The 129,953-nt window shown below is 45.3% G+C and overlaps 2 protein-coding genes and 1 pseudogene across 7 annotated transcripts; 2 read left to right on the top strand and 1 right to left on the bottom strand.

Moving 5' to 3' along the window:
• Nucleotides 1-422: 422 nt before the first annotated feature.
• Sctr (secretin receptor) lies at nt 423-81,656 on the top strand. 6 transcript variants are annotated; one of them, XM_048368661.1, is made up of 13 exons: nt 423-509; nt 23,241-23,358; nt 33,410-33,517; nt 38,321-38,424; nt 42,698-42,795; nt 43,881-44,016; nt 45,306-45,459; nt 63,842-63,902; nt 65,577-65,646; nt 68,756-68,847; nt 71,594-71,720; nt 77,855-77,896; nt 81,057-81,656. In XM_048368661.1, the coding sequence occupies exons 1-13, from the start codon at nt 438-440 to the stop codon at nt 81,207-81,209; spliced, it is 1,335 nt and encodes a 444-aa protein (XP_048224618.1). In that variant the 5' UTR covers nt 423-437; the 3' UTR covers nt 81,210-81,656. The 6 variants fall into 6 exon arrangements, with proteins under 6 accessions (XP_048224618.1, XP_048224620.1, XP_048224621.1 ...); XM_048368663.1 differs by having other exon boundaries at nt 63,842-63,881; XM_048368664.1 differs by having other exon boundaries at nt 45,339-45,459.
• LOC125367938 lies at nt 26,419-26,950 on the top strand (annotated as a pseudogene).
• A 1,399-nt stretch (nt 81,657-83,055) lies between the features above and the next one.
• Tmem37 (transmembrane protein 37) lies at nt 83,056-89,118 on the bottom strand. The gene is made up of 3 exons (XM_048368668.1): nt 89,043-89,118; nt 83,326-83,923; nt 83,056-83,295 (listed from the first exon to the last, which is right to left on the bottom strand). Exons 1-2 carry the CDS (start codon nt 89,061-89,063, stop codon nt 83,351-83,353), a joined length of 594 nt encoding a protein of 197 aa, XP_048224625.1. The 5' UTR covers nt 89,064-89,118; the 3' UTR covers nt 83,056-83,295; nt 83,326-83,350.
• Nucleotides 89,119-129,953: the final 40,835 nt, after the last annotated feature.

The following is a 129,953-nucleotide window of genomic DNA, read 5'->3' on the forward strand; positions in this document are numbered from 1 at the left end:
GAGAGCCTTTCTTGAAATAAATCAGTTGCTATGGGCCCCTTGCAAGCTGTGTGGCTCGTGTCCCTCGGATCCAGAACAGAGGACGTGTTCTTGTGAATTTCGGGGTGGGGGGGGGGGTGGGGGTGGCAGTCCTGAAGGCTGGGCCGAGCCTGCGGGTGCCTCTCCCGGCCCCTCGGCCCCCTCCCTTGCCAGCTCCGCCCCTGCCTCCGCCCCGGTAGGGGACTGGGTGGCAGCGCGCAGAGCGGTGTCCATATCACAACACCGGGCCACCTCGTCTCCAGTTTCAGGATCCGCAGCAGAGTCGGGGATCTAGCCATGGCGGCTCGGGGATTGGGGGCCGCCCAGAGCCCAGGGTGCTGCGCTGGACGCTGAACTTCAGTGCGGGTGGAGCGCCGGGGCGAGCGCCGTCGGGGCGCTGGCTTAGAAGCGAGAGCACCATGCGCCCCTACCTGCCGCCTCCGCGGGCGCTGCTGCTGCTGCTGCTGTTGCTGGCTGGCGCCGCGCACACGGTGAGTCCGCGCCTCCCCGGGGCTGGCCCCAGGGTCTCGCCCCGCTAGGGTCCTATGCTGGGCGGGGTGGATTTGGGGGAGCGCAGAAGTTCCGCCGAGGAGAGTCCTCCCCTCCCCGCAGCAGCGATCTCTGTCCTTCCTGGGGTAATAATCGTGAGCGGAACGGGCGCCTGAGAGGGCAGCTCTGGGGTAGATCCCTCGCCCTCTCCCTCTCCTCTTCCTCCAGCGGCACTCTGGGGTCCCTGCCGCACGGAAAGTGTGCAGCCGCCCCTGTCCGTGCCTGGCGTGCTGGCCACCGGCTCTCCGGAGTTTCATTGAAATCTCTCACTCATCCCCGGATCGCCCATGCTGTGTGCTGACGCGGAAGCCGAGGATCCACAGGGGGAGTGGGTGTGGGGGTGTGGATCTTGCTTCTTGTCAGAAAAAGTGCTTGGGAACTCACACTCGTCTGTCCCAGAGTCTCGACACTGTCACACGCACGTACGCACGCACGGGGAAGTCTCAGAAAGTTCTGGCGTCTGGTCTCTGGGAGAGCCGGACAGCGCGCAATTCCCCACCCCTGCTCCTGTGGGATTTGTCTCCCCGCTGTCTTGCATGTGTGTCTGTGGGCTTCTGGGAGATGTCCTCCACAAACCAGGTCCAGTGAGGAGACTGGAAGAGAAAAGAGGTCATGGGTGGGTGGTTTGTCTTTCTTTCTCATAGGAACTGGGGGGTGCTGGGCTTCTTCCTTTGAGCTTTGTGCTTGCTAGGCAAGGCTGCTCCCAGACTGGAAGGATGGAAGGAAAACCAAGGGAGTCAAGGCCTGTGGAAGGCGGCTTTCAGACCCATCTCATCCCATTTGCATTCTTTTGAGTAACACTGGAAAAAGTGCTTGGGGACCCAATTTTGAGTTTCAGAGTCTGTCATGGGCACATTCTTCCAGTTATCTGGCAGCTGTGTTTGCCTTTAGCCTGCCTCAGTTTGATCTTAAGGAAAATGTTGCTCCTGGGTTCATGAGCTTGCTGATGCCCAGGGTTGCCCCTCTTTCTGCGGCTCCAAAGCATTCCAGCAGCCTAGTTTGGAAAGGTGCACTTGGGGGCTCAAGCCCAGCTCCCACAGTACCCAGAAGCCTCTTCTATTCAGTGGCAGGGCTTTTGGAGGGTGTTAAGAGCTTTGACGCCCACTCTTTAGTCTGAACTTCCTGCACTATGCAAGCGGGGCTGGTTCAAAGCCAAATATAGCTTTGTATTTGTATACGGTGAGTTATTCTATGGCTGGGGTGGGACGGGCAATAGCTCCTTTCCTGGGCCCCTCCTAGCCCTTTTCTTAGATATTTACAGTAATCTTAAGACTCTCCTTACTGGTCCCTAGGCTTCAGAACTTAGGTTGAACGTATGTTTTTATGTCAAGGAGACTCCAGGTTATCTCAGGAGTAAGTACAGGGGAAATGAGTTTGCTTAGCTCAAGTTGTCATTGTGTCTCAGATGGATGCTTCACTGCAGTCTGGTTTGATTCTCTCATATTACAAATGAGCAGACTGAGACCCACAGAGAGGCCGTATCTGAAATCAGCAAGTTAGCAGCAGAGCTTTCATTAGCTCTGTAGGCTCCTTTTATTTGTATTTACATAGTATGCATGAGAAGAGTATTAGTAGCTCAACTATGTAAGTATATGAACTTATATTTTTCATATACTTATTTTATTGCATTTGGCCTGTGGGCATGTGTCTTCATACTTCATGGTAGCAAACTCTTTTTATAGATTTATAGCAGCATTGACAGTTTGGTTGAAGAATTTCCTAGCTGCTGAAGCTGTAGTTTCCTTCTAGATGTTTGATTCTTTGATTCTGGATGGTCAGATATTAAATTTGTGTGTGTGTACGTGTATGTGTGTGTGTGTGTGAGAGAGAGAGAGAGAGAGCATGCGTGCATGTGCATGCTAGTACTAGGAGTTGAATTCAGGGCCTCATACTCTCACCTGGCTTTTTCACTCAGATTGGTGCTCTACTGCTTGAGCCATGCCTCTAATTCTGGCTTTTTACTAGTTAATTGGAGATAAGAGTCTCATGGACTTTTCTGCTGGGACTGGCTTTGAACTCTGATCTTTAGAATTTGAATCTTGATGTTCAAGGATATCAAAGGTTTTAAAAAATGTGTTTGGGGCCCCGTTGAAGGAGATCAGAGGCACCTGCCTAGTTGCAGGGACATGCTGAGGTAGTTAGCTTATTTCTGTCCCTCACACTTTTGCCTTGCCATACATGGAGATGTCAGAGGGTTCTTTACCAAAGTACAGTAATGGCCCAAGGAAGGGAAGTTTTCTGATGACTTCTATAAGAAACTCTGAGCTCCAGAGACAAACAGTGCATGTTTTCTCTCATATGGGTAAGAGAGACCTAAAATACATGGGGACATGATAAATTATACAGGATGCCAGGCATTCACACACATGAGACCAAAGGAGGATACTCTTAGAAGAGGAACACAGTGGCAGCAATGCCTATGTGCATCTGATCATATAAAATAGTATTTATTGAAATGAACTCCCAGAAATGGAAAAGAGTTGATTTGGTTGCTGTTTCTCTTTTCTTTTCTTTTTGTCTTGTTTGTCTGTCTTTAGGCAGGTAAGGCAGGGCACAGAAATGGAGGGAGAAAGAATGAACAAATGTAGCAATGGTACTCACTAGACACTAATTGGGTGGGAATGAGAGGGAAAAACTGGAGGATAGCGAGGGAAGGGATGATATTGTCCAAAAAGAAATACACTCTTGCTGGCTGGGCACTGGTGGCTTATGCCCGTAATCCTAGCTACTCAGGAGGCTGAGGATCAAGGTTCGAAGCCAGCCTGGGCAAGAAACTCTATGAGATTCTTATCTCCAATTAACCACCAGAAAACTGGAAGTGGTGCTGTGGCTCAAAGTAATAGAGCACTAGCCTTGAGTGAAAGAGCTCAGAGACAGCACCAAGGCTCTGAGTTCAAGCCTCATTATTAACAACAACAAAAAGGAAGAAAGAAAGAAAGAAAAAAGAAAGGAAGGAAGGAAGGAAGGAAAAGAAATGTACTCTTTACCGGATTCATGTAAATGTAACCTCTGTGTACATCACCTTTATAATTAGAATAAAAAATTAAATAAGAAGAAACTCTGAGCTCATCTCCTTCTGCACATGCATGCGTGTGCATGTGTGAGTGTGCGCACGTGCACACACACTCACAGTACTATGACGTCCATCTCATTCATCTTTCATCCTTAGAGCATAGTATCCCAGTACAATTGGGAACTCATGAGTATGTGCTGAATGAATGAATGATGGATGTCTGAGTGAAATGGTGACTATATCCAGAGAAAGTGTGTTAAACTGTGGCCCATAGCAACAAGTAATGAAAGACTATACCTGAAAGAAATCACTGCTTGTCAAATTGTACACAAATGTGGCATACAATGGAAAAAAAAAGAGTCACTCAAGGCTTTCTAATCCATAGCCTCAGGCAAACTGCCTACTTGACAGCCTTAATGAGCTCAGTGAGGTGAGTGTGGCTGGGTTGTTGGTTTTTTTTTTCCTTCAAGCACATTTGTTCAAAAATATTGACAAGTGGGCTAGATAGTTCTCTAGAGGAGGAAGAGTGTGTCCTATGCATTGTACAAGGCCTCATAGCATCTGTGGCCTCTACCCCCTGGAAGTCAGAAGCCCTTCCCCAAAGTGGTGCTAATAGAAAAAATCTATAGCCATGGCCAAATGTTCTATGGGCATAAGAAGGCCCCTGATTGGTAGAGCCACTATCTTGAAGGCTGGCAGATTTCTGAGAGTTACACCAACAGGGCTGACAATAATAGGTGCTTGTCGCATGTTGGATTTGGAGCAATAGTGTTGGTGACAGGGAGCCTGCGTCCAAAGATGGAAACAGATAGCTATGATTGGGATCTTGAGTGTCCTGCAAAGGCCCATGTATTGAAGGTATGTTCCCAAGTCTGTGGCGCTTTGGCATGGAGAAATTGCTAAGAGGTGTAGGTCAAGAGGGAGGAAGTTAGGTCACTGGGGCAGACCTTGAAGGAAATATTGGAATCCCAGCCCCTTCTGCTTCCTTTCTTTTTGCTTCTTAGCTACCATGAGGTGTTGTTCAGCCTCCTCTGCCATAGGCTCCCACCAGGGTGTGCTGTGCTGCCACGGCCCAAAGCAACAAGGTCCAAAAAAACCATAGACTGAAATCTCTGAACTTATGAGCCAAAATAAATCTTTCCTCCTTGTAAGTTTATTTTCCTGGGTCTAACAAACTAATAAAACTAACACCTAACAAAACAGCTAATTAAAAAAAATCCATTTCCAGGCCAGATAAAAAGACTTTCACGCGGCTAGAAATGGGGCTTAGCAGTAGAATGCCTGCCTAGCATGCATGAAGCCCTGGGTTCGATTCCTTGGCATCACATAAACAGAAAAAGCCGGAAGTGGTGCTATGGCTCAAGAAGTAGAATGCTAGCCTTCAGCAAAAAGGAGGAGGAGGAGGAGGAGGGGGAGGGGGAAGGGGAGGGGGAGGGGGAGGGGGAGGAGGAGGAGGAGGAGGAGGAGGAGGAGGAGGAGGAGGAGGAGGAGGAAGAGGAGGCAGGACTGGCAAAAAAAAAAAAAAAAAGACTTCCAAGTCAGGTGCCAGTGGCTCACACCTATAATCCTAGCTACTCAGGAGGCTTAGATTTGAGGATTATGGTTCAAAGTCATCCCAGGCAGGAATGACTTCTCTCCATTTGACAACCAGAAAACCAGAAGTGGTGCTGTTGGCTCAAGTGGTAGAGTGCTAGCCTTGAGCTGAAGAGCTCTGGGATAGCACCTAGGTCCAGAGTTCAAGCCCGATGACTGTTGGGGGAAAAAACAAGACTTTCAAGGGGAATATATTCTTTTGTATTTTCCATTGACTTTCCTCTCTCTCTCTCTCTCTCTCTCTCTCTCTCTCTCTCTCTCTCTCTCTCTCTCTCTCTCTCTCTCTCTCTCGCCAGTCAAGGGTCTTGGACTCAGGGCCTGAGCACTGTCCCTGGCCTCTTTTGCTCAAGGCTAGCACTCTACCACTTGAACCACAGTGCCACTTCCAGCTTTTTTCTATATATGTGGTGCTGAGGAATCGAACCCAGGGCTTCATGCATGTGAGGCAAGCACTCTACCACTAGGCTGCATTCCCAGCCTCTCTTTCTTCTCTTTTATCCTTATCTCCTCTTTGTCTTCTTCCAGTGGTACTTTTGGTTTACACTTAGCACCTCTATGCTTTTTAGGCAGGCACTCTACCACTTGAACCACACTACCAGTCTTTGTATATAGGTTATTTTCAAAATAGAGCCTTACTGTAGTCCCTAAAATATCGTGGATGATCCTTTTGTTGCTAGAATGACAGATGTGTGGCACTGTGCCCAGCCACTGATTGAGATAGTCTTGCAAACTTTTATACCTGGGCTGCTCTTGAACAGTGATCTCTTGATGTTCACTTCTCAAATAGACATGATTATAGGCTTGAGCCCAGCTCAGAACTCCTTCTTGAAAGTTTAAGTTTATTCTCTGGGATTAGAGCTCCATGACTATGGTCGTCCCCTCCAGTGGCTTCCAATGGTTTCCAGCCTCTAGCCCTTTAGATGACTGGGAACTCTTACTGACCTTCACCCAAGCTTGAGGATGCCCTGCCACCCAAGGTAAACCCACAACACTCAGATCCTATCTACTTTGTTTTTATTATAAACACAAGGCTGCTCAGTATTGTGCAGACTTGAGAAAATGAGACTATCCTGGGCACATGGCTCTTTGAGGTGTGCCTGGGGCTAGCTGTCTTTTCAAATGCCTGACCTGCCACTTGCATGTTTATTTCCAGCAAATGGAATTTCCTCTCACTTCCTGAGCGTCAAAGACCATGGATGGACTCCCTCTAATCAAAAACCCTGCCCTGATGGATGTGTCTACTTTGTCCTCTCCATTCTCTTCTTCCCCATCCATTCTGGGCAGCTGGGCCATCATAACAAAATGCTATAGACTAGCTTAAACAATACAGGTTTACTTTCTCACAGTTCTGGAGATTAGAAGTCTCAAGGTTCAGCAGGATCTGGTTTGTGTTGGGGACTCAACTCATGACTTCCTGGCGTATAGGCAGCTGCTCCAATCTCCTCAACTTTCCAGTGAGCAGCTCTGCATAGAGTGGGAAGAGAATTGCTGGGGTCTCTTCTTGTAAGGACATTACTCCTTTAGGACTTGGCTTCTATGTTACTTAGTTTTCATTTCCTCTTGAGAGGCGCTCTCTCCAAATACAGCCCCATCTGAGGATTAGGATTTCAATTCCTGAGTCTAGCTGGGGGATGGGACACAAACATGCCGGCTACCCACCATTCAAGTGGAAGAGACCCAAGTTATAGCATTCATACCCATCCTCAGGGACTTCCTTCTGCAGATGACACATTGACAGCTATCTAATCCAATATTCATCGTTTTTCTCATCCAATGAGTCACCTTGCTCAATTCTGCAACACAAGTGTGGTAGAAGTCCGTCCCCCTCCCCACCCCTCACCCCCCACCCCCCAGCTCTTTGGACCCTTCCTGCCAGAGCCCCACATCTGCCCCCTGGTGGCCAGCTGTTGGAAGACAAATCCATGCCATGGTCTCCTTACATTCTCTCACAGAGGCCTCACTCCTGTCTACCACCCACAGAGTCAGTCTCTCATTAGTGGTGTACAGAGAAAGTTCTTGAAATCCACTCCCATAAAATTTCCAATACATGATAGAGTATTATTAACTATAGTCTCCATGCCATACAGTCCACCTCTAGACTTGATCACTCTCTATTGTTGCAATGTTGATACTTTTTTTTTTTTTTTGGTCCTAGGGCTTGAACTCAGAACCTGGGTGTTATCCTTGAGCTTTTTTTGATCAAGGCTAGTGCTCTACCACTTTAAGCCACAGCTTCACTTCCAGTTTTCTGGTGGTTATTGGGGGATAAGAATCTCACAAACTTTCCTGCCCTAGTTGGCTTCAAACCATAATCTCAGATCTCAGCCTCCTGAGTAGATAGGATTACAGGCCTGAGCTACCTTGGCAATGTTGGCACTTTTTGACCTGCATATTCTCTCCCTTTATTCTCCCTGGTACCCATCTGGTAACCATCTTTTTCTCTTTGTTTCTATATATTTGATTTTAATTTTTGCTGTTTTGGGGTTTGAACTCAGGCAAGTGCTTAACCTCCTAGTTACATCTCAAATTCCTGCTTCTGTATTTGACTTTTCTAGTTTCTGTATATAATTCTGATTGTATAGAATTTGTCTTTCTGTGATTGGTTCATTTCCTTTAGGTTCATTTATATTGCCACTAATGGCAGGATTTCCTTCTTTATAAAGCCAAATAATATTCCATTGTTTTATGCCATTCTTTAATCCATTCCTTTGTAGATGGGCACTTAGATTGATTCCACCTCTTGAGTATTTTAAACACCGCTGTAATGAATGTAAGAGTGCAGAACTCATTGTCAGGTACTGATTTCATTTCCCTCAAATAAATTCAGCAGTGAAATTTCTGCATCGTTTTGCAGTTCTATTTTGAAGTTTTTGAGGAAGCCACGCATCCTTTTCATAGAGGCTGCAACAATTTACATTTCCATCAACAGTGTAGAAATGTTCTCTTTTCTCTACATTCTCTCCAGTACTTGTTATTTCTTGTCTTTTTTTTTTCTAATAACCATACAAGATGATAATCTCATTGTGGTTTTGATTTTCACTTCCCTGAGGACTGGTGATGTGGAATACCTTTTCTCATGGCAGTCTGCCATTTATATGCAGTGGACACTTTTCAGTCCTGATCCTACCTAGGACAATGTGATGGACAATCTTCATTGTCAACTTGATTAAGAAACCCCTAAGGTATTAATAAATATGCCTCTGAGTGTGTCTGTGAGAGCATTTCCAGACATGATTAATTAGGTCAGGAGGCCCTTTACCTAATGGATGGATTAATTTCTCCATGGCTTCATAATATGATGGCAGTAGGTATGGGTCTAGTTGGAGGAAGTAGGACACTGCACTCCTTTGAGCTATATCTTTCCCTGGTCTCTTCCTGTGTTCTTCTCTTCTCTGCTTCCTGGCCACATGAGGTGAATTGCTCTGCCATGCCCTCCCCGTCATCATGGACCAAAACTTCTGAAGCTGTTGAGTGAAAAGAAATCTTTCCTTCTTTAAGTGATGTCTGGTATTTTGTCACAGCATTGAGAAAAGGAACAAATACAAGCACTCCCATGCCAGACTCTTCTGTGCAGCTGTAACAGAATACCTGAGACTGATAGTTTATACCAAATAGGAACTGATTTCTTACAGGTTTGTTATGGAAGCGGGGAAGTCCGGGACTGAGAGCCTTCATTCTGCATCCTCCCATAGGCAGAAGGACTCGAGACATGTAGAACCCTCCTAGTCTCTGAGTCACCCCACCTGTCCACATTAGTGCATAGGAATTGTGTTCCCTGCATGTGAGCTTTGGGACACACTCTAGCCATAGCACCACACAGTTTGATTGAGAGAAGGGACATTATGAATCATAACATGAGGCACACACCCTGCTGTCCTTGGCAGAGGCCATGGCACCCCAGCCTATCACAGGCATTTAGTGCCGGTGCACCCACCTGATGCTCTGCCTCTTTTGATTTGTGCTGCATGTGAACTCCTGGCTCCTGTTTGCCTCTCTGCTTCTCCTCATGCTGCATCTTTTCAGCTCCATCAGGCCCACTCTCCCAACTCTGCCTTTGGCTCCTCACCTGCCTTACTTTCCTAATAGTCCTATTATCACAAACATCCAAACTTCCTTTAGTCAGTTCAGTCTCCTTCTCTTGTCCTGTTTAATTATTTTCTTTTATCTGGCGGGGGATGGGGAAGGGCGGAGAGGGAGAGGGTGCATGCTCACTGGTACTGGTGCTTGAACTCAAGGTCTGGGCACTGTCCCCTAGCTTTATTGCTCTAGTCTTGTGCTCTTCCACTTGAGCCACAGTTTCACTTCTGGCTTTTTGCTGGATAATTAGAGATAAGAGTCTCATGGATTTTCCTGCCCTGGGTGACTTTGAACGTTGATCCTCAGATCTCAGCCTCCTGAGTAGCTAGTATTACAAGTGTGCTTTGAAAGTTAGCAAGGAACCCAAGTCTGACTCATGGGAGTGAGGGTCCCTTCTACCCTCCTGACACTCAGTCTACTGCCTGCTGCTGCAGGGTTTTGCCTCTTCCATGTGATATCTCAATTCTGTTCATAAGACATTGCTCTTGGGCACGACGGTCTTCACTTCTCAAGGGTGGAGTCACCTCCTGGGGGACCCCATGGTCAGATTCCCTACTGATTCCCATATCCACACCTTCCTACATGCTGGACCTGCAGACTCCTCCTCCTCACTTTATCTGGATGCCTTATGCTCCCCCCAGCACTTGTCCAAGAATCACCTTTCCTGCCACCCTCATACACTCTGAGACCTTCCCACCTAATTCCTTCCCTCTTAGGGCACTTACACCACACACTGGCCATTGGTCCCTCTGTGCCCTCTTGGTCACCGTGAGCTAAGCTTCAAGGACCGGAGCAATTTCCCATATGCCCCTGTGATCTAGCCATGGGTAGGCTGCTGAGGTATGCAAAGGTGTAATAAGTATTTGCTGACATTTTGTGTTTTGAACTTTGCTATGGTTTACCATAGCAAGTTCTCTCTTCTTACTTTTCACTGTGTAAAGAGAAACCATAGGTTGTTTCCTTTATCCACCCTGAAACAATTTCTTCCCAGTCTCCAGTTGGCAGGCAAAGAGCTACATTACGAAGTTTGAAGAGAAGAAAAAATGATACCGAGTCTCTTCACTTTCTTCAGAAATTGATTTTTGTTGGGCTGGGGTTATAGCCTAGCGGCAAGAGTGCCTGCCTCGGATACACGAGGCCCTAGGTTCGATTCCCCAGCACCACATATACAGAAAACGGCCAGAAGCGGCGCTGTGGCTCAAGTGGCAGAGTGCTAGCCTTGAGCGGGAAGAAGCCAGGGACAGTGCTCAGGCCCTGAGTCCAAGGCCCAGGACTGGCAAAAAAAAAAAAAAAAGAAATTGATTTTTGTTATGTCTCATCCTGCATGTTGACGTTTAGATTTAGGAGCCCCAAATTAAACATTGTGACAGCTAACAGAACTCTTCAACCTGCTCCCTCCCTTATTCTCTCTCTCTCTCTCTCTCTCTCCATGGAGTGGATTCAGCTGTTGTTTTCTGAAGTACATGCTATGGAAGTCCTGTAGCTCCCAGGTGTGCATGTTTTGCAAATGGGAGACATTGACTTTGCTCCCCATTGCGGTACCAAGTGTCTTTTTTTTCTTTTTTTAAATAATTACTTATTTATTGTCAAGTGATGTACAGAGGGGTTACAGTTTCTTTCTTTTTTTTTTTGGCCAGTCCTGGGCCTTGGACTCAGGGCCTGAGCACTGTCCCTGGCTTCCTTTTGCTCAAGGCTAGCACTCTGCCTCTTGAGCCACAGTGCCACTTCCGGCTGTTTTCTGTATATGTGGTGCTGGGGAATCGAACCCAGGGCCTCATGTATACGAGGCAGGCTCTCTTGCCACTAGGCCATATCCCCAGCCCCGGGTTACAGTTTCATACGTAAGGCAGTGGGTACATTTCTTGTACAATTTGTTACCTCCTCCATCATTTCCTCCCCTCTCCCCTTTCCTCTCCCCCCAGGTACCAAATATCTTGAAATAGTATCCCAAATGGAATCAGGCATTCTCCTCCAGCCCAATGTGTAAAATGAAGCCACACAGCCCAAACCAATCAGCATAGAGCTGGTGGCTTCTTCATAGAAAGGATCTGTTAGTTCATAGACTGAACAGACATCTGAAAATATGTCTACCAACTATAAAAATTCCTCAAAACTTGGATGATGAGCGTTGGTCATAAACTTATCTGGCAAAAGGCAGGAATGTTAACAGGAAATCTGAGAATGATAATGGCTTCTTGGAAATGGAATGCACAAAAATTGACCATTATCTGGGTACCAGTGGCCCACTCCTGTAATCCTACCTACTCAGATCTGAGAATCACAGTTCCAAGCCAGTTGAACAGAAAAGTCCACAAGACTCATAGTTCCAGTTAAGCACCAAAAATGTCAGACGTGGAGCAGTGGCTCAAGTGGTAGAGCACTAGCATGAGTAAATAAAGCTCACAGACAGCAATTAGCCCTGAGGTCAAGCCCGAATAGGAACTGATTTCAGGACTGCTACCAAAAAAAAAATTAACATTGTTTTCAAAGGTAACATTTATTTCCACAGGTAATGTCCAAAAGAGTTCCTAGACATTAGATCACAAAGAAAAAAATTACCATTATTTTGATAGCAGATAAAGATAAAAAAAATACCACTAGTTTAGTAGCAGGGAAAGATGATAGAGTTGCAAGATCAGTCCAAATTGTTAATTATTCAACCAACATGCATCTGGGTCGATAGATAGAAGATGAAGGGAGAAAATAATAAAATAATAGAACAAATAACATCTTTTTTTTTTTTTTTTTTTTTTGCCAGTCCTGGGGCTTGGACTCAGGGCCTGAGCACTGTCCCTGGCTTCTTTTTGCTCAAGGCTAACACTCTGCCACTTGAGCCACAGCGCCACTTCTGGCCATTTTCTGTATATGTGGTGCTGGGGAATCGAACCCAGGGCCTCATGTATATGAGTCAGGCACTCTTGCCACTAGGCCATATCCCCAGACCTACATAACATCTTTTAACTTCCCAGAAATGCAGACCATAGTGCTCACAGTGAACAAATAGAAAGCTATTTCCAAGAGTGCTTTCCTCATGTACACAAAGCCCTGGGTTCAATTCCTCAGCACCACATGTATAGAAAAGTGGCGCTGTGGCTAAAGTGGCAGAGTAGTAGCCTTGAGCAAAAAGAAGCCAGGGACAGCCTGGGTCCAAGGCCCAAGACTGGCAGAAAATAAAAAGAAAGGTATTTCCTCGACATTTTGAAAAAACTAAATACCAAGAAAGGTCTGAAATAATTTAAAGGGAAAATTAAAAAAAAAATCCAAAAGATTTGAAATCAAGCCAGGTGCTGGTGGTTCATACCTATAAGCCTGGCTACTCAGAGGAGGCTAAGATCTAAGGATCATGGGGTGCAGCCAGTCTGGGCAGGAAAGTCTGTGAGACTTTTATCTCCACTAAAACTACCAAAAAAAAAAAAAAAAAGCCAGAAGCAGAAGTATGGCTCAAGCAGTAGAGTGCTATCATTGTGCAAAAGAAGCCAATGGGGCTGGGAATGTGGCTTAGTAGTAGAGTGCTTGCCTAGTATGCATGAAGCCCTGAGTTTGATTCCTCAGCACCACATACCCAGTAAAAGCAGAAGTGGTGCTATGGCTCAAGAGGTGGAATGCTAGCCTGGAGCAAAAAGAAGCCAGTGATGTAGAGCACTTTTTCATGTGACTCCTGGCCATTCTTTTCTTTTCTTTTATTTATTTATTTATTTTTGGCCAGTCCTAGGCCGTGAACTCAGGGCCTGAGCACTGTCCCTGGCTTCATTTTTGCTCAAGGCTAGCACTCTGCCACTTGAGCCACAGCGCCACTTCTGGCCATTTTCTGTAAATGTGGTGCTGAGGAATCGAACCCAGGGCCTCATGTATACGAGGCAAGCACTCTTGCTACTAGGCCATATTCCCAGCCCCTCCTGGCCATTCTTATTTCCTCTTCAGAGAAGTTTCTTTTTAGGTCTTTAGCCCATTTGTCTAGAGGGCTGTTAGTTCTTTGTTTGTTTATGAAAAAGTGCCCTACATCACTGGCCATAAAAGAGATACAAATCAAAACAACATTGAGATTCCACCTCACTCCAGTAAGAATGTCCATTATCAGGAAATCCAATAATAACAAATGCTGAAGAGGATGTGGCCTAAAGGGAACCCTACTACACTGTTGGTGGGAATGCAAACTTGTTCAACCCCTCTGGAAAGCAGTGTGGAGGTTCCTAAGAAGGCTAAACATAGAGTTCCCCTATGACCCAGCAGCCCCACTTTTGGGCATCTACACAAAAGACTATAAGCAAGACCACACTAAAACCACCAGCACAACTATGTTCATTGCAGCACAATTTGTTATTGCTAAAACATGGAACAAACCTAGATGCCCCTCAGTAGATGAGTGGATCAGGAAAATGTGGTACACATACACAATGGAATTCTATGCCTCCATCAGAAGGAATGGCACTGCCTCATTTGTAAGGAAATGGGAGGACTTAGAAAAAATCATATTAAGTGAAGTGACCCAGACCCAAAGAAGCATAAACCCCTATGGTGCCCCTCATGGGGAATAGCTAGTACAGGATTAGGCCAATCATGGTAGAATATCAAAATACCCCAATAGCTGCACACATACGATCACATAAGATGATGCCAAGTGAAATGAATTCCATGTTATGGAGACAAGAGTTATACCACTGTTGTAACTATTATCATCCCATGTGAAACCATACCTTTTGCATTTTATTATTATTTTTTTCTTGTCTGTTTGTTCATTTTGTTTAGTTTTGTTTCTCTTGTATTCCCTTCCTGTGGTTGTACCCCTGCTACCACTATATCTCATCTGAATACCCTGGATACTGTTTATACAGGTATTAGAACTGGGAAAGGGAAAGGGAATACCAAAATCGAGAGACAAAGGACAAAAAGACAAACCATTCCAAAAGCAATACTTACAAAATCATTTGGTGTAAATCAACTGCACAACTTGGGTGGGGGGAGGGGGGCGAAGGAAAGGGGGAGGGGAAAGGTGGGGGGAAAAATGAGGAAGGAGGTAACAAGTTGAACAAGAAATGTACTCACTGCCTTACATATGAAACTGTAACCCCTCTGTACCACACTTTGACAATAAAGAAAAAAGTTTAATTAAAAAAAAAAAAAGAAGCCAGGGGCAGTGCTCAGGTCTTGAGTCCAGGACTGGCAAAACAAACAAAACAAAACATAAAAGAAGCCTACGGACAGCACCCAGACTCTGAGTTTAAGCTCCAGGATGGGTACATAAATAAATAAACAAATTAATAAGATTTAGAGTCAGAATTGGCTTTGTTACAAACTCCATAGGAAGAAAAGGGAGAAATGCCTTCAAACTTGGGAATAAAATGATTTCAACCTAGAATTCTCTACCCAAATACTTACTTTCACATTAATCGAATTAGTCTTCAGCAAACATTCAAAACTTTGCTCCTATGCATACTTCCTTAGAGAGTTGCTAGAGAATTCTGGGCTTCTGTAAAACCAGACAGCAAGCCAAGGAAAGTGACATGGAATCTAAAGAACGGGACTCCAGGTGGGAGACAAGGGTAGAGGCACCTAGAACCACAGCCAGCTGGGAGACCCCAGATTAGCAGGGTGGAGGGGGACCCTGCAGGACACGTCCCCAGAAGAAAAGGAAACAGGACTTTGTGTGCTGTGTCAGAGCTGGGCACACTTGAAAAATTAGCCACAGGTACACAAAGACTAATCAAGTAAAATAGCATGCAGGAAAAACAAGATGTACAAGACGTAATGGTTTTATGTGACTTGATTCAGCAGCTAACAATATTTCAAAGTCAAAAGAAGCCATTCTAGGGGCTGGGGATATGGCCTAGTGGCAAGAGCGCTTGCCTCACATACATGAAGCCCTGGGTTCGATTCCCCAGCACCACATATACAGAAAATGGCCAGAAGTGGCACTGTGACTCCCAGTGGCAGAGTGCTAGCCTTGAGCAAAAAGAAGCCAGGGACAGTGCTCAGGCCCTGAGTCCAAGGCCCAGGACTGGGGGAAAAAAAAAAGCCATTCTAAATACTGAACATTTGTTTCACTGAAAGTTGAATGGAGAAAAGTGTACATAATCTATGTGTTGAGACTTTAAAACATCTATATCTTTATCTTCCACAATAGGAAGGTTTGGGCATCTCAATATGCCAAGAAAGATCACTCTAAAACCTAATTTTAAAATGGGAAGATAAAAATTAAAAAAAAAACAACTAAAAGGAGCTGGAAATGATTGCCTTAGGAGAACTGGTACCAATTAAGGCAGAGAGCTTCTGTTCTTTGTTTTAAACTCTTTGGCACTAGTACAAATGAATGGAAACAAACATGTACTTACACAAATTCTGTGTGTGTGTGTGTGTGTGTGTGTGTGTGTGTGTGTGTGAGTGACCTTGGCACTGGTGGCTAACACCTGTAGCCCTAGCTACTCAGAAGGCTGAGATCTGAGGATCAGGCTTGAAGCAAGCCTGGGCAAAAAAAGTCTGAGACTCTTATCTCCAATTAACCAGGAAAAAAGTCAAAAGTGGTAGGATGTCAGCATTGAGTGAAAAGCCCAGAGAAACCTGAAGGCTTTGAGTTTAAGCCCCAGTACAATGAACAAACAATAAATAAAATAAAGGAATCTTCTTAATGAACGGTTCTTATTTTGGAGAAATATTTTATATAAAGTTATTGATTCATCTATATTCTTTTTTTTTTTTTTGGCCAGTCCTGGGGCTTGGACTCAGGGCCTGGGCACTGTCCCTGGATTCTTTTTGCTCAAGGCTAACACTCTGCCACTTGAGCCACAGCGCCACTTCTGGCCATTTTCTGTATATGTGGTGCTGGGGAATTGAACCCAGGGCCTCATGAATACAAGGCAGGCACTCTAGCCACTAGGCCATATCCCCAGCCCTATATTCTTTTTGTCCACTGAATTTTGTGTCAAATTATCCTGAATACTTTTAGTAAGTATATAAAATGTCTACATGAATGAATATGCACATATCTACACAAATTGCTCTTTCCTCCCCTTCTCTAGGTTGACTTAGATAATAGGGGCGCATTTTACACTTTCCCATCAAGGTATGTTTCAGGTAAATTGTTCCTCTGTGCAGCATGTTCTCTCTAGCCACTCCCAACCACCCCAAGGGGCATCCTTCTCTGCTGATCATCTCTTGGGAGCCTCAGGCCCCGTCTTCCTGCAGAATACCATTGTATTGTGGTGGACGGTAAACCATGCAAAGTAAGTAACGATCCTCTGTCAGTACATTTCAGTGGAAGGATCACAGCTAAGAGAACTATAGAATGATCCACTGCACACGTCAGGCTGGCCAACGTCAAATGACAAACACAACAGAAAAATAACAAGTGTAGTTAAGAACAGGAAGAAATTGGAACCCTTAATATAAAATGATGTAGCTGATGTTGAAAGTGCTTTGGTGGTTCCAAAAAATTAAGTAGGGTATTACCCTATAATCCAGAAATTCTACTTCTGGCATTATACAGATACTCCTCCAGTTAGGGTAGTGAGATTTCTGATGTCTGGCTTTACAATGGTGTGAAAGTGGTTGCATGCTGTGGGACTCAAATCTGGATCTTTTCCCAGGCTCACTGTAGGTAGTACCATCCTTTCTGGTGACACTGGGCAGTGGCAATGAGTTGTAGTGCCCACTTGGCATAAGAACAAACAACTGATATTCTAGTGTGTATTGTGTAGCTGAGCTGTGATGCTCAATAGGTTGAATGAGTTACTTGAATTCTGGTCATTTCATTTGAGAATGTAAGTTGAGAAGCATCTGAATGTCCCTGCATTTACATAGGTGTTTGAGTTCTTTCAAAAGCATTATGTAAGTTTCAATATATGATACATTTGCTAGCTTTTTACCTAAAAGATGATTTTAAGTATAGTCTAGTTTGGATCTGGAATATTTCCCAGGATCCCATGTGTTACAAGCCTTAGTCTCCAGGCGAATAGGTTGTCCCATGATGAGTTCCTGCTATGATGTGTTGCCACCATTCCAAAGTAATACATGCCATACCATTCATAATCCCAAACAGAACCATACACCAAAATCAACCTTTTCTTTTTATATTTGCTGCAGTATCAGAAAGTTGGTTGAAACAAAGCACTTTTGTAGTGATAATTGGCTATCCATTGCACTCATTTCTCGTATTAGAAATATAGCTCATTTGCATATACTTAGTTTATATTTTAAGATCTTAGCTGGACATTTTTGTATGTTCTAACTATTCTTTTGCAGATTCCTATGGCTGCTACATAGGTAATCATGTAGAAATTAGTTTTCCATCTTTATAATCTCCATGCCTTTATTTATCTTTCTTGTTTTATTGTGCTGGCTAGAACTTGTGATACTATGATGAAAACTGTGAAAGCGCACATCCTTACCTTAATGCCAACCTAAAGGAGAACAGTCAGTTGGTCAACATTTAAAGGGAGGTTTAGCAATTTTTTGAAAATGTTATCGATTTGACAAAAGTTCCCCTCTGTTCTTATTTGTCTGAGCGTTTGTTTTTTTTTTTGTTTTGTTTTTTTTAACATGAGAGGGTGTTGAACTTTGCTGAGTGGGTAAACAATTTTTCTGCATCATGTGACTTTTTGCCTGTTAGTATGGTGGCTTACATTGATTGATTCTCATATTGAGTTTGTGGTTTGTTTAGACACTTGTTGCTTAATTTCCAAATGTGTGGAAATTGTACTCTTCCTTGTTATTGATTCTTAGTTTGATTACATTGTGCTCAGTAAACACATTCTATATCATTTTAGTTCTTTTAAATTGGTCATGATTCATTTTGTGGCATAAAATATAAGCACATGATAAAAATGTGTATTCTGTTCTTGGATGAATTGTTCTGTAAATGTTGAGTATATTATATTGGTTGATGGTATTTTTCTATACTCTTGCCAATTTTCTTTTGTTTTGTTTGTCTTGCTTTTTGCCAGTCCTGGGGCTTGAACTCAGGGCCTGAGCACTGTCCCTGGCTTCTTCTTTTTGCTCAAGGTTAGCACAATACTCTACCACTTGAGCCTCAGCACCACTTTTGGCTTTCTCTGTATATGTGGTGCTGAGGAATTGAACCCAGGGCTTCATGTATACGAGGCGAGCACTTTACCCCTAGGCCATATTCCCAGCCCCTACTCTTGCCAATTTTCTACATCATAGTTCTATCATTTGTTAAGAAAGCGATGAAGAAACAAAAAAATATATTTTTGTCTTTTTCTCTATCAGTTCTTGATTTTCATATTGTAAAGCTTTGTTTTTAGTGTACATACACTTAGATGGCTATGTGTTTTTTTATTATCTTTTTAGCTTATACTTTTCTGTGTCTAGTTATTGTTTTGGCTCTACACTCTTTTTTTTTTTTGGTCAGTCATGGGGCTTGAACCCTGGGCTTGGGCGCTGTCCCTGAGCTCTTTAGCTCAAGGCTAGTGCCACTTGAGTCACAGCGCTGCTTCTGATATCCTGGTGGTTATTTGGAGATAAGAGTCTCACGGCCTTTCCTGCCCAGGCTGGCTTTGAACCTTGATCCTCAAATCTCAGCCTCTTGAGTAGCTAGGATTACAGGTATGAGCCATTGGTGCCTGGCTTCTACACTCATTTTATATTAATATAGTCAAACTTCATTTCTTTGGCCAGTGTTTGAATTACAATTATTTTAGGCTTTTAGTTTGCCTATCTATGATGTTATTTAAATGTTTTTCCACTTAAGTTTTATGTAAACACCACAGTTTGTATTTTAAACTGTTTTTTAACTGTTATAATCTCTTTTATTTGGTATATTTCAACCATTTACATTAGTGTTATTGTGCATGTGCAAAGGTAAGCTTGACATTTTTTTTTGTTTCATCCTCTGAGCCTTTAATTTTTTAGATTTGACCTTTTGGAGGATTTTTCATTTTATTGATCCTGTAAATATATGTGTCTTTCTAGATTTGGGATTATCTGGCCACCATTTTTTAGATACAGTTTTAGCTGTACTTTCTTTTCTGAAATTCCCAAGGAATAAATTCCCAAGGGATTATCTGGCCACCATTTTTTAGATACAGTTTTAGCTGTACTTTCTTTTCTGAAATTCCCAAGGAATAAACTTTAGATTTTTATATACTCTCCACACAAGTTCCTAAAGATCTTTTACTTTTTATATTAGGTTTGTTCCTTCTGTTGTTCAGATTGAGTAATTTCTACTGTTCTGTTTTCTGGCCCACTAATTTTTACTCTGTCTCCTATCTATCCCCATTATGTTGTTAAACCTATATACTGAGCTTTGAATTTTGATTATTGTCCTTTTCTATTCTAAAATTTAATTTTGATTGTTGTCCTTTTCAATTCATCTCTAATTTTACTCACTGATTTTGCTGAAATATTTTCATTCATTCATTCCTTTTTCCTTCCCCTCCCTCCCTCCCTCCCTCCCACCCTCCCTCTCTCTTTCCCTCCCTCCCTCCCTTCCTTCCCTCCTTCCTTCCTTTGTCCATCCTTCCCTCCTTCCCACTCCCCTACTTCTCTTTTTTTTTTTTATTCTTTTTTTAGATACTAGGGTTTGAACTCAGGGCCTAATGCTTGCTTGGCTTGCTTACATGACTAGCCATCTACTACTTGAGTCATGCCTCCAGCTTAGCTTTTTGCTGGATGTTTCATAGAAGGACTTTCATGGACTTTTCTTCTTCAGGTTGGCTTCAAGCCACAATTCTTGTGATTTCAGCCTTTTGAGTATCTATAATTACAGGTGTGAGCCACCAGCATTGTGCTCTTTCTTGTATTTTTATATCTGTTTCAAGTATATTCAGAATTGCTCATGGGAGCATTTTTGTGGTGGCTGCTTCAAAATAATTATCAGATCATTCTAATAGTCTGTGTCATCTCAGTGTTGGTATCTAATGACTGTCTTTGCTAATTCAGTTTGAGGTCTTGCTAATTCTTAGTATGATGAATGTTACATTTTGAGATTGATTTTTATTGTAAGCTCTTCTTTTATTTGTGGGGTTTTTTTTTTTTGACTGGTGGAAGGGTTGGGTGGGTGCTGCATACTTACTGTGAAATGGAAATAGAAGTTTAGTTTCCCTACTGTGAGTCATCTGATACCTGCAAGAGTGCTGGTAGTTATGGACAGTTGGGGAGGGTGGGGTGCCAGCTTGCACATGATCTCCACCAACACTGCAGGGTTCATTGCCCCAAGAAAGTCCTACATCTTTGTGAGGCCTCCTCTCATCTCATGCTAGGGGCTCACCCCATGGTAGGGGCTGAGGAATACATCATTGCTTCTACTGGGGCAGAAAATCCTCTCCACTGACACCACAAGCTGGGGCCTTCATTACCACACGACAGGGGTAAAATTCCAGCTCTCCCCTTGATCTCTCTAACTCTGCCCTGGCTAATGTGTGTAGGTCCCATGAAACACACGCTTGCCCTCAACTTTGCCAAGGCTCAGGTTCCATGTCATAGCTGGCAAAAATGGAAGTCCAAGGGCTGGAAGTGTGACTCAGGTGGTAGAGTGCCAGACAATGAATGAAGCATCAGATACCAAGTTCCAGTCTTGCTCCTGGAGGAAAAAAATGAAGTTCTGGCTTTCCTCTTGGCCTTCCTGGGGATGAAGGAAGTTTTGCTGAAGTAAGAAGGTTCTATTGAGAAGTCTTCTGTCTTGGTAAGAGCTGTTTGTCTTGTCTTTGGCTAGAGAGCAGGCTATGGTTGGGGCTTTTTTGGTTTGCACCTGGTAGTTGGTCCTTAAGTTGGCCAGGCACTGGTGGCTCCCACCTGTAATCCTAGTTACTCAGGAGGCTGAGATCTGAGGATCACAGTCTGAAGTCAGCCAGGGTAGAAAAGTCCATGAGACTCTTATCTCCAATAAAGTACTCAGAAAAAGATGGAAGTGATGCTGTGGCTCAAGTGGTAGAGTGTTAACCTTGAGGAAGAGAAGCTCAAGAATAGTGCTCAGGCCCTGAGTTCAAATCCCAGGACTGGCAATAAAAACAAACAAACAAACAAACAAATAACTAAAATGTTGCTCTTAAAAGCCTTCCCCACATATAGGATGGATTTCAGGAGTAGAGCTCGTTGGTCAAAGAATATGAACGTTTCTGATGCAAAGCATAGGGTGCCTACGTGTGTTGAAAATATTGTACCTAATTGGTCACCTATAATCCTAATACTCAAGATGCTGAGATCTGAGGATCGTGGTTCAAAACTAGCCAGGGCAGACATCTTCAAGATTCTGGACATGCTACCCTGGTCACATTCCCTAGTCAACATAAAACTCACTTTTCTTCTCTGTGTCTATAAGAGCATTGTATGAACTAAGGCAATCAAACACAGTGAGAACAAAGAAGCTTACTTTCAGAGGAAGAACACAAAGGCATGATGCCTACATGCCTCTGATCATATAATAATTATTGAAATGAACTCTGGAAAATGGAAACAAGAGGTTTTTATCTTTGCTGTTGTTTTTCTTTTCTTTTTTGTCCTGTTTGTTTGTTCATCTGTCTTTGGGAGGGTAAGGGGGGAACAGAAATGGAGGGACAAAGGGTGAACAAATGCAGTAGTGGTACCCACTGGACAATGTGGGAAATGAACTCTACAACTTGTAGGTGGAGACACGAGGGAAAAACTGGAAGAGAGTAAGCAAAGAGGTCACGTTGTCCAAAAAGAAATGTACACTTTACCTGTCTTAGGTAATTCTGTAACTTATATAACTTTATAATAACAGTAAGAAATTAAAAACAAAAAGTATTGTATGAACTAATGTATGCATGACTCTATAATATTAAAATTACATACTCATATTTGTAGAGAGAGTGGGAAGCCATTTCTTCATCTATTGAGTAGCTCATTCTTTTATTCATTCATTGTATTTATTGATTCTCTGGCACCAATGAAGTATTAGAACTGGGAAGAGCTAGGGAACTAGGATGGGTGCCAGCCTCTCTTCTCACCCTGTCCCCTTCATCTCTGTGGCCCCATTGTCTAGGCTTTCTTCGGTGGCACACGGATGGCTAAGTGTGGGGTCCAATGAACTTGCCTGACTCAAAAACAAGCTTTTAAAATCTAAGATGAGGGCTGGGAATGTGGCTTAGTGTAGAGTGCTTGCCTTGTATACATGAAGCCCTGGGTTCAATTCCTCAGCACCACATATATATACAAATCCAGAAATGGCGCTGTGGCTCAAGTGGTAGAGTGCTAGCCTTGAACAAAAAGAAGCCAGGGACAGTGCTCAGGCCTTGAGTTCAAGCCCCAAGACCGGCCAAAAAAACAAAAGAAAGTAAAAAAGAAAAAAGAATTAAGCTTTGGGTTGGGAGTATGGCTTAGCAGTAGAGTGCTTGCCTTGCATGTATAAAGCCCTGGGTTCCATTCCTCAGTACCCCATAAACAGAAAACGCTGCAAGTGGTGTTGTGGCTCAAGAGGTAGAGTGCTAGCCTTGAGCAAAAAGAAGCTGGGGACAGTGCTCAGGCCCTAAGTCTGAGCCCCAGGACCTGCACAAAAACAAACAAACAAAAAACCCCAAGACAACAACAACAAAAAACCCAGAAGTGGGGGCTGGGAATATGGCCTAGTGGTAAAGTGCTCGCTTCCTATACATGAAGCCCTGGGTTCAATTCCTCAGCACCACATATATAGAAAAAACCCAGAAGTGGCAGCTATGGCTCAAGTGGTAAGAGTGCTAGCCTTGGGCAAAACAAGCTTAGGGACAGTACTCAGGCCCTGAGCGCAAGCCCCAGGACTGGACAAAACTAACAAACTAATGAACACTGAGATGACCACACAGATGGAATGAAACAACATATGTCCTACAGGCTTATAATAAGATGCCCAAGAAACAAACTACTTCTTGAACTTTGGATTCTTGATGAATCTAGCAGCAAGATTTGCAGTAGACAAACCACAGGTCATGTGAGCATTATGGCTTTCCCCAAGCTCCTGTGACCTCTGCCGTCCTCATTTTTGAATCTTTTGCTCTATTCCTATTGGTAAATGACAATGGTGCCCCCTTGGCTTTGCCTACAGGTTGGAACCCTGCCCCACCTGTGCGATGTGCTACACATGATGCAGGAGGAGCAGACGCAGTGCCTGCAGGAGCTCTCCAGAGAGAGGAAGGAGGTGAGCGTGGAGCTGCCAGTGCCAGGTATGAGGCCAGCTCCACCCAGGTGCATTCTGCAAGTGGATTGTGTCCAGTGCCACTGGGCTGAGGGAGCAGGCCAGGATGGGTTGGGGACTGGGGGAATGTCCAGCATTGCCTACTCAATCACTTGAGGCAGAAATGGTCTGCACAGATGCTGGGTGAAGCATCTCCACTCCTCTTGGACATGTGTAGGGAGCCAGACCATTCCTCTCCCTTCCCTCCTCTCCTCCTCCCCTCCTCACCACTTCCCCCCTCCCCTTTCAAAAACAAATTCAAAACAAAAGTGTTGGGGACTTAGCTCAAGCAGTAGGTCACTTTCTTAGCACATGGAAAGTCTTGGGTTCAATCCCTAATATCCCTCTAAAAAGAGCAAGAAAAAAATCCCCTTTCTTCACTTCTCCTCCTTCACTATGAGCTAAGAGAATTAAAAAAAGAAACTCCTGCAAGAATTCCAACTTTGGTTCCCAAACACTCACAACAGCATTATTTATGGCAGGCAAGAACAATCTAGATGTCCATGAATGACGAATAGACACACAGAATGGGATCATTCCACACAATGCCTTGTTATTCAGTCTTAAAAAGAGATGAAATACCAATGCACATGACAACACTGGGAAACCTTGGTGCCCAGTGAAACAAGCCAGGCACGAAAGGCCAACTACACGTTGATTCCACTTCAATGCAATGCCCAGATGAGGTGAATCCACTGGCGCAGGAATTGGGTTAGTGGTTGACTGGATTGTTGTGGGACAGGGGGGAAAGGTTTGCAAGATGAATCTAGGGTTTCCTTTGGGGATGTGAAAATATCTGAGAACATGATAGAGGTGATTGCTATATAGCTTTAGATTATGCATGACCTAAATGCCACTGAATTGTACACGTTACATGGTTACATAGTTAATTTTATAATATATGACTTTACTTCATCTTAAAAAGAAAGCAGGCAACAAATAAAGAAACCCAATCTTTTAAATTAGATGGCTTTGTGATCTTAAACAAGTTGCTAATGTCTCTATGGAGAAAGTCTATTTTAAGAGATTGGTATGGAATTAAAAGCACTCACTCAGATAACACTGATTTTACATTTGGTGGTATCAGGTGAGGATGCTAGAAGACAGAACATGAGGTGAGTGAGCCAACCACAGACCCTACTTATCGCTTAGGAATGCTTGGGAGCAGGTCCTTCACCAAATAGGGGCTTCTTGCTTGGGTGTTGCAAAAAAAGTCTAGAGCCAGTGAAAAGCTGCAAGCTGTCAGCTATTTCAGATTTCCTCGCCCTTTGACTTCGTGTGTGGCCTTTGGTCTCTTGGTGATAGAGTGGCTGCTGTACCTGCAGGGAGGAGAGTTGAGTCTCTGGGTATGGAGGATGATAAGGCATCCTCAGGAACCAAGCTTGCCTGCAGGACCCCGAGGCTTCTGGCTCTGCCTTACCTCCTGGCTGTGCTGGCTACAGTGGAGGCTGGAGGGTGACAGAAATCCTTTGTTGGGGAGGGAGGCGGGGTGATTCCTGGGGTTTGAACTCAGGGCCTAGGTAGGCACTGTCCCTGAGCTGTTTTGCTTAAGGCTGATGCTCAACCACTTGAGCCACACCTCCACTTGCAGCTTTTCTTTTTCAGTGGTGAATTGGAGATAAGAGTCTCATGGACTTTCTTGCCAGAGCTGACTTTGGACCATAATCCTGAGATCTCAGCCTTCTGAGTAACTGGGATTAAAGGCATGAGCTACTGGCTCCCAGCTGACGGTGGGATTTTTAGTGATGCATGTGGTTGCTTGATCACAGCCAGCTCTGTGTGGCAGAAGGAAGAGAAGGCTGGACCATGAGCAGTGTGCCATTGTTCTAACTCTAGGAAGATGTGCCTCAGTTACAAGTCCATGCAAAATGACAGTGAGATAAATAAGAACTGTGTGTTCTGCCTGAAACTGGGGGAGAATGTGGTGTTTGAGCCCAGATCTGAGCAGGCCTGGTAGCTACCAGGAATAGACGTGAGGCAGCCACAAGGCCACAGAACACAGGAGCTCCTGGGTCACATGGAGGATCTTTACCTTGAAAGAGAGACAGAGAACTCTGGAAAGCCTGAGTCCAGTATTGTGATTGTCTGCATCAAGCAAAGTGAGGACCACTGATTGGACAGAAAGAGATTTGGAGACCCACTGGGGGCAAGCCATTGAGGCAAGGATGCTATTACTGGTACTAGCTGGGGTGTCTTTGTGTGGGTTCTCAGAAATACATGATCATCAGGAATATAAGAACGGAGACTGAGAGCCAAGTGCTGGTGGCTCATGCCTGTAACCCTAGGACTGAGGTGAGGTCTGAGGATCACAGTCCAAAGCTTACAGGTAAGTCCTTGAGACTGGAAGTGGAGCTGTGGCTCAAGGAACAATGCACAGTCTTGAATGAAAAAGCCAAGAGAGAGCTGAAGGCCCCGATGTCAAGCCCTAGTACTTGAATAAACAAAACCAAACAGCAATAACAACAATAAACAAGAACTGAGTTTGAGCGAGAAGGAAGTCAGCAAACTTATGGCTGTGGCTTGGGGTGCTAGCCTTGAGCAAGCCTTGAGCAAAAAGAAGCCAGGGGCAGTGCTCAGGCCCTAAGCCATGGCAAAACAAAACAAAACAAAAAAACAACATTAAATAATTTGTTACCATTGTGTAAAAGAACACACAAACTTTTTTTTTATTGTCAAACTGATATACAGAGCAGTTACAGTTTCATACTTTAGGCATTGGATACATTTCTTGTACTGTTTGTTACCTCCTCCCTCATTCCCCCCTCCCCCTCCCTCCTCCCCCTTTCCCCCCATGAATTGTTCAGTAGATTTACACTAAACAGTTTTGCAAGTATTGCTTTTGTAATCGTTTGTCTTTTTTACCCCATGTCTCTTGATTTTGGTATTCCCTTACAGTTTCCTAGTTCTAATACCTGTATACATGATTTCCAATGTACTCAGATAAGATACAGAGATAGTGAAGGTACGACCACAGGAAGGGCATACAAGAGGATCATCAATAATAAAAGCTACAGTTTCACATCACATGTTGAAAGTAATTACACCTTTTCACCAAGATGGCGCCAAAAGCTAAGAAGGGAGCTCCGGCCCCTCCTAAAGCGGAAGCCAAGGAAAAGGCTTTGAAGGCCAAGAAGGCAGTGCTGAAAGGTGTCCACAGCCACAAAAAGAAGATACGCACTTCACCCACTTTCCGGCGGCCCAAAACGCTGCGGCTCTGGAGACAGCCCAAATACCCTCGGAAGAGTGCCCCGAGGAGAAACAAGCTTGATCACTATGCTATCATCAAGTTCCCCCGACCACTGAGTCAGCCATGAAGAAGATAGAAGACAACAACACACTTGTGTTCCTTGTGGATGATAAGGCCAACAAGCATCAGATCAAACAGGCTGTGAAGAAGCTCTATGACATTGATGTAGCTAAGGTCAATACCCTGATCAGACCTGATGGAGAGAAGAAAGCATATGTTCGACTGGCTCCTGATTATGATGCCTTAGATGTTGCCAACAAAATTGGAATCATCTAAATTGAGTCCAGCTGGCTAATTATAAATATACATTTTTTCCACCAAAAAAAAAAAGAAAGTAATTACAACAGTGATATAACAGTCGTTTCCATAACTTGGAGTTCATTTCACTTAGCATCATGTTTTGTGAACACACAAACTTAATACCCAATTTTATGTGTAACTTATACACAATTTTAATTCACTTGTAAGTCTCAAGAGACCAAGGTTTACCACACACACAAAACTTTTGTTTTAAGCATGTCAGAATATAGCAATGTGTGGATGAAAGTACTTCTGTGTGGGATAAAGATAGTGAGACCTTTTATTTTACACAGAGTTTTATACATTGTTTTCTAAAGAAGGAATTATCTGTAACCCAACTATCTCCATTAGAAAGATGATTCAATAGTAAATGATTTCATTAGTGCTTTCTGAAAACAGAAGCCTGTTAATTTTTAATAAACATACAGGATGACTAGAAACAAAGTTTTAGAAAGTGACATCTTAGACCAAAACACTTAGAAAAAACTTTTTGCTTGTTTTCTAGTTGACACTGACATATGAAATGAGTGAATGAGTATAGATATATTAGTATGTCCCCCAAATTTGTCTTTATGAACAAATCGTCAAGATCAACAAAAAAGATACATTTATTTGAATCAATTGAAATAAATGAAGTGAGCACTGATAAAGTCTTCCTATCCCACCAGCTGGTAGTGTAAAAGAATGTGTGGTAAACTAGGCACAGTGGTCACACCTATAATTCCAGCTGCTAAGGGAGCTGAGATCTGGAAGGTCATGGATCCAGGCCAGTTCTGGCATAAAGTTTGAGAGACTCTGTCTCAACCAATAGGTGGATGGAATGGCATATGCCTGTCATCCCAGTATGGAGAGAAGTATACATAGGAGGACTATGGTAGAGGTTAGCTTGGGGAAAAAGGGGATCCTATCTTAAAAATACTAGACTCTAGAAGACAAGTATTGTCTTGCATCCAAATTAATTATATATTAGGAACTAATATTTCTGCCACTGAAGTAAAAGAGGTAGCTTCCCAAATCTCCTCTTTGGGAAGCTGGAAACACCTTTTCATATCTCCAACACAGCAAGATGGATGTTCCTACTACGCTACAAAATGGGTCGATTCTGTGGAAGCCACTGAGGCTGTACTAGATTCGTGCAACCATGCAGATTTCCCAGCCACAGCCTTAGGCCTGGGGAGGTAAAAACATCTCCATTCTAATGAAATATTAGTGATAAAACGATGATTTTTCAAAGCTCCCCATAAAAGGTCAATTTTGTAAACCCTGAAGAAACCCTGAGACCCAGGAAATATCAGCCTGCTGCGGGAAGTTGCTCTCATTGTCTCAGAGGGGAGACAGACACTTGCAATGCACAATCCCTCTGTGCCATTCATTCTGTGAATCCAGGTTTTGGGGAAATAAACACTTTCTGTTTTCTTCTTCTTTACTGTTCCCCTTTCCAGGCAGTGGCGATGTGAGGTTTGCGTCTCACATTGGTCCTTCGTACAGGTTGCCTCACAGAGGCTGCCAAATGCCAGTTCTCGAGCCTGAAGCATCTCCCAGTGTCTCCTCAACATCTGGGCAGCAGTGGCTTTCTCCCTGTGGCTGCCTTCCTCCAGCCTCCAGCTGCCCGGCATAGGTCCTCTGCTAGGGTACCCATCCTTCTTCTCAGTCCTCAGGGTCAGCACTGTGAAGGGAGAAGACGGCATTGTTTTTTCTTCCCAGGAGACTTACAGGTTGAAACCTTGACTCAAACCAGGAGTTTAGTGTCAGGCACATGGAATCAAACTCTCTGCAGGGGCTGGTGGCTGGGAGTGGAGGCTGGAGAGGCTGAGGCTGCATAGAGAGGGGTGGGGAGGGGGGAGGCCCCACCACCACCACACTCCTCGTTAAGAGCAGCCAATGGTGGGAAGAAAATGAGGTACGAGGTACATGGGTGGTGGAAGCCGCCGAGTCATCCAGCCTCCTTAGGAGGCCAGGGGCAGAGGCTCTCCTTTCCTTTATGCCTTCTAGTCCCTCTACAGATTCAAAGGCCCTATGTCCTCTCACGGCTTGGGGGCACTGCTGAGAGTGTCCTGCTTCAACAGAGGCCTCCTGCTTCCTGGGAGCCATGTCTGCTGTGTCAGGAAGTAAGGCACCCACAAAGCTAGTCCAGAGTGCAAGTCTCAGCTGCCTTCCTCCTCCGCCCAGAACTCTGAGACAAGATGCTCTGAGAGAGAAGGCCTAGATGGCGGAGCCTCCAGAGAGATGGTGGGGAGCCTCAGGCCACACCAAGAAGGGAGGGATGGTTATTTTAAGATCTGGTTGTTTGCCAAGCACCAGTGGCTCACATCCGTCAATCCCAAGTACATCCCAGGTCTCAGGAGGCTGAGACCTGGTGGATCACAGTTAGTAGTAGACAAGTCTGTGAGACACTGGCTCCAACCAACTAGCAAAAATGCCAGACTTGAGATGCAGCTCAAGTGGTGGAAGGCCAACCTTGAGAGAAAAAGCCAAGAGAGAATTCAAGGCTCTGAGTTCAAGTCTCAGTACCAGTACAAACAATCTGAGGGTTGGGGGCATGGCTCAGGTGGTACAGTGCCTGCTGAGTGGAAAATGACTTCCATTTCAAGTTCTGTCTCAAGCAAAATGGAAAAAAGTTAATAGCTTAAAATGTCTCACTGCTGTTCCATTTGATTCCTAATGGTACCAAACACCACCACTGGGGCGATGGCTTGCAGTCTCTCAATTCTGTCCTTTCCTTCAATGCTTTTGACCTTGCATGTGTGAATCCTCCCTCTCCCCACCACCTGCCAATGCACCATTCCCTCTCTTCGCCAGTTTGCCACATCTAGCCATTTTAGATGCCTCCAGAAACCATGTCCTGAATGCCCATCACTCCTCTGGGAGTCTAGCTGACCTTGGATTCCTGCAGGACCCTCTGTTTCTCTCTCCTGGCAGCTCTGCTCACCGTGGAGATGAGTTTGCCTGACTGTCCCTACCCAACCGCAGATAGGATGGGATTGCTTCACTCTTTTCCAGTGCTTGGTGCTTTGCATAGACCATGTACTGGGTGTTTGTTGCTTGACTTACTGAATGAATAAAGTGCATATATTCAACTGAGAGCAGGAAGAAAGGAGAAAGCAAGAGATCTGGCCTCCAGGCAAGAGTGAGAGCTAAGCAGAGCCTTGGAGGCAGCTGAGGCCCCACGAGTGAATGCCCCAGCTGCTCTCAGGGCCAAACAGGGCACTGAGCTGGCTCTTCTGATCCAGACTCAGCTTCAGCCTGGACCCTGCTGGCTGGGGTCTCCTCTGTACTGCAGGTGCCCTCCAGACTTCCACAGTGCCAGGAGTAGATTCAATTCCTGCAGCTCTTACAAAGGGTTTTGGGGGAGGTGCAGGAGAAAGAGGGCAAAGCATTTGGGGATATCTTCATCAGAACCAGATGGGACCATGTCCTGAATCTCACGCATGACCCTGGAGGAGTGGAAACAGAGATTCTGGAATCAGGTTCAGCCCTGAGCTCCTCACCCAGGTCTGTCATGTCAGTAGGCCCTCTGGGAGCTAAGCCCTAGGGTCTTCCATTGGCCCCGATCTACAGAGGGGTGGGGACTCACCCCTGGGGAGCCAGGGTTAATGGCTAAACTTCTGGTCCTCCCTGGGAAGGAGGTTAACGTTTGAAAGCCAGACAAGTCACAGGAAGTGCCACTCACAAATAAAAAATTAACTTCAGCTATTCTGGGCTCAGTGGCCAAGGCCATTCCAGCATTTTGTGGGAACATTTCAGGGTCACCCTAATAGCTGCATGGCTTGCTCAAGGGGATATTTATTATTCTGTTTATAGAAGCCACTACCCCCCCACAGAGCCAGCTAACAGAAGGGTTCTTGCTCTCCCTAGGGGAAGAATGTTCTAGGAGGAGGGTGGTAGCAGTCTTGCAGACAGAGCCCTGGACTTGTGTCCTCTATCACTTAGGTACTGTGTGATTTCCAGCAAGACTTTGGTCCTACCTGAGGTTCAGTGCCCTCACCTTCAAGTGAGAGCATGCCAGCCCCATTTCTTCTTGTCTCTGCCCATCCGCTTACCCAGAGCCCAAGTAGCAGGAAACAGGCTTTAGTGTTTGTGAGCTTCATTTATTGAGGTGAAAGTCACACAACCTGAAAGCAGCCACTTAAAAATGTCCTATCCAGGTGCCTGCAGCTCACACTGTAAGCCTAACTCCTCAGGAGGCTGAGATCTGAAGACTGAGGTTCAAAGCCAGCCCAGGCAGACATCAAGAGACTCTTATCTCCAATTAACCTGTAAAGTGCCCGAAGTGGAGGTGTGGCTCAAGTGGTAGAATGCCAGCCTTGAGCTAAAAAGTTAAGCCAGAATGTAAAGCCTTGAGTTCAAGAGTCAGTACCAGCACACACACACACACACACACACACACACACACACTCAATCTCAGGGTGGTTGTGCTCCCATGACGCTAAGCAAACACTGTCTACTTCGAGAACATTCTCATCATCCCTAAATAAAGCTCCAAGCCCATCAAGGAACTGTTCCCTTCCTTTCCTCACCCAGCTTCTAGCAAATTGCTAATCTGCATTGTCCCTCTATGGAGTTCCAATTTTGGACATTTCATCAAAATACAAGATATAACCTTTCATGTCTGCCAGTCTTCCTTTTTGAGAACAAAGTTCTTGAGAGTCATCCAGGGTGTGTGGGAATCAGTACTTTACACACACTGGCTTTTAAATCAGCCTCCTGCTGGATCCCACAGGGGATCCTCAACTGCCCACAGTTCAACCTCTGCCCAACCCCTCCTGAGTGGCCCCAGGCTCTTGCTGTGCTTGGGGCGTGGTTTTTTAAAGCCTTTGCCCTTTAGGATTTCAGCCGCCAGCTCAGCTCTGGCCCCACCACAGCTGCCATGTGCAGTGCGGCAATCACAAGGGAGAGCAGCACATCCTCTGGATTGAAGTCCACACATCAGGTCAATGGGGAAGCCAAGGACGGCTTCCCAGCATCCTCATGGCTGGCCTGGGGCTGGCAGGTGAGGAGGAAGGGAGAGAAAAGGAGGCACAATGAAGCAGCAAGCTGGCTCCTGTGCAGGGTCTGTCTTGAACCACTATGGGGTCTTGAAGAAGAGAAGGGACAGATGGAAGGTGGCAGAGAGCCTGGGAGACAGCTGTGAGAGTCCCCAGGTGGAGGGAAGAGCCACTGTACACGAGGACGTCACATCATAGTGGGGCAAGGCCAGGAGGAGCTGCAGGCTCCCGGGTGGTCTCCAGACAGCGTCTGGGCATGGGGGAGGTTTGGCAGGACATGGCGCCTGTCATCTTGTGGCCCAGTCCCCATCATGGCAATCTGTCCCACTGCTCCAGAAACAGTTTCAAGGTTGCTGTCAGGGCATCAGGGAAGCTATTGGATTCAGTGGGTGAACATGGGGTGAACTCACAGCTGGCAGATGACTGTGCCAGGCACAGGGCTGGGCTGGGGCAACGTGGAAACACCCAACATGCCACCCTGACCTCTCAGGTCACCCGACCCCCCTTCCTAAACCTGCCTGTAGGGCTACCTCTGTCCCCAAAGCAGGACACAGGAAGTTGAGAGTTCTGTTTGCCTTGGGACAGATACTCTGTTGGGGACTTTAAAAATAGAAAGGAAACAAACATAAAGGAGTTTATTAGCTGCTGGACATTTTTCATTTTCTTTGACTTTAATTCTGAGTTCGTTTTTCTGGGCCACTGTACGCATCCTAGCAGCTGTATGTAAAGGGAATCAGTTTCTAGATTCTGTGTCTGCGAGTTCACACTTGGTGCAGCTGCTCACTGTGTTGAGACTGGGCACTCTTTCAGGGAGGGCACAGCGAGCTGCCAGTCACCATGGTGACTGGGCCAGCAGTGTGGTCCAGCACCAGTGGCAGCTGAACTGCATATGAACTGGTCCCACCTCTGATCTCTTGAGCCCCCAAAGAGAATCTGAAGCTCAAGATTAATGCGACAAGACTTCTCATCATGTTAGAACTACTTGCAAAGCTTAACATGATATTGGCCTGGGCCACCCCCAGGCCAAGCCTGTGGGACTCCCTGCATGTGGTCCTGGTTATGTACACCTTGGGGGCTCCCTGAGTCGCTGATCCAGGGTGCAGCATGGTGGGTACAGCCAGGAGGGAAGGCCATTGCGGTCCAGTTACATAACAGAAGTTGAGGCATCTTCTCCTCCCCCCAAAATCCACACCTTTGTGAGCCTCCTGTGAGAGATAATGTGTCTCTGTCTCTAATCTTGAGCACTGATTTACCATTAAATGTCAGCCCCAGGCCCTCAAGAGAAAAACAGTAAGTGCATTCTTTAGACACCATTGGCTCCTGAGGTCAAGCTCTGCAAACAAAGTTGAAGTTTGAGAAGTCAGTCCTCAGTGGGACTTGGGAATTATCTGATGAGAATTTGGGGCAGATAAGGGGGAGGGAGTGGGGGAGGAGGGAAGAGGCTTGGGGAGGGAGGCTGCCCATGGCCTGTTCCCCATCTCCATCCCATGCTGTGGTTCTTCCTGCAGGCTGTGAGGGGCTGTGGGACAACATGAGCTGCTGGCCCTCGTCTGCACCAGGACAGACTGTGGAAGTGGAGTGCCCCAGGTTCTTCCAGATGCTCACAGACAGAAATGGTAACCAGTGTAACCAGCGGCCTGGGGCCTGCAGAGAGACCAGGGAGGTCCCTGGGCCTGGCTCAGCCCAGAGGCGGGAGGCCAGGAGTCTAATGTGGGGACACATTGGGGGTGAAATAATTGGGGAGAGACTTGCTTGGGCATGTGGGGAGGCTCAATTCTCAGGGTCATAAGGAAGGGGGTGGGAAGTAATATCCTGGGGAAGGTGTTAAAGTAGCCTTGCCAGGAGCTGGCAACTCCAGAGGCTGAGATCTGAGGATCACTGTTCGCAGCCAGCCTGAGTAGGAAAGTCCCTAAGACTCATCTCCAATTAACCACCAAAAAACTAGAAGTAGAAGTGTGGCTCAAGTGGTAGAGCTTCTGCCTTGAGTGAAGATGCTAAGGGACAGAACCCAGGTCCTGAGTTCAAGTCCCAGTACTGGTGCAAGTGTACACACACACACACACACACACACACACACACACACACACACACACACACACCAGGGCTATACTTGTTTCTCTCTGCCCTCTCCCATGTGTCTGCTCTCTCAGCCTTGTTCTAAACACTTCTCCATTTCTGGAAGCTATGAAGCAGGTCATCTTGCAGAATGCTTACTTCCTCCAGGCCCTCCTGATATAAACTGTGATCTTCCCAGGAGTCCTGACCTCATGGGACTCCTGATCCGAGGACAGCTTCAGTTGGTGAGGATTTTCTTAATTTGGTTAAAGGCCAACCATATTCCATGTATCTTCACATGCGCTCCTTCAAGTCATCACCATATCCCTGCATGGCACATACCTTGTCTCTTCACCTACTAAACTCTCCAACTCCATAAAGAGTAATAATAATAGCCGGGTGTGGTAGTGCACACCTGTAACCCCAGCACTCATGAGGCTGAGGCAGGAGCATGATGAGACCTGAACTACATGGTGGGACCCAGTGTCAAACACAAAGTAGCAATAATAGAGACTAAGAGAGGTTTGGAAGTTTACCTCACAGAAATAGATGGAAAAACTAAGAGTCAGGTCTGCTTTTTTTCAAATATGGTGCTCTATCTTTGAGGTCATGATCAAAGCAGATCTCTAGCCCCATAGTCCAGATGATCCTGACAGAAGGCAAGGAAGGTTCAATGGCCCCTGCCCTTGGTGGGGTCCTTGGGCAAGCTTGCTCTGTCACCCACGCAGGGCAGGAAAAGTCATCCAATGAGGCCCTGAAACGAGAATAAATCAAAGAACATGTGATTAGACACCAAGACCCACCAGCTTTCCAAAGCCAGGCAGGGAAGGGTGACCATGGAGTCTATGTTAATCAACTTTCCATTGCTGTAACAAAAATATCAACCCAAATGAGGAAAGGTTTATTTTGAGTCACAGTTTTGAAGGTTTCAGTCCATGGTTGGTTGGCTCTGTTGCCTCCTCCACCCCTCCTGTCCTCAGCAGACTGTCCAGGAGGAGCTAGCGCCTGTGTGCCAGCCTGTCATATCTCTCTTCATTTGACTGCTTGAACTTCTGTTAGCATCACTAACTAGAAGCCCATTGTTTCCTGTTAAGACCCTCACCCTTGAATTGATTAAAACCCTCTGGTCAATTCCTTGCATGTGTACTTTGAGGATGGAAGCTGGGCTCCTTAGTTAGGTCTTGCTCTGCAGCAGTTCCATCTCTTACCACATGGTGTCACTATAGGATTGCAGATTTGCACCAAGAGCATGTTTCTGAGTTCTGGATCCAGGACCTAGGACGATGGAGATTTGCATTTTGCATACCAGGCCAAGAGTTTGGGTTAGGACTTGTCTGGTCCCAACTATTCACCAAGATGCTTCCCACCTCTGTAGCTCTACCCCAGCACTTATCTTCCTCCAGAATGGAAGATTCTCCATCCTCAGTGTTGTTCCCAATTCCATTTCCAATACTGAAGAGAAACACCCAGGGAAGGGTCTCTTGCGCTTTCCTTCTAGGGCTGGCTTTGAACCATAATCCTCAGATCTCAGCATCCTGAGTAGCTAGGATTATGGGTATGAATCACTGGTACCTGGCTTGGAACTTTCCTTTTGAACAAAGAGAAATCAATTCTAGAAGTGATTCATAAATAAATAATTTGCCAGGCACCCCACCCCCACCCCAACTCCTACCCCCACAGGGGTGTCTGTGTGACTGGAGAAACTTATTAGCTGTATTCTGCCCTAGAAAGTTCTCATGTCAGGCCTAGAAAGTTCCCCTAGGACACATTCCTTTGATTCTTAAAAGGACACTTGGTTTTCTAGAGTTCCTTATTTTAAAATAACACATTTCTGGACAAGGATGGTTGATCTGGACCTTTTTTCTCTTCTGACTTAGTGGCCATGGTTCGCTGGCTTAGTGTCCCAGGAGACCTGAGAACCAGATGAAAGCCTTAGACAGTTCCTTCTTAATTTGTGTGTATCTATGTACACAAACACACTTGTGTTTCAGAGCTCCCTGGGAACAGGTGCTGACTGCGGGGGCCACGGGGTGGGGGTGGGAGGGAGATCTCGGGATAGGAATGAAATCCAGGGGAACTGGGTGGGGTTGAAAAGACCCTTGAGACTCTCTAATTCAGGCAGTCCTGCCTGTGGCTCCCTTAGCTGGGGCTCTGTCCTGTCAGCTGCTCTGGGTACAAGCCAGGGTCACATCAGATCTCTTGGGAATACTGCTGGGTCTATGAAGAGAGGCCTCAGACAAACAAGCTGTGTCTGACTGTGCCCAAGTAGAGCCAGCCTCTGGGCATGCACTGTCTGATAATCTTTGCTCTGAGCTTGGGGAGGTGTTTTTTTTTTTTTTTTCCCACATACAACCATCCCAAGTTTAACTGCTGTTCTTTCTCATCCAACAACCTACCTCCCTTATTTAATTCCTCAAACTTCTTGTCCCGCTATTGAATTTCAAGACTCCATGCCTTGCCCATTTCCACCCTTTTTGGAAAGGCTAAGGGAGTATGTGCCCTGGCCTGATACTGGGGCCCTCTGTAATGGCACAATGGACGTGTGCTGTGCATGTGTCCTGTTCCCTCTCCCCAGGAGTGTTCTTTCTATTACAGCATGGAGACGCTTGCATGTGAAGTCACACAGCCACCAAGATATAGCTTTGGACTTTTGGACTTCAGGCTCTGATCTGGCTGCTTCTAGGCCTGTGCTCCAGCCCCCCCACCCCAAGGCAGGGCACATCCAGAGCCCGAAGACAGCACCCAGGGCTGGAAGCCACCTCTAGGACCACAGGAAAGGACTAGGTAGAAGGACAGCAATGGGTACACTCTAGCTTGGCACTGTGCTCCAAAACTAGGCCTCAGTTTTCTAGTCTATACAGCAGGCAGCCCTTCCTTCACTGAGGCACTGAGGGGGCTGGATCAGAACCTGAGCATAAGGTGCTGAGCTCATTGGCTGGTTCTAGAACTGCCACCTAGGCGGGCCTCTCCAGCTCAGTGGAACTCACTTATCCTTGAACTCTGAATGGCAGACAGCCTAGTTACCAGGGGCCATGGGAGAGGAGCAAACCAGGTCCAGCTGAGGGTGCTAGGGACCCGTGGGCAGGGTCTCCATCCACAGGGACTCAGTGATTGTGCCCTCACACTGTGATGGTTGGCACACTGGCCAGTGCTGGGGAGCCAGATCCTGGCTTTCCTTGGCAGCTCAGAGGATAGAATACAGCAAGCCATTCAGGACTGCAAGCCTTCCTTCCTGCCTGGCAGCTTCCTTTCCATGTTTTTGGCTCTGTCTTAAAAAGCTTCATTAAGGGCTGGAGGCTGAGCTTAGCAGTAGAGGCCCTGAGTGAGATTCCCAGTAATGTGCACATGCACACATCCACAGAGCTGCAGTGGGAATGCCTCCCCTTTTCTCTATCAGAAGCTCAGCACAGGGTCCATTCATTGGCTTTCTGTCCAGCTATTCCAGGGATGTGGGAGGGCCCTTGGCTAGGCCTGCGGGCAGGGTACCCACCTCTCATGTGGTAAGACGGGTCAGCCTGCAGCTTGGCAGCCCAAGCTTAGACTAGAGGACAGAACTGCAGCTGTCTCCACAGACGGCTGTTGTTATGGCTAAAGGACTAATTCCGTCTGTGAAAGGTAGCTGTCTAGGGGGGTCCATCTTGGTGCCCTGCTCTTTGATGGCTTCTAAAAGGCCAGGAGAGCAGAGTATGAGGCTGGGGATAAAATTAAACTTCCTAGGAGCCAGGCTGTAACCACAGAGGCTGACCAGAGCTCACTGTAGGAGTGGCCACATCCCGGCCACGATGTTCTGGGCGTTAGAAATGCACCATTCTCCAGTGTCAGAAATGAATAGACACATAAGAGATATAGGAGATTTTGTCAAGGCAATTTACTTTTGCACAAAAAAAGATGCAATACTATTACTCTACCCAGAGCTAGGCAGGCACATCGGGCAGGGCTGTTTCCTAGGCTTTTATCCCAATTGTCCCTTCTCCTTGTCAAGGACTTAGGCTTACAGTCTAAGTACAATTGATTGCCAAGGTTAGAATGGGGGTCATTCTTTAATTCCTGTCCAAGGTTTACTTTTCTTTCTTTTCTTCACTTAGCAGTCATAGTTTAGCACAGATAATAGTTACAATTGAAGTAAATAAAGCAAACAATTCCAGGAATGATCAATACATAATACTAAATACACTTAAGTTTGACAGAAAGAAATATTTTTTCTCATACAGGTCCCTTCTGTTTCCTCCATCCCCAATTTCTACTGAAGGATCTTATGCCTCATTTTCCCCATCCACCAAATGGTAGATGTGGTAATTGCATGTTACCATGGATTTTCAACCATAACTATGTCAGTGCTCAGTGCAGGACTTTGCCGTCCGCAGGGTCCCTGTTCCGAAACTGCACCCAGGAAGGCTGGTCAGAAACCTTCCCCAGGCCTGACCTGGCCTGTGGGGTCAATGTGAATGACTCTTCCAATGACAAGTGGGTAAGCTTGTCCCTCTTCACTGCTGATTCTGGTCTGGGGGTGGCGGGGGGGGGGGGGCGGTGGGCAGGCTAGGGAGGTCTTCAGGAGAATGGGAAGCCAGGATCAGAGTTGAAGATCCGGGGACTGCCCTTAGCCTTGCACCTGTCCTGGTCACCTGGAGTTCAATGGCCTGTTTCCATGCCTAGGTCTGTCAACGTGCAGGTAAAGGAGGACCCCAGGCATCGTGAGCAGGGTCAAATAACACAGTGGGATTGCAGTGACTTATTCATGACACTGGAAGAAGAGTCATTGGATGCTAAGTGCTCAGAGCCAGGTTGCTGGATCAGAATCCAGACTTGATCTCAGTAGGACTAGGAGGACCTAACTGGTTGTTTTAGTGTGTGTGTGTGTGTGTATGTGTATGTGTGTGTAAGTCCTGTGGCTTGAACTGAGGGCTTGGGAGCTGCCTCTGAGATTTTTTTGCCCAAGGCTAGCACTCTACTACTTGAACCACAGCTCCACTTTTGGCTTTGGGCTGGTAAATTGGAGATAAGAGTCTCATAAACTTTCCTTCCCTGGTCTGGCTTGGAACAGTGATCCTTAGATCTCACCTTCCTGTGCAGCTAGAATCACAGGCATGAACCATTAGTGCTCAAATGTACCTCTGTTTCTTGATATTGGAAATGTGGTTTGTAGTGCTGACCACACAGGCTGATCAAGAGAACTGAGTTGATATGTGGATATGCGGAAATGTGTTCCTGGCCATAGAAAGCTCTCAATAAATGTGTGTCCACAAAGCAGCCCCCTTCTCTAATAAGCAATGGTGGAGCTGGGTGTAGGACAGGTCTAGTCCAAGAAAGGGAGCTCATCTGGTCCCAAGGTGAACGGATCTTTTTCAAGACCTCCAGGTGCTACCTCTGAGGGGTCCCTGGCAAGGTCCAGCCCAAGTATGGCTCGCTGTCCCTTCCCCAGACAGCCCTGTCTTTCAAAGCTCACACACACTCTGCCATCCTTCCTCCCACATGGGCCTCCTATTCCAACAGCACTTTTCCTCCTCTATTTTCCTGATGAATTTGTATAGAGCTTTCAGTATCTCGCTGTGGTCCACCTTCTCCAGCCTTCACTTCTCCTCCCCCAAGAAAGGGTCTCCCATGTTCTCTGGTCTGGCCCCTGACTATCACCTGCCATGTCATGTTCAACTGTCCAGTGCATGTCGTGTGGCTCTATGCCTCTTCCTAAATGTGAGCTCCTCAAAGTCATTGTCCATCTATTATGGGCCATGTCTGAAACTAGGCTCAGAAGTTGTGGAGTGACGAGTCAGAAGGAATGTTAATTCTTACCAGGCTGTTGGTGCCCAGCATAATGCCCAGGCAGCCACAAAGTGCCTGGTAAATGGTTGCTGTTGTGCCCAGGGCCCTAGGTTCAATCCTCAGCCCCTCCACCCTTCCCAAAGGTGTTTGTTGTTCTGAATGTCTGCAGTGGGTCATCTGCTTGATGGACAATGACATCATATTTTCAAAATAAGCCTGAAAGTTCTTAAATATTATTGAACAAAAGTTCATTTGTTCATGGGGAAGTTCCATTTTGAAGATGAGGAAACTGAGGATGGAAGGGGTGAAGGAATATACATATGAAGTAGCAGACATGGGGCCTAAAACAAAGAGGGTATTTCCTAGGAGGTGCACTTTTTTTTTCTTGACATCCTTAGTCATGCTTACTACATATAGCCTTTGGGCCAAATCCATCCTGCTTTTTGTAAATAAAGTTTTATTGGAACACAGCCAAGCTCATTTGTAGCCTGCAGCTACTTTTGGACAAGGGCAGAGTAGTTGTGAAACAGACTGCTTGGCACTCAAAGCGTAAAATATTTATTCTCTGTCCCTTACAGGAAACTCATGCTGCCAACTGATTTGAGACGGGGTGGCACAGCCAGGGTTTATAATAGAGACAACCGGGGGGATGGGGGGGCGGGGCGTGCTTTTGGGTATCACGTCCTCTGGGAGCAATGGACAGCTGAAGATGTCAAAAGCTGAGGGACCAGGGGTCAAATGAGGACTCCTGGGAGCAGGGCTCTTTCTGGGTCAGACCCTACAGACTGGAGGTGGGCGGGAGAGCTGCCCTGAAGGTCATCTTGTGGCAGTGACCAGAGCCACACCTGTCTGCATGCCCCTTAGGTGTCAGCCGGGGTCCCCTCAGACGCCTGCAGGCTGCTCTAAGCACCTCAGGATGATGCTGGTGTCAGCTGTGGAGCTCATTCTGGATGTGGCAAGATTACAAGGTGACATGCTGTCCCCCAGCTTTTGGACACTTCACAGGTCTTTGGTGTCTGAAGTTCTGGGAACTGTTTATCTAAGGAATCTAGAAATCTAATTTAACTAATCTGGGAGTCTAATTAACCGAAGGCAAATCACTTCCCTTAGTGTCCATTTACTTCCTCCTTGAGAGGTGGCTGCTGCTTTCTGGGGAAGCAATCAGCCAGGGGGATGGTGGCGGGGGGAGGGCTGAGGGTGCCAAGGCAGCCATCATGTTGAAGGTCACCTCTTGCTGTCAAAACAATTTTGGTTCCTGTGTGTCAACATCTACTTCTTTTTGGATAACTTCTCCCCACCAAGAGGCTCCAGCATGATATCTTGTCTTTTCATCTCCATGTCAATCATACCAACATTTTTCTTCCCTAAGTTGTGTTTCCCCTCTAGGTACAATGTACCCAAACTTGTCATGCCTTGCTCCAATGACATAATTGCTGTCCTCCAGAAGTGTCTGGCTTATTAATGTGTCTCTTAAAATAACACATCCAGACTGGACACAACACTCCACATTCCAGCATGGCCAGCTGCTCACAGCACTCCATCATTGTAACTGAGAACAGGCCACAATTTTTAGCAGCTACCTCAGATCCCAAACTTCATTCCAGCTCCTATAGCTGACTCATAGTGAAGTGGGGGATGGAGGAGTCCATCACTGCCGGGCTTCGCTCTACCCCCCATCCACATGGGGGTCCTGGGCTTCTCTGCCTCTTCCGTGTGTGGTCCTCTGCCGCTCTCTCACATCCCCCTGGCCAGTAGGGAAATAACTATGGGAGCGGAGTCCACGGGTAGCCTCAGTTGGCGCGTAGTCGCGAGATCCCCATACCCGCCAAGGAAGACACGGGCGCGTGGGTGTCCCGGAGAACTCTCAAAGGATGTTCTGGTTTATTCAAGGGAGGGGCTAACAGTTATACCCCCAGAGGCGCGTGTAGGAGAGGGGCTACTGGATATTAACAATTGGCTAATGGACTGTCCATTAGGTGATGTCACGGAACTTCCTCTATGGGCGGAGACCACAGCCCCCCAAGGACCGGGTCTCTGTCATTACACACATGGCCAAGCCGTGAGGCGGGGGCTGCTTTGCTTCTCTTCTGGTTGAAGCCAGAAGGTGGGAGTGGCTCCCTTCCACACTGCCCCAGGGCTGGGGGAAGGGCGGCGTCTCTGGAGCTCTCATAGCCCTTCCCCCTTCAAGGACAAGCTGAATCCCCAACACATCACCTGCTTAGAAGACTTCTGAATGTCAGGCTCTGCCTAGGTGGCTTGATACCTTACTCATTCTTCCAGCAAGCTCTAAAGGGTAGATTCATCATCCTTATGTTGTAGAGGGAAGGTGAATGCTCTGCGTCTTTGTCCTGGTCAACAAACATGCCTAGAGCTTTTCAGCTATGTGGCTCTGGGAATCTCATTGAACATGAACATTGACAGATTAGAAACGATTAAACTTAATGATGAAGGATTGTGAAAAGAAGCTAAAGACATAGAAAATGAATCCAAAGCTGATTTGGAAAACCATAAATGTGTATAATCTTTGTAAAAAATGTGTATAATCTTTGTAAAAAATATAGCTCATTGTAAGTGGCTTGAGAAGACATAAAATGATCACCAGATACAATATCAAAGGGAGCCAATTTTAAGTTCACAGGAGGAAAATCCAGTTCATTGTGCTGTTGTACACCAGGTGACCATTCTCAATAGACAGAGAGCACCTTCTCTCTGGAGATACTGAGAAGCAAAGACTTGAATTCAGAGACTGAGTTAGGGACTTGCACGTAGGATGGAGAAACTGAAATCGACATTGGATGATCCCTAAGAGCGTTTCCAAAGCCAAGAGGTTGTGATGTGTTTGTTGAGTGTGTGAATTCACACCCTTGGTGTGGGAACAGAATAGCTGTTGGGGTTGGTGGAGCTCACGCTGGCTGAGTGGGTTCACCAAGGCATAGAAGAGCCAGCCACAGCCAGGTGGGGCTGACATATGTTTCTCTCTGCAGCATGAGTATCTGCTAAAGTTGAAGGTCATGTACACGGTGGGCTACAGTTCCTCCCTGGTGATGCTCCTGGCCGCCCTCAGCATCCTGTGTGCTTTCCGGTGAGAACATGCTGTTAGCTCTCATCTCCATCACCCTCCCCCAGGCACTGACTTTAGGTCTCATCTTACTTGCTCAGGAGGGAAAGAGGAAGGTCTGGGTGAGTTGCTTTGTCATCTCTCCATGTAAAGCTTACTTGTGGTGCAATACAGAAGTTCCTGTGGCAGCATTCATTCCCATATTTGTTCCTTTGTTCATTCACTATTTCCTAAACATTTCTGAGAGCCCAATGCACTCAGTGCTTTACATGTATTATTTATAGTTTTCTAATAGTACTATTGTCAGAAAGCACATAATAGGTATCATTATGTAATCGTGAAAATATATAATAAGTATCATTAGCTCCAGTTTACAGGTGGACTAGTCAGATTCTCAATTGCAAGAGACAGCATTCCACTATAAAATAGCTTCAGAAAACAAAGATGCTCTGACTTGCATATTTGACACAGTCAGGGATGCCTGCTTTAGGCATGGCTAGGTCTAGGTGTTCATTGGGTCTGTCACTCTCTTTTACTCTGCTCTGCATGGGTACCATTCTCTGCTTGCATTTCTGCCTACAGGGGCACATTCTAACAGCTCAGCAAAAACAGGCAGAAACCCTCTTCCTCTCTGATTCTAGGTCCACCTTAGACCAAGTGCCCAACTCAAATTCCTTGTCACCAGGGATGGAGCACTCTGATGGCCAAGTCTGTCAAGAGCAGGGAGGGTAGAATCAATCCTTATCCAGAACTGGAAGGATTCTTCATAAAAGTCATGTTCCTAGTACCGAAGAAGGGGAAGAGGTAACAGACACCTGGTCTTACACACATAGGAAGCTTTCTGGGGCTGCTGATGGTAGTAGGTTAGGACAGAATGAATGCGGTCCTTACAACCCTAGCCTGTCAGCCTGTCACTTCCAAACTATGGTGTTCCACAGAATGTCCTGGGCCCCTAGGATGTTGGTGGGCACCGGGGGCCCTGGTGAGCACTCTGCTAACAGAGAGGAGTGGCCTGCAGGGCTGAAAGATCCAGGGCCTCCATTCCTGCGTGATCCTGGCTGCACCTCAGCCTCTCCCACTGTGGCACTGCAGCCCTGCATTCTCTCCAGCAGGAGGCTGCACTGCACCCGCAACTACATCCACATGCACCTGTTCGTGTCCTTCATCCTGCGGGCCCTGTCCATCTTCATCAAGGATGCTGTGCTCTTCTCCTCGGATGACATCACCTACTGCGATGCCCACCGGGTAACATGCTGGGTGTCCTGGGTATTGCTGGGCCTGCCTTGCCTTCCCCAGCCAGCCTCTGAAGAGGGTGTAATGCCCTTGCCCTCCCCCCAGATCCCTGCTGAGGATGTGTAAAGGGGCCAAGGCTGGGACGAGATCTGGAAGTTCTGGGAGATTCCGCTCAGAACACAAAGCCTGAGAAGCTGTTTGTTGGGAATTGGCAAGGCTGTCTTTAACCCCAGCATCCAGGAATAAATTAGCCATGCTGGAAGTAGAGCCAAATGAGACTCCTCATTTCCAGACTCCTGTCTGCTCCTAGCTGTGGACAGATGAGCAAGCTGGAGAAGGTTGAGGTTGATTTTTATTTTAAGTGAGATGACCAGGTTTGAATAGGATTGAGTTTGGCTTAAAAAAAAATGAGCTCATACCAGTATGACTGTATACACAGATTTGTAGAAAAATGTGTAGCTTGCTAAGTTCAAATGCCCAGGGGACTCTTAGCTCACCACATTAACTCTGTGTATCACTTGAGGATCTTTTTTTTTTTTTTTTTTTTTTTTTTTACTGCAAATAACAGTGATTCATCAGTGTTTTCCACAAATAGGGACTGTTGCTCTTATAAGAAGCCCCCAAATGGGAATACAGAAGTGTACAGTGTCACTATGGTAGCATGGATGACATAGTCCTTCCCCTCTTTCTACTCTGACATATATAATATAGATCTTTGATTGCAGGCTTTACATCACATGACTGCAAATATGGCTGTTCCAACTCTAGGTCACTTTCATGTACTGGGCAAGAAGGAAGGTCAAAAGAAAAGTATTGGCTAGAACTGTGTCATAACCACATAACCACAAAGGAAGCTGGGAAATTGGGGAGTTTGTTTTGTGTTTTTTTTTATATTGGTATAGCCAATGTACTTGTCACTTCCCACTACGTTCATATCTGTTCGTCTGCTCCTGGTTCTGGGGGTGGGGAGGAGGCAAATGCACCCACATGCCTGTATGGAGTTTCTGAGTGAGACTGAGAAGTACTTCTATTATTGTTTATTATTATTATTATTATTATTATTACCCTGGGGCTTGGACTCAGGGCTCACTGGCAGTTTTGACTGTACCCACTGTGTCTGTGCACTTTGTACTTTCTGGAGAATTATGTGGACTTATTCTGACAAATGTAGGCCTTAGGAAATACCCTAGAACCAGAGGCTCACCCTGTGGTCTGGCTCCTGCCTCCTATTGCATCTGGTTACATCCTTCGAGGTTGGTCACCATCACACAACCCGGACTTACCTGCCTCTCTCTGTCCAGGTGGGCTGTAAACTGGTCATGATCTTCTTCCAGTACTGCATCATGGCCAACTACGCCTGGTTGCTGGTGGAAGGCCTCTACCTTCACACTCTCCTCGCCATCTCCTTCTTCTCAGAAAAGAAGTGCCTGCAAGGATTTGTCGCCCTCGGATGGGGTATGTTTCTTCATGGTGTGATGCCCCTAGGTGTGTAGGAAAGAGCATTGAATTGAGGGCCAGAAGGATTTGGTTTCTAGTTCTACCTCCACAAGTTGCTTGATGTTTAACCTTCTGGCTTCAGTTTTCTTATCTGCCAAATGGTTAGGAATAGCTAAAATAGCTGTAATTTCTGACATCTAGAGCTTTGTGTAATTTGGTTCTACCCAATGTTGTGCCAAGTCGCGAGACCACCACCAAGAAGACCACCGAGACTCAGACATTCTGAAATGCAATAGCAAGGCAAGACTTTATTCAAGCGGGGCCGCGGCTCGGGCCTTGTCCTACCCACCGACACAGTGGAGGTTAGGAGGCAGCCCCCAGCTGCGATTACACAGAGCTTATAAAGGCAAAAGACAAAGTTTCAGCAATCAGGTGTTTAAGCAAGCAAGATTATGAGTACAAATCTGATTGGCTCAGGGCTCAAGGCATTCTAGGGGTGGTTAGAGTTAAGCATTCCCAGTTGTTAGAGTTCTCAACCAGCTGGGGCCTAATAAGCTTGTCCTGGGTTTGCTCACAGGGCCTGCTTATCTCAGGTTTATGTGGTAAAGTGGGGTTCACGTGGTAAAGTGGGGCCTGACTTCAAATTCTGGCTCTTCATTTCTCCCCTTCATTCCCCCCTTCTGATAGGTAACTTGAGAACCAATCGTGGTTCTCCTTGCTTAGTTTGATTCTGACTGAGAATCGGTAGGGATAGATTGGTATGTGCCCGTAATACCATAAAAACTCATAACAAATGCGACAGATAAACAGTTTTAACTGTCTACATTTTCTGGTTTATCTCAACTACATCAAGGCAATTTACTGTGACTCCATGCACAGGCTGCTCCTAAGAAGCCAGACCAGAGTCAACTATCATAAGCCAACTATTCTATATCTATATTTTATATTCTATATCTATATTCTATATCTATATTCCATATCTATATTCTATATCTATATTCTGTATCATGAGCCATCTATTCTAGAGTGGAAATCTCCAGTTTCCAGTTCCTCCAAGTGCCTAAGGTTGGCCAGTGGCATCTGTAAGATTCACCCCCAGGAGGGCTCCATGAAGATGCCCCCAGCCAGTTTAAATCTGTCCAGTTACCTTGGTACCTGGCACTCCTGATGGCAGTTACCTCCCTCTCTTCTGAGGTCACACCCTAATCCATCTGGACACATTTAATACTCTTGGACACACCTCCCACCCCAGGTATTGCCTGGAAGTGACTCTCCAGCCTGTCATACATGCTTTGAATTTAGCAGCAGGCCAGTCTGCTTGAAAATTTCTTACAATATCCAATTTTCTTAATAGAGCTAGTTAGAAGATCCAAAGCACTTTCCAGCAGAAACCAGCTGCATATGATAAGAGTCTGATCTGAAGATGTAGATTCTTCCAGATGACTGTTAGACTCTCTCCTTGATCCTCACTCAAATGCAATGGGCAGGGGCCATAGTGGTGTCAGGCAGCAGTGGCTCCCAGTGGTTCCAGTAGAATGTCACACCTTCTGGGTTACCTGCAACTTTCTCCATAGACTGGTTAAAGAAGCTTAACCTAAGTTAACCTAAAGCCTAACTTTAGTCAAATTTCCTAGTATTTTCCTGATTCCTTCTTAAGCACACTAGCTTTTGCAGGCTGGCACATGACTGAAAATCAAGACAACTTTAGGCAATCAATGTCCCTTGGGTCACTTTGCCAGGGCAATAAGTTCAAATCAGATATTTCCAATAAGGCTAGGATTTTTTTTTCTTTAACCAACATAGGTGGCTTGACCTGTAACCATTTCTCACAGGTGCAGTCTATACTGTTACCTCTGTTTTCCATGCCTCTAGTTTATCCTGCCTCATCTTCCCAAAAACAACTCTGGTCCCTTGGTCCTAAAAGGGGAGGCTGATGGGCGAAGATCATCCATCTTCTATAACTTCTTCAGGCTGACTCAGGGGCGTTGACCTTACCTAGCCAGGAACCTATAACCTTAGTCTACTTTACCAAGGGGCTGCAGGATCAGATGTCCCTTAGGAGCTTTACTCCAAACTGGAAATTACATTCAACATTTTAACTTTCAACTATACAGACTTCTTTTTGGGCTACCTCAGTGTAGCCTTTTAACATTCTAGTTTGTAAAAGCTTTTTCCTGACTGGCTGGGGAACTGATCTCTGATGACTTAACAGATCTCAGTAAGAACACAATCTCAGGTCTCTTTCCTGAACAGATGTATCAGCTTAAAATTCTCACTGCCAGTCAGGGCTTTGAGTAGACGTGGGGGGTTGGGATTTTAAACTATCCTCTCATTTGACAAACTTACCCTTACTACCCACTATCACAGATGACTGGCAAGTTCCTGCCCAGTAGACAGACATGGGCATTAGAAAGGCATGCTTATGAACTATTCTTCTAGGACTTCCCGGCTTTGATTAACTTTTGAAAGGCCAAACAGGAGTGACTCTAGGATCTGACACCATCTCTGCCATCCAAGCAGTGGCTTACTGCCTCTGGATGCTCCATCACTTTTGTCCCAGGAGGAGTGACTTTTCACTGGACTTGGACTCAGGACCTGAATGCTGTCCCTCAGCTCTCCAGCTCAAGACTAGCACTCTACCACTTTTGAGCTCTACACAACTCCGTTCCCAGCACTCTGCTGGCTGATTAAAGACAAGTCTCTCACAGGGACCTTTCTCTGCCCGGGCTGGCTTCGAACAGCAGATTTCAGATCAGTGAGTCTTACAAGAGGCCATTTTACTCCAATTAAAGCAACAAGGTGGTCCACACAGAAGTAGTTTTTAAACATGCTCTCACCTGGAACTTATTAAGGGCCAGTATTAGATCTTGACAAACTTGTAGGAATCACCTGTGCTTCTCTGTGGGCCTGCTGGAAACTGTTACAAAAAACCTATAAAGAAGCTGGAATGGCAATTAAACATTTTGGTAGCCATAATTCTCCTTTTCTCACTTTGCAATAATTATTTAGGACAATTTTACTTCCAAATTTCTTATCTAGAAATGTATTCTTGATTTCCAAAGCCTTTTTAACACTAACACAACACTTTAGCTTTTATCTGCATTGGAAAAACTGAAGCTCACAGGTGTTGAACCTGGGTAACTGCAGTCGAAATCAGGACACGGGGGATGCAAGGCGAGTGAACCAATGCATACTTTATTCCAAGAGGGCCAGGGTTTATATAGGGTTAGAAACCAATTTTACAATTACAGGGTAAAAGATCAATACAGCATGACATTTGTCTCAAATACAAAAGTGGAGGAAATTTCCTACTGTGAGGGCAGGAACTTGGTACAAATGCCTTTCTAATTACAGGAGGTAGTGACTACAAAGATTATAGATATCAAGACAAGGAACTGTATACAACTGAGGTAGAACTAATTATCTCCTAGCTATTATCTCCTTAAGGCTAGATAACATTAATCTTGACTTCTCCAAATACTTGTGAAATAACAGTGAGGAGACTTTCCTGTTTACAGTGAGAATCTAGTGAGGAGACTTTCCTGTTTACAGAGATAATCTAACACTAAAGGCAGCTGGTCTAGCAAGTCTCCTAAGAGAGACTTGCTAAGTAGGGGGAAAAAGGAGATTCTCGCAACAACTGGTGGCTTCCTTTGGCCCACAAACACCAGAAACTCCTTACTGGGAATGAGTTCCCAAGGGCCTATTAGTGTGCTAATGAGGCATCGGAGTAACCGTGCCGGGGCTAAATTTTTCCACTGGTTGGAGACTTTAATTCTCCAACAATTCCCCCTTTTTTATTAATTTTATTAATTTTATTAATTTTCCACAGCCGCTTCTCTAGAAAGTTTAAGGGCAGTTAGTAAAACATCAGAGGAATTATTCCTAGTGTAACGCTTTATTATAGCTATGATAGAACAATATCCTAAGAAAAAGACACATATCATAAGTATTAAGGCAATAGAAGCACTTCCAACACTATGGGTAATACTTTGCCACCACCCCCTAGGGTCTAGTCCTTCTAAGGTCTGAGCTAGTCCTTGGGCTATATCATCAATAGAAGAGGCATCTGGCAATTCCTTTTGAAAAGCTTCAAAAACCTCCCTGTACAAGCTTTGTTCACTTAACGTACCATTTAGTAGGGCTCCATCTATAAGCATTTGTATATCATTCCATTCACATTCAGAGGCATTATATTTATAAGGTGTTACACAGACATGACTAGAATTCCAATCACGAGTCAAAAACAATCGTTGCTGTAAAGCCAAATATTTCTGTCCAAGCCAAAACACTCCTCCTTTAACAGCTTCTAACTCATCTTGAAGGTGGGCATTTACTTCCAGCTGGTGTTGCCACAGATTGTGGGAGTCCTGGTGCCACTGCACCATAAAGTCATGAGTTTGTACAGATTGTCGCAATGCAGCTCCGGATACTGCTGCAGTTGTAGCAATGGCAATTAGTCCAACAAGTCCTGCAATAATCAGTCCAATGGCACGACGACTCCTCCTCAGAAGCCGCTTGAAAAACTGCATTACCAATCCTTGCACAGGTCCTCCAGCCCAGGGACGGTGCATGCGAACAGGAACCCAAAGGGAGTTGCGCTGGGTTAAAATCATGATCCTATCTTGACTAAAATTAAAGGTGACATTGTTATTCAAACAAGTATACAATTTACAATTTATGCAGGTAATGGCATTCTTAGTTATGTTTATGGGGCCGACCATCAGTACATGTGGAAAATGAACACAAGCAGAGATATTATAGGTCTTTACAACTGTGAAGTTGTAGGAGGCCGAGGATCTTTTAGATCCTGAGTAAGTTCCATTGGCCAGCAATACAGGAGCCAGAGTGGCTGCTAATTTCCAGAGATGACGTTGTGGAGGAAATAGCTTGCTTACGTGGACGAGAGCAGGCCGGGGGTCACTAAAGCCTGCTCCAAACCACCCTAAAAGCTGTTTAGCAGACATGGCATTGGACATGTTCATAAAGTAGGGTCACAAGATGAGTTATATTCAGTGCAGTTTTTCAACCACACACCAGAAGGTCCCCAATCATACCAAGTATGCTGGGATGTATTCCAAATAGTTGGAAAAATTCCTCGACAACTTTCCCAATGTCTTTCAGTAAAGTTCAGGTTCAGATAAGTAAAATTGTCACATTTAGGCAGGCCAGCAGGGCTAGGATAATTCTCTAATTTATAGGTATGAGATCCCACAGACCAGGAAGACAGTCTAATCAGCCGAGTTCTACTGCAGTTATCTGAACCTCCATGCTGAATCCAATATTGATATCTAAAAGGGTAACATGGGGAACGGCCTTGACAGATAGCTTTAGAGAACTGAGAATAAGAGAAGTTAAATGATCTTTCCTCTTCCATAGGAAAGACTGGAATGCCAGACCCATAGGGGGAGAGAGTAAATTAGGAATAGATGTAAAAACAGAGACAGGGGCTTTTGTCCATAAATATGGACATAATAAAGGAGGGTTAGAAAATATAGGCCCAATACATTACCTCTGATGTAGCCCCTACAGGTTACCAGTGCACACCTGTCCATTTGAATGGCCTTATCACTTGAATGAGAATGTCTCACCCCCTTGATGGACAGAGGGGTGTTTGTTGCTGGATCCACTGGAGCAGGTGCTAGAAAGATGGGCTGTCTTCTGTAGAAACATAAGCATACCCTCGCCCCTGGGTTAACAACTCCCAGGGGACCCAATCTAGCCCAACCCCCAATCTAATCCAAACCGGCTGCGGTTTGTTTTGCATAGGCGGAGCTAGGAAGTGTAGCTCAGCTCTTGCTAAAACATCTCCTTGAGGCAAATTTAAAAAGTTAAGGACAAATAGTGCTTCTGCAATAACGGCTCGGGCTGTTTTATAAATACTTTTCATAGAAGTTGCATATCCCTCAGTACTATCCATACTCCCCCTCTTTAGTTTTTTAATTTGTGTTTTTAATGTATAATGAGCTCTTTCTACTATACCTTGACCTTGAGGATTGTATTTAATTTCTGTAACATGAAAAATGTTATGAAATTCTAAAAATTTTTATACTTGTTTACTGGAATAAGCTGGTGCATTGTCAGTTTTTAAATGACCTGTATTAGAGTGCCGGGCAGCATGATCTTTTTCTGCTGAGGCAAAAGAGACTAAAGCATCTACTTTAGCATTACCGTATGCCATAGGACCTGGCAAATTAGAATGAGCTCGAATATGGACTGTATACAAAGAGTGTTGCCTCTGGCGCAACAGGTTCTGTAATTGATTAAATAGTGAACTTAGTGGGGGTTTTATTTGAGAAATAACAGCAGAGTATATATTGCATAAAACATGTGCTGCATAAGCAGAGTCAGTAATTAAATTAAAAGGTATCAAGAAATTTCCCAGAGCATATATAATAGCCTGTAACTCATTTTGTTGTGCTGATTGCCAAGGGGTAAAGAAAACTTGATATTTATCTTCTGTCCAGAAAGCACATTTGTTATTTTTAGTACCATCTACAAAAACATTGGGAGCATTTAGAATGGGCTCAGAGAGTAAAATATTATCAATAACATAAGTTTGTCTTTGAAAAAATTGCCAAAGAGGACTAGAAGGTAAATGGTATAAAATTTCCCCTGTAAAGCCATTTAAAGCCAGAGGGAGAAGATCAGAGGTTTGTAACATAAACTCAAACTGCTGTTTAGGTATAGGGGTGATAATGAAGTAGGCGTCTTGCCCACTGATTTGCAGGCATCTCTTACGGCCTTGCATGATAATGAAACTGATCATCTCTGGATAGGTGGATAACGTTTTGGAGAAAGTGTGTTTGGTATATATCCATTCCAAAGGCTTATTGTACTGAGCTAGCACCCCTGTAGGGTAGTCTTTGGTAAGTAAAATTAGCAACCCAATAGGGGCAGATAGGTCTACCCAAGCTAAGGAATTTTGAGCCAGGGCCTTTTCCACTAGAAGTAGCTCCTGACGTGCCTCATCAGTTAATTTTTGGGGGCTTTTTAAGTCCGAATCTCCTTGAAGGATGGAAAATAGGTTAGGAATTCTGGGAATTACCAGAATTCCTAAGGAAGGGCAAAGCCAATTGATGTCCCTAGTAACTTTTGAAAATTATTAAGAGTTTTAAACTCTTCAGTACGAATTTTTATTAATTGGGGGGTAATTACTTGTCTTTTAACTAAATATCCCAGATACTTAAATGGTTCTTCTGTTTAAATGAATTTTATCAGGGGCAATTATTAAATCATACTGTTGAAAGTCTAAAGGCAAAATTTGTAACAATTTTGATACAATATTTTTATCAGGTGCAGCAAATAATAAATCATTTTATTGAAAACCTGTAAAACAAACTGGAGTAGTAATTAAACAATCATCTTGATAGCCATCGTTTTCCTATATCCAACTTAAAACAAACATTTTAAATTTCATATCTCAGAATACATTTTTGATCTCAAGTCTTTTACCAAGCCTGGTTGTATTAAAAGAAATCTGGAGCCTAGGTATCACCCATTGCTTCATGCTGCTTGTTTTTCACTTCCAAATTTCTTATCTAGAAAGGCATTCTAAAACCTTTTAAAGTAGAGGCTTTCACACCTTTACCTCAGCCTGTATTTGCATAGAAAAACTGAGGCCCAGGGGGCACATTGCCTCCTGGTTGTCTGCTTTAAAAGAGCCATTTTCCTATATACAGAGAGTTAATGAAAGTTGTGTACTTCTATCCCCCATTAGTTTATATACTTTAAAATATTTACCTGATTATATGTGACTTAAGATAGTTAATCTTACTGTTACAGTACAGTTTACACTTAAAAAATTTAGTACCTGATTCATTAAAGTGATACCCAAAACAATTGTAACAAGAGTACACTTAGCAGTGTGCCCCAGAATTATAACCATGAGATTTCAGAGTTAGCATATTTGCCTTTTTAATACATCCAAATTGCAAACCTGTACAGGAATCGAGTTATATCAGGTAAATAAACTTTTAACTCTCCTTTAAGATATTCCAATTTTAATCCATCCTAAGGGGCAATTTTTAGAAGTATCAGTCAAATCATACATTTTACCATGAGGTTTCCAATGTTTACCTGAAAACAAAAGAAATAAAAGAAAGGCCTCCATTGGCCTGTCCTATAGAATGGGCCTATCTCCATCCTACTCCTTAGAGCTTGATGAACTGCCTTGGGGCCAGCTTGCCCTCTCCCACTATGAATGGACGCCACCCTACGGCTGTCCCATCACGTGGATGGCTAAACTGTACTTTTGTCAGTTTACCCCTCACTACTGAGGATAGGTTCAAGGGCCCTTGCTAAGTTCTTATTTATTTATTTATTTATTTATTTATTTTTAACCATGAATTAAAGAATTTTTTAACTATAGTCCCTTTTAAAATAAAGTAATAATCCTTTAAAGCTTTTGGTAAAGCCCAAACTCGATGATCTTTTGAAGTTTAAAGTTAAACTAACCTATTTTTACATCATACATTTTTAATCTTGAACACATTCACACCCACATTTGTGCGCGCGCACACACACATACATACATTCACATATGTAGGTATATTAATGTAAAAAGAACTTAAAAGCAGTCCAAATAACTATCAGCTGTACTTTTTTAGTGGCAAAAGGTATATTTTCCAATCTTACTCTTGTAATGACCAAAACTTAAAACAAAACCTTTAATGAATGATTTTAGCATTGTTTAGTCTTATTCGCTAGGGCCTATTAGTTTTAGCAAAGTATCTTAGCATACTAAACACTGAAGATAACTGGGTTGGGGTCCCCTGGAGTATTACTGAGTCCACCTAGCACTTGACTCTTAGTGTTTACTCTCAGGCTAAGATTAGCCTACCCGGCTGTTTGAACTCAGCTCTTAGCAGCCTGCACTTTTTCTGTCTTCTTGCAGAAGGAGACACAGTACCTAGTAAATGTTTTGCCCATAGACATGTAAATGGACAACAGAAATAAGGGAAACAAAAGTTTATGTTTAAAACTGGTACCAATCTCAAAGACAAAACTAGTCAAGACAAAACAGAACATAGAAACAGAGGCTTTTACGCCTTGGATGGCATGTCCAGCGTCCACAAGCTGCCAGCCAGAGTGATGGAAAGTCCATAGGGCCCTGAAAATTCTCAGGGGGATCCTCCCCAGTGGAGATTTCCATCCCATGGCAATCAACCTGCCGAGGCCGCCCACCAGAGGACTTTTTTCCCATCTTAGCACTCCACACGAAACACAACTAATCAAACAAGGACAAAGACACATGAAACATGTAGCGCAGGCGCAAATTAAAAGTGCAATTGCAGTAAAAATTCTCTTGAGAAGTAAAAGAAAAATCACTAGTCCTTCCCCAATTCCAGGCTGATGGACTAAAACAGGGAGTGTCAGCTCCCCTGCTAGCGCCTGGTTGTAAAGAAAAGATGATGGGGAAGCCTCCTTCACTGAAAGGGAGCCATGAGACGCCCCGTATTACAGCTGTCCTAAGTTAAGTGACCCTGGTCAATATCTTGTTAATGAGGGGTCTGTGCTACACCTCCGGTTGGAGGGGGTTGAATGACAGGAAAAGTTTGATAGCAAGAGAGAGAAGCAGAACCATAGGACTTAGATTAATTAAAGTAAAAGTGGGCTCCGCGGCCACAATTATTTGTTCTTTACTTTCACCTTCCTGACTGCCCCTGGCAGATCGAAAGAGCATCTGTAGCACTTTGACTGCACTGCTGAGCTGCCTAAATTATCATCTTTCTCTGAAGGAGCATAGGTAGAGGCTGAAAGCTTATTTGATGTTAATTTTTCTTTAACAAAACTGACAGGAGATAGTTCAGGTGTTGCCATGTCTTTTAGCTCCTGCCCAATTTGAGTTTTTACCTCCCCGGACAAATTATAAGCCTTCATAGCTTTTTCCACGTCAGCCTCTGGCTCAGCAGCTGATGTTATGATAGCATCAGGAGACATCATGCTCACGGCTGTATGTATTAATGCCCAAACAGACCAAAATGTAACTGGAACCTTGTCTCCACACCGATATTCATTTTCCATATTATTCTCTACTCGTTCCCAGACTTCTAAATCTAAAGTATCTCCCTCTGGGAACCATACATTATACTCCACTACCTGTACACACTCATCTCTTTGTGAACACGAGACCATAGCTCCGTCCCGTTTCAATACATGGTGGATAAAATTAGAAAATGGAGTTGGTTTAGCTTGTCCCATAACCCCGTAATATTAAAAATAGGAGCTCACCACACAGATCCCTTGTCTCCTGTGAATTACACACAGATCCCTTGTCTCCTGTGAATTAAAAATATCTCTCACCTCACTCGAGAGCTCGGCAGTTCCGCAATCTCCTGTGGATCAATTGTCAGGTCCCTGGGTCCGGACGCCAGATGTTGAACCTGGGTAACTGCAGTCGAAATCAGGACACGGGGGATGCAAGGCGAGTGAACCAATGCATACTTTATTCCAAGAGGGCCAGGGTTTATATAGGGTTAGAAACCAATTTTACAATTACAGGGTAAAAGATCAATACAGCATGACATTTGTCTCAAATACAAAAGTGGAGGAAATTTCCTACTGTGAGGGCAGGAACTTGGTACAAATGCCTTTCTAATTACAGGAGGTAGTGACTACAAAGATTATAGATATCAAGACAAGGAACTGTATACAACTGAGGTAGAACTAATTATCTCCTAGCTATTATCTCCTTAAGGCTAGATAACATTAATCTTGACTTCTCCAAATACTTGTGAAATAACAGTGAGGAGACTTTCCTGTTTACAGTGAGAATCTAGTGAGGAGACTTTCCTGTTTACAGAGATAATCTAACACTAAAGGCAGCTGGTCTAGCAAGTCTCCTAAGAGAGACTTGCTAAGTAGGGGGAAAAAGGAGATTCTCGCAACAACTGGTGGCTTCCTTTGGCCCACAAACACCAGAAACTCCTTACTGGGAATGAGTTCCCAAGGGCCTATTAGTGTGCTAATGAGGCATCGGAGTAACCGTGCCGGGGCTAAATTTTTCCACTGGTTGGAGACTTTAATTCTCCAACACACAGGCATTCTGAAACCAGGTGCCGTCCTTTGCCTATGGGCTGCTTGTTTCAAAAGAGCCTCTTTTTTTTTTTTTTTTCTTCAGTCCCAGTTACTGCATGGCCTGAAGACCTTTGAACTCAAATGACAACTTTTCCTTAATGCAAGAATTACAATTAGCAATACTTATCCATTCAGCTTTCCAATGTATTAGTGAGAAACATTGGCCCATTTTGCCATTTCTTCTTATATACATAGAGTTAATGAGAGTTTACGTCTATCCCCATTAGTTTAATATATATATATATATATATATATATATATCCTTTTAAATCCAAATTTCTAACACTTAGCTCTGATTAAGCATTTTTTTAAACTATAGTTCCTCTTTAAAACAATGCAATCATCCTTTAAAGCATTTGGTAATGCCCAAACTTGATGACTATTTGAATTTAAACTTAAACTTAGTTTTGCATCATACTGCAGTCTTGAACATGTTCACACTCTGGTTTTGAGCTATCTCCTTAACCTCCATCTAGTGAGCTAGGATCAAGTCTAGAGGGCTAGATGGAGGTTCCCATGATGGAACGTTACCCATAGCTCTGATCAGATGTTCAGTCCAAAAGGCTACAGAAAACAAAACAACTATAACAATACAAAAGGAGGAAAACACAGGCAAGAACAAGAACAAGAAAAAGAAAAACTGGAGATTTCCCAAATTGGCCCACACAACCTCCTGCAAGGGTGCAGAAGGAGTGGACTCAAGTTGAAAGCGGGGCTTCAGAGGTCCCCCTTCAAGGGTGGGGAGTCTGGGGCATCCCTCAGTCTCCCCAGAATTGCCGAGTAAGTGCGTCTGCTTCGACAACCCCTTCAAGAAATAAGCAAAAGCAAAAGAGACAAACAGACGCATTACAAGACAAATGAACAGCGCTGTTTTCTTACCTTTGGAGTCTGGGGTCTCGTGGGGGGGGGTTCTCTGGGGCTATCCCGGACGAGCCCCCATATGTTGTGCCAAGTCGTGAGACCACCACCAAGAAGCCCACCGAGACTCAGACATTCTGAAATGTAATAGCAAGGCAAGACTTTATTCAGGCGGGGCCATGGCCCGGGCCTTGTCCTACCCACCAACACAGCGGAGGTTAGGAGGCAGCCCCCAGCTGGGATTACACAGAGCTTATAAAGGCAAAAGACAAAGTTTCAGCAATCAGGTGTTTAAGCAAGCAAGATTACGAGTACAAATCTGATTGGCTCAGGGCTCAAGGCATTCTAGGGGTGGTTAGAGTTAAGCATTCCTAGTCGTTAGAATTCTCGACCGGCTGGGCCCTAATAAACTTGTCCTGGGTTTGCTCACAGAGCCTGCTTATCTCAGGTTTACGTGGTAAAGCGGGGTTCGCGTGGTAAAGTGGGGCCTGACTTCGAAGTCTGGCTCTTTGTTTCCCCCCTTCACCCAACACTTTACCTCTTATCTTCCAATCCATTTATATGTTCTCTTCCTGGATTCCTTTCTGCAGCAAGATCTTTTCAACTGTGAGGGCAGAAATTCTGGCTCAGATATGCTTTAAAGATAAGGGAAAATGGCTAGGATCTGGCAGCTCATGCCTGTAATCCTAGCTACTTCAGAAGCTGAGATCTGAGGATTATGACTCCAGGCCAACCCAGGCAGACAAGGGACTTAATCTCCAATTAAACAGCAAAAGTTCATAAGTAGAGCTTTGTCTCAAGTGATAGAGTACCAGTCTTGCACAAAAAAGTTAAAGGAGAGCTAAAGACCCTGAGTTCAAGCTGTAGTACTGATACCAAAGAATAAAAAATAAGATAAAGGAAATTAATTGGCCAGATAACAGACAAATCTAGAGATCACTGACTTTCTCCAAGAGGAATATATCAGCTTAATAATCTGTCTCTACTCTGCTTTTTGCAACATCAACTTTGTCTTGGGGCTGGGGTTCCCATTGTCTCCCAGCCAACAGCTACTGGGATACAGCTTCCTTGATACTGAAATCCAATAAGATAAACAAGTTGCCTGAGATTTGATCTCCAGCACTGGGGGAAGTGAGAGACAAACAAGGTAGTATTCCTTGTAAACCTGAGGCTCCCTCTGATTGGACCATTTAAATCTCATACACATCCTTGAGCCAATCAGAAATCTGAGAGAATGCTGATTTGTGAAAGCTACTCAAACCACATGGCTTCCCAAAGGCCATCAGGATTCAGTTTCTATGAAGGAGAGGAAACCATTGTAAGACAGTCTCCTTTCTGGTCAAGGAAAATACCAACAACTCCCATTTTTTGACCCTACTCTGTGCCAGGTACTGGTGTTGTGCCAAGTCATGAGACGATCACCAAGAAGGCCACCGAGACTCAGACATTCCGAAATACAAAAGCAAGGCAAGGCTTTATTTAAGTGAGCTGCAACTCGGTCCTCCTCCTACCCACCGACACAGCGGAGGTTAGAAGGGAGCCCCGAGCTATGATTACACAGGGCTTATAAAGGCAAAAAACAAAGTTACAACAATCAGGTGTTCAAGCAAGCAAGATTAGGACACAGGTACAAATCTGATTGGCTCAGGGTTTGAGGCATTCTAGGGGTGCTCAGAGTTAAGCATTCCCAGCGGTTAGAGTTCTAGACCGACTGGGCCCTAATGGGCTTGTCCTGGGTCTGCTCACAGGGCCTGCTTATCTCAGGTTCACGTGGTAAAGTGGGGCCTGACTTCAAAGTCTGGCACTTCACTGTTTTTAGCACAGCAACTTCCACATGCCCCTCAGAGAGCTCAGAGAAGATACTTAATATGGGTAACTCATACTATAGACTGGATTCAAATCAAGGCCTATTGATATGCAAAGCCCTTTAACTCCTACCCTACTATTAACAAATATCCATTTATCTGTCAACCTTCCTGAGAGATCATTAGCTGATAGGTAATTAGGGGTAGAAAATAGCAACTGGGACAACAGCCAATATGACAGGAAACAATGACACAGTTCAAAAACACCTTGTTCCCAACATGCCATGCAGGTTCCAAGACTCTGACACATGCACTTGACGAAAGGTGGAAGGAAATGAGTTTATGTTTGTGCTCCACGGAATGGGGGATCCAATCAGAAGGGAACTTCCAAGCTTAGGAACCCTGGGGCGCATCCAATCAGAAGAGACTCCTGCAGTGCATGGACACTGGTTAACCAATCAAACCAAGAAATGCACTCCCTCAAGAAGGAGGGGAAGGAGGTTCATATATCTGGCAAGCCCAGGCAAAAAGATTCTACATACCTAACTATGGGTTTCCCTTGTCTTTGGAAAGTCTGTTTCTTTACTTTCCTTTAACTTCTTTCTCTACATGAGAACGTGTGTTTGTGCGTGTGCATGAATATGCGTACACACACACACTCACACATGCACATGTGTGTACACATGGATGCATGGGTTCTAGGGCTTGAACTCAGGGTCTGGGTGCTGTCCCTGAGCAGTCTCATCCAAGGCTAGCACTCTACCACTTGAGACACAGCTCTACTTCTGGCTTTTGGGTGGTTAATTGTAGATAGGAGTCTTATGGACATTCCTGCTGGGGCTAGATTAGAATCATGATTCAGATCTCAGCCTCCTGAGTAGCTAGGATTATAGGTGTGAGCCACCTGGTCCCAGCTTTCCTTTCACTTTTAAATGAGCTCTCTTAGTTCACTTTAAACACTTTCTTGCCTTTTCAATTCCTTAATTGGAAGAGAAAACAAACCCCACTACAATAGTATTGTGCACCCATGCATGCATCTATTTAACATCTGTCCATCCGTCCTCCATCCATCCATCCTCTTTGTGTACCCACCAACCTGATCAACCACTATCTATATGTCCATTCCATTCCATTTATCCATTTATTCATCCATCCATCCATCCATCCATCCATCCATCCATCCATGCATCTCCACTGTTCATTTGATAACCACACATTAAGGCTTTAGGCAGAAAGTTCCTATGAGGGACTCACAGGCTTACAGAGAGATAGGCAGTCATGGGCCCCAGTCATTAGTTTCATTTGGGTTTTCCTGGTGTCTTTAATTGACAAGCATCCATGCTAGCAATGACCCCATGGACTCTTCTGCTTTCTTAAATCCTTGTAGGCTAGGGTTTGTTTTCCATCAGACAATCCGAGAGCCACCCTAGCTGGCAGAGCAGACTGCACTATCCTGCTTCTGGACCTTTTCAGTTTGACTAGCATATAACTTTAGCCCCAGCCCCAGAGCTCTGGAGACCCAGGATTTGCATTATACAATGGACACTATCAGGACAGTATCCAATTTGGAGCATCACTTACTAAGCTCAATCAGAATTCCCCTAATCTCCCTCTACAACTCCTAAGTTCTTTACTACTTGACTCCTCTTGGCTTACTCTTTTATTGGAGCACATTCTCCAGAACATCTCTGACAAAGAGGACCTGGAAGGAACATTTTTCACATTGCATATCTGAAAATATCTTTATTCCACTCTCATCTCTAATTTGCCAATTACTGGTGCATAGAACATCAGGTTGAAAAAACATTTTCCTCCAGGATTTTGAAGGTCTGTGTTTTGGCATCTGAAGTTATGCATGCAATTCTTGAGCCTTTTACTAACTTTTTACCTATCAGATGCCAGGGCTGAGGGTGTAGCTTAGTGACCGAGCACTTATCTACCAAGTGCAAAGCTGATTCCAGCCCCAGCACCAAAATCAAACAAACAAATTAATTAAAAACATCGAGTCTTCTCTTTGTTTTGAAATGTCTCAGGGTGGGCCAACGGAGATTTTTCTTTCATGATGGCCCATTCATCTGCAAATTGGAATCCTCCTTTCTTAGAAGCATTCCTGTGTTATCTGCAGGATCATTTATTTCCCTTCAGTTATTACTCTTTCCTATCCAAACTTATTTCTGTCAGAAGGTACACATCCTGGAATAAACCTCTAGTGTTCTAATTTCCTACTTGATATTCCACTATTTTCTGTTTGTTTATTTTACTTTCTGGGAGATACATAGTCTTTATTTTTCAATCCACTGACTGAATTTTTGATTTGGTCATCTAAATTCCATGCCTTCTTTCTTGCTCTCTGAATGCTCCTGGTTTGCACCTTCCTGTCTGGATCATATAAATGCAATCATTTCTGTCTCTTTGATGATATTCCCTAGAGTTGTTTTGTTCAAGTTCCTTCTGTTCCCTGCTTGGTTTCCTCTCAGTTCCTCTTCTCTGATTGTTTTGTTCCTAGTCTTTTATGTAATCAGATGTCAGTGACCTTGGCTGTCTGTTCATATTTGAGAATGAGTCTTTTCAGGGCCAATCAAAGCTTTGGGCTGAGGGCCTTTTCTTGAGGGAGCTGGCCTGGATGTGGCCACTGGGTTAGGGGAGGAGGGTGTGTCAGTATTGCTAACTCTAGGCCCTTAGTCTGTCTGGCTGTTCAGTACCTCCAAAAAGATTCCTTCAATCTGCCTGGAGTTAGGGAGTAAGAGTCTGGAGTAGAAGTAGACTCAGCTACTAGAGGTCTGAAAACTCAGAGGCCTGGGGCCAGAGCCCTTACTGTCTGGCATGCAGCCAAATGTCCCTTAGATATAGAATGTGAGCCTCATATCAAATTTTAAAAGGCCAGACATGGTGGTGTGCACCTGTAGCTCTAGCTCCTTGGGGCAGAAGCAGGAGACTCACTTGAACCCAGGATTTGAGGCCAACCTGGCAATATAGGGAGTCCTTGTGGCTTCATAAAAATAATAGAATTAGAAGTGTGGTATAGAGTACTTTCTTAGCTTATGTGAGGCTCTAGGTTCTATGTCCAGTACTCCATTAAAAATTAAATTAAAAAATAAGTAAATTCTAATAGTCACAGTAAACATAATAAAGAAACAGGTAAAAGTAATAGATTTTCTATTATTCTATTCTATTTTGTTTTAATTGTATAATCAAAATAGTACCATTTCAATGTGTATTCAGCATAAAAATTGCAAATCACTTATTTAGATTTTTTTTTGCCAGTCCTGGGGCTTGAACTCAGGGTCTGGGCACTGTCCCTGAGCTTCTTTTGCTCAAGGCTAGGACTCTACCACTTGAGCCACAGGACCACTTCTGGCCTTTTCTGTGTATATTGTACTGAAGAATGGGACCCAGGGCTTCATGCACGCCAGGCAAGCACTGTACCACTAAGCCACATACCCAACCTTTTAGATTCTTTTATTAATAGTAAAACTTCCAAATCTAAGATCTATCTGGCACTTCTGCACACCTGAGCTGGGACCAGCCACATGGCAGGTGCCCAGTAGTGCTGTGTGGCAAGTGCCCGCAATACTGGCTGGAACTTCATCCAGCAGTGATCCTGGTGCCCACTTCTGCCCGCTACCTGGCTGGAAGCCCAGACCAGCCCTCCTGGGCTCAGTTTCCCTAGGAAATGAACTCGTTGGGATACACAGATAAGTCTTTGGTCTCCTGAGAGTAATGTTGGCCACTAAGAGTGGTCATCTGACTCTTATTTACACTTTCAACCAACCTTCAAGTTTGGCGTAAAGCCACAGCTCCACTTTCAGTTTTTTGCTGGTTAGTTGGAGATAAGATCCTCTCTGATTTGGCTGTCCAGGCTGACTTCAAGCTGTGATCTTCAGATCTCAGCCTCCTGAGTGGCTAGGATAATAGCCCGCCAGCTGTCAGTGTTTCTGAAGTGCTGCCATCTACTCCATTCTTGCCTTCCTTCCCAGTCTCTGTGCTTATGGCCTTATACCATCCCTTTGTTGTTTACTGGTGCTAGAGCTGGAACTCAGGATGCCACCCATGCTAGGCAGGTGCTCTGCCCCTTAAGCCACACTTCCAATCCCCATTTCTGTTTCTTTACTGTCATGTTGGATGGAGGGGAAATAGAAATAAATGTGTAAGTTCAATTTGCCTCATTTAAATACAAGTTAGGAAATGGTCTTCTATCTTTTCAACCCAGAGACATTTTTTCTTCTCTAGTCCAAACTGTGTTTCTGGATATATATATAGCAGTGATGGCTGAGCTTTTACAAACCAATAGCTTAATAAAATCAATACTTCTCTCACCAACTGGTTTTCCCACCCCAACCCCCATGCATACTTTACAGTTCAAGAAGGCTGAACCACTGCTGCTTCCTTGGCTCCAAGGACCTGCCTGGGGAGGGGGACCCTCTCTGCAGAGGTTTCCTGGATTCTGGCCCAGACCTAAGCTCCAATAGCTTTCAGGATGTATCTCATTGAATCTTAGCTCCCAGAACCTTGAAACATGCAGCTACATGCTGATCCAGGGTGGCCAAAGGGTTTCCATGGAAACTAAGCCTGGCACCTGCTCAGTACCCAGGCTGGGTAACCATGATCCTGATATTCATACATGTGTTGAAGATCTCCTATCATTTCTGACCCCTCAGGTTCTCCAGCCATTTTTGTTGCATTATGGGCTACCACCAGGTACTTTCTGGAAGACGTTGGGTAAGCTGTTGAAAGGTAACAAGAGCATGCAGTTGGCTCTCTGTAGCACTGGCTCTGCGCACGCAAATTTAACCAACTTCAAACTGAAGATAAATACTATTTAAAATGTCTGCATTTGGGAGATTGAGGCAGGAAGATGGCAAATTTTGAGGCCAGGGTAGTAAGACCCTTTCTCCTAACACAGAGATAGATAATCTGGATTGAATATGTACAGGCTTTCCAACTGTTACTTTTTTCCTATTACATAACTCTTGTAAGTCATCTAGAGATAAATTCTAGTTTATGGTGTACACGGGTGATATGCATGTGGCATTAAAGCTCTTGAGCATCCGTGGATTTCAGTATCCACAGAGGGGTCTGGCACCACCTCCTGTGGGTTCTGAGGGCTGACCTATATTTGACATCCATTTCTTCCAACAGCACAGATACTTCTGTGGGAGCTTTTTGGGAAAGGTCTGTTCCTCAAATTAGGGGTGATAGGCAAGGTCTCTGGAGCCCTCTGTGGGTGAGTCTCCAGGTGGGTGAATCTGCAGATGGGCTGCACTTTTATCTCTTTGGTCCCTGACTGCTTTGCCCACTGGGTTATCTGTGCTTACATCCAATACCAGATGGCAACCAGAGCCCTAGGCAGGTGCTGCCAGTGGAGGAAGAACAGGGAAGGACCAGCCCAGGGGTCCCCTACCCTCCCAATATGGAAGAGCCCCGCTGAGCCAGACAGGTTAGAGCACTGGCAGCATTCTCAACTGTTGTGCCTCAGTGACAGAGACAGACCAGAGCTCTAGCCGTCTCTAAAAGAGCCAGGTGCTGAGCACTTTGAAAGAAACCAGGGAAGAGGAGAGTCAGTGTGATAGAGAGAGTCCATTTCTCAAGGGGAGAATGTCACAGACTGCAAGTAAACTAATGCTGAGGAGGCTTGCATGGGTCTTTTGGGCCAAACTTAGCCCACAATAATTTTTTTTTGCCAGTCCTGGGGCTTGAACTCAGGGCCTGGGCACTGTCCCTGGTTTCTTTTTTGCTCAAGGCTAGCACTCTGCCACTTGAGCCACAGCGCCACTTCTGGCCATTTTCTATATATGTGGTGCTGAGGAATCGAACCCAGGGCCTCATGTATATGAGGCAAGCACTCTACCACTAGGCAATATCCCCAGCTCCCAGGACTCTGTCTCTTAAAGAAATTAAAATAATTACTTTCTAAGTCTAAATTTTCAGTATTTCTAGAAAAACAAATCTATTAGTATTTTTCTTTGTGCCAAAACCCATCTGGAACAGAGCTGCGGCTGCCTTGGACCAGGCATGTGCTCTTCATGACCAGGTAACCACCACACCTGATTGATGTCCCAGGTATCTAGGTCATGCACGTGTCACCCAGAAACCTGACTGACTCAGGTCTACCTGGGTTTGCAGCTGCATTTGCTACCATGTGATCAAATAAATCTTGACAGCAGCAGGCTTTGGGACCTGAGCTCTGAGGTTCCCGCAGATGCACCAACGGCACCCTCAGCCCCACAGTACTCTGAGCAGCAGGGAGGGGTAGGTTGTAATGGTGCACAGATTTGGGGAATCAGAGCCACAGACATGAGGCCCTCATCCAAGGGTTGTTTCAGGGAACCTCAGGGTTTGCTGGTCAGCCTAGTTGTCCCCTCCTAACAATGCCTGGCTGCCCCTTCCCCATAGGTGCTGGGACATCAATGCCAACGCTACCATCTGGTGGGTCATTCGAGGCCCTGTGATCCTCTCCATCCTGGTGAGTGGCCATTCTCTGCTGAGCTGGGGGCCAGTGGGACAGATGGAAACACTGGCTCAGCCCTAAGGGCGGAGCCTGGTTCAGCATGTGCCAGGAGGGATAAGCCACACGCTTGCAAGTGGTCCTGGATCTCTGCTCTTTTTTTTTTTTTTTTCCTGGTCCTGGGCTTGAACTCTAAGCCTGTCCCTGAACTTTTTTGGTCAAGGCTAATGCTTTACCACTTGAGTCACGGCTCTACTTCTGGCTTTTTTTTTGCCAGTCCTGGGCCTTGGACTCAGGGCCTGAGCACCATCCCTGGCTTCTTCCCGCTCAAGGCTAGCACTCTGCCACCTGAGCCACAGCGCCCCTTTTGGCCGTTTTCCATATATGTGGTGCTGGGGAATCGAACCGAGAGCTTCATGTGTAGGAGGCAAGCACTCTTGCCACTAGGCCATATTCCCAGCCCCTACTTCTGGCTTTTTTGATGATTAATTGGAGATAAGAGTTTCACGGACTTTCCTGCCCTGGTTGGCTTTGAACCACAGTCCTTAGATCTCAGCCTCCCGAGCAGCTAGGATGACAGGTGTGAGCCACCAGTACCTGGAGAATTTCTGCTCTTGATCTCTGCTGGGACAGTGGGGTGGTGAGGAATGGTTGACAGCCAAGTGGGACTGTGGCTTTAGGACACTGCAGGAGACAGGCTCAGGAAATAGATGCAAGAGTGACCCCAGCATAGGGAGGGTTTCAACCCTGGCTGCCTATTCCAATCACTGGAAGCTTTTAAAACATTGATAGGAAGTTAGGTGCCCGTGGCTCTCACCTGTAATCCTAACTACTCAGGAGGTTGAGATCTGAGGATTGTGGTTCAAAGCCAGGGTGGGCAGGAAAGTCTGTTAGATTCTTATCTCCAATTAACTACCATAAACCTGGGAATGGAGCTGGATCTCAAGTGGTAAAGCACTAGCTTTGAGCATTAAAGCTCTTGGATAGCACCCAGATTCTGAGTTCAGCCACAAGTACTGGAAAAATGAAACAAAAAAATATGGATAGGTAGAGGTGAGAGCTCTACATTCTGAGGAAGGGTCTGGGCCTGAACTTTGTTAAGGTGGAGGGCTCTGCAGCCCAGCTGTGTGGAAAACAGCAGAGGGGTGAAGAGAGGGGATGCACAGAGACACTCTGAGGTCTAGTTTCTCAGCTGAAACTAACAGCTGTGGGTCTCAGAGCGATGCCCAAGGCCAAGGAACCAGTTGACAGGAAGTGCCCATCACAGACTGACTGGCCTAGGGGTGGGAGAAGAGCAGAGGTCAGAAGGCAGCTTGTGACCCTCCCCATGCTGGGGTCACTCCCACTTCTCTTCTCTGGGCCTGTCCCCTGCAAAGCCCTAAAACTATAGTCCTACTTGGCCTGAGATGCTGTCTCAAAAAAACAAATCCATGCAAAAAGCTACAAAGTAGAAGATTTTTTTATTTGATTAATATATGTTCATTGCACATATTAGCAGGGATCAGTGTGCTATTTCACCATGCATACGATTCATGTATACTGATACATACATCTTCTTAGCTCTTTTAAAAAAAGTATGTTTGGAGCTTTCAAGATTCTCTTTCCTAGTTTCCCACAAAATATATAATATAGAATGTATTTAGGGGGGCTGGGAATGTGGCCTAGTGGTAGAGTGCTTGCCTAACATACATGAAGCCCTGGGTTTGATTCCTTAGCACTGCAGAAAAAGCCAGAAGTGGTGCTGTGGCTCAAGGGGTAGAGTGCTAGCCTTGAGCAAAAGAAGCTCAGGGACAGTGCCCAGGCCTCAAGTTCAAGCCCCAGGAATGGCAAAAGGAAGAGAAAGAGAGAGCCACAGAAATAAAGAGAGGGAAGGAAGGAAAGAGGGAGGGAGGGAGAGGGAGAGAGAGAGAGAGAGAGAGAGAGAGAGAGAGAGAGAGAGAGAGAGAGAGAGAGAGAGAGAGAGAGAGAGACATGAGCCAGGGGCACCAGGCACAAAACGTATTTTAAAAAGGATTACCTGGGCACCGGTGGCTCATGCCTGTAATCTTAGCTTCTCAGGAGGCTTGGATCTGAGAATCATGGTTCAAAGCCAGCCCAGGTAGGAAAGTCCATGAAACTCTTATTTCCATTAACCACCGGAAAAAGAAAACCGGAAGTGGCGCTGTGGCTCAAGTGGTAGAGGGCTAGTCTTGAGCTAAGAGCTCAGGGACAACACCCCAGCCCAGAGTTCAAGCACAACGACCAAGGGGGAAAAAAAAAAGGATAGTCAGTGCCTGACTTCTGTAACTGTAATCCCTCTGTATATCACTTTCATAACAACAATTAAAAAAAATTTTAAAGCTCAAGGAAAAAAATGATAAGGATAGCCAGATGTGGTGATGCATGCCTGTAATCCCAGCACTTGGAAGACTAAGGCAGGAGGGAAGCCTGGACTATATAGTGAATCCCTGTGTCAAGAGGGAGAAAAAATAAAGTAAAACAGATAGGAAGAGGATAGGAAGAAGAGAAAGAAAAAAACAAACAGAATCTTAAGCTTTGGCTTGCATTTTTCCAAAGCAATTACTAGGGTTTGAACTCAGGGCTTTATATTTATTAGGCAGGTGCTCTACCACTTGAACTATGTCTCCAGCCTTTACTCCTCAGGTTATTTTTGAGATAGGGTCTTACTTAAGCCAGCCTGTACCTCAGTGTTCCTATTTACACTTCCAGCTATAGCTAGGGTGACAGACATACAGCACCATGCCCACCATTTTCCCTTGAGATGAAATCTTGAGAACTTTTTGCATGAGCTGGCTTCAAATGGTGTGTCTCCTAATCTCAGCCTACAAAGTAGCCACATCCTTACATTTTTCAAGATTCACAGGGGGATTCCTAAGCCCTGCAAGTCTGGGTAATCAGTCATCTTCCTGACAAGTGAGCAAGCTCTTGAGCTTCCGTGGCCTGGGGAAAGAGGGCTACGGTTTCTGTCCATGGCTCTGGACAGTTGGTTTCACCAGGGCTCTGAATGCAGGAGCCAGCACCTGGAATGTGCCATCATGGATATGGTTTCTTATCCCCACCCCAAAGTCCAAGGGACATTGCAGAAAGCAAGAGAGCATCAACCCCACTTCCGCCTTGTATTTTACAGATCAATTTCATCTTCTTTATAAGTATTCTAAGAATCTTAATGAGAAAACTTAGAACCCAAGAAACAAGAGGAAATGAAATGAACCAGTACAAGTAAGTAGATGGCAAAGACCTAGAAATGCTAAAACAGCCAGTCATTATCAGTTAGCATACATTTACTGAGCATCTACTGTATGCTCAATGAGTGCCAGTTGAAGACGGAAAAGTGTGGACCTAATTCTACATTGTAATTGGGATGGTGGGGGAGTGTGTCTGATTATGATGGGATGGACCCTTGAAGAAGGTAAGGAGTCTGCATGGGCTACAGGACTTGATCCAAATCTAGCCAAATTTGTGCAGTATTTAGGAGAAAATTACCTGGACTTTTGTCAGGAGAATGTGTGACTCAAAAATACTTAAAATCACCTGGTGGGGCTGGGAGCATGGCTTAGTGGTAGAGTGCTTGCTCAGCATGCATGAAGCCCTGGGTTCGATTCCTCAGCATAACATTAACAGAAAAAGCCAGAAGTGGTGCTATGGCTCGAGTGGTAGAGTGCTAGCCTTGAGCAAAAAGAAGCCAGGGACAGTGCTCAGGCCCTGAGTCCCAAGCCCCAGGACTGGCCAAAAAAATAAAATCCTGGGAAAGTGCTCAGGCCCTGAGTTCAAGCCTCAGAACTGGCAAAAAGAAATAAAAAAGAAAAATTGCCTGGTGCCTGAGATTTACACCTAGCTACTCCAGAATCCTAGCTACTCCAGAAGCAGAGATTAAGATCTTAGATAAAAATTAAGATCAATGTTTGAGAATCCAGTGAGAGATTCTTGTTTCCAATTAACCAGCAAAAAGCTGGAAGTGGCTGTGTGGCTCAATTGGTAGTGTGCCAGCCTTTCATGGTAAAGCTAACCAAGAGTTTGAGGCCCTGAATTCAAGCTCTAGTAACAGGATCAAACAAACAAAACATTTGAAACCTTTAAGATGTTCAAGAGAGATGTGCCTCCCTGCTTAGGCCTCAGACTGGGGTCATAGACAGTAGAATATTTTTTTCTCTCCTGGTTCTAGAGGCTAGAAGTCTAATGGCATGCCTCTGAGATCTCTGAGACCCCATGTGTTTTTTTCCCTGAGCATTGGTACCCCCATATCTCTGTGTCTACATTTCCTTCCCTTATAAAGACCCTGGTAGCTGGGCACCTTTAGTTCATGCCTCTAATCCTAGCTACTCAGAAGGCTGAGATCTGAGGGTCGTGATTCAAAGCCAGTCCTGGCAGGAAATTCTGTGAGATTCTTATCTCAAATCAATCACCAAAAAGCCAGAGGTGGAGCTGTGGTTCAAATGATAGTGTTAGCTAGGAAAAAAGCGCTAGGACAGGCCCTGCTCTGGTAGATTGGTTGGTGTCTTCCACAGGCCTTGAAACTTAATCTCCTCTTTAATGACCGCATATACATTCACAGTTTGAAATACTGGGGACTTGGCTGCAACATATGAATTTGAAGGGGATACACTTCAGCCTGTAACAGAGACTAAAGACAAGTAAATGCTCGACACAGGCTCTCTTAATGGTGCTTTAGTCTCTGAGAAGTCAGTTGTCTTTGGTAAGGTTTGTCTGTGTTGTTCCTCACTGCACCTATGGAACATCTCTGCTCCACATGAGCCACCCCTTCTGGCTTTTTGCTGGCTAATTGGAGATAGAGTGCCATAGATCTTTGTTCCTGAGCTACCTTCACACTGAGATTGTTAGATGGCAGTCTCCATAGTACGTAGGAATACAGGTGTGAGCCACTGTAGCACCCTGAATTCTATTTAGTGTGTGTCTGTTTGATTGGTTGGGGTTTTTTTTTGTAATTATTATAATTGTTATTATAAATGTGATGTACAGAGGGGTTACCATTTCATAAGTCAGATAAAGAGTAAATTTCTTTTTGGATAGTATCATCCCTTCACTCCCTCCCAGTTTTTCCCTCTATCCCCATCTACAATTTGTATAGTTAATTTTCCTTATAGTGTCTAGTGAGTACCATTTGTTCACTCTTTGTCCCTCCATTTCCATGTCTCCTTTACCTATCCTCCCCCCTCCCCCGATTCTTATTTACTAAAATTGGCTACCTTAATCTGAGAAGAAAATACAAGCACTTCTCCTTATAGTTGTGTGTGTGCATGCATGCAGCACACACACGCTGGTTCTTAGGCTTGAACTCAGGGCCTGGGCGCTGGTCCTGTGATAAGGGCTAGCACTCTACCATGTGATCCACAACTCCACGTTCAGCTTTTTAATTGGTTAATTGGAGATAAGACTCTCATAGACTTTTCTATTCAGGCTGGCTTTGAATGGAGATCCTCAGACCTCAGCCTCCTGAGTAGCTAGGATTATGGGCTCAAGTCAGTGGGACCCAGTTCTTACAGTTATGTTATCTAAATAAGAAAGCTGATGTTGACCATTGTTAGACATAGAGTCACAGTAATAGGGGTATCTAATTTCTAAACAAAACCCCTTGGGTGGGTATGTTTTATACTGCATTACTTAGAGGGAGGTGATGAGGAACTTTGGGGACTGGTCATGACTTGGTAAGTGTTGTGTCTGGATGGTAGATGTGTGAGAGTCAGGAACCTATGAAATAAAATGCAAACAGGCTAGGATGTAGCTCATTGACAGAGTGTTTCCCTAGCCTGGGTTCAATCCTTCTACTAAAAACTAAAAATAATAAAGAAAAAAACAAGAGAGAAAGCTGATACCACCACCACACCCCCCCTGCCAGTGTCTGGACACATTGCTGCTAAGCAAGGGGCACTGGTGGATTTTCCCTTAGTGAGGGAAGGTGGTTAGAGGGAGGCAGAGGAGAACTTGCATGGTGGCTCTATGTCCCCAGGCGGCTGGCCAAGTCCACACTGCTGCTCATCCCCCTGTTTGGCATCCACTACATCGTCTTCGCCTTCTCCCCCGAGGATGCTATGGAGGTCCAGCTGTTCTTTGAACTGGCCCTGGGCTCCTTCCAGGTAAGCTTCAGGAGCTGTCACTCAAAAAGAGGAGTTCTCTGTCCCACGGAGAGAAATGAGGGGATTGGGAAGAGGATTTAGCAGAGACCCAAGGGACACAGGGTCAGGGCCTGCTTGTGCCACGTGGCTCCGAGTGGGACCCACAGTCCCCCCCAGTTAAATGGAGGCAGAAGATGAAATCTAGAGACTGTGACACTGACTCCTGGGACAGGGATAAGGGACAGCCACACCATGTTGCATGTCAAATTGTCACAATACCACAAACACGTCCTGGAAGGGCATAGGGAGGCAAAGCTTGGGGAGAGGAGAGAAGGGCATTTGAAAGACAGCAAATCCTTGTCTTCTTATTGGGATGCCCAGAAAAAATAACCAAAGATGCATTGTCACTACCATCACCATCACCCTCACCATCACCACCACTACGACAAGCAGTAGCAACAACAGCTTCTAGAATCTGTTAAGAAAAGTACACAGTGTCCCAGAGGAAGAGGAAACTGGGGCCTGCTGTCAGGAGGCTGATAGGGTTTCTAACCAGAATGGTTTTATGTTTAAAACTATGAGCAGGTACAACTTAGTACAAGTACAAATGAAAGGGGTGGGGGGAGAGGGAGAGAGAGGAGTACAATGTGCCAGTGGCTCATGCCTCTAGTCCTAGCTACTCAGGAAGCCAAAATCTAAAGAACCAGGGTTTGAAGTCAGCCAGGGCATAAATTCCAGAATAATCAGCTGAAAGGCCAGGCTTGATGCAAGACTCAAATGCTAGTGGCAGAACACAGATGTGAGTTCAAACGTCAGTACCTTGATATAAAAAATAGGGATTTATTTTCCTATTAATTCACCAAGATGTTGTGAAGTCAAAACAACAAAAGCTATGAGAATCCTGTTTTGATAGGAGGAAGTATTAGAAACCCTCAAACCTTAGAGTGTTATGTTGTTTATTTACACATAGTTATTTCCTCCCCCCAAATCATGTGATTTTTTCAGGAGGAACATGGACATCCTCCTCTCACAAAAACAAACAAACAAACAAAAGGACAGTAGATGAAGATTTAGTGAATAAAAAAAGAATAGAAGCCAGTTGGATTTCCTGTGCAGAAATGAATCTGATAAAGTCCTACAGTGGAGGGACAGGTAGGTCACAAGTTTGGATTGAAACTCCCTAGTAGCCAAAGCAAAGACAGAAACACTCCACTTCAAGACTTATCCTTCCCCCACCCCCATTCTTGAAGCCTTACCTCCTAGGGCCTACTCTGTCTAGAGACTCCCTGCTAGCTCCGCAGACATTCAGAGAACCCGGCCTCTTGCCTGTGCTACTCATAGTTCTCTTTTCTTTCTTATGGTAGTACTGGGTTTTGAACTTAGTACTTCTTGCTTGCTAGGCACGTACCACTTGAGTCATGCTCCTAGCAAGTTTTTGCTTTAGGTATTTTTTTAGGTAGATTCTCACATTGTTTCATCTGGGTCTCACCTGGATTGTAGTCCTCTTTCCTACAGATTCCCACATAGCAGAGAGGTCAGGCGCACCACTATACCAGGCATTTTTCTTTTTTGTTGTTGTTTGTCATGGGGTTTGAACTCAGGGCCAGGGTGTGGTCTGTGAGATCTTTTTGCTCAAGGCTAGCACTCTACCACTTTAAGCCACTGGCTCTACTTTTGGTTTTCTGGTGTCTAGTTAGAGATAAGAGTCTCTTGGATTTTTCTGCATAGGCAGGCTTTGATCCATGATCCTCAGATCTCAGCCTCCTGAGTAGCTAGAATTACAGGCATGAGCCCAGCCCTAGGCTTTTTTCTTGAGATGAGATCTTCTTTAATTTTTGTCCTGGCTAGCCTCAAATTTAGATCCTCCTAACCTCTGTTTTCTGCATACCTGGGATTATAGGCATGAGCTACCATACCCAGATCTTTATGATTCTTTTCCTTTGGCTCATGTAGCATTGGAGGAGGCTGGGCACACCATGGCCTAGCAGCTAGAGGATTTGAGGTCCAGGCTGGTGAAAGGACTTGACCTGGAAAAACAGGTAGTGACCATGGGGAGAGTTTGAAAATCCATATCCACCTTGCCACCTGGATGAGGGCTTCCTGACCCTCAAAGTTGGGGCTTGTGGTTGGGCTACAGACGATCCATGGAAAGGCCATGTGGCTTCTCTCTGGGAAAATGCCAGGAGGAAAGCAAACATATTTTGCTAGTGTTCCCACAACCATGCTTATGAAGAAATCATTACAATATTATATATGCGTGTACAGTACATGTATGTTCTTGAATATATATGGATATGCATGGATAAAATAGACAAGAGGTACATTATACATGTGTGTGCCGGGCTTCGCTCTACCCCCCCATCTACGTGGGAGGGGGTCCTGGGCTTGTCTGCCTCTTCCATGTGGGATCCTTTCTCGCTCTCTCACATCCCCCAGGCCAGTAGGGATTAGTCGCGGAAGCGAGGACCCAAGGTAGCCTCAGTTCGCGTGTGGTTGCGAGACCCCATGCCCGCCAGCCCAAGGAAGACACGGGCGGGTGGGAGTCCTGGAGAAAGCCTCTGGGGCGTTCTGGTTTATTCAAATGAGGAGCCAACGGATATACCCCCAAAGGCGGGCACAGGAGAGGGACTATTGGTTGGCTACAAGGACTGTTCCTCAGGTGATGTCACGGGACTTCCTTTATGGGCGGAGACCACAGCCCCGAAGGACTGAGTTCTGGGTCCCCACCATTAGACACGTGCTCGCCCCCAGGGGTGGGGGCTTCTCTTCCCGTTGAAAGTGGAAGGAGAGGGGACAGGCTAAAGCCAGCTGTGCCCTCTTAAAGTCACAGCTGTCCCCAACATATGTAAAAATCTCTTCTATCCACAGAAGCCAGTAGTAGAATCAGCCATACTGGTCAGCATGGTTAAGACTCTTTTTCAATTATTACAAAGTCAATGGCTCATGCCTGTAATCTTAGCTACTCAGGCAGGAGGCTGAGATCTGAGGATCACAGTTCGAAACCAGCTCAGGCAGGAAAGTCCATGAGACTCTTATCTCTAATTAATTACAGAAAAAGTTGGGGTGAAGCTGTGGCTCAAGTGGTAGAGTGCTATCCTTGAGCAAAAGAATCTCCAGGCCCAGAAGTCAGGCACCAGAACAGGCAAAAAAGACAAACAAACAAAAAACAAACAACAACAAAAAAAAAGTCAAGGGCCTAAAGAGCACACAATCACAGGATTGTCTGTAACAATCTGTACTTTTAATCTTCCTTTTTTCTTCTTGGTCAGTATTGAGGTTTGAAATCAGGATCTTGTGCTTACTCAGGTTGCTTGTTTGCTTGACTAGCACTCTGCCACTTGAAACATACCTCCAGTTTTGATTTTTGCTGACTATTTGGAGATGGAGTCCAGTGGACTTTTTCTGCTTGGTTTGGCCTTGAACTGATCTCAGCCTCCTGAGTAGTAAGGATTACAAACATGAGCCAAATTGAAATGCATTAATTTGGTTAGGGATTTATCTCAGTGGAAGAGCATTTGCCTGGCAAGTGTAAGGTCCTGAGTTGTGTAAGGCCCTGAATTCAGTCCTCATCTCTGAAAAAAAGAAAAAGAAAGAAAGAATGTGATGAAATGCATTAACTCTTGCAATACTTGCTTATTGTAAATAGTTGAGAAAGTTACATTTTAAGAAGAAAGAAAAATAAATACAACCAAAAGGAAGAAAGTAGTAGAAAAGGAAGGAAGGAAGGAAGGAAGGAAGGAAGGAAGGAAGGAAGGAAGGAAGGAAGGAAAATAGAAAGAGAAAAAGGGGCAAAGTTCAGTGTTGGAGTATTTGCCTAGTACGAACATGGCCTGGGTTTGATCCTAGAGAACACACACACACACACACACACACACACACACACACACACACACACGTTGTACCATCTACTTGGGACCACAATGTGATCATTTTGTATCCTGCTTGTTTTAATTCTCTACATGCCCCCCCCCCACTAAATTTCTTTTCATGGCATTAAAATCCTGCCACTTCATTTTTCATGGCCCCAACTGTGAGATTTAGTAAGCTTGCTAGCTTGTGGGAGGCCTGCCCTAGAATATGTGCTTAGACCACAGCTTCCTCTGAGAAGGCTTTTGCCTTCCCCCTGAACAATGAAGATGTGTCCCTGTGCCACAGGACAGTTAGAGCAGATGACCCTGAGTGGAGACACAGGTATCCGCCTCACACTAACAGCTCCAATAGGGCACAGCTCCAGTCTTGCTGGAAACCCTCTGTGACTCTGGTTCCTTCCTACCTCTCATCCAGGGCTTGATAAAGTCTATTTTTTTAAACAGTGTCTTGCTATGTTGCCTAGGTTGGTCTTAAACTTTGATCCCCTTGGCTGAGCCTCTTAAATGCTAAGATTACAGTTGTGTACCACAATGCCTAGCCCTTTGAGGATTGAATAAAATAGAAACTCAGAATCCCATAATTACTCAGGTCAAGTTGTGCTGCACGTCCAAGTTTGACTCATTTCACAGCCTGCCTGTAAGCACCTTTCATTCCCTCATGGCTAATAGATTCCTGCTGTGAAGCCACTCCTACCCTCTGGGAGCTTTCAAAGCTACTGATGCAGAGCCTGGTGCTGGGGGCTCACACCTGTCATTCCAGCTACTTAGAAAGCAGAAATCTTAAGACTGTGGTTTGAAGCTAGGCTAGGCAGAAACGTAGCAAAAAATAGGAAGTAGAGGTATGGCCCAAGTGGTAAAGCACCAGCTTTGAGTGAAAAAGCCAAGAGAAAACTCAAGGTCACGAGTTCAGGCCCTAGTACCAGCACCAATAACAATAATAATTAATAATAATGATAAAGAAAAGCAAACAAAAGGAAAGAAGGAAGAGAAAGGAAAGAAGGAAAAGAAAGAAAGGAAGAAAGAACAAAAGCCCTTGAGATTTAAGTGTAAAGTACAAAGCAAAGAGGATTCAAAAATTCCCAACTTGCTGCAAAATCTGGGAGCCACAACCCTGTGTGGACCCTGCCGTTCATGCGGTCCTTGTCCTGCATGCCACTCACTGATGCCTGAAGTCTCTTCTAGTTTTGTCACTAACCCATTCAAATGCCAGTGTCCAGAAATGAGGTTAGAGCTCAGTGGAAGGGCTCATGCTTAGCATGTATGAGGTCCTGGGTTCTAGCCCCAGCTCCAAAAAGGAGGAATTACCAAAGTTGTATATGTTGTCTGCTTTCACGGGCCCAGATGGTCCATTGCCCTTGGGGTCCTTTCTAATGTGATAAGGAGCTAGGTGCACTGTGGAGTGGGACTAGAGGAAAGAGGGTGGAGCTGTACATACCAGCCTCCATGTGGGAAGAATGACCACCTCTGGACAGCCCTGTAAGAAAGGCAGGAAGACCCAGGAGGGTACTAGGAGGTGGGGAGCGGGGTGTACCCCTTCACTCCTCATGCCTCTCTAGGCCTCTCTGGCTCCACTCAGAAAGCTGGGCCTAGAGCGGCTCCTCTGGCAGATCTCCATGCCAGGGTCCTAGGACCATTATCCTCAATTACCAGAGCAGATGCATCTGCGTAAGCACAGACCTCACCCAGCCGGGTGCAGAACTTGAGGCTGTGAGAACAGGATGACACTAGCCTGTGCTTGAGGCAGCAAGGCCAGGCCCTAACCTGGGCTGGGCTGGACCTGGTTCGTTCTGACCACACATTTGTTCTTCAGTGCAATTAGTCATCTAGGCTTCCACCTCTCCAGACTTGCAGCTGATCTTGAAAATGACACCATGCTGGGTCCAGAGGCTCCCACTGGACTGGCCTTGCCCCTCACAGGGGAGCTGGGGCCACACTGCAGGGGCACCACTATCCAGTGTGCTCCCATGCTCGTCTTCCTGGGTTACCTACCTGGTCCCTGCCCAGTGGGTACTAGTTGGCAGTAACTACCCCATGACTATGATGTGTTGGTGGCCCTCTGTTAGATATCAGGGACAAGAAAAGAGATGCTTAGTCTCTGGTGGACAGCACAGGTACAGAGCACTGAGGGAACCAAAGAGGTAGCACCCCACGAGGTTCAGAAGGGGAATGGGAACCTGGCATATCCATTAGAGAACATGCTTCAGGAACAGATGAGGGGAAGGAGCCTAGGGCCAGCTGCCAAAGAGGGATCTGAGCACCTGCACTAACCCATGCTCTTTCTGGCAGGGGCTGGTCGTGGCCATCCTCTACTGCTTCCTCAACAGTGAGGTGAGTGTCCTGGGGTTTCACTGGGTCTGGATTTAAGAGCTTCTTGGAGAGGACAGTGCGGGGTATGGGGGTCAGTGGGGGAAAGGCTGGGCAGCACTGTCAGGAGTCTAAGCTCAGCAAGATCAGCAGGGTTAGCTGGTAGAGTACAGCCACTGTTCCGCCCCCCCAACCCCAATCACTGTCCTGACTCAGCAAAACTGGGATTTCTGGGTCTGGGTGGGGCTTCTGTAAGTGGTTTTTGTTCTTGTTGATTGTCTGTAACTAAGGTTTGAACACAGGGCCTCTCACTTACTGAGCAGGTGCTCTACCATTCTATTCATGCCCCATCCCCATCCTTTCTGCTTTAGTTTGTTTTTCAGAAGGCCTAGAACTTTTGTCCTGGGGGCCAGCCTAGAATCAAAATCTTCCTACATCCTACTGAAAAGGGGGAAAGGGGATGGGATCTATGGGATGTGGGTAGACAAATGAAGAGAGGAAGGGGGGAGGGGAATGCAGTCATAAAACTCAACGCACATTTTACAAAATGAAGAAACTGAGGAAAGGAGTGGAGTTGGGAGGGATGGAGAATGATGAAAGGGCTGACACTAACCAAGATTCCTTGTATTCATAAACTTCAACTCCTTTATACAACTACTTAAATATAAATTTTTAAAGCTGTGTCTCAGGCTAATAATCCTAGCTACTCAGGAGACTGAGATCTGAGAACCATGATTGGCAGCCAGCCTTGGAAAGAAAGCCCATGAAAGTCTTATCTCTGATTAAGCACCAAAAAGGGCAAAGTTGCAGCTATGGCTCAAGCTATCGAGTGCTAGCCTTGAGCACAAAAGGTCAGGGACAATGCACAGGCCCTGAGTTTAAGCCTCAGGACTGGTACAGACACACACACACACACACACACACACACACACACACACACATACACACACAAAAGAAAAAAATTAAAAACCCAATGAAACAAAAACCACGAAGATCTTCTTACCTCTACCTCCCTAGTAGCTTGGGGTTTCAGACATGTACCACCATGCCCAGTTTTTTTAATTTGGTTTGGTTCTTTTGTGCCTGAGCTTGAACTCAGGACCTACCTGCTATCCCTTAGCTTTTCCCCTTAAGCTGGTGCTTTATCCCTTGAGCCACTCCTCTACTTTCAGCTTCTTGGTATCAATTGGAGATTATCTTACAGGTTGGCTTCAAACTGGGCTGGCTTCACACCATAATCCTTAGATTTTAGCCTTGGACTAGAATTATAGGCCTGAGCCACTGGTTAAGAAAGTGTTCTTATCCACATTTAGGGTACCTGTTATCCACGGTCAAGTTCAGGAAATGTGGAAAAAGAGCTTAGGCCTCAGCTGCAGCCCATATTTCTGACAGTGATGCTACACACTCCACGGGTGACTGGGTCTCTGCCCCACTCTGGACTTGTATTCCCATCGATGACAGGCTTGATTCAGAAATAGTGACAGTAGCTCAGTCTCCCCCAGGCCTCCAAATAGGTTGGCAACTCCCTGGGGATTGTGCTTTCACTTGGAGGACTTTTTTTTTTTTTTTGCTGTTGGCTTGAACTTAGAGCCTGCATGCTGTTCCTAAACCAATTTGTGCTCAAGGCTAGCGTGCTACCATTTGAGCCATAGCCCCATCAGCTTTTTCTGAGTAGTCTTTATTTGTTGTTGTTGTTTTGTCAGTCTGGGGCTTGAACTTGGGCCTGGGTGCTGTCCATGAGCTCTTCAGCTCAAGGCTGGTGCTCTACCACACTGAGCCACAGAACCACTTCTGGTTTTCTGATTAATTAGAAACAAGAGTCTCATGGACTTTCCTGTCTGGGCTGGCTTTGAACTGAGATCCTCAGATCTCAACCTCCTGAGTAGCTTGGATTACAGGTGTGAACCACAGGCTCCCAGCCTGCGTAGTTTATTGGAGATAAGAGTCTCACAGAGGCTGGGGATATGGCCTAGTGGCAAGAGTGCTTGCCTCATATACATGAGGCCCTGGGTTCAATTCCCCAGCACCACATATACAGAAAACAGCCAGAAGTGGCGCTGTGACTCAAGTGGCAGAGTGCTAGCCTTGAGCAAAAAGAAGCCAGGGACAGTGCTCAGGCCCTGAGTCCAAGCCCAGGACTGGCCAAAAAAAAAAGAGTCTCACAGAAATTCATGCCCAGGCTGACTTCAAATGGTGATCCTCAGGTCTCAGCCTCCTGAGTAGCTGGGATTACAAGCATGAACCACTGGCACCTGGCAGGGCTCTGAGTTTGCACAGAGCTTTTGGGTGAGAACACACATGGGCACACAGAAACCACTGTACACATAAGTAAAGCCTCTGTAGCAGGTGGCCATCCCTCTGGTTTATTGCACTTACATGGAAATCATCTCTGATGGATTCCAAAAGGAAGGCGTCAAGCCTAACCTTATAAATTTGGCTGTTCCAGTTAGAGATTGTGAGGAAAATGTCAATAAAACAACTCTCCAGGGACTGGGAATGTGGCTGAGTGGTAGAGTGTTTGCCTAGCATGGAGGAAGACTAGGGTTCAATTCCTCAGTATCACATAAACGGAAGTGGAGCTGTGGTTCAAATGGTAGAGTGCTAGCCTTGAGTGAGCAAAAGAAGCACAGGAACTGTGCCTGGGCCCTGAGTTCAAGCCCCAGGACTGGTGAAAAAAAAAAGACAAAAAACAAAACAGGGGCTGGGAATGTAGCTTAGCAGTAGACTGCTTGCCTAGCATGCATGAAGCCCTGGGTTTGATTTCTCAGCACCACATAAACAGAAAAAGCCAGAAGTAGTGATATAGCTCAAGTGGTAGAGTGCTAGCCTTGAGCAAAAGAAGCATAGGGACAGTGCCTAGGCCCTGAGTTCAAGCTCCGTGACTGGTAAAAAACAACAACCCAAAACCCCAAAAATAACCAACCCACAACTCTTCAGCACCCCACATAAATTCTGAGTTGGCCTGAGTGGCTTCATTAGAATGACTACCCAGTTGTCTTGGCTACCAAGATGTTAGAACCAAGTGCCCAAGGTACAGAGGGCCCTTGGTACTGACAGCACATGGGGATGGAATCTGTCACCTGGAGTGCCCTGTGGATGAGGGGAAGCAGGGACGAGTTGGGCCTGCTCAGTATCAGGCCTGCCCTTGCCTTTTGGCCAATGACTGATAGCTCATCTTGGGCAGGTGCAGCTGGAAGTTCAGAAGAAGTGGCAACAGTGGCACCTGCAAGAGTTCCCGCTGCGCCCTGTGGCCCTCAGCTCCTCCTTCAGCAATGGCACCAGCGGCCCCATCCAAGGCACCAAGGGTCAAAGCACCTGCCAGGCCAGTGTCATCTGAGGCTGCAGCAGGAGTGCCCAGGGTCAGAGGTCAAGCCAGGAGCTGAGAGGGCCAGGCATGATGCAGGACAGGCATCTTCCCAGCAGCCACCCTGTGCTCTCCAGTGCCGATGCACCCGTTCCCCCCCCCCGCCCCCCATGCATGGGACTCCTCAGAAGCAAGCAGAAGGAACTCGGGGAGGATAAGGGCCTAGGACTTGGGTCTATAGTGCTCTTCCAGGAAGGAGCTCCATGGTGGGCCGAAGAATAAATGGTGCCTGGGAAGGGATTTGGTCTGTCTTTGCCAAGTCTTTTTGCTCTGGAACACAAGAGGCATAAAAATACTTTGGATCACTTCCTATAGGAGAAGGGGGCCACCCAGGGCCCCCAACTCACATTTCAGACACCATGAAAATCCAAGGCCCTAGGCAGATCCCATCTGTCAGCCCTATAATTCGCTTGTGTAGTAGCTCTCCCCAGAGCCTTCAGGACCCCTGGGTAAACTGATCTGATGCAGTCACAGGGACCTCAACCCCTTCTAGTATTCCTGACATGTGTGAGGCATACACGGGGGTGGGGAAGGGAGGGGTGGGTGTAGTAGGAAGTATTGCACTACTGCACAGTCCACTTGATAGAGAAGAAACAGCTTCATCAAGGCCCCAGGACTTGCCAAGCTACTCAGTGAAGAGGTGGCAGTTTGTCCAGAGTCCTTAATATAAATACACATGCTTCTAGGATAGAAAGGACAAGGGTCTGTTTTCCCACCCTTCTAAGCTCCTGGTAACTATGAATCTTACTCTTCACTCAGCTGCGCATTCGCTGGAGTATCTGTGCTCCCTGGCTCCAATGCAGGATGCACCCCTTGCTTGGCATCAGTGGCTCATGCCTGTAATTCTAGCTACTCAGGAGTCTGAGATCTTAGGACTATGGTTTGAAGCCAGGCCAGACAGGAAAGTCCACAAGACTTTTATCTTAAATTAACCCACCAAAAAGCTGGAAATGGAATTGAAGCTCAAGTGGTAGAGTGACAGCGCATCTACCAGCTCAGCGATGTGAGGAGGATGGGAAGGAAGACCAACCTACCCAACACAGAAAACTCCATCTCAAGATAAACAAATCACTGTGGAGGCAGGTTGGTATCGATGGCCAAGAACTTGCAGTGAAAAAACACAGAGACAGAAAAAAAAAGCAACAAAAAATCATCTACTTCTGGGCAGAAAAAGTACTGGAAATGTGGCTATATGCTGAATGAATATAGATCTGTAGCCAGGATGGAAATCTCCACCTGTGCCTGCCTCCCTGCTCCAGCCCTCATCCCCAGGATGGCTGTTAATCATTATCCTAGGTCTGCCAGCTCCCATCACCCCCAGGGGAGCTCAGGTGGTCCAGAGTCATGCTCTTGGCATTGAGTTCTAGGATCAAAATTGGCACCCTGGGGCCATCTGACCCTTACAAAAGGGAGATATGCAAGTGCTCACCTGTACACACCCGGGCCTCGTATTAGAAATGGGGCTCAAGGAAGGACCTGGACCCTGGTTATACTGGTAGAAGCTGGGGTTAGCTGGGGCTTATGAGGTCCCCATAAAGAGCAAGTGAGAACTCAAGCCAAATGGTCTGAAAACCTATGTGCAAGATATTCAAAAGGATCCCACTAAGTCAGGACAATGGGTCAGCAGGCCTTCGAGTGTGAGAATCACTGCCTGGTCTGGAGGGGGGCTGGTGATCCATTCTTGGCACCCTCAGGAGCCCACAGCCCACTGCAGAGTCAGTGAAATTGGTATGAAGTATACTGGCATGTGGCTAGCCTGGTTACCCATTCACAGGGCTGCTTTCAACTCTATTCCACTCCAAGGAAGAAAACTCAAGGAAAGTGTTTTAAAATGTGTTCTTTTAGAAACAACCCCCTAATAATTTGACTAAACCTCTGTAGATGCTGCCACAGGCGCACTCCTAGCTCTACAGAAGCCCTTGGACTGTTTCTAGTCAATCACCCAGAGCTTAGTGGCTAAGATGGCAGCTTCAAAGTCACAGTTCCATTCCATCCCCGATGGAGGTCACAAGTTGGGCGGTACCATCTTGATGATACTTTCTTGTAGAAGCCAAGGTCCCTGGGGAGGGGGGGGCTATTATTTCCTTGGCTGGTCCCTGGGGTTGGGGTGGGGGCTAGAATTTCCGTGGCTGGTCCCAGGGCTGGCTGAGGCTGTTGAGATGAAGACCACTGATGGCATTGAGGAAGAAGAGGAAGGAAGCCGTGAACTCACACCAGAACATCAGGGTGAAGCCGACAAGTGTGATCTGATTCCGGAGGAGAATCACGAAGCTTAAGAGCCCCCCAGAGGAGAGGATGAAGGCAACCAGGAGGAGGAAGGAACCGATGGTCCACTTGCGGCGGGAGTAGATGTCCTCACACACCTGCGATACCATGAGGAGCTCCAAGCCAAAGATGGCGGCTACCACAGCCATGGCGGCCACACTGCGCGCGAGGCCTAGGCCTATCTCCAGCCCTGGCACATGGGTCTGGCTCAAATCTCTGAGGCACTGTGGTCCACTTTGGTTGGTGATGGTGCAGAAGTGCCATAGCCCAAAGAGGCGGGTGTCATCCAGGAGCCAGTAGCCATCACAGATGGAGATGGAAGACAGGACAACAGCCAGGGCGGTACATGCAATGATGAGGGTTCGGATAAAGGATTCAAAGAAGGACCGGTGGGGCCTCTTGAGGCCTAACACCCTGTGAGCCTGAAAGACATGACCGGAAGCAGAATCAGTGAGAGCCTGTGTCACACCCTCTCCAGGGGAGACCCCCAAATATGCTTTCTAACTCCCCCCTAGCTCTACTTTCTGCTCCCATCTCACAGGAAGCCTGGAATAGGTCATATCCACCCCAACCTTCACCCCCACACAGACCCACCTTCACTGATGTCCTTCCCTTTTTACCTGTCCTGTGCCCTCCATTCAAGACCTGTTAGCATGGGCTGTCTGGTGCTTACCAGGAACTGGTTATTCCCTTACCATTCTTTATGTTCTCCACAGTGGGTGGAAAGCTCAAATTATTAGCCAGCAAGACACTGAATTCAGAAAGCCTGTCTTGTCTGGCTCTTGTGACCTGGAGCATGCAGTCTACCTTAGCTTCATTGTATACAAAACAACACTGGTGGCAGGCAGGGCTCTGGGGCTGAACAGAGCTTTGTGACAGAAGCATGTCCGTGTAGAAGGCAGTTTCCCTGGGACACATCCAGTTTCATCTCCACCCCAGCCCACTTGTTTATATACCTTCTATAATAGTTGCTCTAGGACCACGTGGCATTATCTTGTTTTCCTGAGTACTGAAAGCTGTGTTTGTACCTTGCCCTTTAGCCTTGCTCTGCCTCTACCCCACCCAGACCTGCCAAGGCAAAGTGTCTGCTCCAGCAGTTTCTAGGCTGGGAAAGTCACCTTGGTGTTCAGCCTGCTAGTTTTCCAGTGAGGTTCTGTGTCAGTCCTGAGATGTCATCCAAGTTCTGCTCTCAATCTGACCCACAAATCAAAGGAATATGGAGGCAGACATGGCGACAGCCACACGCACTGCAGGATCTGCCTGCCACCCTCTCGAGCCTCACCTCCCAGTGTATGCTTCCTACCACCCTCTTCACCATAACAGCTACTGTCCTGCAAATTCCGTGCCTAGAACTTTCTTCTCTTAGAGCTCCTGGCCACTTGCCTAACCCAGTTTGGAGTTTTTGTCTTTTCATTTTTGGTGGTACTGGGGAATTGAACTCAGGGCATTGTGCTTGCTAAGCAGGGGCTCTATCACTTGAACCATACTTCTAGTGCTTTTGCATTTTAGTCTAGTTTATTTATTTTTTTGCCAGTCCTGGGCCTTGGACTCAGGGCCTGAGGACTGTCCCTGGCTTCCTTTTGCTCAAGGCTAGCACTCTGCCACTTGAGCCACAGTGCCACTTCTGGCCATTTTCTGTATATGTGGTGCTGGGGAATTAAACCCAGGGCCTCATGTATACGAGGCAAGCTCTCTTGCCACTAGGCCATATCCCCAGCCAGTCTAGTTTATTTTTATTTTTTAATCTAGGCTGTTGTGTTTTTGGACCTCAATCTAAGATCCTCCTACCTCTACCTCCCAAGTAGCTAGGATTATAAATGTGTGCCACCAAGACAAGCCTTCCTCTTCTCCATTATTTAGGTCTGTTTAAAGTTACCATTTCACTTATTTCTGGCCTACTCAACATAAAGTGGGTCCTCTGCTTTTGTCTTCCACCAGGGACCCTATTTTGCTCTGTGTGCCTGTGTGTGTGTGTGTGTGTGTGTGTGTGTGTGTGTGAGAGAGAGAGAGAGAGAGAGAGAGAGAGAGAGAGAGAGAGGAGTCTCATAATCTCTCCTGCTTGAGCTGGCTTCAAACCATGATCCTCAGATCTCAGCCTCCTGACTAGCTAGGTTTATAGGCATAAGCCACCAGAGCCTGGCTCATTTTCTTCTTAAACCAATAGGGTTGGTAGGAGAAAACTCTATGCATGGGATGGGTATAAGGAGAAAATCAAGTTATATGGAAGACGAGTGACTTGTCCAAGATCGCTTACTCAAATTGAGTCAAGTTTGTGATAGCTGCTCTGACAGTAGTATCAAGGTGGAATCCACTCAGCTAGGAAATGCTGACAGAGGCCTTCTCCATCAGCCTTTGTGCCAGAGCTCAGTGTTACTGGGCAGGAAAAGATATCAGCCCAGATCACTGCCCCCAAAGCCAGGCATAACCAGGATCCACACCTCCACTCAGGTCCTGGCACCATACCAGGCAGCAACACTCAGGCAGGAAATGTGGGCTGTGTGTCAAACAGTGCCCTAGATTCCTAGGAAGTGCCCAGCACTCAGGAAGGCAGTGGAAAAAGCTGAGCAGGACACCTCAGTCCCCCTCCTCACTCCTGACTCAACAGACCCATTACCAGCAGGAGGCATGGAGGTCTAGAAGCTTTCATTGCATTGTATGAGGGGGAAAAAAAAAAAAAGAGGATCTACAGGTAAGAAATGAAGCAAAGCAGAAAACAGTGCATGTATATCTCCACTACACACTAAAGAGGGGTTTGTCCTCAGGTGAGTTCTGAACCTATCTGCCCAGTTTTTCTCATCTATAAATGAAGTTAGCCAGTAGCCAGTGGCTTATCCTTGTAATCCTAGCTACTCAGGAGGATAAGACCTGAGGATCAGGTTCCAAATTAGCTGGTGCAGACAAATCCAAGAGACTCATATCTCCTGTTTACCAGCAAAAAGCCAGACTTGGAAGTGTCATTCAAATGGTAAAGCACCAGCCTTGAGAAGGAAAAAAAAGCTAAGGGAGAGAGGAAGGCTCTATTTTATGCTCCAGTACTAGCACAAAATAAATAAAAATGAATAAATAAAATAAATACAAATGAAGTTAGTAACACCAGTCTAAAAGCAGTGGCCACAAGCACATGGCAAGGAATCCCTAGAGATATGGTCAGAGGATGGGGCGGTCCTGGCAACAAGAGGACAAGTCATAGAATCACAGGACCCAGAAACCTTTTGCCACCAGTCATCACACTGTCTGGCAAACAGGAACATCCTGTCCTTTCCTCAGTCCTGCCCATCCCAGGCCCAGACTGGACTTTAATCTGCAGGACCAAAGACATCACACTGAGATCAGAAAGAAAAGACAGCTGATCTCATTTCATCTTCCCCTCCCCCTCCTGAACCAAAGCAGGGCTTCAAGTCTCTGAGAACCAACATAACTCCGGGGGTTCAATGAGATCTTGTACATAAAAGATGCATGGAAGACTGGCCATTCTCAGTTCTCCAGAGTGATTAGTAGTATTACACTCATACATATTGTTGAATTTGTGCCAAACCACTGGGCACCTTGCCCCTGTTCTGCCAGGGCTTTGGTCACCTTTTGGTGACCAGGGCCTGAAATTATCTCCAAGGGGACAGAGGGGGGAAGGAGCAGCTCAGTGGAAGATGATTTTGTATCAGGCAATCATTTAAATCTCAGGACTTTGACTTCCTCCACTAAAAACACTACTTTATATAGTTTTCCTTCTAGTCTGTGACCTTGAGTGACCTCTAGTGATGCTGAAACAAAGATTCTTTGATACTCTAAGGTTACTGAGTCCAGTGGCCTGGTCCTTTCTGTCCTCTCCATAACCCAGCATCCCACCTGCTCCCCTTTGCCAACAGCTTCCCCAAGAAGACACTTTGGGTGCCTACTCATTCTCCATCCCTACCCCAATATGGCCCCTCAACACTCCCTTGCCAGGCCTGAGTCAGGATACCACCTTCACTACCAAGACTGTGTGCTAGAGATCAGGCACCTGCCCCTTTCAACCTGTCTGGTCCACCTTGCTGGCATGAGCCAGCCTTTCTTTCAGCTCTTATTATTAACACCCTCCTGCCACCTAGAAGTGTTGATAACTACACCTATCTCATCATGTAGTGGTGGGGATGAACTTATTGCCTAAGTGCCAGGGTAAGGCACCTGTACCCTTCCCCCCCCCCCCCCCAGTTGCTTCCTGTGGTGACAGTTCAGCTCTCCTGGCCCTTGTTCACTTCTGCTTCTGAGCCCTGCACAAATTCCTACTCCTCCCCTGATGAAAAAAATCTTTCCCATCCCTTAATTTGGCACTCAATTCCCACATCTATTCCTAGTTTACAGGTCTCTCTCCTAGGATGGTATGTTTTTAGGTATCTCTCCAGGAGGGCAGAGAACACACCGGGTCCTAACTTCCAAGTCCCCTTCCTCCCTGGCGTGACACTGGAGCCCACTCTGGGATAAAGAGGAGTGAGTGTTCCTGCCCCACTGGAGCCTCTGGCTCTTGGCTGAAAGGGGTTGTCTAGGGAAGGACACAAAGGAGTAGGTGGCTTTGGAGATACAAATCTTGGGTCTGAATCTTGATTCTGTCACTTGGCTAGCCTCCAGGGGGCAAGTTCCTTCTGAGCCTCGGTTACCTCATCTATAAAATGGGTAGAGCTGGGCAGAATGGCTACTGATGCAGTGTCAGATACACACTATGTAGTCCCAGCTACTCAGAAAGAGGCTGAAGCAGGCAGGATCCCTTGGGCCCAGGAGTTAGAGATCAATCTGAGCAATGTAGCAAGACCCTATCCAAATAGTAGCAGTAATAATAATAATGATAATAATAATAATGGAAGAGTACCTAACATGATCAGTATTATGGGGCCTGAACACCTGACATGATTCGTATTATGGGACCTGAACACCTGAAGGGAAGCCGGGCAGAGTGGAAGAGGCCAGCCGTTTGGGACGCCAGGGTAGCGAGCTGCCCGCGCCGCGCGGCTCTTCCACGGGGCAGGAATGTGGCGGTTCCCGCCAACATAAAACCGTCCCCACGCCGAGGAGAAGCTGAATCTAAGGCGGGGAGCAGCTTGGCCCTCGCTGGAGCCTACCTCTGGGTGTCTGGGCCCCCAGCGGACGCTCAGCACCTCAAAAGCAATTTGGGGGGCTGTTTTTCTAGCCCCCACTTCAGAAGGCTTGAGCTCCCCGGCGACGCATCGGTTACATAAGAGCCGCCGCGCCTCGCCACCCAGTCCGTCCGTCCGTCCTAACGCCCCAGCCAACAGGTCGCTGGGCCCGCAGAGAAGCGTCAGTCCTCCCTGGACGGTCCGGGGGTGCCTCGCCTCTGGTGGGAGGTCCGCCCCGGGAGCAGGACCGAGGGCCAGGCGCCCCGGGGTTGCTTCCCGCGCAACCTCCCGGGAACCCGGGGGTCCGTGGCAGGGGCTGGGCACGGGAGCTCTGGCGGCCCAGGTGCAGGCTGGGCCTCCGGGGGTGCGCGGTCCCATCCCCCGCCCTCCACGCCGGCGGCACCCCGGCCGTCCGCCCCGTGGGCCCCCGAGCTACCTGAGCGGTGAGGGCCGTCATGCTGCTCCGGTCTCCGCCACCGCCGAGCCGCGCGGCTCCCGCCGTCCGCCCGGGGCTCCGGGGGCGGGGCGGAGCTGGGCGGGGTCCCGGCCCTCACCCACGGGCGGCCCGACGTTGCTGAGTCAGCCCCTCATCCCAAGGGGTGACACCTCCTCACCCCCTTCCGTTCCCTCTCTCCTTCCTACCCCCCCACCCCCCCCCCCTGGCCGGGGGACGATGGAGCTGACTTCTGCAGCGCAGATTCCTCCATGGCTGGTCGGTCCGGAGGGTGTGGGTCCGGAGGGTGTAGGCTGGGTGGCTCCCACCTACACAGCGCGCCGTGTGACCTTGGGCTGCAGGTTTAAAGTCTCTGAACTGAGCCTGACAAAAAGTGAGATACAGTAAGTGACGGGCCGGCCTCGCCTGGCCCTTGTAAATGCCCGTGGACCTCGTCCTGGGCCCTCCTGACCTTTTCCGTGGCTGCCCAAGCTGCTTGTGAGGCTTAGGGGCCCAGCGAAAGGCCAAGCAAGGACCTAGCTCCCACCCCCAGCTTGAGGCAGGCTGCTGAAGGGGAGGCAGGCTGCTGAAGGGGAGGCAGAGTTGCCAGTGCCTTCCAGCTGTGAAAGGCTGGAGGTCAGGTTAGGGTAGGGTCCCAGGGCATAAAATCCCAAATTGGCAGCTCCATCCTGTGTGTGTGTGTGTGTGTGTGTGTGTGTGTGTGTGTGTGTGTGTGTGTGTGTGTCTGCTGCTTAAGTAGAGCAAGATCTCAGGTAAATGTCTGACATTCAGTCACTTGGCTGCTACACAGGCAGGCAGCAATTCGGTGGCTGCACCACCCATCCCCAGTCCTGGAGGGATAGACAGGAAGTTAGAGTGTGCCCTCAACTTCGCTTCCAGGTTCATCAGAATCCATCACTGAAAGCCTGTTGTGAACTGGACAGATGGAAGATGGAGGCCCAACACTGGAGGGTTTTTCTGAGCCTTCCCTAGTAGGGGATGGAGTTCATGAGTTCTGATCAAAAACTTGTAAACCCCAGTGGCTCAGGCCTGTAATCATAGCTATTCAGGAGGCTGAGATCTGAGGATCCCAGTTCAAAGCCAGCCCAGGCAGGAAAGTCTGTGAGACTCTTAATCTCCAACGAAACACCAGAAAACCAGAAATGGTGCCATGGCTGAAGTGGTAGAGTGCTAGCCTTCGGCCGAAGAGCCCAAGAACAGCTCCCAGGCCCAGCACCACAACTGACACAAACAACCCAACTCATTGTAGCCAGACTCTGGTGACCCATGCCCATAATCCTAGCTGCTTAGGAGGCCAAGATAGATCTGGGGATTGGATTGAAGTTCAAAGCCAGTCTGGATAGGAAAGTCTGTGAGACTCTTATCTCCAGTGAATCATCAAAAAAGCTGAAAATGGAGCTGGGCACAAGTGGTAGAGCTCCAACCTTGAGGGGAGAGAAGCTAGGGGGGATTACAGGGCTCTGACTTCAAGCCTAGTATCAGCATGCCTGTGCGGGTGCGCACACACACACACACATATTGTGCATTAGTACCATGTGGGGGTTGTTCAATTTCTGACATAGTGGGTGAGAGTGAGAACTACCAACATCAGGTGCAGGGCAACTGACCAGATCCAGCTAGCTCAGCCTGCTTCCCCTATCCCTTTCCTCAGTAGCCACATCCACCTGCTCCCTAAGTGCTGGAGGCTGGAAGCAGGAGGCCCTCCCTTTTCTCTGAGCCTCTCAGGAAGGTGTCCTGGCTTTGTTGGGAATCCCTTCTTTCCAGGAGCCTGCTCTGTGGGAGAGCCTAGCTTGCAGTATCTCACCTGATAGAAGGAAGGCCAATGCCTATAATGAACATCAGAAGGAACTGTCAGATTAGATAATCAGCCTGCATCTTGTGCTTTCTTTTTTAAAAAAATTATTTGTTGCCATTCAACGAAGCAATATATGAATACAATGAATCTTGATCATTGTCACCCCTTTCATCATTCTTCTCCCTCCCAGCTTCACCCCTTTCCTCAATGTCTTGGTGCCTTCTAAGATTTCATGTGTGGTAGGACATGTTAGGGATAGATTGTGTGCTAACATTATGCTTTGTTAGTAAGAATAGGAAACATTTGAATCAGTAGAAATTTAAAGTAAATATGCACTGTAAGCAAGAAGGCTGGAGAAGTAGAGAGGCCTTCAGGAAAATGAGGAAGTGACTGGCTATGCTTGTCAGAAGTACTGTAGCAGACAGGCTGGACTCAGGGTGGAGTTTGTGCTAAGATCCTCAGACTGTTGGCTTGGGGACCCACAATACCACCCCCCCTCAAGTGAGACAGCAGAGGCCAGTGGTTCACAGATGAATATCCAGGGAAGCAAGAATTTTAGGGGTGGGGGGTCTGTGGCTGGGATGGAAGCAGGGTGAGATGACAGAGTGGGATCCCACCTGAGAAAACACAAACAGCACGAGTGACAGGGCTGAGTCCATGGCTGAACTGGGCTACTCCTGATTTCCTCTGCTTGAACAGATTGAACATCTGTCCCTCCTCCACTCCTACTTAAATTTATGGCCAGACACAGGGGAAAGAGAATTGGCAGAGAGGAAGTTGTCCCCATCCCTCCCCTCTGACCATTCTTGTCTGATGAGAAAGATAAATTTATCCTTAGAGTTCCAAGGTGGCCAGGACACAGAGCCTTGGGTCGAGTAGTCAGCTAACAGTCACCTCTGAGTCTTTGAACTTGAGTATAGCTTGGTAGTGCATGCTTGCCTAGAGGATGTGCAGCCCTGGGGTTCAATCCTCAACACAGACATCTGCACCTAAGATTGACCATTATGTCCATTAGTCCTTAGAATTCTGGACTCACATGTCACTGGATCAGAGAAGCATACCAAGACCACTGTATCTAAAATGGCCCCCTGAATTCTCTACCCTCCCCCCTTACCATCCAGCCCCCTTCCCTTCTTCCACACTGAAAATTCTATCCAAGAAGTGCTACAGTTTAATGGTCTTAATTCTTTAATGATCTTAATTCTTTATTTTCCTTTCTAGAATTGTACAGCACTTCATTCCATAAAGCAAAACTTGAATTCCATATAACAGAACTTGAATTCCAAGTGAGCTGAGCAGAAAAGTGTTGTGTTACAGACAGAAAAAAGGCTTGAAGAAAGCAGAAACAAATAAAAAGAAGGCCAATCATTTCTGTTTCTTTTCTCTGTGAGGTGCTAGGGAGAAGAATGATAGAAAAATAACTGATTGGTTAATGTCAGGTTACTTCAAATTAACTTCTATCTGAAAGAATTAAGGCTAGGGAACTTCATTGCCATACCAAGTGAAATTACCTGTTTGGGAAATTTGGTTATTTCTTTTAATCCTTATTTGGAAGAGGATCAGAAAAGCAGCTTCATTTCAGCCGGCTGACATGTAACTTTAGCAGAGGTGACTTCATATTGATTTTAGCCTAGTTGGTTCTCTGGTGTCTAGTTCAGGAGCTTAGCCAGAACAAGGGCCCCCATGTGATTCCCCTCCCCTCTTCCTCTCCCTCGCTTTCCCTCCCCACTCCTCTTCTCTCTCTTGCCCTCCCATCTCCTCCCTTCCCTTCCCCTTCCTCTTTATTTCCTTCATTCTTTCACTAGTGTTTTAAACTTGAGGCCCAAATGCCAAAGAGTTCTACATGTGAGGACCATCCAGTCACACCTGTATGCCAAATGAAGAGACATGGTGAAGGGTAGAGAGAGGGGATTTATTACAGGGCATGGATATATCATGGGAAGACAGCACTTCAGTACATCTTCAGCCATCTTCAGGGGTACAGACATGGACTTAAGGGGTGTGTGTGTGTGTGTGTGTGTGTGTGTGTGTGTGTGTGTGTGTGTGTGTGTGTGTGTGTATTGGTCCTGGGGTTTGAGTTTAGGGCGTGAGCGTTGTCCCAGAGCTTCTTTTGTTCAAGGCTAGTGATTTACTGCTTGAGCCTACAGATCAAGCTGGGAGTAGTCTATTTGGAGATAAGAGTCTTAAGGACTTTTCTGCCTGGGCTGGCTATGAACCCCGGTCTTCAGATCTGGTCTTCAGGTATGAGCCTCTAGTGCCTGGCTGAGCTGGAGGAGAGAAATATGCATAATTATTAAATAGTCCTGTATAAAGCGATCTGGTTGGTCATTATTTCAGTTGTTTTGAGAAGGATCCTGTTCCTTTAGGGGTATATTCAGTGCCTTAGCATAAAGAAGTTATAGATCAGCTTTATCTTTCCCAGACCATAGGTGATTGAAAATTGACTACAAAGAAAATGGCTTGTCACTGAAACACACAGACAATGGAGACAGAGATGCCAAGTTTTTGTTTTTTTCTTGCTATTAGTTAATTCTTGGACACAAGTAAGGAATTGCAGGTATATGCCACCATGCTAGTTATTGATTTTTTCAGCTACATTTTAAACTTGTAAACTCAAATGATGTTCCTGTCTCAGTCTTTGTGTTAACAGGGACTGTAGGCATCTATCACAGCCCAGATCTATAGTTTTTAACAATGTTAAAAGACAAACTTTGCTGTGTTCACTGCTTACATCAGAGCCAGGCACACAGCAGGTACTCAATAAATATTCATTAAATAAATGGATTGGTCATTTAATTGCTATGTACTCACTATCGTCTAGGCCAGAGAAGGACAAAGAAGAAAAACAGAGTCCTTGTGAGGTAACATACTTGAGTTCAAGGAAGAAAATTATTAATTTCTGTTTCACTCATGGTCTCCCCGGTTCAAGCCCTCTGCCCTCTGTCTTTCTCCCTTATATCTCCTTTCTCTGCCCTCTCCAGTTGCCTTGCCTCTGTGGGCCTCTCACCTCTGGCCCAGTGCTTGCAAGACCATCTCTGCTCTCTCTCCTCTGGTGCTTTAACGCCCCCTCCTCACCCCCTTTCCCAAAGCACTGCCTGGCCCTCCCATCTCCTACTCCTTCCATTGGGCTCCAGCTTCACCTGCCTTCCCCGGGCTGGGTGGGGAGCTACCTCTGCTGTGACTGAGTACTCTGTGTGACAGGCCTTCCATGGTGTCTGCAGTGCCTTTTTAGGGTCTCATTGATGTCTCTAACCCTCTCTAATCTTACACACATGCCACTCTCTTCTACTTCTGTATAGCTCTTGTATTTTTGCTGTTTGAGGGTATCAAGCCCAGACTTTGAGCAAACTAGGCAAATACTCTACCATTGAGCAACATCCCTCTTCTCACTGAATATTTCAAAACTATTTGTTTCTTGGGTTTTTTGGTCCTCCCTCCCTCCCTCCCTCCCTCCCTCTCTTCCTCCCTCTCTTCCTCCCTCCCTCCTTCTCTTCCTTCCATCTCCTCTTACCTCCCTCCTTCCCTTTTTTTTTGGCCAGTCCTGGGGCTTGGACTCAGGGCCTGAGCACTGTCCCTGGCTTCTTTTTGCTCAAGGCTAGCACTCTGCCACTTGAGCCACAGCGCCACTTCTGGCCATTTTCTGTATATGTGGTGCTGGGGAATCGAACCCAGGGCCTCATGTATATGAGGCAGGCACTCTTGCCACTAGGCCATATCCCCATCCCCCTCCTCCTTCCCTTTTGCTTCTCTTTCTTCCTCCCTTTCTCCTTCCTTCCCTCCCTAAGGGAGTCTCACTATAAAACCCAGTCTGGCTTCCAATTTTCCACCCTCCTGCCTCAGCTTCCTCGGTGCTGGGCTTACAGGTATGTGCCATCATACCTGGCTTTCTCTTTTCCCTGGATAAATACACCAAGCTTTGTAAGAGCTGGACTTTGTCCCTGCTTCACTGCCCTCTGCGTGGCCCCCACAGTGGGGCCTGGTTAGTAAGGTTTGTTCATTGATGGCCAAGTGCTTAATGCACATTTCCCTGTGTGAGTCTGTTTTCTATCTAATAGAGAGAAACTGCCCTGTTGGTGAGAGAATATACATCAGGTGCCAATAGATTGTTCTGTCTGGAGTATGTAGGTCCCAATAATTTATGATCCTGACTGTCCACTTTCCCAGGAGGACCAGAGTATGGTGGTCTCTTCCCTCAGTGAGCCAGAGTGTCACCAATCATACAGAGCCTTGATCTGGGAAGCAGTACCTTGTGCTGGCTACTGGTTTCTCCTTTAGGAGTGAGGTGTGTGTGTGTGTGTGTGTGTGTGTGTGTGTGCGTGCATGTACATGTGCACGCATGTGTGTATGAGTGTCTGGGGGGGTGAACTGTAATTTTTGAAAGCAGCTATATCCATACTAAAGTTCCTGCAGACTATTTGCCCTTAGCCGATTCTGACTGTGGAGAGGCTGAGTTAGCCAGGATAGTGGTATATGCCTGTTATCCCACCCTTTGGAGGCTAAACTAGGAGGATTATCAGTTCAAAGCCAAAGTGAACTACATAATAAGACCCTGTTCCCCTCCCCCCCCGGCCAAACAAGAATGAGATCTTTCTCTAAAGATGCCCTGCTGTCAGGCAATGAACACACACACCTTTCCTAGTAAATTTTCCTATCGCTCTTACTAAATAAAAGAAAATAATAAAATAAAGCACAGAAGTAAAAACCAAGGAACAGTTTTTTAAAAGCTAAAGTTACCTTGTATTATCTGTAATCCTTTCAACAGTCATTTACTATCAAGCTCTGTGTCTGACCTGACTTAGGAGACCTGGCTCAGGGACTACCAAGTAAAACTCTTCCCACTGCATAACTAAGGTTGGTGGATGCCCAACCTTCACCAATCCCCCAAACTGCCATAACAAAATGGCTAAAAGCCCCCAGAAGGGCTCATAGCAATGCAACTGATAAATGATTTATTATTTTCTATCTGTGACTATCAAAGTTCATGTTCATGTAACCACTTCCACAGAGAAATTTGACAAAGTGTCTTGAGTCTGTGTTCCTGAGCCTTGGGCAGTCAGGTGACTCAAGATAAACTCTTATTTCTTTGTGTGTGTGTGTGTGTGTGTGTGTGTGTGTGTGTGTGTGTGTGTGTACTGGGGCTTGAACTCAGGACCTCATGGGCTCACTTGGTTTTTCACCCAAGGCAGATGCTCTGCCACTTAATCCATATCTCTCCTTGCATCATTTTGCTGGTTAATTGGAGATAAGAGTTTCAGTCTTCTCTGGCTGACTTCAAACTGTAACATTTAGATCTCAGCCTCCTGAATAGCTAGGATTGTAGATATGAGCCACTAATGCCAGGCTTTTTTGTGCCCTTGGAAAATGGCATTGTTTTATGTAGGGAGGGGCAGGAGAGGACTAGGGCCCTGCTTGCAATGTGCAGTCGGGCAGAAGCACTCCAGAGACCCAGGGCAGCCCTCCGACGGCAGGCAGCAGAGAGCTGCTTGGTGCCAGGATGAGTTTTCAGGTTGAATGACCCTGGCTGCCACCTGTACCTCACACTCCTGAGCTGTGCATGAACTTGGAGAACAGGTTCCACAGGGGGTGGAGTGGGGGTCCCATGCCCCAGCCTTCCCTCATTTCCCTAGGGTCTTCCTCTTCTCTCAGCCCTCTCCCACTGGCAGGTTCCTTTTCTTTCCTGGCTCAGGCTTCCTGGTGCCCTTTGCCTCTTCTACTCTTAGCGCAGCCCTACATTCTGATCTCCTCAACTTCCCAGCAAGCTGGTGATTGCAACACAGACCCTGTTTACCACATTCTGCCGGGATTAGAAGCTGTGGGGACTCCCAGACTCTGCCCTGTGACTTTCCAGTGCCTTTCTTCCCCAGCTGGAGTTGGGGCCATAGGTGTGTCACCCAGGGAGCACCCCCATTCCTGACACCTACTTCTGATGATGGGGGTGGAGGAATAGGGGCTGAACTAGTTGAAAGTGAATCAAGGAATGAACCAGTCAGGGATGAGATATGGAGGTAGCTTGCTCAAGTATTTCTATATAATGTAACTTCCCCTACATTTTATGTCATATGAAGGTGACTGTATTTAAGGGAGATGGAAATAATGTAGATGGATGGGATCACTAAGCGTTTGGTTTTTCTTTTCTGTAGGGTCCTCCGTTTCATAAGTCCAACTCTTCTTTTACTCTTTTTTACTTCCAGTGCCAGTACTGAGGTTTGAACTCAGGACCTCAGGCTCCCTTGGCGTTTTCACTCAAGGTGGTGCTTTACCACTTGAGCTACATCTCACATCCAGCTTTTTGCTAGTTAATTGGAGATAAGAATCTCATGGACTTTCCTGCCCTGGCTGGCTTTGAACCATCATTCCCATATCTTACCTCTCAAGTAGTTAGAATTACAGGCATGAGCCACCAGCAACCAGTTTCAAATTCTCCTTTCAGAGCCTTGAGATTTTAGCCCCTCAGGGCCCCAAGTCCTCCTATCCTGGTGGGGAGACATCTAATACTTTTTTTATTTGCATACTTGGACACGACTTATCAGCACCCTCTGAGACACCTGATCCCTTGGACCCAGGGTCACTCATTATATAATGCTGACTGCCAGCTCATCTTGCTCAGGAATGTGTCTTGTTCTTCCTTCTCAAGAAACCCTGCAGAGATCAAAGTGCCCAGGAAGCAAAACAAAGCACCAGGAGTTGGTTGGTAGGCAAGTGTGATGGTCAGGAATTTGAATGGTGGAGACAGAGCCCTAGAGGAACCTGGGAAGTAGCCCATCTGACTTGTTAGATTTGTATGTACTAGGGTTGAGTCCAAGTGTTAGAGATGCATAGTGACTTTTGAGTGTCAGAAATGAATAGACACGCAAGAGATACAGGAGATTTCATCAAGGTAGTTTGCTTTTGTGCAAAAGAGCTAGGCAGGCACACCAGGAGAAAGGGGGGGGGGGCTATTCTTTCTTTCTTTCTTTTTTTTTCAAAAGCTTGCAATTTTTCCCCATCACAGCTGACTGTAAGCAGGGATGGGAGCAGGGTAGCTAGCAAACACAGTCGGAGGTGATTGAGGTGGTCTGTGGGAAGCTCCTTTTAACTCCATTGATAAAGATTTCTTTAACAAGCAGCACATTTGGTAGTTGCAGTTTTATTCTAATTCCTGTGATAACATGGCTAGCTGGTCAGAAGCAGCACACCTGGTAATTACAATTTATTCTTTTAGCTTCTTCCACACAAGATTCCCATTTCACACATGGCTGTGGGCCACAGATCATAGTTACAATTGAAGTAAAAAACAAATAATTCCAGGAAATATCAATACAAAAAATCAATATAAAAGACAGAAGCGCTTCAGTGTGACAGAAAAGACTTCTTTTTCTCACATAAGGATGGGGGCAGGAGGAGCTGTTAAGGGTGAAGGGAGATCGGGATTTCAGGAACTTCATGGCCAAGGGGAGGCCTCTGGAGGTTGGAGTTAGCCACTGGCCTTGAGCCTGGGTGCCATGAATCTTCATGTTAGCTGCCTACCTCCTCCCTAGTAGCCATGCTCATTTTGTTCTCTCTGGTACTGGAGACCAAGCCCAGGGCCCCATGCCTGCTAGGCATGTGCTTTACCACTAAGCTACACCCCGTGTTTGGTTTTATTTTTTATATTTATCTATTTAGTTGTTTAAAATTTTTTTGTTTTTAACTATTTTTTATGTGGTACTGAGGAATTGAACCCAGGGCCTCATGCATGCTAGGCAAGCACTCTACTGAAATAGGGAGTATAGGTCTGATCAGCACCATCTTGGCCTCATGGTGGATGGTAGGGTTGGGCATCTTGTCTTCATGGTAGGGGAAGGTGAAGCCCCCCACCTCCCAGGTGATGGGTGTACCTAAACCCCTGGAGGCAGGGGCAGACACTTGGCTGATAGGTTACTAAACCTGTCAGTCCAGTGCCTGGGACTGGGAGTTTCCTGTGATCCTGCCCCTGACCTGACCCTATTTAGGCCCAGACCAGCTCAGGCACCATTACGCCATGCCACATGTCTCCATGTTCGTGTCCTGTCTCCTGTCTCCTGGCTCTTCCCTGGTCACCATGGTATCCCACTTTAGCTCTCCATTGGAGCTGAATTACTTTGTTGGTATTGTTTTTGTTCTTTCTTTCTTCTCTGGTCTTCATGACTCAGTTTCCTAACAGTATGAAGTGTATTTATTGGCTGCTGCTCTTTGAGAGAGGAGTCCACCATGCGGTTGCTGGCCTTTTAATAAAGACTCCAAGATTAGATCCTTCAAAATGTGACTTCTCTGTTTTCCCACCTTACAATACCACCACTAAGCCACATCCCAGCCTTAGTTGTTTTTAAGATAGGATCTTCCAGTGTTGCCTTGGCTGATCTCAAACTCCTGGGCTCAAGAAATCTTCCCATCTCAGCCTCCCCAGTAGCTGGAACCACACAGCATGCCATGGCACCTAGCTAATTTGATTTATTTATTGAATACAGCGCTGGAGATTGAATCCAGAGCCTCACACATGCTAAGCCTGTGCTCTACCAGGCTTCACTATCACTAATACTAGCTTTAGAATGCATTATATTTTATCAGGTAAGGATTTTTCTTTTTCCTAAATTTCTAACTAGTTAGCATAGTTATTTTCAAAACTATTTCCTTAAAAACTACTCATTCACATTCATTTATTTAATGGAGACAAATTCCAAGTCCTTGAGCATGCTAGACAAGAGATAATTGTTCTACCACTAAGCAATTCCTAGCCTTAATTTTTGTGCTAGTACTGGGACTTGAACTCAGGGCTTCAAACTCTTGCTTGGCTTTTTTGCTCAAGGCTGGCACTCTACCACTTTAGCCATACCTCCACTTCTGGGTTGTTGTTTTTTTTGCTAATTAATTGGAGTTAAGAGTCTCTTAAATTTATCTGCCCTGGCTGACATCAAACCATCACCCTCCGATCTCAACCTCCAGAGTAGCTAGGATTACAGGTGTGAGCCACCAGTCCTAGGCAATTTCTTAAAAAGTTAATGTGGTATTATGTATTTATGATTTCAAGTTCCAGTGCTCCTGCCTAAGCTCCTGAGAAGCTGGAACGATGGGCATGTATCATTACTCTGAGCTACAAAAATGTGTTTAATTAGTATTGGAGGCATGACTCAAGTGGTACTGCCTCAGCCATGACCAAGCAAGCTTTGCCAGAGTGCTCTGAGTTCAAGCCTCAGTATTGGTGAGGAAAAAAAGATTATTTAATTAAAAGCAAGAGAAATTATCAACTCAAATTAGAGGCTTAATAACAAATTGTGAATTTAAGCTTTTTTTTTTTCTCCTCTGGGTTTCCCTTCTCCTTGGCGAGTCTGCTTTGCTGTTCTTCTGTTGCTCTTTTTTTTTTTTTGGCCAGTCCTGGGCCTTGGACTCAGGGCCTAAGCACTGTCCCTGGCTTCTTCCCGCTCAAGGCTAGCACTCTGCCACTTGAGCCACAGCGCCGCTTCTGGCCGTTTTCTTTATATGTGGTGCTGGGGAATCGAACCTAGGGCCTCGTGTATCCGAGGCAGGCACTCTTGCCACTAGGCTATATCCCCAGCCCCCTTCTGTTGCTCTTGAATAAACTTTCTCTACCTGTTTCAAATAAGTAAGTAATGAATGAATAAATAAATAAAAACCAGTTGGAGCCCTGAAGGCCAGAAGCCCTGGAATGACAGCCACAGCTCCACTGAGCTGGCTGTCTTTGGGGAACTGTCCTGTGGCCCCACTATTCTTACCCCTCATTTTGTCTACTCACTTCTCTGGTTGCTGCCCTGGTGCTTGTAAGAGTATATTGATTTGTTTGTTTAGGCAGTCCTGAAATTGGAACCCAGTGTCTGGTCCAAGCTAGGAAAGTGTTCTACCACTAAGCTATACTCTCTACCCCCTTTTTGTGTGTTTGTTTCCTTTCAAAGGAAGCTTGGCACTTGTGTTTTCCTCTGCCCCAGCTTTTGAAGTAGCCAGAGGTATAGGGATGTGCCATCGTATCTGGTTTGGGAGTATAGTGTATAAACCAAGCTTTGCTCTGTGTGTGTGTGTGTGTGTGTGTGTGTGTGTGTGTGTGTGTGTGTGAGAGAGAGAGAGAGAGAGAGAGAGAGAGAGAGAGAGAGAGAGAGAGAGAGATTGAGAGATGACCTAGCCACACTTTCAATGTCTGCCTCTGCCCACCTTGTTCCTGCTTCCCCTTCCTGGCCCTAGTTTGGGTTCCTCAGCCTGCAGGCCATGGACTCTGGCCTTTACTACCCAGATTCTGGCCCCTGTCTCTACTGAGGCAGCCCTCAGTTCCAGTGGTAGCTTTCTCTACTTCTTGGTTCTGATTCCTGAGAGAATCTCAGAAATCAGAAATATAAAGGCATCCAGGCATCCTGATGGCTGGATTCTGTGGGCCAGGGGCCCAACTTTGTCTAGGAAAGTGGGCGTGGGAAGGCACATCACGTGCCCAGCGGGATTATGGCTGTCTGATAGCAGCAGCTGGCTCTGTAGCAGAGTGAAACCATCTAGAGAATGGCTTGCTCCACTCATTAAGGAAGTAATGAGATATGAGGATCTCAGTTCAAAACCAGTCTGGGGAGGGAAGTTTGCAAGACTTTTATCTCCAATTAACTTCAACTGAAGGACAGAAGAAAGAAAGAAAGAAAGAAAGAAAGAAAGAAAGAAAGAAAGAAAGAAAGAAAGAAAGAAAGAAAGAGAGAGAGAGAGAGAGAGAGAGGGAGGGAGGGAGGGAGGGAGGGAGGGAGGGAGGGAGGGAGGGAGGGAGGGAGGGAGGGAGGGAGGGAGGGGGAAGGAAGGGAAGGGAAGGAAGGAAGGAAGGAGGGAAGGAAGGAAGGAAGGAAGGAAGGAAGGAAGGAAGGAAGGAAGGAAGGAAGGAAGGAAGGAAGGAAGGAAGGAAGATGGAAATGGAGCGGTGGCTATTATAGGAGATAACCTAGAAGATGATTTTTCTGGGCCCTAAGAGTTAACGGCAGCTCCTACATCTTTGTATCTGTGCCCTTTGGTCTGAGCTGTTCCCTGCTGCAGTCCTTTTTTTGCAACCACTTTGTTTCCAAGAGGAGAGAAAAATTCAGTGATAACAATCTTGTGAGGAAGGCAAACTTCCCCTCAAACAAGCAATGTCTTCTTTTGAGCATCTCAAAGAAAACAGCCCCAAGCCTCAGGAAACCACCTATTGCTCTTCTATTCCAGTAATAAATAACTTCTCTAGACCTCCTCCAGGGATAAAAACTGAGCCAATGGCCATTCAGGCCACACCTCTGACCTGGGACTGTTTTAACTGTGCTGATTTTTCTCATCTACTGTCCCAATGTCTGAAGCCAATGTCCGTACCCCAAAAGATGGCTGGAGATGAACTTTGTGCTGTCTTCCATGTAGTAAATCTCCTTTCTCTGACCTTCACCATTTCTTCTTTAAAATTCAGGGCCAGGACTCTGTCCCTGAACTTCTTGTGCTCTAGGCTAGCCCTCTACCACTTGAGCCACAGCTCTACTTCTGTTTATCTGGTGGTTTGCTGGAGATAAAAAAAAAAAAAATCTCTCACCCCAGTAAGAATGTCATATATCAAGAAAACTAACAATAACAGTTGTTGGAGGGGATGTGGACAAAAGGGAACCCTACTTCATTGTTGGTGGGAATGTAAACTGGTTCAGCCACTCTGGCAAGCAGTATGGAGATTCCTCAGAAGGCTAAATGTAGAACTCCCCTATGACCCAGCAACCCCACTTTTGGGTATCTATCCGAAAAACCACAAACAAAATCACAGTAAAGCCACCAGCACAACAATGTTCATTGCAGCGCAATTTGTCATAGCGAGAATCTGGAACCAACCCAGATGCCCCTCCGTAGACGAATGGATCAGGAAAATGTGGTACATTTTATGCCTCTATCAGAAAGAATGACATTGCCCCATTTGTAAGGAAATGGAAGGACTTGGAAAAAATTATACTAAGTGAAGTGGGCCAGACCCAAAGAAACATGGACTCTTTGGTCTCCCTTATTGGGAATAATTAGCACAGGTTTATGTTAGGTTTTTTGAAGTAGGTAGCTGGTAAAGGAGAACACCACGCGGTATTCAGGCAGGAAAGAAAGTTTATTACCGAACTGCTGGCCTGTGGCCAAGATGATCCATGGCTGGAGAGAAGGGAGAGAGAGAGCGACCCCCACCCAGCCCTGCTTTATTTAGGGCAGGGGCAAGGGGTGTGGCCAGGTGGATTAGGAGGTGACCTCAGGGAAAGGGGAGGTAACTGCCTCCAGGTCTGCTGGTTACCCAGGTAACTGGGTGAAGACTTAATGAGGTGTGGGCATCTGCATGTAGCCCTCAGGGAGAGGACCTAACAGTTTAGGCAAGTCACAGCAGAGGATCACAAGAGCCCAATAGCTATACCCTTACGATCACATAAAATGATGCTAAGTGAAATGAACTCCATTTTATGGAAATGATTGTTATATCACAGTTGTAACTACTTTCAACATCCCATGTGTATCTGTAGTTTATACTGTTGATGATGTTCTTGTATCACCTTCTTGTGATTGTTTGTACACTATCTCTGTAATCTTATCTGAGTATATTGGAAACTGTGTATACTGGTATTAGAACTAGGAAATTGAAAGGGAATACCAAAATTGAGAGACACAGGGTAAAAAAAGAGAAACAACTACAAAAGCAATACTTGCAAAACTGTTTGGTGTAAGTGAACTGAACACCTCGGGGGTGGGGGTGGGGAAAGGGTAAGGGGGAGGGGGGGTATGAGGGACAAGGTAACAAACAGTACAAGAAATGTATCCAATGCCTAACATATGAAACTGTAACCTCTCTGTACATCAGTTTTATAATAAAAACTTAAAAAAAAATCTCATAGTCTTTCTTCTCCTGGCTGGCTTCAAATCTGAATCTTCAAATCTTAGTCTCCTAAGTAGCTAGGACTACAGGTGTGAGCCACCAGCACCCAGAAACATGCCTTTTTATTTAGCATATAGGGTTAATTGGCATGTTGGAGCTCTTAGACTTTGTGCCTGGGGTCTAAAACCCCAATTTCAGTACTACCTATGACCCTGGTGTTATTCTTCTCTTCCTATTTTGCATGAAGAGGTATTTGGTCTTGACCTCTTTTTAATTTTTTTGTATTTATTTATTTCATTAAATAGCATGCATTCCAATGCTAGACAACTACTGTTGCCTCTCTGGCCCCTGGGGACTGATTTTGTTTATACTTCTAATAGATTCTAAACACAACATTTTCAGCTCTGAAGTCCTTTCTGGATCTCTTCCTAGTTCTCAAGCTTTTCCAACAAGTGAGTTGGCCCTGCTCCATCTTTCTGAACAGGGGGACCCTGCTTCTGAGCCAATTAATCATTCTTTTTAGATTATGGCACACAATGCAGTCCTTGCTTTCAGAATCTTCTGGGGCTTATTTCCCTTTTCTGTTCCTCTGGATGGCTCTCTAAAGTCTTTAATGTGTTTGCTGTAAATCTTTATCTGTGTATGTATCCGTGTGTGTGTGGGGGGCGGGGGGAGGTAGCTTTTGCTTTCTTAAATATGCTAAAAATTGTGCTATAAATCTTGTTCTGTTTCCTACTTTTCTCACCTAATAGTGTGATTTCTGACCATCCTGGCCAATATGCATGTAGAACTAATTCAGAGGTTTACAAATGACAGGGTAGGCCCCATGGGCAATTAGTGAAATTGGAATGGTAGGGTAATAACCATGGCTATGCCAATTACATTGGTCTGATAATTACATATTGAATATGAATTATAATATTGCACTGTACTGCATAAATTGTACAACTATTACATAACATTTAAAATAAGTGTATTTCCACCTCACTCCAGTTAGAATGGCCGAGTTATACTCTGAACTCAGGCAACAACAAATGCTGGAGGGGATGTGGAGAAAGATGAACCCTTTTCCACTGCTGGTGGGAGTCTAAACTAGTACAACCACGCTGGAGAACAGTATGGAGGTTCCTCAAAAAACTCAGCATAAACATACCCTATGGCCCAGCCATACCACTTCTAGGCATCTATCCTGAACAACAGGATCCAGGATACCACAAAGACACCTGTACATCCATGTTTATCACTGCACAATTCACAATGCAAAATATGGAAACAACCCCCATGCCCTACTACAGATGAATGGATCCAAAAAATGTGCTACCTGTACACAATGGAATACTACATAGCGATTAGAAATGATAAAATAATAGCATTCACAGGGAAATGGTCAGATCTTGAACAAATAATGTTGAGCGAGACAAGCCTAGAACACAGAGAACAAAGGTGCATGGTTTCCCTGATATGTGGATGCTGAGGCGGGGGGCGGGGGGGGCGTGCGGCAAACAATAGAGATCATGTCTGTAAAATGACAGACTTCTTTTCAAATGGTATTTCCACATGTTTTGGTCAGCGGCTTTACATTATGTCTCTAAAACCAAACAATTAGTAAATAAACATAAAAAGGTCTAGGATAGGCCTATCAGAGGATCACAATAGCTCAACAACTATGTATATATGATTATATAAGATGAGGCTAAGCAAAATGAACTCTAAGAGATGGAAACAGAAGGATTTTATTGTTGTCATTATGTTTAATGTACTAGGTGAATTTCCTTTGGCGTACTCCCTATGGTCACTGTATATGATTTTGGTACACTGGATATTGTATATATGCTTATCTGAACTAGGGAAGGGAAAGAAAAATGAGGGAGGGTGTAACAAATAAGACAAGAAATGTTCTCACTACCTTATTATGTAACTGTACTCCCTCTGTACATCGCCTTGTCAATGAAAGTTAATTAGAAAATAAATGTATTGAAAATAAATGTATATAATTTTAGTGGCTCACCCCAAATTAAATATATTTTCATGATTTTTTTCAAAGATAAATCAATCAATTTGAGGTGCATAGTAAGAAAAAGTTTGCAAGCTGCTGACCTAGTCCATTGCTGCACATTGCTACATTTGTCCCCACTATTCATCCACCACAATTTTTAATTGAATTGAATATTTTTTGTCAATACTGGGGCTTGAGTTTAGGGTGTGGGTCCTGCCTGTTAGCTTTTTTTTCTCTTAAGGCTAGCACTTTACCATTTGAGCCAGATCGCTACTTCTGGCTTTTGGGCAATTATTTGGAAATTAGAGTCTCATGGACTCTTTTTAGATCTCAGCTTCCTGAGTAGCTAGGATTATAAGCACGAGTCACTAGCACTTGGCATCTGGTTTATCATCTTAGTGATGAACTTCTGGGTCACTTCAGAGTCCCTATTCTTCCCATTGATGAATTTCTTTATGTTCTATCATGTGGCGAATTATCTGTATGTTCTTAAAAGCTCCACATACACTACTAAGTAGGTACACCCAGAGATCAAAGACTAAAAAGACAGATTAAGATGCCTGAGTATATGCTTAGTATGTGCAAGGCCTTGGCTTCCATCCTCAGCACCATACATACAAAAATAATTAGGATGACTGAGCACAAAAGCTCAAGGACAGCACCCAGGACTAGCTCCCCCTAAAAATTGTAGAAGTCTGAAACCCACGACAGAGGTTAAGGTTTTATGGTCAGTGCAGAACAGTTGACAGCCCCTGTCCTCCTTGGAGATATGTCTTGAGCTCATAGAACCCTCTCTAACATTCTCCAATTTTCTTTCCTCCATTGACCTGAAATTCAGCTGGGTATGAAGCTAATTACCATTAAGTTGTTAGTGACCAATTTACTTTAGTCTAGAATTTTTTTTCTGGCCTGTGAATGCAAAGCACAAGCTCTACCACTGAGCAACACTCCCACATCCAGAAAGGAAATTTTCAATGTCAAGAAAATGGTTACCAGCAATCTCTCTTTAACTGCTAGCGATCTGTCAGTGCAGAAACATAGGAAGAAGCTGAAGAGTCAGACAGAGGCCAGACCCTAAGCAGGGATCTGAACGCTGGCTATGGCTACACTTTAGAATTCCCTGGGGTGCTCTGGAATCAAACATTTACCTGACCCCAGACCGTGGGCTCAGCACTTCTGTGGGACAGGACATGGACATTCTTCAATGAAGCATCTAGTGTAGTTTGGTTAGGTGTTCCCTAAAAGCCCATGTGTTGTTGATGGCTTGGTTATCAGCGGGGGCGCTATGACAGGGAGAACACTGGGTTAAGGTGAGCCTGCCCTTAAAGGGATATTGGAACCTCAGCTCCTCTTCTTTCTGCCTTTTCACTTTACAGCTGTCATAAGGTGTTCTGCCACATGTGCTCCTACCTCTAAAACAGTGAGCTAAAATAAAATTTTCCTCTTTCCATCTTTTTAACTGTATTGTCTCAGGTATTTGGTCACAATCATGGAAAGCTGAGGGCTGGGAATGTGGCTTAGTGGTAGAGTGCTTGCCTAACATGCATGAAGTGCTGGGTTCGATTCCTCAGCACCACATGCATAGAAAAAGCCAGAAGTGGCACTGTGGCTCAAGTGGTAGAGTGCTAGCCTTGAACAAAAGAGAAGCCAGGGACAGTGCTCAGGCCCTGAGTCCCAAGCCCCTGGACTGGCTAAATAAATAAATGGATAAACAAACAAATAATACATAAATAAATGAAAGCTGACGGATACACTCCAACAATAGCTTTTTTGTTCTGTTTTTTTTGCCAGTCTTGAGCTTGAACTTAGAGCCCCAGCACAGTCCCCAAGCTTCTTTTGCTTAGGGCTAGCACTCTACCACTTGAGCCACAGCACCACTTCTGGCTTTTTCTGTTTATATGGTTCTGAGGAATTGAACCCAGAGCTTCATGTATGCTAGGCAAGCACTCTAATACTAAGCGACATTCCCAATAGTGTTTTTTGCTTGTTTTTTTTTTTTTTTTTTTTTTGTCAGTCGTTGGGCTTGAACTCTGGGCTTGGGTGCTGACCTTGTGTGCTTCAGCCCAAGTAGTGCTCTACCACTTGTGCCACAGCATCATCTCTGGTTTTCTGGTGGTTAATTGAGATAAGAGTCTCATGGAATTTCTGCCAGGACTGGCTTTCAACCATGATCATCATATCTCAGCCTCCTGAGCAGCTAGGATTACAGGTGTGACTCACCAGTGCCTGGCTCCAGCAATAGTTTTAATGTGCAGCTGTGGTTGAAAACCTGAGCCTTTTTCTTTCCTTGGTTTTTTGCCCTTCCCTCTTTCCCTGGTGTCAGAAAACTTCTTGATCTTAGCATTTTGTTGATGTCTTGATTTCAGGTGCCAGCAGAGCAATGAGGGCTCAGCAGTGAAGAGTTGGGGAATGACTCTCCTGTGGGTAGAAATTGGGAGGTGGAGATTGCTGTGTGTGTGTGTGTGTGTGTGTGTGTGTGTGTGTGTGTGTGCATTTAATGACATGTATTGTGAGAGAAAAGTTATCCTTGATTATTTACATGCCATCTTTTTAGCAATTTCACATTCATTCAACACTAGTAAGAACAGAGAAACGAACACCCCGGGACAGTCAATAGAGTCCCAGAAATCCTTGTTGAGTTAACTTAGCACCTAGGTTGATATTTCTGTGATTTCAAGCCTACAGAAGAGGTTGGCTCACACTAGCTGTACAAGGCAGAAAGCCTCAAGAAAGCCTTTTCTCCATTACTCATTCATTGTTGGTGTCCAAAGGGGTCAGGTGCAAAGATTGGAGGATGGATTTATGTGCAATCAGACAATGTGTGGGCCCATGCTAGGGAATATGGTGATGAATAATGACATTTTCTGGCACTAGAAACTGTGCTAAGTATTCCAGAATATTCTATTTCCCTCAGTCTTTGTATCAACCTTTGAAAACAGGTATTGTTATGCCTAGATTTTGGTCCCCAAAGACCACCAAGGAGCCAATTCCGATGTAAATGCACGAGAGTCTTTATTGCAAGCTCGATCCTGGACTCTCAACCAGAGCAGATCTGGACTGAGAGCCCCGACCCTCAGATAGGCAGGGTTTTTATTGTGATTACACAGGGGCAGGGTATTTCCAACTTGGCAGATACTTAGCAAGCAAGTCTTGTCCTATTTCTATTGGCTATCTACCCTTTCAGTTATCTATTTTGGCTTTGATAATGGGAACTGGCCTCGATATCAGGAACTGACAACAGGTGGTCACGTAGCACTGATGCAGGGGGTAGAGCAAGTCACAAATGAGTTAAGCAAGCCGTTTATAGAAGCAGAATTTTGTGGTCAGATTGACCTAGTACCAACTGTATTGTAACAATTGCTACCATGTTTTCCCATTACTACTAAGCAACCTTGAGTGGGTTAAAACAATCCAGTACTCAATCATAAGTAAACCATCCCAACAGTTACCATGGCATTTCTACTACTATTATGGTCATTTCTATAGTCTATGACTATGATTTTTTTTTTTTTTTTTTTTTTTGGCCAGTCCTGGGCCTTGGACTCAGGGCCTGAGCACTGTCCCTGGCTTCTTCCCGCTCAAGGCTAGCACTCTGCCACTTGAGCCACAGCGCCGCTTCTGGCCGTTTTCTGTATATGTGGTGCTGGGGAATCGAACCTAGGGCCTCGTGTATCCGAGGCAGGCACTCTTGCCACTAGGCTATATCCCCAGCCCTATGATTTTTTTTTTAACTGTCCGTTACCATGGTTGCTACCCAGGTACAGAGGGGAAACAAAGGCTTCCTATATTTTTAAATGTCAAACTACAAAAAACCAGTCTCATGGGTGGGGGTGCAGCCCTCTAGCATGGAGTCATCACCAGGGTTTAGACGCTGCTATAATTTTAACACTAAAACTTATATTTAGTTACTCAGGTTCTCAGGTCAGCCCTTACAGTATTTCTCTTACAGCGAAGGCTGGCAGGGCTGGTGGCACTGGCAGCAAGGCAGGAAGTTTTGGCCACACTTCCTTCCTCTCACACTCAATAGCATTAATAGAATGGTCTCAGTTGAGAGTGAGGGTTTTCCAAGTTGTGTGCAAACTGCCAACCCATGAATCTCAAAATACTTCAACATTGCCCTCTGCTGGCCCCTGCCTGAGATTACAATCTAATCTCCATCTAGCTCATGAAGGAATTCTACCAGGTTACCAGGGAGTCCTCCCTCCCTCCCTCTCTTTCCTTTTCTTTTTTCCTTCCCTCATCCACCCCTCCCCCCACCAGTACTGGGTCTTCAATTCAGGCCTCATGCTCTCACCTAGAAATTTTGCTCAAGTTGGCACTAGAGCCACAGTTCAATGTCCTTTATTATTTATTTTGGTGGTTAATTGGAGATAAGAGTCTCTTGGGGTTGTCTTTCTATCTAGTTTTGTACTCAGATACTCAAAATTCCAGTTTGTGACTAACTATAGACTATAGAACTATAGACACGCGCCACCAATGTTGTCCTCTTTCCATATTTTCCCATGGTTTAATTAACTCTGGAACTTCCAACGTGGCAAATCCTAGTAGCTCTCTATTTGAGTCCTTGACTTTGAGCACTTTGTTCTGGTATGTGACTTTGCTTGTCTGAAGGAGTAAAGCCATCACCAGCTTTCTCCAGCTATTGAGAGCTGCTGTTAAGGTAATTTGAAGAGAACAAGGCAGAGGCAACTTGCTTACACTCTGCTAATGGCCAAAACTTGCATCGTCGACAGGAAAACACCAGCATTCTCAGATGAGGATGTTTTGTGTGTATAGTGCTGGATCAGAACCTCAGCATGATAAGCACATGCTTCCCTGCTAGACGACAGTCCAGCCTGCACCTAGCTTTCATAGAAGCCATAGTGTTCTCCTTTGTCAAGGGGACTTGCCTGGCTCTGGTGGCTCACTCTTGTAATACTAGCTACTCAGGAAGTTGTGGTCTAAGGATTGTGTTCAAAGCCAGCCCAGGGCCTCTAGGAAGCTCTGACTTCCAACTTAGCACCAAAAAGCCTGAAGTGGAGCTGTGCCTCAAGTAGTACAGTGCCGTCCTTGAGAGAAAAAAAGCAAGGGATAGTTCTGAGGCCCTGAGTTCAAGCTCCAATATCAGCAGAAAAAAGAGGGGATCATTGTAGGGACCAACTAACAGGCACTTCTCTGAGCTGTTCTTCAGTTAGTAAATTACAGTCTTTCAGATTTCTCAGAAGAGTTTGTGCATCTGCTTCTCAGCGTGCAGCAGCAGCAGTACCACCATTATGGTGGATTTTTGGTGCCTTCAGCAAATCTTCCCAATGGCTCACATGGTTTTGGGCTTCCCAAGTCTCTAAAACTGTAAGAAAGAAATGTCTGCTCTTTATCAATTACTCAATCTTAGGTATTTATGTTGTAGCAACAGAAAATTGGCCAGGAAAAACTGCAGCAAGTTAAAGATGTCTGGCTTCGAGTTGATGAGCAGGCCCAGGAGTCACAATGTATTCAGAAGAGACTCACCAAGCTGAACCTCCCAGGTTTCTCTGTGGCAATGGTTTGAGATCTGATTCTTAGTTGTGGATTCTCAGATGAGATTCAGCCCTCCTGCATACTCATCAGAAAAGTGGGACTAACACTCTAGGCTGTTGTGTGGCCCCATGGGGTATGAAAATCAAGTCCCACTGTACAAATCTTTTAGTGAGTGTTGGCTCACTTAATTCACTACTACCTTCCCTCCCCTGGGGACAAGCTTTGGCATATACAGGTGGATACTCCTGTGGGACCTGGAGCTTCTAGAAGGACTTGATACTGTGCACCTGGGCTGGGCCTCCTCCCTCCCCCCCTCCCCCTGGGCTAGCCTCAGCCCGGTACTGTGAGGTGATTTACATGAACCCCACACCCAACAGCTGGGACAACTGTACCAAACTCAGGCATCCTAGGGCACGGGCTGGGGGAGGGTGCTTATAGATGGATATTGGAGGAACCCTTAGGAGAGCCTTAGGGGGTTAATGCACAGTGGTGAGGGAGATACTTTCATTTACTTATTCTGAAAACAGCTCCAAGGTTTTGTTAATCTCAACAATGAACTTGTTGGGTGGCACAGAGACACATTCAGCAAATGTACAGTGAATGAGTGAGTGAACAAGTGAATGAATAGATGCAAAGTATAAGCTGTATCTGAAAGGAAGAGAAAAAAGTATTGATCCCTAAAAACTTCAGGCTTAGTGTCTAATGGGTTTATATTTCAAATGGGGATCAGAAACTCCCCTGAGGCCCTTGTCTAGAATAAAGTGTGGCAGAGCAGGTCATAAACCAGAAACCTTTGGCCTTGTACTATCTAGATTCCAAGCATGGTGTGTGTGTGTGTGTGTGTGTGTGTGTGTGTGTGTGTGTGTGTGTGTGTGTGTGCATGCGCGCGCGTGCTTAGGACAGCAGCAGGTTATCAGTCCTGCCCTCTCTGCCCCTTGCAATGGGGTGGTTGCCACATGTAGCCACATGGTTCCTTTCTACCAGGTGGGACCCTGAAGGCTGGTGCCAGAAAGGGAGTAAAATGCAGCACAGCAGCTGACAAATTTGAATGTACTTCAGATCGCTGGGCCTCACCTCTACTGCCTCTGAGTCAGCAGGTCTGGAGGGTGAAGTGGTGCTGGAGAATTTGCTTTCTATGAAGGCCCTTGGTGGTGCTGAGTCTGCTGGTCCAGAGGCTATGCTTTGAGCATCACTGGTATAGAACAAAGATGTGGAGCCTGGAGCTCTGCTGAATGGCTCCTGTGTAGTTCAGGTTACCCTAGAGTCTCAGTTTGCCCAGGTTATCTAATCTGTGACACTCAGTCAGTGGGAGAATTAAATGTGATCATCTGGGTGAAGCCCTTGCCACAGTTACTGGCTTATACTAAGTGCTCAATAAACACTAGCAATTACTATTTAAGGGTGTTTCCTAGGTATGGAATAGTGGGTATACAGTATGTGTGCGCACTTCTATAATTTTTAATTAATTAGAACTTTCTAATTAGTGGATAATTAGTCAGAACTTCCTTGGCAGGTCCTGGAGGTGGCTTCAGAATTCTTCCCAACCCAGTTTTCTAGCAGCCATTACAGATAGGTTAGATGCAGCCTTCATATCAAAGCCTGTTGTTCTCCTCCCAAAAGGAGACCCTTCGGGTGCTGAGGATCAGATACAAATCGTTTCACACAGCCTTTTCCCTCTCTGATGGGACAACAGTGTGCCTGATGGGCAATGAGTGGGAAGAAGTCCACAGGCAGAGAGAGGAAAGAATGATGGTTGGTCTAGGGATCAAACTTGTCCAGGAAGGAATTCCCATGAAACCATGATGATCAATGTCAAGAAATGTGAACCACTGATACAATTAATGGCCTCTGTCAAAATAGGAAAGAAGAACTCATAGAAATTCTAACTGCATGGTATGAATATATGCATGAGTTGTACATAGAAAAATAGGCTGTCAAACAAATAGTCATCATTATTTTCTCAGTACCTATCAATATTAATTTCGTTCATTAATTTTTAAACCCGCCATTACTGAGGAAAATTTATGGGAAAGCACTTAAAAGTGAGAACAATCTACTCACTTGCTTTGTGTGTGTGTATGTGTACACACACATGTGCCAGTAATGAGGCTTGAACTCAGGGTCTGGGTGCTGTCCCTTAGCTTTTTTGCTCAAGGTTGGTGCTCTATTGCTTGAGTCACAGCTCCATTTCCAGCTTCTTGGTGATTAATAAGTCTTACTCACTTTCCTGCCCAGGCTGTCTTTGAGTCACAATCCTCAGATCTCAACCTCCTGAGTAGGTAGGATGACAGGTGCTCCGCTCCTACTCACCAACTGCCACAGTCTCCTGGCAGACAGGACATAGCTGTGCTGCCAGGCAGAGCTGGCTGGAAATCCCCCAAGTGTTGGCTGTGATGGCCAGTTGCAACCTTTACCACAGCCATGAGCAGTCTTGTGTGCGGCCCTTAGACATCACATCACCATGGCCTTGTGCAGTCACACATGGAGGCCCCTGGGTATCATGTCAAGGCCCAGAGCCCCTGGAAGACTCGTGCATGCAAACAATGGGCTAATTAGACCCCAGAAGGTGTGTGCTGGAGCAGGCATCCATCAGAGGAGCTAACCACTTGGAGAGCTCATGCAGACTGGGTGGAGCCTCTGCCCGAGTCTGGGAGATACAGCCTATGGGCTGTCCAGTGATCTTGAGAGTTATGTACTCTCATCTACAGGTGCCTTGCTAATTCCTGCACAGTGCACTCCTGGCGCTTCCCTCCCTTGGGACCTTGCCCATCTAAGATATTTTCTTCAATAAATCCTTGCCATTTGACTTCTCCTTCTGTGTCTGTGGACTCATTCTTCAAGACCATGGTGACCAAGGCTCTGCTCCAGACATTGTCATTTTCTCGCATCACACTCAGCCAGATATCCCTCTGACTGAGGGTTTTTTCAGACCAGTGACTTTCACTGCTGACGACACGGATGTTCTGAGTAACCTGGAGGAAGAGGAGGCCCTACCTCCCAGTAAGCCTGATGTATTCATCAGCTGTATTCGAGGAAGTATTAAGTAAACCCAGGGCGGGGTAGGCAGTGTTAGGTTCCTAATAGGACCTGTCCCTTCCAGGTTGATTCACTAGGGGCTTGGTTGTTGGCTTTGGGAAGTAAGTGGATGCGGAAGGCTCTGATCGAGCCAATGGGGCAATCTCTTGATGGGGTCATAATATGATGGCATTGTTGGGAGGCAGTGAAAAGTATAGGTGAGGCCCAGCTGGAGAAAGTAGGTCATCGGGGTCCTTGGAGGCTCTATCTTGGCCAAACCTTCCTGCATTCCCTTTTTTCTCTACTTCAAGCTACCAGGATGAGAACTGCCCTCCTCTACCATACCCTCCCCACCCTGATGGATTGAGACCTCTGAAATCATGAGCTAAAACAAACCCTACCTCTCTTGTTTTTTTCTCAGGCACTTGGTCACAATGACATAAAAATTATCCAATACAACAGTAGATGCTTAGTAAGAGCTCAGCATTCTGGTTGGATGGCAATCTCAGCTTGGCCCCAGGAAGCTGAGGTATCATTGATACTCTGTGTGACACAGTTAAGGAATGACTGGGTGACTTCCACTTGCTTTCAGGATGTGAGGGGATACTGAAGCTCCCTGGCTTCGAGCAGATGCTCAGGGGTTTAGTAGCAGCTCAGCTCCAGAGGGTGGGAAAGACCTGAATCCAGAAGTGGAGATTTGGTAATTTTTTTTTTTTTTGACCAGTCCTGGGCTTGGACTCAGGGCCTGAGCACTGTTCCTGGCTTCTTTTTGTGAAGGTTAGCACTCTGCCACTTGAGCCACAGCACCACTTCTGGCCATTTTCTGTATATGTGGTGCTGGGGAATTGAACCCAGGGCCTCATGTATACGAGGCAAGCACTCTTGCCACTAGGCCATATCCCCAGCCCCCAGACGTGGAGATTTGGGCCTGAGGATTGGACTGGAAGTAGGATCACTGATTAGTTATAAATATAAGTCCTTATTTCACTGTAAATTCTGTTTGACATGTTAATTATTAGGATGTCTTTTTTGTTGTTTTTAGGTCTGACACCAGGACTTGGACTTGCTACCTGACACTTTGTCTCATAGTTTAGTGCTCTACTAATTGAGCCACACCTCCAAACTCTCTTATTGCTCTTTTGCTCTTAATTCATAGTTTATTTATGTATTCATGTAAATACTTTCCTAGTGCTCTTTAAAATGCTATAAATAAAAATGAAGTTTGTATTACAGCTGCTGGACAACAATGGTGGTGTTGATGTGAGGAAACATTTTCTTTGTCTTTTGCAGCATGCACAGAATTTGGCTCCAAGTGTTATGCAATTTAGGAGAGAAAAAAAGATACAGTAGTGACTTGAAAACTATATTCTGTTTGTCATTGGCACAATGTGAAGAAGGAATTGTTTTATCCTTTACCTTTATTGGCTTTCTTCCTGCAGGACAGACGGAGTTATGTGTATATGTCTTCAGATTGGAGCAAGGAGAGCTAGGGTTCTGTGGAATGTAAAGATTACTGGGGAACAGCTGAGATGACCCTGACTGGAACAGTGTCTGCCTTTCACGTATGCCTGTGATGCCTTGATCTCAGTAGGTTTGATTGGCAAGACTTAACTGAGAAGCTTCCCAGTTTACAGGGCAAAAGAAAGCAGCTTCCTTCCCTTTGCTTGGCTCACTCATCATGTGATCCATTAAACAAGGACAAAGAACAGGAACCAGAGCAAATGACCAAATTGCTGTGGCAAACGAACTGACAACAGTTCATTCAGCACTGGGGCACAAAATGCAGAGTATGCCAAGGCTGTAGGGCAGGGAAAATCTAGGATCTGGAAGGAGCTATCTTCTGAGCAGGAGCCCTATCTGGGCTTCATGTGGATGAACAATAAAGTTCTACTGTACTGAGCCATTGAGATTTTTTTTTTTCTGTACTGGGGCTAGAACCCATGGCCTCACACATACCAAGCAAGTTCTCTTCCACAGAGCTACATCCCCAGCTGAGCCACTGAGATTTTTCACTTAGCTGATAAAATAGCATTATCTTAGTTGGTAATGATTGTTAGTAATGGCAATTTACTAACATAATTTATTTTGAAATATAGTCAGACCCATGACAGTTCCTTTTTTATTTTTTTGTGTGCTGGTCCTGGGTCATGAACTCAGGGCCTGGGTGCTGACTCTGAGATTTTTTGCTCACTACTAGTGTTCTACCACTTGAGCTGTACCTCTAGCTCCTGATAGTTCCTGAAAGATTTTCAACTGTATAATGGTGTAAAAGTTAAACATGTTTAGTAGGAAACTTACCACCAATTTTGAACTTAGATCTTTACCTGTGGCTTGTGCTATACAGTCTGGTCCTCTCTCCTAAGACTGTTTCCTGCTGAGTATCACAGCCTTCAGCCAGCCATACAATCACAATCACGATTGCACACAGCTCATACTCTCCAGGGTGTGGTATTGCACTGCTGCTAAGCTGTGATTTTTTGGCATTTCCAACTTATCATAGAGCACGCTCTCTTTCTCTCTCTCTCTCTCTCCATATATATATATATATACACACACACACACACACACACACACACACACATATATATATATATATTCACAGATATATGCCAATACTGAACTTTAAACCTAGACTCTGAGGTCTGGCCCTTAGCTTTATGCTCAAGGTTGGCACTATGCCCATACCTTCACTTTCAGCTTTTTGCTGGTTAATTGAAGATCAGCCTCACACACTTGGCTGACCTGGTTGCCTTTAAATCATGGATCTCAGCCTTGTAAGTGGCTAGGATTACAGACATGAGCTACTGGTGTGCCCTTAAAGCAGATTTATTTACCTAGTTTTGTGTGTGTGCCAGTACTGAAGCTTCAACTCAGGGTTTCATGCTCTTTGTGTGTGTGGGGGGGGGGGGGGCTGTGGGGCTTGAACTCTGGACCTGGGCACTGTCCCTGAGCTCTTCAGCTCAAGGTTAGTGTTCTACCATTTGAGCCACAGCACCAATTCTGGTTTTCTGGTGGTTAATTGTTGGTAAGAGTCTCACAGACTTTACTGCCCAAACTGGCTTTGAACTGCCCTCCTGAGTAGCTAGGATTACAGGCATGAGCTACCGATTCCTGGCCAGTGTCATGCTCTTGCTCAGGTTTTGTTTGTTTTTTCTGCTGAAGGCTGGTGCCCTACCATTTGAGCCATAACTCTACTTCTGGTAATAGGGTTCTTGGGATGCCACCTCATCTATTAAATGTCAGGAACTTGTCCTCTGAAGGGGATGGAATTATGACATCCATCACCCCTTCAACAATTATTTACTGAGGGTTCATGTGGCTGAGGTCTGGAGATAGGGAAATAGAGAATACACATCTTTGTCTTCAAAGATTTCAAAGTCCTGTGTACTTTTAACACCCTAGAGGAAGCTGGCAGCAGTATTAACAAACATTCCAAAGTGGTGTTGCTCTATATGGAAGTGTTTCTCTGTTGGTGGATGGGGTAGAGGAGCTACTAAGTGAAGAAGAGTTAGGCACAGATTTTTTTTAAGGGTTCCAGAGCTTGAGGCCAGGCTAGGATTGGATGGAACAGGTAGAGTTAAGTCAGAAGCAGACACTCTGCATGTCCCATTAGGCAGGTAGCAAGAGGTAGGTAGTAGAGTCCCAGATTAAGACCTCACCTCCCACCAAAGTTCAGGAGTTAGCAGAAATCTACCCTCACAATGTCTTTTCTAGTCATAAGAAGAGGGGACACACAATGGAATTTTATGCATCTGATAGAAAGAATGATATTGTACCATTTGTAGGGAAATAGAAAGACTTGGAAAGAAGTATATTAAGTGAAGCAAGCCAAACCCAGAGAAACAAAGGCCAAATGGTTTTCCTTATTTGTGTTATCTATACTGAGCCTATAAATCTATGAGGAAACACAATAGGTGGTATGCAAAAGGTTAAACCTAAGTTAACTGAAGTATAATAGATTCCATAGAAAGCTCAATAGTATAATTCTTTAGAGAATCCCAACAAAATAAGTACAAGAAAATGGGTACTTGCAACAGTGGTGGAGCCAAGGGGAGAGGAGTAAATGAATGAAAGGGGGAGAAGGGGATGTGGGGAGAATGCAGCCAATGATTCATTGTATATATCACAAAATGTATATATCAGAAAAATAAGGGAAAGGGGGTAAAAATATTGAAGGGGTGACATAGTTCAAGATATATTGTATAGCCAGGCGTGGGTGGTTCACACCTGTAATCCTAGCTACTCAGGAGGCTAAGATCCGAGGATTGGGGTTCAAAACCAGCCCACACAGAAAACTCCATGAGAGTCTTATCTCTAACCACCAGAAAACCAGAAGTAGAGTTGTGGCTCAAAGTAGTAAGAGCAAAAAAATTTAAAAAGAACAACTGTTGTTTTGTTTGCCTGGTACCGGGGCTGGAACTCAGGGCCTAAGCACTGTCCCTGGCTTTCTTTTGCTCAAGGCTAGCACTCTACCAGTTGAGCCATAGCACCACTTCTGGATTTTTCTATATATGTGCTGCTGAGGAATCAAACCCAGGGCTTCATGTATGCTAGGCAAGCACTCTACCACTAGGCCACATTCCCAGCCCCAGAATAACTTTTTTTTTTTTTTTTTTTTTTTTTTTTTGCCAGTCCTGGGCCTTGGACTCAGGGCCTGAGCACTGTCCCTGGCTTCTTCCCGCTCAAGGCTAGCACTCTCAGAATAACTTTTAAGAGACAGAAATAGTAATTACTCTGATTTTTATCATTATACCTTATTTACCTGTACTAAACGATCACACAAATTTAAAAATTTGTAACATAAGTTCGAATCAAAAAAAGAAAAGGCCACACACTCAACATGGCCACAGGCTCTAAAGAAGCATCCCCAGCCCGGACTTTTTGCTTGGCTGTAGTTCTTTCTTTGAGCTCCAGAGGGCATACCAATGGTGTTCACAGTGAAGGCCTGTGGCCTGTCAAGCAAGCACAGTTCCAGTTCCACTTGGAAGGAACAACAGACACATAAACAGATCATTTCCACTCCATGCCTGTGCTTCTTGGACCGACAGAGCTGTACATAACACAGGAACTGGGTGGGGTCAGCTCTGTGACCTTGCTGGGTGTAGACTTCTCTGTTTTTCTCTTAGAATTTTCATAAGTCCTAGTTGTGTCTCTCCCTTCCTTCCTTCCTTCCTTCCTTCCTTCCTTCCTTCCTTCCTTCCTTCCTTCCTTCCTTCCTTCCTTCCTTCCTTCCTTCCTTCCTTCTTTCCTTCCTTCCTTCTTTCCTTCCTCCCTGACATCCTTCCTTAACTCTGTGTATTTCATTAATGTATTGCAGCGCTTCATACACATAAAATACAAAGTGCCTGGCATCTTTCAGTTAGTATAATATCTGGTTGTTCATCTGTGTACCTGCTAGTAGTTTATTTTACTACTGAATAGGAATCTCATGTATTCATACACCTCAGGCAGTTTTCCAGTTTCTTGGCGGACACTGGAGGAGCTGGAGGGCAGGTGCCCAGATACATTTGACCTACCCAGCTTTCTTCCCTTTTTTCTTGCAATTCTCTAGCACAACATTAAAAAAGTGCAACAACACAAGATAATGAGTAACTGTGTAGAAGAGCTCAAGCTTTGTCCTCTTACCTCCTAGGTCAGGGTGTCTGTAATAAAACTTTAAAGCTCAGATACTGGGGAACCCATTACCCCTCCCCGCCCAGGGCATCAAAGCCAAAAGACAGCTGTAGGGTACCTGTGGGTGAGACTTCATCCATCCTGGGCAGTTTTTCTGATTAAATTTTTAAAACAATTTTCAATTTCAGTTTTTACTTGTTACTTCTGGTGCATAAATATATAGTAGGTTTAAAAATACTAACCTTGTATTCTATGATATTACTAAACGTGTTAGTTCTTACAGCTTTTATGTGTGTGCCAGTACTATGGCTTGAACTCAGTGCCTTCCATTCTTCCTTGGCCTTTTGCACAAGGCTGGCACTCTACCACTTGAGCCACAGCTCCACTTCCAGCTTTTTGTTGGTTAAATGGAAATAAGAATCTCATAGACTTTTCTACTCAGAGTGGCTTCAAGCTTAGATTCTCAGACCTTGGCCTCCTGAGCAGCTAGGATTACAAAATGTGAGCCACCAGCACCTGGTTGTGTTAAGGATTTGGCATTTAAGTTATTTTTTCTCCACATCCCATTCACTCTGAATTTATAACTTACATCATATTCTTACATGAGGTGGTAGTTTGTCCATTCATTACTGTATGTTAGTCCTCTACGTAAATATTCCACATGATTTAATTATTCTCCTATCAATAGACATTTCGATTGTTTCCTGTTTTGTGCTATTTTGAATGGTATGCATGAGGATATACACGTCTTTTCATAAGCATGCATGTGCATTCAGCCGGGCATATATTTAGGCACTGAATTGTTAGACCACAGGGTGGACACTTGTGAAATTTTAGTAGATACTGACAGACAGTGGTACAAACCATTAAGTCTAGAATATTTGTGCCAAAGGAATGTTATCTTCCTATGATATTTTGGTTGCTCTATATTTTTTGCCATTTTCTTTCTTTCTCCCATTTTTGTCATTCTACTGACTATGTAGTTACATCACTTTGTCAATTTAAATGTTCTTGATGAGTGATGCTGAATACATTTTATATGTTTATTGGCCCTTGGGATTGCCTCTATTGAGAAGTGTAAGTCTTTTTATCATTGGGTTATCTATTCATTATTGTTTTTGCTTTGTTTTGTTTTGCCAGTCCTGGGGCTTTAACTCAGAGCCTGAGCACTGTCCCTGGCTTCTTTTTGTTCAAGGCTAGAACTCTACCATTTGAGCCACAGTGCTGCTTCTGGCCTTTTCTATATTTGTGGTGCTGAGGAATTGAATCCAGGGCTTCATGTATTTGAGGCGAGCACTTTACCACTAGGCCATATTCCTAGCCCTTATTACTGTTTTTTTTTTTTTTTTTTTTCTCAAATTTTTATTTTCAAACTGACGTACAGAGAGGTTACAGTATCATACGTTGGGCGTTGGATACATTTCTTATTACTGTTTTATACAAGTGCTTTGAGTATTTTGTGGAACCAATGTATTGCAAGCATTTTTTTCACTCTAGTTTCCTTTCCTCATTTTTTAATGACTATTTTCTCCCATTTTGTGGATTTTCTTCTCATTCTCTTTCCTTTTTTTTTTTTTTTTTTTTTTTGGCTGTCCTAGGGATTGTCCTAGGGACTTGGGCTATCCCTGAGCCTCTCTTCTCAGTTGATTGACACTGTCTTTTGCAGAACGGAAGTTTAATTTGAATCAAATCCAGATTATTGATGATGTTTTTCATAGGGCATGCTTTTGATACTATGTCTGGTCTAAAATATTAGTACCATACCAAGGTCATGTAGATGTTCTCTTGTGTTATGAGCCAGTGTCTGTAAATTGTTAAATATCTGAGCAGGACCTCTAGCTGGCTAGTTTCCTGTATGATAAACTATCCTTAGATGCAGTGAAACAAACCTCAAATAAAATAATATAAATGAGGAGCCAGGTACCAGTGGTTCATGCCTATAATCTAGCTTCTCAGTAGATTTAGACTTAGATCTCAGTTGGAAGCCAGTCCAGGCAGAAATTTCTATCTCCAATAACCAGCAAAAAGCTCACCTAGAGGCATAGCTCAACTGGTACAGCACTACTGAGCAGGCAAGCTGAAAGTATGAGGCCCTGAATTCAAGCCCTAGGAACACAGCAGCACGCACGCATGCACGCGCTCACACACACCACACACACACACACACACAAACACATACCTTAATTTCATTTATATGAAATTGTAGAACAGACAAAACTAATTCATGGCAGAAAAAATTATCAGAGGAGTATTTGCCTCTGAGTGCATGATGACAAATACTGACTGGGAAGGGTCATAAAGGAATTTTCTGCATTAATAATAATGTCCTATACTTTAAAAGGAGTCTGTTTTACATGCACATGGATCTGCTAAAAATTCATCAGATGGTGCACTTAAGATGTGTGTATTTTGTGATTGTGCTATGTTGGGGATTTAGTTTGGCCTTAATGGGGGATGGGCAACAAGAGCCAGATGCTGCCCTTCCCTCCCCAGTCCTGGGGCAGTGTGGGAGGGAGCCCCTCCCACCTTCTGGCCTCAACCAGAAAAGAAGCTCCCCTGCCCCTGGGGGGTGAACACGTGCGTGCCACCATGATAGGGTTGTCCAGCCCACAAAGGAAGTTTCATGACATCACCTGATAGGCAGCCCAGCTTAGCCAATGGCCCAAGTCCTTCCCATTCCCGCCATTACCGCTATATAACCCCCCCTCCCAATTAAATCCTTGGAGACCCATTCAACCATCCAACCATCTCCCCAATATCTTTGTCCTGCGGCTCCTGACACATTATGGGGGGCCGAGGAAGGGATTTCGGCATCCCACTTCAGCTTAGAGCAGTTCGGTAAGGACACGCCTTACTCCTTCTGCCGGTATGAGGGGTAGGGCCGAGTTTCTTTCATAAATTGAGGTTCAGGCATTCCCCCAGGAGATGGGGGGAAAGGGGTCCTAGAGACCCCAACATTTGGGCATCTCCTCTGGAGAAGTGAGGAGAAGGGGTCCTCAGAGGCCCCGACAGTGCTAGCTTTCCATTACTGTAACAAAACACTTAAACAACTTAAAAGGAGGAAAATTTCATTTGAGCTCATGGTTTCAGAGTCTTTATAGTCTGTGGTCCCTTGGCCTTGTTGCTTTTGGGCCTGTGACAAGGCAGCACATCATGATGGGGCATAGGGAGGCAAAGTAACTTCCTTTATAGTAGCTAGAAGTAGAGAGAGAGAGAGAGAGAGAGAGAGAGAGAGAGAGAGAGAGAGAGAGAGAGAAGAGTGGGGGGAGTGTTAGAGTTTCAATATTTCCTTTAAGGACATTCCCTTAATGACCTAACTCATCCCTTCTCCCTAAAGGTTCCATCATCTCCCAAGAACACCACAGGCTGGGAACAAAGCCTTCGTCCTGAGACTTTGAACAACACTTTGGATTCAAACTGTAATGATTGTATATACAATTTGCCCCCAAGGAAGTGTCAGAATTATATAAGCAAATATTGGACTCTAGCTAATAATATATACTTAGTGTAGCTCATTTAGAAATGCACAAAACTGGTAGAGAGTGAGAGAAAGGGTGACATTGTCCAAAAAGAAATGTAATTTTTACCTGACTTATATAATTATAATCTCTCTGTATATCACCTTTATAATAACAATAAAAAATGAACTTAAAAATCATCATGAAGTATATTTTGTTATATTTAATGTGTGTAATTGATCTCTGATTTATGCATATAAATGCATACTTCCCAGTTCTGTTTCCCTCTTTCTGCCATTGCTATCACAACTGCAAAGAGAGGTATGAAAAAAATATAGAATTTTAGATAATCCACAACTTCCAAAGCAATTGAAAATCAGAAATAAAGCAATCCACATGCAACTGGCCAGCACATAATGAGAGGGATAGTCTTTTTAATTTACTTTATTGTTGTTATAAGGATGATGTACAGAAGGATTACAGTTATGTGAGTCAGGTAATGAGTACAATTTCTTTTGTACAGTGTTTTCCCTCACTCTCTCCCAGTCCCTCCTCCCCATCTCTATCCATGAGTTGTATAGTTCACTTTCATCACAGTGTTCAGTGAGCTCCACTTCTGATCTTTTTCACCCTTTTCCCCTTGAGCTCTATACTTCCCCCCACTCTCAAAGACAGACACAGGAATAAACCATATAGGAAAAAGAAAACAAACACAAAAATGTACTTAAAAGCTGAATGCTGGCACTTCATGCCAGTAATCCTAGCTACTCAGGAAGCTGAGATCTGAGAATCATGGTTCAAAGCCAGCTTGGGCAGGAAAGTCTGTGAGACTCTTATCTCCATTGAATCGCCAGAAAATTGGAAGTGGAGGTTGGGGGGGATGGCAGGGCTGGTGCTGATTCCTCAGATACTGGCTGCAGGGAGGCCTGGAAAGACTTTCTTTTTAGGTCTGTCTCATCTGGCCTGAGGAGAGGTGATGCTGTGCCCACCAGGCAGAAATGCCTCTGCACACCTCTGCTGACTCCAGAGGTGCCCAGTGCACCATCTCACACACTCTACCTTGGTGAGTAGAAAACATCTGGACTCCCGCTCCTGGGCACAATGAGACTTTGGAGAGCAGGGATGGACTTGAAACAAGTCTATAAGAAGAGTCCCAAGAGTACCACTGGCTCACATCTGTAGCTACCAAGGAGGCTGAGATCTGAGAACCACAAAAAGAAGCCAGCCTGGGCAGACAAATCTGTGAGATTCTTAGCTCCAATTAATCAGTTTAAAAAAACAGAACTGGATGTGTGGCTTATGTAGTAAAGGGTCATCTATAAACAAGGGCGAGAGCACAAGGTCCTATGTTCAAACTCAAGTACTAGCAAAGAAAAAAAAAAAGAGCTCTAAAACCCAATAGGAATTATCTACCAAAGAAGGAAAGGGAGGGAGAGGGGAAGGTAGAGAGGAGGGTAGATGAGAGGACTGTGAACTGCAGAACCGCCCCCCCCCCCCCCCCCGGGGAAGATAACCATCAAGCCTTTCTTCCTTTTTGTGTGTGTGTGCAGGTACAGAGCTTGAACTTGGAGCCTGGGCACTGTCCCTTAGCTTTTTGACTCAAGGCTGGAACTCTACCATTTGAACCACAACTCTGTTTTCAATATTTCGGTGCTTACTTGGAGATAAGAATCTTATGGGCTTTCCTGCCCAAGCTAGCTTTGTATCTCAATCCTCAGATCTCAGCCTCCTGAATAGCTAGGATTGCAGGCTTGAGCCTCTGGTGCTCTGCTCAGCCTTTCTTACTTTTAAGGTAATTTGAAATGCTGTCATTGAAAATGGACAATTAAAAAATAATAATGCTTAATTTACAATTAAAGGAGTTTTATGGAAATACTGAAATTGAACAATATATTTTCAAAGTTATATATCTTGAATCAATAAGCTATGTCCAAATATATATCCATTCCAAGTACAAAAAAACAAAAATGTTTCAAATATGTACATATGAAGCTATTTAACAAGTTATTATAAAAATAGAAAAAATGGAATATTGTTATTTGGGGTACTATCTAACGTATAGTTTAATGATGTGATGCAAATACTATGTAGATAATTTTTATGATATACTTCAGGGAAAATCAAATTATAGAACTTTAGCTCAATGTGATATCCACAGTATTGTGAGAGATTATTTGTGATCTTAGTTTTTAGTATCTCCTAAATTTCCAGTATTTCTTGAGTTTTCTACAATGCATGAATTTGTTGTTGTTGTTACTGTTGTTTTCTCTTTAGCAGTACTTGGATTTGAACACAGGGCCTCAGCTTTCTACGCTGGTACTCTACCACTTGAGCTACAACTCTAGCCCCATTTTTTTCTGGTTGATCTTAAGCTAGGGTCTCACTTCCCATCACACTGAAGCCATGATCTTCCTTGTTTAGACTTTCTATCTTTGCTGGAATGACAGGCATCCCCTGTTGTGCCCAGCTTCCATCCTTTGAGATGAAGTCTCATGACCTTTTCTGCTTTTATTGGCCTAGAACCTCCCAATCTCAGTCTCCCCAGTAGCTAAGGTTATAGGAATGATCCACTAGTGCCCAGCTATATATTGATTTTTATGTTTGGAAATCGTGTGTGTGTGTGTGTGTGTGTGTGTGTGTGTGTGTGTGTGTGTGTGTGCCAGTACTGAGATCTGAACTCAGGGCCTGCATGCTTGTTCTTGAGCATTTTTGCTCAGAGATTGTACTCTACCACTTGATCTACAGCTCCACTTCCAGGCTTTTGGTGGGTAATTGGAAGTAGGAGTTTCATGGACTTTCCTGCCTGGGCTGGCTTTGAGCTATAATCCTCACATCTCAGCCTCTGAGTAGCTAGGATTATAGGCACAAGCCACTGGTAGCTTGACTGGAAAACTGCTGGGGATTGATAACATAAAAATGAAAAATATTGTGGAATGATTGAAAAGAAGGGATGTTATTTTCTAAGCCTGAGATGCTTCCTGACACAGACATGGTGTAGGGAAGTGATCCCAGCAGAAGGAACAAGTTTCCATAACCTTTTTTTAAAAGTAGTTATACTAAGAGGCTTTAATTAATTTTCTATAACCTGAACAATAATTCACAAAGCTGGAGAAATACTACACTGTTGGGTTTGCCGTTTTGACCTGACATTTCAATGAAGGTGCAAAATTTACCACTATACTGGGTTGCAGCCATGTCCTTGCTGAATTTACCTCAATCCTGCTGTATCCCCCAAAGATGGGCTTTTGTTGTTCAGCAGGCTCAGCAGGACTCAGCCTCAGCAAAGCTCTTATCTGGCTTCCAAACCAAGCCTATGTTTTCTGACATGAAAACTTTTCTGTATCTGAGTAAAACTATCTTTGTTTTATTTTAAGCTCTTTTTTTGTTTATTTTATTCATATTAGGGCTTGAACTCAAGGCTTCATGCTTTTGATTGTTTTTTACCCTTCAGGCTGGTACCCTGCCACTAGAGCTACAGTTCCACTTCCAGCTTTTTGCTGGTTATTTGGAGATAAGAGCCTAAGGGACTTTCTTTTCTGAGCTGGTTTCAAACTGCAATTCTCAGATCTCAGACTCCTGAGTAACTAGGATTGTAGAGGTATGAGCCACCAGCACCCAGCTTTCAGCTTATTTATGATTTCTTGCCTTGTAAGATTGAAGTTAGATGGAGCTGGGAATGGGGCTTAGTTATAGAGTGTTTGCCTAGCATGTATAAAGCCCTGGGTTCAATTCCTCAGTACCACATAAACAGAAAAAGCTGGAAGTAGCTCTGTGGCTCAAGTGGTAGAGTGCTGGCCTTGAGCAAAAAGAAGCTCAGGGACTGTGCCCAGGCCCTAAATTCAAGCCCTGGGACTGGGAAAGAAAGGAAGAAAGAAAGAAAGAAAGAAAGGAAGAAAGAAAGAAAGAAAGAAAGAAAGAAAGAAAGAAAGGAAGGAAGGAAGGAAGGAAGGAAGGAAGGAAGGAAGGAAGGAAGGAAGGAAGGAAGGAAGGAAAGGAAGGATGAGGTTAGAATGTATTTGAGAAGCTCTTGCAGGAAAGAAGTGTGGCTCAATTGGCAGAGCATGCCTCGAGTGCAATCTCCAGTATCAAAAGCAAACAAAAAACCAGAAACAATAACAAAATTAAAAAAAGAATATAGACGGTTTCTTTACAAATTCCTAAAAAGCAACTTTCACAGTTTGCTTATACTGTGGAGACCATGTGGACCTCAGATCGGAAGTGTAGTGATGGAGAAGTTAAGGGAGTGGGAAGAAGGAGCCAAGATATTTACTGCTGAGCAGAACTCTGGGTTGAGCTGGAGCAAACTGTGAGAAGCATTCCAAGACTGTTATTGCAAGCCTGTGACCCACCCAAAGTGGCAATATTTGTTATCACTGCTTTCTTGCAACATACAATTCTACCATCCACAGGGAAAGTAAAGGTCACTGGAAGAGAAGGAACAGGAGAAAGGGAACTGTGAGCAATAGAAAACCAACTGTTGGCCATGGTGATAGGAATTATATAAACATTGGCATTTCTCTAATGCTCAGAACAGCACTGAGGGATATGCCTTATAATATTACAGCCAGGAAATGATAGAAATCCACCTCACATCCTCATAAGCAAAAAAGGAGGTGTAAAATGGGGAGGGGGAAGGGGGAGAATGAGGGAGGAGGTAACAAGTTGGATAAGAAATGTGTGCACTGCCCTTCGTATGAAATTGTAATCCCTCTGTACATCACTCTGAAAATAAAGAAATGAACAAAAAGGAGGTGTATTGGTTTAATTACCCAGAATGGATAGCTTAAACAAGGCTCCATATAGGAATAACATTATAATATTCTGTTGTTGTAACAACACAATATCCTTTCTCATAGTCCTTTCCTAGCACATGACTTTAACTTTTCTTCCATCTAGAGTTGAGAGGGGATCTGTACTCCCTCTCCTTGACTTTGTGTGATCTGATGGCTATGGTGGAGAGATGCCATGTTGTTGGGGACTGTTTTGGCCTTGGTGGAGGAAAGGCACCAAGAGCCAGACGCTGCCCTTCCTCCAGCCCTGGGACAATGTGGGAGGGAGCCCCTCCCACCTTTCAGCCTCAACCAGAAAAGAAGCCCCCCGCTCCTTGGGAGGCGAACACGTGCATGCCACCATGATAGAGTTGCCCAGCCCACAAAGGAAGTTCCAGGATCACTTGAGTGGCAGCACAGTCAGCCAATCAGTCTGTCACCCCAAGTCCTTCCCCTTCCGCCTTTGTCATTGTAATAAATTTCTCTGGCCTGCCCTCAGGGGGCTGAGATGCATCCCACCATTGCAGTGTGTCCCTGATGCCTTCTCTTCCGCCCCCGCTCCAGGTAACATGTGAGGGGACTGGGGGGAGGGGAGGCTTCAGCAACCTTTCCTCAACTTAGCGCAAGTCCATGAGAGTACGCCTTGGCCTTCTGCCAGCGGAAGGCAAGGCCGAGTGCTCTTTCATAGATTTTAGAGTTCAGGCATTTTCCCCGGGAGATCGGGGAGAAAGGGATCTATCTATCAGATCCCGACACCATGTGTCTTGTGATGCTATAACATAAAAGATGATGCAGTATGCCTGTATCTCTTGGAATACTCTCCCTGGGAACTCAGCCACCATGCCAGGAGGAAGCTCAAGTCACCTGAAGAGGCACATGTGGGTATCCTGGCCATAGCCAGCATCAACTGTGAGACTCATCAGGTGGAATCTCCAAGATGATTTCAAGCCCAGCCATCAACTAGCTGTGTACAATAAATTCTGGACAAAAGCCCACAGCTGAGACTAGTCAAGCTTAGAACCATGTGGACAATAGAGCTACTATTTTAAAGCAGTGTGTGTTAATGTCATTAATTGTATAGGAATAAATAACTAGAACAACCTCCAGTGCTTGATTCTTCTTTTTTGTTTAATTCATTCATAGTAGGGAATTTAACCCGTGGCTATTTACCCATGGCTGTTTCAGTCTCACCATAAGATTTTTTTCTTCTAATGTTCAAATCAAATCTTAAGCAAGAGCTAGTCTATTGAATAATCTATCTGGAAGTTCACTATGGCCCAAAGAATGAAATTCTGTGAACAAGGCTTTCATTTGCTCATTATAACATATATCCTCCCGGGCTGGGGATATGGCCTAGTGGCAAGAGTGCTTGACTCATATACATGAAGTCCTGGGTTTGATTCCCCAGCACCACATATATAGAAAATGGCCAGAAGTGGCACTGTGGCTCAAGTGGCAGAGTGCTAGCCTTGAGCAAAAGGAAGCCAGGGACAGTGCTCAGGCCCTGAGTCCACGGCCCCGGACTGACCAAAAAACAAAACAAAAACAAAAACAAAAACATATATCCTCCCCTTTTCCTGGACTATGGTTTGAATATGGTTTATTCCTTTCAAAACTCATGGTAGATATTAATTCCCATTGTGAAATATTAAGAGGAAGAAGCTCTAAGAAGGGACTAGGACCCTGTCATTTATGTGATTAATGGACAGAGGATTAATGGGCTAATTCCAGTGAGTCTGCCATAAATGCCAATTTGGTGAGATCTCTCATAATGTGCTAACTCTGTATCACCTTGGGACTCTGCCAGTCAAAGGCCAGACATAGCCCATTTGCCTTTGGCCAGAAATATGAGCTAAAATAAAATTACTTTCTTTCTAATGTTCCTGGTCCGTGATATGCTATTATTAGCAATAGAAAGTAGGTCTAAG

Source organism: Perognathus longimembris, chromosome 20 (genome assembly GCF_023159225.1).
Source record: "Perognathus longimembris pacificus isolate PPM17 chromosome 20, ASM2315922v1, whole genome shotgun sequence".
Classification (NCBI taxonomy): Eukaryota; Metazoa; Chordata; class Mammalia; order Rodentia; family Heteromyidae; genus Perognathus; species Perognathus longimembris.

What these genes read in the sequence shown, in the direction of transcription:
- Sctr (XM_048368661.1), top strand. Translation starts at nt 438, where the DNA reads ATGCGCCCCTACCTGCCGCCTCCGCGGGCGCTGCTGCTGCTGCTGCTG. An exon ending in AGCATCCTGTGTGCTTTCCG is followed by an intron (nt 42,796 to 43,880) that starts GTGAGAACATGC and finishes CATTCTCTCCAG; the next exon opens with CAGGAGGCTGCACTGCACCC. An exon ending in ATTTGTCGCCCTCGGATGGG is followed by an intron (nt 45,460 to 63,841) that starts GTATGTTTCTTC and finishes CTGACCCCTCAG; the next exon opens with GTTCTCCAGCCATTTTTGTT.
- Tmem37 (XM_048368668.1), bottom strand. Translation starts at nt 89,063, where the DNA reads ATGACGGCCCTCACCGCTCAG. An exon ending in TGACGGCCCTCACCGCTCAG is followed by an intron (nt 83,924 to 89,042) that starts GTAGCTCGGGGG and finishes CATGTCTTTCAG; the next exon opens with GCTCACAGGGTGTTAGGCCT.